The sequence below is a fragment of the Oryx dammah genome, unplaced genomic scaffold, assembly GCF_014754425.2.
Source record: "Oryx dammah isolate SB20612 unplaced genomic scaffold, SCBI_Odam_1.1 HiC_scaffold_18, whole genome shotgun sequence".
Taxonomy (NCBI): domain Eukaryota; kingdom Metazoa; phylum Chordata; class Mammalia; order Artiodactyla; family Bovidae; genus Oryx; species Oryx dammah.
This window is the reverse complement of record NW_024070202.1, coordinates 100889009-101013965: the sequence shown is the minus strand read 5'-3', so window position 1 is coordinate 101013965 and position 124957 is coordinate 100889009. Positions and strand designations below refer to the sequence as shown.

The 124957-nt window shown below is 40.8% G+C and overlaps 1 protein-coding gene across 2 annotated transcripts; it reads left to right on the top strand.

The window, feature by feature from the left end:
- Window positions 1–9251: 9251 nt before the first annotated feature.
- Window positions 9252–112105, top strand: PTN (pleiotrophin). 2 transcript variants are annotated; one of them, XM_040259953.1, is made up of 5 exons: window positions 9252–9755; window positions 85474–85589; window positions 86708–86881; window positions 89396–89557; window positions 111347–112105. In XM_040259953.1, exons 2-5 carry the CDS (start codon window positions 85475–85477, stop codon window positions 111400–111402), a joined length of 507 nt encoding a protein of 168 aa, XP_040115887.1. In that variant the 5' UTR covers window positions 9252–9755; window position 85474; the 3' UTR covers window positions 111403–112105. The 2 variants fall into 2 exon arrangements, with proteins under 2 accessions (XP_040115887.1, XP_040115889.1); XM_040259955.1 differs by having other exon boundaries at window positions 9407–9755; window positions 111350–112105.
- The last annotated feature ends 12852 nt before the right edge of the window (window positions 112106–124957 follow it).

Genomic DNA, 124957 nt, shown 5'->3' with positions numbered 1-124957 from the left:
ATTGAACCAGTCTTCTGAATTGGCAGGTGGATTCTTTACCACTGAGCCACCTGGAAAGCCCAAACCAAGGCACAGAGGGCTTAAGTAAGTTACTAAAGGTCATACAATCAATCAGTAAAAGTCCCAGGTTTGGAACCAGTTACTCTGATTAGAGTCAATGTTATTAACCACTATACCTAACGACCTTATTATTTGATTTTGTAAAAAATTTTCTTGAGGTCCATTTAAGAATTTTAATTATTACAATAAAGTGTACCCATGCTAAGTGTATAGTTTGAAGATTTTTAATAAATGTGTATTTTCATGTAACCACATCAATAGATTATTTGTTGGTTCTATCAACCTCTCCCACCCTAGATTGCAGTCACAGGCAACACTGATCTGCTTTTTGTCAATGCAGATTAGATTTGATTTTTCTAGAATTTTATATAATATAATCATACTTTATGTGCTCACAAGTGTCTGGCTTGTTTTGCACTGTGTAATGATTTTGAAGTTAATCCACATTGTTGTATGTATCAGCAGTTTATTCTTTTATTACTGAGTAACATCTCATTGAACGGACCGACTGCTGTTGCTGCTGCTGCTGCTAAGTCGCTTCAGTCGTGTCCGACTCTGTGCGACCCCACAGACAGCAGCCCACTAGGCTCCTCTGTCCCTGGTATTCTCCAGGCAAGAATACTGGAGTGGGTTGCCATTTCCTTCTCCAATGCATGAAAGCAAAAAGTGAAAGTGAAGTCGCTCAGTCGTGCCTGACTCTTAGTGACCCCATGGACTGCAGCCCACCAGGCTCCTCCGTCCATGGGATTTTGCAGGCAAGAGTACTGGAGCAGGTTGCCATTGCCTTCTCCTATGGACCTACTACATATTATTAATACATTCAACAACTGACGGATTTCCAATTTGGGTCTGTCGAGAATAACAGTGCATTTATGTAAAAACTTTTGTGTGGGGTGCAGATTTTTATTTAACTTGAGTAAATACCTAAGAGTGAAAAGTCCAGATCATATGGTAGATGCATTTTTAATCTATTAAATTTATTAACAGGTGTCGAACTATTTTCCAAACTGGTTGTGTCATGTTATATTGTCACCAGTGCTTAGGATTGTCAGTCTTTTTAATTTAGCTCTTTGTGTAGGTCGGTAGTGGTATCTCACTGCAGTTTGAGTTTGCATTTCCTTGAGGAGCAAATGCTAAGCTTATTAGCATTTACATATGTTTTCTTTTGTGATGTGTCTGGTGAGAGCTTTTGGCAATGTTTTATTAGGATGGCTGACTTCTGAATATTGAGTTATGTGGAATCTTTAATATCCTGGGTCGCAATCTCTGTCAGACACATATTTTGAGAAAACAGCTGGTCTCTCCTGTATCTGAGGCTGTGAAACCCATGGATACAGAAAGAAGGTCAACTGCACTATGCTGTTTTATATAAGGGACTTGAGCATGATTAGGTTTTAGTATCTTGGGGGTCCTAGACCCAACCTCCCTGGCAAATACTGAGGGACAACTGTATTTATTTTCATTGTCAGGATTGCCTCATTATTTTTAGGATGGCTTTCAAAGAGCAAGATTTCAACTTAGATAAAGTGCAGTTTATCAATGTAGATGGGTGGGTCATGGTGGAGAAGTCTGACAGAATGTGGTCCACTGGAGAAGGGAATGGCAAACCACTTCAGTATTCTTGACTTGAGAACCCCATGAACAGTATGAAAAGGCAAAATGATAGGATACTGAAAGAGGTACTCCCCAGGTCAGTAGGTGCCCAATATGCTACTGGAGGTCAGTGGAGAAATAACTCCAGAAAGAATGAAGGGTTGGAGCCAAAGCAAAAACAATACCCAGCTGTGGATGTGACTGGTGATAGAAGCAAGGTCCGATGCTGTAAAGAGCAATATTGCATAGGAACCTGGAATGTCAGGTCCATGAATCAAGGCAAATTGGAAGTGGTCAAACAGGAGATGGCAAGCGTGATCGTCGACATTCTAGGAATCAGCAAACTAAAATGGACTGGAATAGGTGAATTTAACTTAGATTACCATTATATCTACTACTGCGGGCAAGAATCCCTCAAAAGAAATGGAGTAGCCATCATGGTCAACAGAAGAGTCTGAAATGCAGTACTTGGATGCAATCTCAAAAATGACAGAATGATCTCTGTTTGTTTCCAAGGCAAACCATTCAATATCACAGTAATCCAAGTCTATGCCCCAACCAGTAACGCTGAAGAAGCTGAAGTCGAACGGTTCTATGAAGACCTACAAGACCTTTTAGAACTAACACCCAAGAAAGATGTCCTTTTCATTATAGGGGACTGGAATGCAAAAGTAGGAAGTCAAGAAACACCTGGAGTAACAGGCAAATTTGGCCTTGGAATAAGGACTGAAGCAGGGCAAAGACTAATAGAGTTTTGCCAAGAAAATGCACTGGTCATAGCAAACACCCTCTTCCAACAACACAAGAGAAGACTCGACACATGGACATCACCAGATGGTCAACACCGAAATCAGATTGATTATATTCTCTGCAGCAAAGGATGGAGAAGCTCTATACAGTCAAGAAAAACAAGACCAGGAGCTGACTGTGGCTCAGATCATGAACTCCTTATTACCAAATTCAGACTCAAATTGAAGAAAACAGGGAAAACTGCTAGACCATTCAGGTATGATCTCAATCAAATCCCTTATGAATATACAGTGGAAGTGAGAAATAGCTTTAAGGGCTAGATCTGATAGATAGAGTGCCTGATGAACAATGGATGGAGGTGTGTGACATTGTACAGGAGACAGGGATCAAGACCATCCCCATGGAAAAGAAATGCAAAAAAAGCAAAATGGCTGTCTGGGGAAGCCTTACAAATAGCTGTGCAAAGAAGAGAAGCGAAAAGCCAAGGAGAAAAGGAAAGATATAAGCATCTGAATGCAGAGTTCCACAGAATAGCAAGAAGAGATAAGAAAGCCTTCTTCAGTGATCAATGCAAAGAAATAAAGGAAAACAATAGAATGGGAAAGACTAGAGATCTCTTCAAGAAAATTAGAGATACCAAGGGAACATTTCATACAAAGATGGGTTCGATAAAGGACAGAAATGGTATGGACCTAACAGAAGCAGAGGATATGAAGAAGAGGTGGCAAGAATATACAGAACTGTACAAAAAGGATCTTCATGACTGGGATAATCACGATGGTGTGATCACTCATCTAGAGCCAGACATCTTGGAATGTGAAGTCAAGTGAGCCTTAGAAAGCATCACTACAAACAAAGCTAGTGGAGATGATGGACTTCCAGTTGAGCTATTTCAAATCTTGAAAGATGATGCTGTGAAAGTGCTGCACTCAATATGCCAGCAAATTTGGAAAACTCAGCAGTGGGCACAGGACTGGGAAAGGTCAGTGTTCATTCCAATCCCAAAGAAAGGCAATGCCAAAGAATGCTCAAACTACCACACAATTGCACTCATCTCACACGCTAGTAAAGTAATGCTCAAAATTCTCCAAGCCAGGCTTCAGCAATACGTGAACCGTCAACTTCCAGATGTTCAAGCTGGTTTTAGAAAAGGCAGAGGAACCAGAGATCAAATTGCCAACATCCACTGGATCATGGAAAAAGCAAGAGAGTTCCAGAAAAACATCTATTTGTGCTTGATTGACTATGCCAAAGCCTCTATGTGGATCACAATAAACAGTGGAAAATTCTGAAAGAGATAGGAATACCAGATGATCTGACCTGCCTCTTGAGTAATCTGTATGCAGGTCAGGAAGCAACAGATAGAACTGGACATGGAACAACAGACTGGTTCCAAATAGCAAAAGGAGTATGTCAAGGCTGTATATTGTCACCCTGCTTATTTAACTTCTATGCAGAGTACATCATGAAAAACGCTGCACTGGAAGAAGTACAAGCTGGAATCAAGATTGCTGGGAGAAATATCAATAAACTCAGATATGCAGATGACACCACCCGTATGGCAGAAAGTGAAGAGGAACTCAAAAGCCTCTTGATGAAAGTAAAAGAGGAGAGTGAAAAAGTTGGCTCAAAGCTCCACATTCAGAAAATGAAGATCATGGCATCTGGTCCCATCACTCCATGGGAAATAGATGGAGAAACAGTGGAAACAGTGTCAGACTTATTTTTGGGGGCTCCAAAATCACTGCAGATGGTGACTGCAGCCATGAAATTAAAAGACGCTTACTCCTCGGAAGAAAAGTTATGACCAACCTAGACAGCATATTCAAAAGCAGAGACATTACTTTGCTGACTAAGGTCTGTCTAGTCAAGGCAATGGTTTTTCCAGTAGTCATGTATGGATGTGAGAGTTGGACTGTGGAGAAGGCTGAGCACCGAACAATTGATGCTTTTGAACTGTGGTGTTAGAGAAGACTCTTGAGATTCCCTTGGACTGCAAGGAGATCCAACCAGTCCATTCTGAAGGAGATCAACCCTGGGATTTCTTTGGAAGGAATGATGCTAAAGCTGAAACTCCAGTACTTTGGCCACCTCATGCGAAGAGTTGACTCATTGGACAAGACTTTGATGCTGGGAGGGATTGGGGGCAGGAGAAGAAGGGGACGACAGAGGATGAGATGGCTGGATGGCATCAGTGACTCGATGGACAAAACTCTGAGTGAACTCCAGGAGTTGGTGATGGACAGGGAGGCCTGGCGTGCTGTGATTCATGGGGTCGCAAAGAGTCGGACACGACTGAGCGACTGAACTGAACTGAATAATAATTTATGCTGTCACGTCTAACCTATGAAATCTTTACCTACTTCAGAGTAACAAAGATTTTCTCCAACTCTTTATCTAGAAAGTCTATATTATTTGCTTTTACATTTAGGTCTATGGGCCGTTTGGAGTCAACTTTTCTCTATGGTGTCAAAGTTTGTTCCTTTCCATGTGGTTATTATGTTCTTTCAGGATCATTTGTTAGAAAGACCATCTTGTCTCCACTAAAATATGTTGGAGTCCATTTCTGAATTGATTTTGTTCTTTATTACACATGAGTCTCTATTTATTAAACATAATCAGTAAATAATAATTTTGATTATTTTTATTTTATAGCAGGACTTGATACTAAGCAATGTGTCTTCCAAATTAGTCCTTTTTTTCTAAAAATAGAGCTTATTTGATAGACATTTGTTCCACATAAGATACACAGATGGCTCTGAGGCACATGGAAAAAAAATGCTCAATATTGCTAACCATCAGATAAATGCAAATCAAAACCACAATGAGATATCACCTCATACTTGTCAAAATGGCTATCGTGAAAAAGTCTACAAATAACAAATATTGGTGAGAATATGTAGAAAAGGGTTTGGGACCTTCTTTACTTTAAGCCAAATATGTCTGAAGCTCCCTGAACCTATACTGATGGGACTTGGTTCACAAATTAAAGATACAGAATCAAAAGACGGAAAGACCTGGGTCCTTGATGACTTTAAAATACTGACTTGATCAAACTATATTGTTCATGAGATAAATTCTCGAACTACTTAAGCCCTTCTTAGCTGAGTTTTCTGTTTTCTCATCCAGTAAAGTGAAGTTGCTCAGTCGTGTCGACTCTTTGCGACCCCATGGACTGTAGCCTACTAGGCTCCTCTGTCCATGGAATTTTCCAGGCAGGAGTACTGGAGTGGGCTGCCATTTCCTTCTCCGGAAAAACTGCAGTCATTTAAAAACAAAATTACCTTGAAGTAAGTTTTGTAATTTAGTCACAAAGATAAAAAAATAAAAGTTTTTTAGAAAATTACCTTTGAACTATTCCAGAGAGAGGAAGGGAAATGTATTAATGAAACTTCCATCACACTGAGGGTGTGATGAATTGTCCTTTTGCATTCTAGGCATATTGAAGAACTCAGGGTGGTAATCAAGAATCTAAAGATCCTGCCAAGTAGGCAATCCAGGAGACATGCTGGCCAATTTTTCAGCAGGTTGCTTCACATTTTTTAACTTCATGCTGATCACCCTTCTCTCTGTATTTGTCGCTGCAGAATCAGCCGCCTCATTTTCAAAACACCCTTAGGATATGTTATAATTTCTATGATTTCAAATCATCTTGCATGTAGTTATATTTTAGCCTGGTAACACCCATGCAGAGGGCTCACTAATTACCCTGGAGAGGCTGGGGAGCTGGCATGAGCAAGTCAAGGTGACTGCTGATAGACACTTGAACGTATGAAAGAGTAAGTGTGGAGCTAGTTATTCTTCCCAAGAAACAGGGACAAGCAGAAGTCTGGTCAGTGAGAAGCTGCTGTAGCCTCCTAACTGGAATCTCTGCTTCTACCCTTGTCTTTGTGTGGTCTTTCCAACACAGCAGAGAGAGCCTGCTAAACCAGAGACTTCATTGCCTTTCACCTCATTCAGAATAAAAGTGGAATTCCTGACGGAGGACACAATCCTTGCACAATCTGGCCCACTACCTTCCTCACTTCCATCCCCACCTCCACCCATTACTTTCCTACCGCAACCTCCCCAGTGGTCCTCTACCATATCCTGCAGTCAGGCCTCAGGGCCTCTGCATTTGCTGAACTTTGATTGGAGTTCCTCCCCAATATTTTCTTAGCCAGTTCCCTCACCTCTTTTAAGTCTTCACTCAAGAAGTCATTCGTCCTCCAAACTGATGCTTTCATCCTCCTTCATAGGCTTATATCTTTAGAAATTTTTACTAATTTGGTAATTAATTTCATTTGCTAGTTTATATCAATAGAAGTATAAGCTATATGAGAGTGGGGATTTTCATTTATTTTTGTTCATGGCTCTATTCACTCAAAAACTTGAGTGCTCAAAGAAAGTCAGCTAAATAAATGAAATGACTTGAAATCTTAAATCAACAGACAGACCCATGTCTGTGTCACAGGAAGACGTTTCAATCTGAAATAGCACATTTCAGAGTGTGTTAAAAAGCATCTTCTTCTTCAACTTTGGTGTACTTGCTGGGTTGACTAATCTAAACCTTATAGATTTCTATTTCTTAAAAAAAAAAAAAACCCTCTTTCTCATCTTCCTTTATATTATAGAAAAACAATGGCTAAAAATGATTATTATGATCCCATCCAGCCACTATAATCTCTCATTAAGAGCCTAGGAAGCCTGGTGGTGCTGGCCGCAGGACAATGTGTGTGTATAAGGGCACTGAACTGTACACTTAAAAATCACTGTATATTTACCACAATAAAAAAGTAAAAATAAACACAAACTTTTTTAATGAAAAAAATAAAAATAAAAACAAACATTAATAATGTTGTTTGTTGGCTTAATCTCAGCTCTGTTAACATTTCAGGCCAAGTAATTCTTTGCTGTGGGGATGCTGTCCTGTGCATTGTTCCATGTTTGGCAGCACCCCTGGCCTCTGCTCACTGGGCACAGTAGCAACTCCCTCCCCTGGGCTGTGACAACAACAATGTCTCCAGTCATTGCCAAAAGTTCCCTTAATGGCAAAACAGCTCCTGGTTGAGAACCACTGACGAAAATAATTTTCATATGTTCCTATTTGAATAAAGGGTTAGTTTTTGATATAACACATACAATAGAATGGAAATCATGGGGCTCTCATGCTTACTTTATGGATCCCTATAGAGAAGCATCATAATAACTGGTAGCAATATGTTACATTTGGAGATGTTAAGATAGTATTTAAGAAGGCATCCCTGGCGGCTCATCGGTAAAGAATCCACCTACCAATGCAGGAGACATGGGTTCAATCCCCGGGTCGGGAAGATCCCCTGGTGAGGGAGATGGCAACCCACTCCAGTATTCTTGCTTGGGAAATCCCAGGTATAGAGAGCCTGGTGGGCTACAGTCCATGGGGTCATAAAAGTCAGACATGACTCAGCGACTAAACCACCCCCACCAAAAACTGGATAACTCCTTGTTTAACGGCCTGGAAATTTCACCCCTATGAAGTGACCATGAATACAGAGAAATCTCTTTCAGTAAAGGGTCTGGGAAAAATAATCATAAGTGATAATATGCATTCCTCCACAATTTATACAGGTAAAATCAGATTAAAACAAATATTGCTTTACTTCATTGGATAAATGGGACACAGGGACAAAAGGGACACAGGCAATCTGAAGTCTGTATATGGAAGGAAGAGAGCTCCTTATTCATTTGTTTCATTTGAAGAAGGTGTGTGTCGGTATATGGAGAATTCAGCTATAGGGATAGACCGGAGGTGTGTAGGTGAATTTCTGATGCTTGTGCTTTTGTCGGGGGGGTGGGGTGGGGGGGGTGGGAAGGATTGATTGATTCAAAGCGCTGCTCATAGTGATGGCTCTTTGTCCCCACCCAGCTCCTCCATGGTACATTTGTCCATGTAGCCATCAAAGTCTCTAAGATCCTAAGAGCTACTTCCCACAAAACAATGCTTTTTGGAGTTTAGGTTGATTCATGTACATTTTAAGAGTTATATAAGGCACTTAGTAGCTATCTCTTAAATTGAACTGAAAGGAAGTTACTTCAGAACTATGGGAAACGGGAGGGAGGAATATTTTGCAGCTACGTTTGGGGTCAGCACTATCAAATAATAAGTGGAAAGGAAGTAAAAGAAGCAAGAGAAAGAACAGAAAAGAACTGGTGAGCAGAGGAGAATCTCCTTTTTGACCGTACTTGGGTACATTTGGTTTATACTTAATCATTTCACGCAACACTTTGCTCTCATGTATATCACAAATACTCATTTATGTGTTACTCAAATAACCCTAGGTACATTACCTTAACTTCTGTCCTCATTCGAAGAAAATGGAAATTCCAGAAAGACGGAAGCCCAGCCTCTGAGTTGTGCAAACCTCGGAGTTGGAGCCACGTGGATTAAGCCCCTAAATTCTTGCGTGTCAAAGACATGTCATTAAGTAGGTCACTAAATGCACCAAGGAAGCCAGAAAAAGAAAGAGCCCCCTAAAGGAAAGTGGCATTTAATTGGGAACTTTCAGACATCTGTCACTCTTTGTGACAAGCGCCAAAAAGTCCTTTGCACATTTAGTGACGCGCAGGTGGGACGGGACTGACCGCTGGAGTGACTGATTTGGGAGATTGTTTGGGAGAGAGGGGGAAGGGCGTTGGGGGTGGGGTGGGGACAAACCAGAGCTTGGTTCTGAAGACTGTGGTTTTTCACCTTCAATAGCAATCACAAAAATCGCCGGGAGCCCAAACTGTAACCTAAGATACCCTCAACTGTCCATTTTAGGTCTGCTACTTGGTAAACTGAGATACGCACCCACCTGCAGAAAAGGTCCTGCGCAAAGTTTGGCAAAGGGATATTGCATCGGTCCCTGCTAAAAACGAAACAAGTCTTTCATTCCCCCCGCCTCTGGGTTCAAATTCGAGTGCTGGCGCCAGGGGTGGGGGCCGAGACGGCCCGGGGGAGAACCTCGCATTTAAGAAGCAGCTTCCCAATCAGCTCGCGAGGGAACGGCGCGCTCCCCCCTCCCCAGCCGCGTCCTCTCCCTGCCCGCTCCTCGCGTCCCTCCCATTCTCCATTTCCCTTCCGTCCCCTCCCCGGCAGGGCGTGCGCCAGTCCGAGGCAGGATCGGGTTCCCCGCCTTCCAGTCCAAAAATCCCGCCAAGGCCGCAGAGCAGAGGAAAAGCCGAAGTGGAGAGAGGAGAAGAAAGAGAGCAGGGACTCACCGGGCGTGCGGGGGCAGAGAGCAGCGGCCGCCGCGAGCACCAGCGACTTGGATACCTGGACTCAGGGCAGAAAAACCTCTCCCGGATCAACAAAGGCAGCCTGAGCGCGCACCGCTCGTTTGCGACTCCAAGTAAGTCGAAGCGAATGCGCGATTCCTCCAGAGGTGTCTCGGATCGACACCTTTCTGGGCGCCAGCGCGTGATATTGGTAAGAGTGGGAGAGAGGCTGCCGGTGTCTCTGCTCGTGGGGCTGCTTTCAACACTGATGCGCTCCAGAGGCTTACTTTGAGGGAGTCAGGTCAGATAGTTAGGGAGCCCTGGGAAGAGTGTAAGCTTTTGTAATGTTATGGGACGTGCATGTGGACTGGGTTTCTGGCTTCCAGCTGGATGGCGAACGTGCGGGGGCTTTGCCCTTTGTAGAACCTGAGCTAGTAGGTGTGTCTGTGGCTGGGTAGAGAAGAGAGAGAAAGTAAGGCAGCCTGAGCAAGGAGGCTCGTTTTCCCATCTTTCCTCAGCTTCCCGGATGGCCCCAGGGCTTGCCAGCTGATGCGTTTGAGCTGGCATTTCTAGGTACCAAGTGGGAGCTTGTTCTTCCCAGTGCCAGCTACATTGCGCATCCCTCACAGAGCATCTGGGCACTCCTTGTCCTGCCTGCCAGCCCAGGAATGGTTCTAGAAATGGTTCTGTCCAAAGTGTAAAAGACACACCTTGCATCCCACTTCTCATTTGAATAATTTTAATAATTGCCCTGTACAGAGACACTTGAACTTTTTATTTCCCCCACGTAAAGCTAGGGTATATTGATTGCTAATTGGCTAGATTCTCAGTTTTTGAGTTGATGCGTCTAAATAAGTTAAAATATTTTAAAAGAGAGGAATGTATTCTACTCCTCCCCTTCCCTACTTAATACATAAAACAAAACTTCCTTTCTCTTCAACACACACACATGCAAGCACCCTTTTTTCTTTAACACAACACAACACTGAGTTTACTTATACTTTTGTTAACTTACCCCTCCCTCTGTTAACAGCTGCTTTATAAGTTTGGGGGATGCACTGAAAAACTAGGAGTGGCACGTGGGGGGAGGGGTGGCAATGACTGGGGAGAAGGAACAATTTGAGAGAAATTAAATTCCTGTCTTTTTGGCATTTGGCATCTTTCATCTTGAGAGTTATTTAGGCGTTTTGCTTTAACAGCTTGAGACAGGTGATGTGTGTGTGTGTGTGTGTGTGTGTGTGTGTGTGTGTGTGTGTTGGAGGAAAGGGCCTGGGAGGAGGTCCAGGAACTATCAAGAAAGCTTTTAAACTAAAAACATAATGAAGCGATTTCATGATTTCAGGCAAATGTGGTGTTGGTGAAACAGTAAAGTCCATTTTAGCCTCTTAAGCATCTGGGGATAAACTGATATTTGAAATATTGGAAGGTAATGGGAGTGAGACAAAAGAGGTGTCTCTCAGCATAGAAAATAAAGCTTCTATTTTCCATCTTTATGGTTTTATTTTTAAATAAATTAGGCATTCTAAAGACCAAATCGTAAGAAAATTTATAGTCCAGTTAAATTCAAAGGCAATTAGAGTGGATATTTTCTTTTTTTTTCCCTTCCTTTGGGACATGAGTTATTTCAGAGGGGCAGTATTTGTACTTTCTCATTTAAATTAGAGGATGGCTTTTAAACAATTATTTCATGAAAAAAAAACAATTATTTTGTGCTTTAAGAAACTTTGGTGCTTTGAATTCTCTAATTGTACTTTAAATTGGTAGAAGTTGTTCTTCTCCTCCTCTTCCCAGGCCTCTTTTAGGACATTTTTTTCTCATTTAGTGAAAAGCCTCTATAAGGAACACCCACCTGAAGCCATACTTAACGCATTAGCTGCTGTGTTCCTGCTGTTTGCTTTTTTGATACAAGTGTATTGTATTTTCAAAGCTAGAGCTGTGAAAGAAGAGAAACTCAGTTAATATGTGACTTTTTATTATCTGACTTTTCAATGGGGTCTTATATAGAATGAGAATAGTGACATTTTAAAATATTTAGAGTATATTATATTTATAACACAATTCTGTGGATTTCTAGACTTCTTTTCGTGATACTGGGAATAATAAATTTACTAATTTATTGAAAATTTCCACATATACCTTAATCTTCACATATAGCAATATGTCACAGAACCCGCATTTTTAAATGAACATTTTTGATGTTTTTACTCTAGAAAACCTTGTGGCCTGGTTTGCATTTTCACGGAATCTGATCACTGGAAATAACTTGAGAGAAATAAGGTCCTTAAATAATTTAATTGTTTTTATCAATAAAGTCAGTCTTAGAAATCAAATATTTTGAGTTTAAATATTTTTTCCTTTTGAATATATTCTTGCTTTCATATTTAAATGACATTCTCACGTGAATTCTGATCATATTCTTATTTGCCATGTGATATTTTATTACTATTCAAAATTTTCTGAGGAGACTGAGTTTGGTTAATAGTGGATTCAGGGCCAGTAGTCAGAATTCTGATTATGAATTCCAGTTCTCCAAATATACTTTTTAATATGATGACATAGTAAAAAGGGGAACTGTCCTTGACTCCCTCCTAAGGTAATGCCCAAACCAAGACCACCCAGGGTGATCAAGGGGCAAGCTGAGTGCAGGTCAGTCCTGTGTGCAGAGATGCTCACCTTTAAGCATCTGGTGAGTCAGACATCAGCTGCCCTTGTTCCCTTAGTTGGATGCTGAGTGGAGCCTCTCCAAGGGTGAGTGATGTTGTCTCTTTTGGCTGCAGTTCTAATGAATAATCAGAGCGCTTTTGTGTCCTCTTGACTCAGTTCCATGTCACACATGGGGTAAAATAATATTCAGATATGGAGCTTCTCTCTATGAGCTGGACCTGCTTTTTCCCATCGAGTCAATTGGCTTGAGTGGAATTAGGGCCACAGCCTTGTGTTGGAAAGCTGTTCTCCATTCTTGATGTTTATGTCCATTTCAAGTTTCCATCCACTGGGCCATTTTTCCATGCACTTCTTGCCAATCTTTTATGTGGCATAGTGTTCCAGGTGTCATACGATCTTTCTAGATTGTCAAACATAGCAAGCCCTTTGTTCCTCCCTATTTTAGTGTTTGGTAAATGACAAGTTAAGACTTCTGTGGTTTAGAAGGCTCACTATAATGTAATGTTATCAGAGGGCATTATAATTATGGTAACATTGCAGATTTGATTATGTAGATCACACTCACCACAAATTCCTATTTCTTTTAAGTAGGCAGGGAACACAGTGACTGTCATGCTCAAGGTAGTTTGAGAAATAATTAAATTTCTTCTACACTGCTTTATTTTGGAGTCATTTCTTTGTAGTAGATTTACATAAAGTGACATTTCAAATAAAAACATCATCATAATGAGTTTCCTAAAACCAGAATTCTTAAGATTCTTAAAATTCATAGTTAGTTAAAAAAATCTATTGTTATATATTAATCTTGAATGAAGTAAGTCAATAGTAACTGACACTTGGGCTCTTAAGTCTAAGAATTGTGCTGAATGAGAACCAAAAACATCATTTTAAGGCACATATAGCATTCTGTAACTCTCAGCTTTTCCTCCCACTTCTTCCACTTTTTATACCAAGATATGAGATGACTGTTCTTCAGTGAAATTATAGACGAACATGGAGAGAAAGGCAGCAAGTCCTCAAACTTCAGTGTGGAATTTGGGTTAAACTGAAAGTGAAAGTGAAGTCGTTCAGTCGTGTCTGACTCTGCAACCCCATAGACTGTAGCCTACCAGGCTCCTCTGTCCCTGGGATTCTCCAGGCAATTGTACTGGAGTGGATTGCCAACTGAATCAGTCTGAAATTAAAGCCTCCAAGAGTGGGTTTTCCCAGGCAAATCCTCCTCTAGGTGGCGCTCTAATTCTCCCTCCTCTTGTCTTCTCAGCCCCTCCAGCACCCCCCTTCCCAAGACTTCAGTTCCTCCTTTTCCAGCAGTGTTACCATTGGAAAAGCACATCGTTCACCTCTGAGGATTACTCACTTTTACCACCAGCTCCACTCCACCCACCCCATCACCCCTTGAAGGCAAGGACACTCTCATTCATCTCTAGAACCCTAGAATGACCACTGAAATGCCTGATAAATGTCTGATGAATGAGTGAAAAAGTAAGCTAATGACTCTGAATACCGTTCTCTCTGCCCTTCCTCCCGCTCCAATGACCTTGACTGTCTTCCGTACTCAATCCCTATAACATCACCTGGTACCAATTTTCTGTTTAAAACCAAGTACCCCATTCTCATCCTTGAACCTCTAGAAGAAGCTCTCCTCTCTTCCCCTCACCTCCATTATTGCCAACGTATAGGTATGCCAGTTCAGTGGAGTGTCTTCCTTATCACACTCCACCTTGTTCGTTTTAAGGCCTTTGACCTTGCATAGCTCTGACTCATTTCCATAATGGAGACAGAAACCTTCCCTCTTCTTTAACAAACTGTATTATTCAAAGCCTTAAGACTGAACACTTGGAACATTATTTTCATCATAACTTCAGTGTGGCTATAGGCTTTTGCTTTTCAGAACTGGTAACATGCATTTTCTCATCATATTTCTATAACAATTCTACCTAGGTAGGCTGAGCAGGACTTTTTTTTTTTTAATTGATAAGGATACAAGTTTAAAGAGGTTAAGATGACCCTATACGAGAATCTTGGAGTTTTTATAAGATCTTAAAATTCCTAGTTTGGGTATTTTTTCTCCTCTATAATATAATGCCGTCTCTTCCTTTGGCTAGTTAATTTTCTCTCTCAGTTGCCTCTCACATCAAACCTAATCTCCAATGTCTATGCAGTGAATGGCCAGATCACCCAGGGTAGTGATTTCTGGTCCTCAGTGTTTATCAGAATGACTAGAGTCACGTTTTAGCATCCAGATGCCTGGGGCCCATCTCCAGAGATTCTAATTGGAGAGGTGGAGTCACAGAACCTGGATGTGTGACAGGCCATCTGAATGCAGGTGATGTGTTAGAAACATCAGCTGTAACATTCCATTATTTGAGCTCTAAGATGAAAGAACTGAAGGTAAACCACAGCTACACTTCTTACTAGCTGTGTGGCCATTAGCAAATATTGTGATCTTTCTTGCTTCAATTTCCTTATTCTTAAGATGAGGCAATGATACTTATCTCCTAGGACTGACATGAATATTAATCTAGAAAATGAGTGTGAAGGACTGACCCCAGAGTCTGACTGTTACATTTCCACAAGAAAATGGAAATGCTGATTATGGGGGTGCAGCCCTCCCCATGAAAGCCCACCCTTGCTCTCCCCGCCCTCCCCTCCTCCACTGCTTTTATTTCTCACGTCCAGCTGGCATGAGACACAGACAGACAAACAGAAACCTAGTCTGTGTCTCACAAAGGTGAGACTTTCTGCTTCTTGCAGTGCTCCTGCCTGCTATACTCTCAAATTATTCTAAATGTGGATCCAAAACCCCCTCTGAAAAGAAACACGTGGGACATGTGATCGTGCTCCAGGCCCCAGGGAATCTGACACGTGAGGTCCCCAAATCAGGCTGTTGACCTTGGCCTTTCCTTTAGTGTCTGTGTGCTCCTGCTCAGCTGTGTCCAAGTCTTTGCAACCCCGTGGACTGTAACCCACCAAGCTCCTCTGTCCATGGAATTTTCCAGGCAAGGATACTGGAGTGGGTTGCTATTTCCTACTCCAGGGGATCTTCCCAACCCAGGGATCAAACCCGAGTCTCTTGCATCTCCTGATTCTTTACCATTGCACCACTTGGGAAGCCCGCCTATAGTGTGCAGGAGAGCATTTTGCACACTGGACACTTCTTATCCAAGGTGCAGCCCCTTCATTGCTGGCATTGTGATGCCCACAGCCATGTCCTCCCTGGCCCTGCTGCCCTCGTGGAAGCTCGGAGGAAGGAGTCCAGGTTTGAATCATGAGCCTGCATTTATCTCATTGCAGTTCTGCCTGGTGCTGAGTATGTCCTGTAGGTCCTGGAACCTTAGGTTTTCTAGCTGTAAGATGGTGATGACGATGATGGTGATGATATATGCTTTGCCTTCCTCCTGGGCTGGTGGTAAAGGTCAGTTGTGTCCGTGCAACGTTTATAAACTGTAAACTGTTATACGAAACATGAGCTTCTGTTAATAAAAGCAATAGGGCCAGTTCTATCTGTTTTTTTCCCCAATTCTGCTGCTCATCACGATCATTTTCTCAGGACCTAGAGACTGCCTAAGACGTCAGAAGGTAAGTTTGATCAGATGAAGTGAGTAGGAGGCAAGATGTGTGACAGGCAGGTGTGAAGAAAAGGAAATTTGAGTCAGAGTGTAAAAAAGAAGAGAATAGACAACTCTAAAAAAAGTCAAACTAAAATGGCTATGAATTGTTTTACTAAATATTATGTTAGAGTGCTTCCTCAGAGTGGTACAAGATGCCTACCAAAAATTCCAATCAGTTATTCTCAGTAAATTTAGGTTTTTATGGTGGATGAACAGCCCTTTGTTTATACTATAGATGTGTCCCTCACACTTTTGTATGCATATCAGTCACCTAGAGATCTTGTTAGAACGCAGATTCTGGTCCAGTAGGTCCTGGCTGACTCTCAGAGGCTGCCTTTCCAACAGACTCCCTGGTGATAGCAGCTGCTGGCCTGGGGAACCTCATGTTGAGTGACAAGCCAATAGTGTTTAGTTCCATAAACTTGGAAGACTACGAGAGGAATCAGAACTCTCTAACCATGATGTCCATAGCTTAGTACACACACTGAGGGCCACTGGCAGTAACACGTCCTTCTAATGCAAAAGCTGATCACGCCTGTATCTTCACGTCCAAATAATATTTATAATGTTGGATCACTTGCAGAGGAAATTGACAGTCACCATCCGAATTGCCATGGACTTGACTGAAGCCCCTTAGGAATCCAAGGCCCTTTGTCAGGTGTGATCTCGGGCTTCTTGCGGGTACTCTGCTGGAGCTCTTCCCTGAGAGGGTGTAAGTGAGCCAAATACTGCCATTTTCATTTACCTTAGAAGCAGGCAAGAAGTGTTCAGGAAATTCCATTCTTAGTATGAGAAGGATGTAATGTAATAGGCTTTCTGCATCCTACAGTATTCTCTTCTCGAAGGTTTGAACATCGTTTCTCTCTTGGAGGTCCCCTTCCATACCATAAGGGATATGGATGCAAGGAGCATCCATCTGTGTGGCTTCCCAGGAGACACTGGGCTGCCCAGAGAAGGAGCCAAAGATTTTTGTCTCAGAGTCCAGATTTAATCAGTAAGGAACATGTCTCAGTCCCAATTTTAGCTAACAGAGAAACTCTTCTTCACTCAGGATAAAATGAATGGAGACCATATAAAACTTTAAAATAATGTTTCCGTAATGGCCTTCCTCATTTGAGAATAATATGGTATTCTAACCTGGGTGAGGGATTATTGCTCTCAACAGCAGAGAATCATCTCTAAAGTTTTAGTATATAGTGGCCTTCATTTCTGAGCATTAGAAGATCAGAAGGCTTCCACTAGGCATCTGCCAACTGGCCAGATGGACACTTAACAGTGTCCATGCTAAGCCAGGAGTTGGATCTTTGGCTTAAAAAAAAATATCTTGCTGCTTTGGAGAATCTTATGTGAGGGCCAATTTAGTTCTTCAAAAAACTTTTTTCTATAAAAAAATGTTGCCTTCTGTGTACAATGTATTTCTTTAAATATGAGCTATGGTCCAAGATGATCAAATGAAGTCTGAAGCTGCTACATGAAAGAAAGCAGAAAGTTTATTAAGTTATTTTAACTGCTGGAGGTACTTACATTTTGAAACAATAACATAAATCCTTTCTTCCCATCCTCTTTTAATTACAATATATGTTTAACTATTCAATTCAAGGCCTCTGGCAAAATGCAGAACCTTAAATTCAGCTCAATGCAATTCAAACTTGTAAAAAGATTGATTAATTTTAATGATGTGAAACATAATGTTTTTTTATTACTATATTTGTTATTAGGAAAACACAAATATACACCAGAAGAAACACATTATTTTTTCTCATTTTGGAACAATATGTCCAAGCTATAGGATTTTCAGATCTTTAAAGTTATGAAGAAGGAAAAAAATTACTTATAATTATGCTCAAAATGGGCACCACTATTAACACTCTGATACACTTTTATAGTTTTCCTGATTTAAGTTTTGAAAATAGTTGTGCAAATAATTGTCCTGCTTTTTAGGTCAACATTGTAATCAAAATATGCTATATTTTTATAGTTTTACACACATTACCATGTGCATTTGTTTCTACTAAGTGACCCAGTTAAGACGGAAATTCAATTTATTTAGCTTGACATCAGTAAATTTGAATCATAAAAAGCTTAGTAAATTAGTATCATGGACTCTCATTAAAAAATTGGAAATAGAAGACTGCTAACAAACAACCATCATCCCATGAAGCAAACAAAAAATCTTTCTCCCAGCAAAGGATGGATATTTAGATGGGAACAAATAATCCTGTGGACCTTAGTGTGTAGTTAAAGGTCAAGCTGAGTAAACATTATCTTTCGTTCTTAACCTTGCAGACCCTTCAGCTACGTATCCAGGGGTAAATGTCTCCCCAGGGAAGCCACAGCTGCCTGATCCCACCCAGGTTCAGTCTCAACCCCTTAGTAGGTCCCAGGAGCCTGAGGAACTTCTGAGCTGCTCTGGGCTAAGATGAGTGGGCCTGATGCACTGCAGGTGGTAAGCTTGCAGGGGCAGCTGACCTCTCTGAGGCAAGTCCCTCCAGGGCTTGGCACTCTTTGGGGAGTATTTATTTGCTCTGTTATTATTTGGAATGACTAGTGTACAGATTGGCTGTAGTTTAAAGTGAGTCAGATCACACTTGGGTTTGTCAACCACACTCTTGTTTGTAGAGAAGGGGGCGAAAGTTAAATGCTTTTATTGTTTGTGCCAGTATTGGGATTCCAACCAACTTGAGCCTAAAATAATTTCTAGCCTTTGAAAACAGCAGTTTGGGTCTGATGGTTAGGGATCACAGAGTTTGCCCTCTGATATATGATATCTGGGGATTGGAAGGTGTACTTCAAGGCTGTCATAAATGAATTTGGATTGGAGAAACAGATCAAAAGCAATTTAGCAAGAATAAGCAGGTAGAGGTGGATTTCTACCAACTTCTCTCTAACAGAATCCATATTTCCGAAAGGCAAGATAACTATGGGTTTCTAATATCTCATCCAGTGATTTCTCTTGCAAGAGGTTAAAATGAGAGCATTTAACTTCAAAGGCAGCAGAACCAAGAATACAAAAGAAATAGAAGTGGACTTGAACTGAGACCCTAGGGAAAACATCCAAAAATCTGATAGAAGCCTGATGCTTGGGCAGAGGAGCTTCAGATCTCACAGAGAACATTAGGAAGGGGTGAAATGCTTTTATTGCCTGTGCCAGTATTGGGATTCCCACCAACTCTTTCCTCCACTCTGCATGAACTCTCTTTGGGTCCTTTGGGCTCAGTTAACTCTGGTGGGGTTCATTAGGAGATTTCTCCCCAGTGGATTTGTCTTGTTTGCTTTCTAAATCTCCTAAGCTCTGCATGCCTCTTGGTATAAGTCATTCCAGGACAGGAGCAAACCTGTCCTCTCCTTGTTCCTCTCAGAGGAAGAATTTGCAGACAAAACAGTATCAGTTGTTCAAGTGAAGAGCTCCTGCCTTAAATAGGACATGAGCAATCTTGGATGCTTGGCTGTGAGCTAGACAAGCTGGTTACTGGAGTCAACTTGTCCATAAGGCTTATACCCTCTACCCATTGATTCCATTCATATCTTCCCCACTCTTGTAGGGGGATCATGAAAGGAGATCAAGGAACAGACCCAGAGGCTCCCTTTCAGGGGCACAATAGCATCCCTTCCGGCCCAGTTAGCTTCCTGGATTAGTTTTCTACTCTGACTTCTACTCACCAGCTCTAATATGTAATGTTAAGTATCTTTGTTGAAATCAGAAAAAAAAAAGAAAAAGTTTAGACTTGGGCATTTCTATTTAAAAACTACGTATTGTTTCCTTATCTTCTTCTCATCTCAATTTGACCACTTCCTTACCTAATTTCCAAGTCCATATCAAGGTATGGCCAGGTTTATCATCATCTATTGGAACTTGAGCAACTATTGAAAATAAGTACAGAGCACAGGAAGGTGTGACCACTCTCCTTAAGGTGATTTTAATGTTTCTTCGGTGAGGAAGATCAGCCTAAAGTATTTGTATCTACTGTATATTTGTATTTACTATGACTCATAATGCTTCAGTGAGATCTCAGTTCCTGATAGGAGGCTAGGAACCTCTGAATTTTAAGGGGTGAGAAATGTAATGGTTGAGTGCAGGACAGTTAGGAAAGCCTTAAAGAGCAAGTAAAAAAAATTCCTCCAGAAGGTGAAAATGGAGAAACTATGGGACTGTATCTTATCGAACTAATTTGACTTTTACTAAAATAAAGATGTGGAAATACCCAATGAGGAGCACCATGTGCAATTGAGGAGCACTTAAATACCCAATGAGGAGCACCATGTGCAATTGAGGAGCACTTAAATACCCAATGAGGAGCACCATGTGCAATTGAGGAGCACTAGGAAAGATAAGACATGAAAATACTGACTGATGTTTCCTGAAGTAAATCTACAGATCTTAAAGATTCCTCAAGATGGCATCTAGCTGATTTTATTTCCATTTTTCGGTCTCTGTATGAAGGTGCTTCAATTATTGAATCATTTTGGATTGTCTACCCTTGCTATTTAAACGAAGTCACTGTATTAGCTCTAAGTTTCAGTGGTCCTGCGTCTTCTTGCTGAACCTCTTTGTTCTATCCTATACCTCTGGACAGCTGGTTCTCGTTCTTTCACTTTCAGTCAGTTCAGTTCAGTTCAGTCACTCAGTCATGTCCGACTGTTTGCGACCACATGAATCTGAACCGCAGCACGCCAGGCCTCCCTGTCCATCACCAACTCCCGGAGTTCACTCAAACTCACGTCCATCGAGTTGGTGATGCCATCCAACCATCTCATCCTCTGTCTTCCCCTTCTCCTCCTGCCCCCAGTCCCTCCCAGCATCAGAGTCTTTTCCAGTGAGTCAACTCTTCACATGAGGTGGCCAAAGTATTGGAGTTTCAGCTTTAGCATCAGTCCTTCCAATGAACACCCAAGACTGATCTCCTTTAGAATGGACTAGTTGGATCTCCTTGCAGTCCAAGGGACTCTCAAGAGTCTTCTCCAACACCACAGTTCAAGATCATCAATTCTTCCACTACCCAAATAGCAAATGGCAAATTGAGTAGTAGGTACTCTGCTGCTGCTGCTGCTGCTAAGTCGCTTCAGTTGTGCCCTACTCTGTGTGACCCCATAGATGGCAGCCCACTAGGCTCCTCTGTCTCTGGGATTCTCCAGGCAAGAACACTGGAGTGGGTTGCCATTGCCTTCTCCAATGCATGAAAGTGAAAAGTGAAAGTGAAGTCGCTCAGTTGTGCCCGACTCTTAGCAACCCCATGGACTGCAGCCTACCAGGCTCCTCCATCCATGGGATTTTCCAGGCAAGAGTACTGGAGTGAGTTGCCATTGCCTTCTCCAGTACGTACTCAATTCATGTTTATCGTTGCATAGAATTAAGACAACCTTTCACATAGGGAAGTTTGGAGCTTCCCTGGTGGCTCAGACAGTAAAGCGTCTGCCTGCAATGTGGGAGACCCAGGTTCAATCCCTGGGTCAGGAAGATTCCTTGGAGAAGGAAATGGCACCCCATTCCAGTACTCTTGCCTGGAAAATCCCATGGACAGAGGAACCTGGTAGGCTACAGTCCATGGGGGTCACAAAAAAGTCAGACATGACTGAGTGACTTCACTTTCTTTCACATAGTTTCTACTCACTTTCCCCGCTCTCCTGCACTCCCTTCACTGACCCCAGTGACATTTAATATTAAATGTCACTAATCCTGCTGCTTTCACCAAAAACTGTGACATGAGCAATCACTTTATTTGACCTCTCTAGCTTTTCTACTTCATCTTTCCTACTCAGGGATGTTTTCATAATCATTGTGCAGCCGCTCAGAGTCCCACGGCTGTTGTGGTATGAAGACAGCTGTATCCAGGTTTCATGCCGGCCTTGGGCATCCCGAGTTCCCCTTGGTGTGTTCTGGGGACAATGGCAGTAAGTCAAGTTCAGGACCTTCCATTGCATCTGAGGCTCTGATCCTAGGAAATGCCAGGGCCAGGGAGGAGTCTTCATCCCGTATCACCAGCTATTTCTAGAAGCTGGAGACTTTGCTTTCTTTTCTTATCACTTTTCCTTTTTCTGTTCTGAGCACAATTCAGTAACATTACTAACTGAGTCCCTGAATGGTTAAGTAACTTGTTCAAGGTCACAAGCTAGTGAGAGGTAGAACTGAGAACATCGTTTGTTTTTTGACTGTATCACGCGGCATGTGAGATCTTAGTTCCTTGACAAGGGATTGAACCCACACCCTCTGCTTTGGATGCTTGAAATCTTAACCAGTGGACCATCAAGGAAGTTCAAGAAGTAGAACGGAGATTATAGATCAACTATATCTAACCACAAAGCTCCTAAGCATTACACTCTTCCACCTACACCCGCTGTTTTTTGACAAGGGCTCAGTGAGTATCTGAAGATATTTTGACTCAATTCATTCCTTCCTCCCCTTGTGTCCAGGAATATGTTTTCTTGCTATGTATTTTATTTGTACCTCACTATGGTCAAGAGAATACACTCTTTTTGGACAAAGAATCCTGTTGTCAGGCCAGATCTCCTTGACTGTGTATTGTTTTATTTGCCACTGCTTTCTCAGGCCTTGGTTTGACTGGCCTGGTGGCTCAGCTGGCTTGTCCTGAGGAAGGGTATGGGAGGAGAGGAGACTGGAGGGGGTCTGGGTGATAGCTGTCTGTTCCTCCAGGCTGCTATCACCTGACCAAACTGTTTGCTGGATTGCTGTGTTCCAGCCCCAGGGGAGGCCACAATGCCCTGTTTGTTTGTGTGTGAGAGACTCTGGCTTTGATTAGCAGCTAGCTTCAGTGCAGCTGAACATACAATAGGGACCAAAGGATGGGAAAAAAAATCCTGCTACAGTTTCCCATTGGAAAGCATTCACTGTCAAGCTTGGAAATCCAACAGTGGGGCACAGATGGATAGAGGCTGGGAAAGGTTAGGTGATGGATTCTCCATGCCCTGCAGCTCGTTGTGTGTGATACAGTCACTTCTTTTCGTAAAGTACTGAGCCTCTCTCCCTCGAGATGTCTTTTATGATTAAGGTTTGAGACTCGTGTTGATGTGGTTTGACACGGGGCAAAGCCTGGAAGCTGAAAAGCGAAAAGGAGCCCCACAATGATAAGGCCAAGGGTAAAAAACGGTGAAAAGGATGCACCTATCTTAAAGGGCTAGTTACACAGTTAAAAAAAGTATTACTTTGGCTTCATGAAAGAGATAAAAAGTAACTATAACTGTACTTCTATCAGTGAAGGAGGAAAGTAGCAAGTTTTTTTTCATTACATAGGCAAAGTTAGTGATTTCATAACATAGATGCACTGATAACAGATAATTTACTTCTCATTAAATTCAATCTTTTTTCTAGAAAAAGCACCCCTATCTGCTGGTAGCTGAATAATAAGATGTCTGCCTAAAGACTTGTCATACATCCTTAGAAGAGTGCTTCAGTTATCAGGAATTTTTCATCAATAGTATAGTCATCTGAAACACTGTGCATGTTACAAAAGCCACTGTCCATTATCCTAGCTTGTAAGTACCTTATTTGGTCTTCCAAAGAGGGACAAAGCAGGCTTAAAATCAGAAAACCACACAATGGTTAAATGGTAGAAGAGTGGTTATCAGGTTGTCTAGAAGAAGATACTCTGATCTGGCATGGAAAAGGGAGGCTGCATGAAGGAGGTAGGGTTTTGAAAGACAGACTGGTACTGTCCATGGCAGGAAGGCATGAGGAAGGCATTCGAGGTGAGGGCTGGAGAGAGAGGAGTGGCAAAGAGATGATAAAAAGTAAGGTATCTGGGGGCAGAGAGTAGAAGGGCTTGATGTGTGCAGACAATGGGTGACCAACGAGTGAAAGTTAGGATTAGGAAAAAAGTTTTGGATAACAATAGCAAGACCCTTGAGGTGCAAGCTGATACACTTGAACTTTATCCCATTAAATAATAAGGCATCTGGAGGTTCTGCACAAGCAAGGAGAAACTTTGCTAGAGTATAGGAAAGATTAGAGAAGTAACAGATTAGAGGTGGGGAGAATCCATTAGGTTTTAAAAAGTAATTCTCTGTGTACCACCCCTCCCAAGCCCTTGATCTTTTCAAATTCTAGAAATCCTGTTCACACTTTGGTGCTTTGCTTAAATACCATATCTTCCATGGAAATTGTCTCCATTCCTCTAGCTAAAGTTAATACTCATTCCTTTTTATGTTTCACAACTTTCTAAGATTTTTCTTTTATAGTTTTTATCCATTCATTCATTCATTCAAAAATACGCAATGAACACGATTTGGGCTGTGTGTTAAGTACTTCCTAGTACAGAGATGAATACGACAGTGTCTTTAAAGCTCACAGTCTAGTTGGAGAGCAGGCACATCAATGGCTAATGGGTGCAGTGTTAGTGCAGTGATCTAGATAAGCACTCTTGAAATCCCATAAGAGAGATACCTGATTCCTTTGGGAGTGGATTCATGGCAGGCTTCCAGGAGGAAGTGTCTCCTGACTTGTGTTTAAAAACTGAAAATGTGGGAGTTCCTGGTAGGGACAATAGTGTGAATCCTGACTTCATTTTTATATAGCAGTTATTTTAAATAGCTGTTTCTCTCCTACTTAACTACAGAGGTCTTAGCCCAATGCTTTGCATGATGCCAAATGTCTGTAAGAATGAATAAACGCATGGATTTCTGATGCCTTCACATTAGTGGGTACTTAGGAAGAATTCTTTCTAGAGACACTATGAAGGAAAATAGAAGCTATCTGATATTAGGATGGACGTCTAGATGTTAAGATGGGTGTGAAGAGGGAGTAAAAAATGAGATCTTGATCAGTTTGAAAGAATTCCAGTCCCACTGATGGAAGAAACCTAAAGAAAGAGCTGATATAGGAGAGGAGGTGGAGTGTCTTGGACTTGAAGGAATTGTGGAAAGATGGATTATCCTCAGAATGGGCCATGAGCTGGATCCAGGCTTCCCAGGTCTCTGACCTTGATGGGTATCTTCACCATCTCAGAGGTGATTTCATGAGAAGGAGCCTCAGGCTTGCAGCACTTGGGCAGTAGAGACCAGGCTCCCAGCTGAACTCAAATTCCCAGGCTCAGTACGGTACCTTCCTCCCCAGGAGATTTTGCAACATGCTTCTGCCAGAATGAGGCCAGGTCATGTTAACAGTTTTATTTGCTGGGGAATACACATTATTACTTCGCTCCATCTCATAAGGTTTCCTGGGATGCACTGGCTTTCAGGAGAACTCTGTAATCAGGTCTAGGCATTCCACATGCACGTGGAATGGTCTGAAGCTGCATCTTCCAAAAGCGATCAGTTGGCCTGTGAGTTGGCTCCTGTACTTTGAGTTTACGTTTTAGATGTGCACTGATCACCACACTGAGATGCCCACATTTCCCTTGAAACTGCTGATTTTGCTTTGCTCGAAGGAATGATCTTCTGCCAGCCCTGTACAGAGTCATTTCTCCTGCACCCAGTGGAAAAAGTAGGTATTCATGAAACACAACACCAGAGTGACCGTGGATGCCAGATTGTTGTGGTTCAGTGAATATTGATTAAAATATGTGGAGAAACCCAAGTGCTGAGCCCTCAGAAGGAGAACGTGTCTTATGTTCAATGCTCTGCAGGGAAGGAAGACTCCCCTCCCTCTCTGGTATTTTCTTTCTCCAGCTCCAACTCCTTCAGAGTGAGGACAGAGTCAAGGTAAATGGATCATTTTCATTTGCTTTCCTTAAAAATTATTCTTCCAGCATTGCCAAAAGCAAAGAAAGCTCAGGAAGTCAAAATTGTCTGGTTTCCAATCCCTAATTCATATGAGAGTCAGAAGAGGCAGGAAATGTCTTGGGGACAGATTAGCCAGTTTTCTAAGAAAACCATTGTGCCTAGGATATATTGTATGTTTTTATTGTTACAGATTAGGACATAGTCTCCAGCTTCTGTTCACGGTAATTGGGAAACTGTGAGAGTGAAATCTTATGACTTTTATGGAGGTTTTACCTCTTCTGGTTCCTTTGACAAATAAGTAAGCTTCTGCCAGGGGGAGCCTACTGTAATACAATTAAGAATCTTTTATCTGCAGACTCTCCACTTGGTATTAAACAAAATCATATCCAATTTAGGCTTCTCTATAATGAACCTAGCAACTAACTTCCATGTAATATTTTTCCATTCACGAATTGCCTTCATATATTTTTTTCTCATTCTGTCCTCAGAGCAATCATAAGCGATCAATTTTAATAACTTCACTCTTTATACAGAGGAGGAAAAGGAAACTTGGAGAGTGGAGACTTGACCAAGGGTTCTCCAAGAAGGTGCCTCATCTACCTCATAGGATAGTTTGAGGAGTTTTCATAGTCTGTAAAAGTATTTTGTGAAAGAGGGAAAAAAAATGCAAAGTCAGCATTCTGTTCTTTCCTGTGTATAGAGTGTGCTTTAAAACACTGGCTTGCAGTATTTACTCTAGAGCAATTTCTTAAAGAACAGTTCACCTGCATTTGGCTCTGGGGTTGCATCCTCCACCTCTGAAATCAGAACTTTTAGGTGAGGGCTTGGGAATATTAATTTTTAACCAGGCCATTTCATATGAAGCAAAGTTTGAGAAACACTGTGTGTGTGTGTGTGTGTGTGTGTGTGTGTGTGTGTGTGTGTAGTAATCTCACCTTACAGTTGTTGAGAATAGGGTCTATTATGGTGCTAGCTGTCTTCCAGAAATTATTGGAAATAGATTCTAGATTTTAGACCAGTCTCTAAGACTGGTTAACTTTGTTTCTGAGTTAAGTAATTTGAATCTTGCAGGCTTCCACTTCCTTAATTGTAAAACAAGGAGCCTAAAATAAAAAGATCTCTGAGATGCCTGAAGCCCTTTGAGTCAGTGGCTGTCTTCTTGCCAAATTTTGGTCTCCCGATTCTTTTCTCTCTCCTCATGAAATGCCCTCTGAATGTGCTTCAGTCAGTGGTTCTTAATATGTGGTTCCTGATCTGCAGCATCCCTTTCACTTGGGAACTCGTGAGAGAGGCAAATTCTCAGGTATCACCCCAAACCTGTTAAATTAGAAACACTCAGTCAGGAGTCAGCAATCTGGGTTTTAATCATCCCTTTGGTGATTCTAACACATGATGAGGTTTGAAAACTGCTGACTTAATGCATTTCTGATCCTGGCTAATAAATGCGAATATATAAAATATTCAGTTACATCTTGTTTTCTTTGACCTGTGCATTGGCCAAAAGTCTACAGTTCTCTATTGCTCAAAGAAGGGCAATAAGGAAAATATGATCTGTGTTTTTAATTGATGACTTCTGAGAGTAAAGAATCTGATTTTGCATGGTTCTAAAGTAGCTTCTTTTATACATAGAGTTAGAGGTTATGTGAAAGTTTGGCAGAGAGTTAATATTTTCAATTATGGGTGGTTTTTGCCTTGTGTGGTTCCAATATGCATGAAGTTTGGTTACTACAGTTTAATTAGCACCAGGTCCCTGACAACATGGTTCAAATTTTAGTATATAAGTAATTGCATAAAGTACAAATTAAACTGCTAACTTCTCAGTCCACAAATAAAGAGAAAGAAAAAGAAATTGAAGTCGTTCAGTCGTGTCTGACTCTTTGAGACCCCATGGACTGTAGCCTGCCAGGCTCCTGTGTCCATGGGATTTTCCAGGAGAGAATACTGGAGTGGGTTGCCATTCCCTTCTCCAGGGGATCTTCCTGACCCAGGGATTGAACCTGGGTCTCCCACACTGCAAGCAGACTCTTTATTGTCTGAGCCACCAGGAAATCCCTCAGTCCACAAATCACTCCGTAAATAACAGATTTGTTTTATAATCAGTGAGCAGTCACATCATTTCTTCCATCCCTTGCCCATCAGTGGTCCCTCTGCATCGGTAATTCATTTTATGCACAGACAGTGAAGTCTGGAGTTTTGTTGCCTCCTTGTCTCCCAGGATAAAACCAATGACATTTTTCAGAAACAGACAATTTAAAGAAGAAATTGGCCAACAGAGATGAATTGCAGGCAAGAAGTGAGAAGTGATTTAACACTGGAAGTGAAATTCAAATGAAACATAAATGGAGTTAGAGAAGAAATATCTATCCGTAGGTGGGTACGTTGACACTGCTGCCAGTTGAGAAGCTCTGCATTCGTAGCCAAAGACACTTAGTGGAGACAAGCTTGTCGATATAAATGAGGAAGACAGACAAAACAAAGAGGATGAAGATGTCCCAAAGGAACTGATGCTGGCAAGAAACCCACTTTAATGGAATTCTCAAGTATATTTTAAGATAGTGAAAGCATGAAGAATAAAACCCTGGATGCCAGTCCAAACCTAGAGAGCCATGACAATTGGCCCAGGCATCGAAAGATGCTCACAATGTATTGTAATTTACACAGTGAGAAGGCAGCAAGCTGTTCAAAGTAGTCATGATAAATATTTTTCCAAAAAAAGAAACACTTTAAATCTCAATATTTCTAATGGTGTAAGTTACCATATACTAAGTAAGTATGAGCTTCCCTATGTTTTTAAATTTTCCTGTGCATTTACAGGGCCTTCCCAGGTGGTGCAGTGGTGAAGAATCTGCCTGCCGAAGCAGGAAATGCAGGAGACAGGGGTTCAATCCCTGGGCTGGGAAGACTCCCTGCAGTAGGAGATGGCGACCCACTCCAACATTCTTGCCTGGAGAATCCCATGGACAGAGGAGCCTGTTGGACTTCAGTCCATGGGCTCACAAAGAGTTGGACACAACTGAGCAAGGATGCATGATGTACAATACATTTATATCTGATACTAAGAGTTTTTAATGATTTTGCAAAAACTTTTGAAGTTCAAGGAGCAATCATAATTGTTCCTAATTATTATTAAGGTTGCTTGCCATGATTTCAGTTTACATGACCATTTTTATTGTTTCACAGTTCTCTGTAAAGCAGTGACTGTGTATATCTGTCTATATATAACTATATGAGATTACATGTTTTGTATTTTTAAAAGAGTATAGATGAAAACATTCACCCATTTATTCACTCATCAGATATTTATAGGATGCCCATATACTGTACTGTACAGCGACACAAGGGTGAAAAGGTAACGGTACCTACGTATATTGATAAATGAAGAACCAAATAAATAGACACGACTTCAGTTAGTGGTAAGTTCTAAGGAGAATAATAAAGAGCAATTAGATGGAGAATGATTGCGTTTATCGAAGGAAGGGGGGATAGTGTAGGGAGGAGGGTATCAGGAAAGACCTATTGGGTTTCTACTAAATTCTTTTCTGAACAGTGATAAAAACACCTACCAAATCTTATATCCTACAATTTCAGTTACTAAGTCTAAAATTCTTATTCTGTAACTTGTGATACAATATATTTTTGAAAATTAGCTATTAAGTACTTGCTGTTGTTTTATTTCTAAGTCATGTCTGACTCTTAGCGACCCCATGGGCTGCAGCCCGCCAGGCTCCTCTGTCCATAGAATTTTCCAGGGAAGAATACTGGAGTGAGTTGCCATTTTCTTCTCCAGGGGATCTTCTCAACCCAGGGATCAAAACCTGTGTCTCCTGCATTGGCAGGCAGATTTTTTACCCCTGGGAATGCTAGGATGACAGCTATTTCCTCTCGTAATTCAAAGATAAGGATAGATAGGGATGGAAGGGGGCTTCCCAGGTGGCTCAGTGGTAAAAAACCCGCCTGCCAAGGCAGAAGCCTGGTATGAAACATACTGTTTTACTTATCCTAGTCATGTCTGGTCTGTTTTAAATACAGCAAAACCTGTAATAATAAATTTATGAATAGAACCTTAACTCAAGACTGAAGCATTAAACAATATCTTATTTTTATTTATTATATGTATTTAATCTGAAACCATATGTGTGAATCCCAAGGGCTGTGGGTGTATTTCAACTGAGAACTGAATATTAAATAGGGTTTGGACAAGGAGAGGAAACCACATGCTGAAATTCATTAAAAATGTTGCTCAAACTTTAGAACATAGCTTTCAAAAAGTGATATAGAGAAATTATAAATCCACACATAAAATACTTTTATTATCTGTCATTTAAGAACCTGACATCAATGATAAGCACTATTAATGACAAGAGAAATATTGTCATTATCCCATATGACTTTTGACTTTAAGACATGGGTATAAACAAAGACATTAGCTTATTTTTTTAGGTGGTGAAATATGAAACTGTGCCTATATATACATATATATAGTCATTATATATGTGTATGTGTACATATATACATACATAGATGTATATAGAATCATTTAAAAATGGCTAAAGCCAAGCAGAAATTCTAATCATATTTGGTTTAAAGGATTGTCTTCTTGCAAAGCAAGCATTTCTTTGATTCTTGGTCAACTGTGAGCAGGTGGAAGGCTGCCCTGAGGCCAGCTTGATAAGTGCTATTAACCTGAGGGGCCAAGGGTGGTGGAGGCGGGTTGCTCTGCTCCCTTTGTGTTGCTATTCAGCACCACTCGGAGCATGCACACCGGTACTGGCAGTAGCAGGGGGGGCCTAGTAGCTGTCGGGTCACTTCCTTAACTGTCCATTAGCTTGGATGCTCGGAATGGGACACAGTGCACACTTTGCAACACTCCTTACAGAGGCACAGCACACGCAGCTCACCTCAGAGCTGATTGGGCATCAGGGAAAATCAGGCCAGAAGGTCTAACACAGAGGGCTCCCCCAAGCCCAGCTTGCTCTGCGAGATGAATAACCATCGCGCCCAGACCTCTGAAGAGGAATAACAAGGTCTCCTGTGGGGTAGGTGGACAGTGAGCTGCAGGACCAGAGAGGCCCGAGTGCTGGTTTATGGAAGCCTCCTGCTGTTAGGAACGAAATTCAGTTGCAAAGCTAACATCAGAAAATCAACAGAAAACGGATGATGCAAACTTGGGGGAAAACCCACAATGTTCCTTTTCTCTGTTTCACGTCCAGCATATCTTTTTCTACAGTATTTCTGATACCTGTCATAATGCTCTTTCCCTACCTGAACACCTTCCAGAAGATTTTTTGCCCTTTATCTCTCCCAGCCACAGCTTTAAGTTGAAGATGGAGTAAAAGTACTCATAATCTTATAAATAAGTATGTATTAATTAATGCCAAGGCCAGGTATTAAACTCTAAGAGGAAAACAACAGAATAGAATAGTTAGAAAATATAGTTCACATTTTAAACTTGACCCTAAAACGGTCTGCTTTACAGAAAGATTCTAGACCCCACATATGGGTTTTATTTTTTCTCAGGTGAGTGAGGAGCCAGGGTGAGCATGGGGGAGGAGCTGGGTGTGCATGTGTGGGTGAATTGTGATGAAAGAGAAATAGGAAAAGAAAGAAGAAGACTATTTTATTCTTCCATGGCATAAAATAATAAGAATTAATAATAATAATAGAAATAAATTTGAGGATGCTCAATGGTTGTCATTTAGGTATGAATGTATATTTGTATTTTCCAAGCACATACTGACCATACATATAGTATGCATGGGGATTTCAGAGCTAGAAAGAAGGAGGGATTTGTTTTCTGCCTCTTAGAATGTTGGAGGAACTCATCTAAGTAGATTCTTAGTAGAATCTGTATCCAGGGGGTGTATCAAGGAGGCAGTGCTATTGAGTATGGACTGAAACAGTGACCCAGGCCCTCTTAACATTTCTTTCTGACCCTGTGATGTCACCTAAACTCTACCTTCAACATAGAAAAATACAGTGTTAGTGAGTCCTGGCAAAGCTGCCTGCTGCTGGAGGCTGGGCAGCAGACACTGCCCACAAGATAACCCAGGTCAGACCTTGCGCCCAGCCTCCAAGCCCTGAAGTCTTGGCAGTTTGTCCTTCTCCTCATCTGGGCAGGTTTGAATGCTCTTTGTGAAAGAGTATTCAGAAACAGTCTGAGATCTTGGTCAGATTCTGATAAAATGGAAGACAAAACCCTACAGAGGAGAAACCCTGAGTTTTCCATTTCAACGACTACAGAGGAAGCTGAACAGCCAAAGAAAGAACTGTGAGCTGTGTGAGGAGAGCGGCTGTCTCAGTAAAATGACAGAGAGACACTTTCAGTCCCTGGGAGTGCCTTGCTTCAATGTCAAGTTTTAAGGAAATACTGAAAAGCAGAAATCTCAGGTTATGGGTATTCAAGTCATGCCCACTCTGGAGACTTAAGCTTCTGGAGAGGAAATGGAAGAGGGAAAAAGCTAACCTTTGCAATTGTTTGTTTCAGTCAGTAAGTTGTGTGTGACTCTTTTGTGACACTATGGAGTGTAGACCGCCAGGCTCCTCTGACCGTGGGATTTTCCAGGCAAAAATACTGGAGTGGGTTGCCATTTCCTTCTCCAAGGGGTCTTCCCAATCCAGGGTTTGAACCTATGTGCCCTGCCATGCAGGGAAATTCTTTACCATTGAGCCACCTGGGAAGCCCAAACTTTGCAATAGATAATGATTTTTGAGCTAAGAACTCTGATAAATCCTTTATTTAAATGACATTTAATCTTTACAGTAATTCTCTACAGAATGGAAACTAACGAATCCCATTTTACGGGATGAGAACATTGAGGCTGAGACTTAAGTAAATCGCACAAGGTCTTTGGGTTAGTAGGGCTTCCCCTGTGGCTCAGTGGAAAAGAATCCGCCTGCCAATGCAGGAGACACGGTTTTGATCCCTGGATTGGGACGTTCCCCTGGAGAAGGAAATGGCAACCCACTCCAGTATTCTTGCCTGGGAAATCCCATGGACAGAGGAGCCTGGCAGGCTACAGTCCATGGGGTTGCATAGTCAGACATTACTGAGCAACCAAGCAGGCACGAGCACTTTGGGTTAGTAGGTGAGATCTGAAAGCAAGTGTGTGTGTTCCTCCAGAACTCAAGTTGTCAGCAGTTATGCAATATCACATAATTTAAATATTATGTGATAATGGATAGATAGGTAAGTAGATAGCTGTGTAGATAGGTAGGCGGATTAGAAGCTTCTCCCTTTAGTAAGGTAAAATAGGGCGAGAATGACACTCGTCTCTAAAATGCCAGAGAACAAAGAATCTTGGGTGCTGAAGGAAGGAAAGTTAATTTTATGTATTGAGTGGTATGCTACTGCTCTCAAATACCTTATTTCACTTAAAGGGTTATTATCCTATTTAGCAAATAAGGAAACCATGGTCTTAGAAAGGATAAGTAGGTATCTGAAAGTCATCAGCTAGTGATTAGCAAGGCTAGATTTGAACTCTGGTTGTCTGACTCCAAAATCCACGCTGTTTATGACCTCACAGAGGATGAACAAATGCCCTGACAGATAAAAGAGGACCAACACTCTGCTCAGAGATGCCTGTGGCCGCTGTTCACTCATGTATTCATTCATTCATAGCACACAGATTTGTGAGTCAGAGCTCTGAAATGGAACACAAAGTTAAATGAAACTTAAGAGACTACCACTTGCTGTCTTAAAATTATGTATGATGAGCCCACAATATATAAAATAAAAAATGTAGAGAATATATAAAAGGTAATATTTGATGTGGAGCCATGTGTGATCAAACACTGTATAAAAGGATTTGTTTGTTTTCTTTGAAGTCTCTGGAGTGGCTGGGATTACAATCAAGGTCAGCATGAGAATGACAAGATGCTGATGTTCTTGGACCATTGCAAACCTTCATCTCCAGTGGGCTCTCTGCCACTAGATTGCTTCTGGTGAAGAAAGGTTTCAAGTCTATTTAATCCAGGAATTCTTATTTAAACCTTCTACCCAAGCTCACCATCTACTTCTTGAGCTCAAAGTGTACTTACTCATGTCAGCCCTTATTCGCAGATCTTGTGTCACTCAGTGTCTGTTGATGCATTTCCTTCCTGCAAAGGAGGGGGTTCTGCTTAGTTTTTTTTTTTTTTTTTAAATATAACACAATACCCTGCAAGCCATCACTGCTTATGTATCAATTGTTCTACATATAATTATTTTACTACATTTAATTAAGATGTTCTCTCAGTAAGGCCCTATAAAATCCAATGACAGAAAGAAAAGAAGCCTGTGGTTATCTGTTATTTCATTTGGTGATGTGAGACTGGAACATTTTGAAGCTTCTGGGGTGGAAAGGAAGTCAGTGAAGTTTCAAGGCCTAGAGGATTTCCCAAAGTTGAGGTTCCTGTGTATGTGGTCAGGAGTTTTGGGTCCCAGGGGTTGCCCCTTTGGGGACCTCTGCAGTTCTTCTCATATCTTTACCTACATTCTCATGCCCACTGCTCAGTTAGAAAGTTTAAAGAAGAAATTATGATGCCAGAGGTGTTTGTATGTTTATCAAATTATTGATCTTCAAACTTACATGATATTCTCCATAACCACATGGGAAGAAAGCTAAAAACCACATTCTGATCCCTGAGTTGAACACAAGCTGGGATGACAAAAGCATGTTAGATCCAGAGATCAGGACCAGGAGGAAGAGGCCCGGAGCCTGCGTCCACTTTCCCAGCCCTCTGGTCTCTCCCCACTCACCCAGGGCCTCTTTCATCAAGCCTGCCATCCTAAGTGATGGATTCGCTAACAGTCTCGGAAAGGCTCTTAGGTAACTGATGTGATTTCTGATTAAGATTGCTATGCATGCGTGGAAATAAGAAAGAGAGACGTGGAGACAGAGAGAGACCACCAACCTGAGAGGAACCCCATGTCCAACAGAGAGGCGGGCTTGGTGACAGACAAAGCAGTTAATTGTGAGCAGTTCCACCAAGGGGCCTGGGAAACTGGCGCCCCAGAGGGGCTGCTGTGACCCATTTGGCACAGGCAGTGCTGGCCTTGCATATTTCAACATCCTCCATGGTCGAACACCTGGGTTACCTCATGAGTGTAAGCCCTGTTCTTAGAGATTTATGATGTTTACCAAATCTGGCAGCTGGCTCATTTGTAGGAAAGGTGAGGCTTTGGGAAGCCACTCTGAGACCCCACGCCCTCCCTGGGGGGCCTTTAGCACCTCTGCTTATTGTTCTTGCTGAAATGCCGGTCAGTTTCTACAGCATGGAAAGTGCTTTCCGCTCTGTTTTGGGCCCTCTCGATCCCTTGGTATCTACCATTGGTCATTTTGGAAATCAGCCCCCTCCTGTTTGAAAGACAGGAGGCCTCTCTTATTAGTGTGAGGCGACCTTGGCCTGTTGTTATAAAGTTTTCTGCCATTGGGTCACTTGGTGTGTAATTATGGAAAATCCTTCACTCTGAATTTCTCGGGAACGTGACTTGTTTGTCGTCCCAAGGATTTTCTTATGTTATTTGAGTTCCCCTACTACAAAGGAGGCCCTTGAGATGGAAATTCCAGGGGTGGACGTGAGAGCAGAGGGTCAGCACTTTGCTCTCGGGGTGCACAGTGAGTGAGTGGGGAGGCTGAGACATGAGCCCAGGCAGCTTTGACACGTGTTAATTTCTGCTGAGTCTCCGGGGATGTGATGCTGCTGGTCGGAGGACTATGCTTTCAGAACAAGGTACTTTAGACATGAAGAGAGAATCTCAAAATCGGTTTCCTTTAGAGCAAGAAGGATCTTGAGAGATGATCCTTTTGAGAGCTTTACTGACTGCATTCAGTAGAACCTTGGAGCCCTGAAAAGGTAGCTCAGGGTGGATGCTCAGGGTGGGCAAGGGGAGGTCCCCCAGCTGGGTCCAAGATATAATAAGAGCAAGTTATTTTTTATGTAATTGAGTTTTATATGTGGCCTTATTTGATAAGAGGTTTTTGTTACTCAAAACGAAAGTGGAACTAAACTACCATTCTGGTCCACCATTTTCTTTTTAATGCGCAAATATGGAAAGAAAGCCAGAGACTTTCGACCACAGAACCATAACTGAGTCCTGCTGAGTCTTGCCGGCGGAACATCATTTGCCTCTCACCTCTCAGACGGTACAGCTTAGCTGCCCATTTGTGTGGGACTCATGTCGCAGCTCCAAACCCACTCTTCCACACACTACCCAGTGGTGCTGGAGTCGGGGCCCTGCAGACACATTTCTGTTTTTCTAGTTGGCTCCGGTTAGGCTCTCAGGCTTCTCAGCTGGTGCTAGCGGTAAAGAACCTGCCTGCCAATGCAGGAGACGTAAGAAACGCAGGTTCGATCCCTGGGTTGGGAAGATCCCCTGGAGGAAGGCATGGCAACCCACTCTGGTATTCTCATCTGGAAAATCCCATGGACAGAGGAGCCTGGAGGGCTACAGTTCATAGGGTCGCACAGAGTCGGACACGACTGAAGTGACTTACCACGCACACATGCACGCGATGGTTACTAAAGGGAAATTTAGAGTAACTCAGGGGTTTAAGTACCTGGGTTTTATCTGAGTCCAGCTAGATCTCTCCTTTTCAAATTTCAGGAACTCTACCTCCCAGTGTCCTGACTTGCACACTAGAGACCTGGTAAAGTTGTGACTTCAACACAGTTTGTCATTCTGTAATGCACACCATTAAATGTTGCATTAGATTTTCGGTAATGTCAGCTCAGGAGTTACAAGAGATAAGAGATTCTCTTATCTGTTAAGGGTTGCCACTTCTTTTCTGTGATTTGTGATAAGAATTTAGACTTGAGCTTGTCCCTTCTTTCTCTAATCACTGCGGAGTAATCAGAAGAATCCAGCCCACAGGGTAGTTATCCTAGCTGCTGCAGTGGTCAAGGACATCAGCCATCTGGGCTCTCAAGGCACGTTCTTCAGTAGGCTCTTTATCACAGTCAACCACAGGTGTTCATTTGATTAATTGGGATGCCGTTGCATTGCATAATTACTAGCATCCTATTTTCCATTAGCATGGAGCCCATCACTGTGTTCAGACCTAAGGACACAACGAAACCAGTTCCTAAATGCCATCTATGAGGTTCTGCTTCCTGATCTCACACGTGCTGTCGATTTCTGGATCAGTCAGGACTGGCCACAATATAAACCAGCACACCGATTATTTTAACAGAGAGAATGAGTATACGTATTGGTTAACTATGTATAAAGTTATTAGCTAGGTAACTGAATGAAACACTGAGGAATCACGAAGTCTCCCAAAACAGCGTATGGGTTTGGACCCAAGAGAACATAAAAATAGGCAGACTGTAGACTCACTTCAAGAATATGTAATTTTCCTTGACTTCTAAGCCTATCAAATCTTCTGAGACAGAGTCTGTATTCTTACAGCACTTTTTACTTCTACAGTTCCAGCTTTGCATTGTGCTAGGAATATCTCTACACGTGTGTCTTCTGTCCACAGTGGATTCCTCAGTGGTGACTCTCATCTCTGCTGTATGCCCTAAAACATGGAACAAAGTAGGTCAGTAAATACAGAAAAGAATAATGAGTCATGATACTGCTGAACCTGCTTTAATTAACAGAGGACCCAGTGCAAACCCTATTCTAGAGTGTGGGCTTGTCTTGGGATACTATCTTTAGGGTATCATGTGGCCTTCTGAAAATTCTGGTTTTGTGGCATAGCTAACGCTCTCCTTAAATGACTCTAAAACAGATACTTTCTTCTGCCTTCCTAATGTGATTTCTCAGCAGCTGAATTAAAGAGGCTGAATAATAAAAGTACATCTCTACCAGTCCAGTAAGACTGTGCAAGTTGAACATCCAGTGCTGAAAAGAGGTTATGTTCCAAGAGGATATGAGTTCTCATTGGGTTCCTAAGTGGATTAAATAAAGCTTCTCAATCCAACAAATAGGATAGCTATAATACACTAGATTTCAATCTTTTTAGAGATAGATGGATAGATAGAGGTAAGATTTATACTGGTCTTATGAATTTTCAGAATAGTTACTCATGTATGAATTGAAATACAAAATCTTAGTAAGAATTTATTTTATCCTTTGTCAGTTATGGAAGGATGGGCTGAGAGCAGAATTTGACAAGGGAAAGCGTAAGTTTAAGTCAACTTTTTTTAGTTGTAAACAACAAAATCCTCTCTGTATAGTTTAAGCAGTGAGGTATTGATTAAGGGACAGAGATACTTCCTAGAGTTATTGAGAAAGCTGAAGAAATGGATTCTAGGTTGAAGTTCTGGGAGTGACTCTTCAAAACACACCCCAGAGCTAGATCACTATAGGAGCTGCTGCCTCTGCCATAAAACAGCTCTAAAATGGGCTGGGAAATATAATTTTCTTTAAAAAATTATTCAGTTTTGTTACTCTTTCTGCTTTTTTGCTTTTCACTCATTGCAACTTTGGAAGAGGGTTGGGGTGGGTGTTGAACAAGGCAATATGTGGTAGAAACTGGGAGGCAGACAGGTCAAATAACCCTGAAGAAGTCTCTTGGGAGACTGGGTAGGAGTGCATAACCAAGAGGACTCTTGGCTTCTACAGGATGGGTGAGGGATGGACAACCAAAAGGGAGAAAGAGAGAGTTATTAAAATACCTAAAAGCATTTGGTAACAATATCCTAGTATAAATAACATAGATCATAGCACAAAATTATTTTAGCATTTTTATTACATTCAATCATTGATTTTTCATTAGATCCTCAGAACAACCTTGTGAGGTAGGTAAAAATAAAGTAAATTAGTTTTAGTATTAACTGATTCCTTTACTCCATAATATATGTTTTACACATTTGTTTTATAGTAAGAGTATGACTCTGTTTTTTATTTTATTTTATTTTTTTACTTTACAATACTGTATTGGTTTTCCATTCATTGACATGAATCCCCCACAGGTGTACATGAGTTCCCAACCCTGAACCCCCCTCCCGCCACCCTCCCCATATCATCTCTCTGGGTCATCCCAGTGCACCAGCCCCAAGCATCCTGTATCCTGTATCGAACCTAGACTAGCAATTCGTTTCTTACATGATAGTATACATGTTTCAATGCCATTCTCCCAAATCATCTCACCCTCTCCCTCTCCCACAGAATCCAAAAGTCTGTTCTTTACATCTGTGTCTCTTTTGCTGTCTCGCATATAGGGTTATCATTACCATCTTTCTAAATTCCATATATATGTGTTAGTATACTGTATTGGTGTTTTTCTTTCTGGCTTACTTCACTCTGTATAATCGGCTCCAGTTTCATCCACCTCATTAGAACTGATTCAAATGTATTCTTTTTAATGGCTGAGTAATACTCCATAGTGTATATGTACCACAGCTTTCTTATCCATTCGTCTGCTGATGGACATCTAGGTTGCTTCCATGTCCTGGCTATTATAAACAGTGCTGCGATGAACATTGGGGTACACGTGTCTCTTTCAATTCTGGTTTCCTTGGTGTGTATGCCCAGCAGTGGGAGTAAGAGTATGACTCTATTTAAAATTCAATATTTTAACATTTTCATTAAAAAGACAAATAGAATTTTCCAGCTCTCCACCTTTTTTGTCTGCCCTTGGACCAGAGGTTAACAATTTCCCCTGTGTTAACAGCCCCCTATTTTTCATTAAATATGGGGGAGGGATAGGGGAGTAGTTTAAAACATAAATAACAACAGTCTTTCAAAAGGTAGGTATGTAAACTGAATTTGAAAGTTGAGACACAGAATGTGGCTCAGAAACTGTAGAGATCGCAGCAAAGCATCAGGCAAAGAAAGTGAAAAAAACCACCCAGACAAGATGTCAAGCCAGGCAAAGTTTATCTTCAAACATCTTCCATTTCCCATTTTAGTAGACCTCCCACGCTCTGGTTCCCTGTCTCATTTACCCTGATCTCTCTCATTGGTAGAAAAGCAAGTAAAACCGTCCTAAGTAACGTGTGCTGCAGAGACTCCTCAAAGAGAAATGGATGGATTCATGTGGCTGCCTTGTTGTTGCACACCCTACTTTATATTCATTTTCCACTGGAGAATGATTACCACTGTATAATTTTAAAATTGGCTTTGAAAACTACTGGCACCAAAAATAGACAATAATTAATATCCCATCCTTCACACTGGAAAACATCACACTTCTCCCATGCTGGCAGTGTCTGGTAGTTTTAATGGATTACTTAGAGCTTCAGAATTGCCACCTATATTTTACAATCAGGTCTTTCTACCTATGCATAAAGTGGCTAATGGATTATATAAAGCCATTTCCTCAGGCATCCCAACCACCCAGTTTCACAGAGAAACCCTATCCAGCTCTCCCGCTACACTCTGCCTTAGGAGTCATTTCAATGTCTGTTTTGGATCCCATCCTCTTCTTATTTTATCTTTCAGTCCCAACTTCATCGGGCCATCTGAATTGATAGGAGAGATCATCCTCTCCGGTCTAGAGGTAACAATTTCCGTGTGAGCCTCTTAGGTGGCAAAATATCAATCTCAGACAATTCAGGGTAACCCAGTAAATTTAGTCAGTTGATTCATACCATATTCTTCCCTTGTATTCACAATTCCTAGAATAGTGTCTAAGTTCCATGGAACTTGGGGAGTGTCCTCGAGAGAGATGGCAAAATGGAGTTTGGGGCATCTTATCCATGGTCATTCTGTTTTCTGCAAAGATTTTAATCCTCTCCTGTGTTAGGGTATGGACTTCAGTGGCGCTAGTGGTAAAGAACCTGCCTGCCAGTGCGGGAGATGTAAGAGGCATGAGTTTGATACCTGGGTGGGGAAGATCCCCTGGAGGAGGGCATGGCAACCCACTCCAGTATTCTTGCCTGGAGAATCTTATGGACAGAGGAGTGTAAGAGGCTACAGACTGTGGAGTTGCAAAGAGTCGGACATGACTGAATGACTTAGCACGCATGTTTTAGAATATAGACTGTGATGATGATTAGATCACTCCAGTGAAGTCCCTATTGTGATATCTTCAACAAAAACTTGCTTTACCAAGCTCTGAACTCCAAACTCACCAGCAGTTTGGCATAACTGACCATGGAAAGGAAAGAAGGCAGATAGCTAAGCTTTCTAAGGGTTTTAATAGGTTTTAGTTAGTTGATTTGAGAATCTAATCACCACTGGTAGGATGTAGGACTGTGTAAAAGTGTACATGTATTTTTATGAAATAATGATGTGAAATAGAAGAATTAGTTCTGTGCTGTTCTTTTCCCCAACTGGTAAATCCAGTTTCCCTATATCCCTTCTTCCTTTGAGTAGCTAGACAAAACGATAATGCAGCCCTCAAGAGAGAATGCCTAGAGCAGATCATAGGAAAAAGAGCACAAAATTTATGACTTTTGAGTAGTGATCAGTTTGGGGGCCTCCAAAGCCAAGGGAGACTCAGGGCATAAAATTATAACAACAAATGATGGATTGGTTCAGTAGAAGATGGTTCTTCCTCCCCCCCAGACTAAAAATTTTACAGTCAGTAAGAAAAGCAAGTTAGAGGGAGTGGGATTGCTAAGATCTATGTATGTCCCTCAGTAGGGATCTTGTAATGCTTTCCTTGGGGGAAAAGAGGGCAGAAAGCATAATCCTAAATAGTTTAGAGGTTCCATGAGCAGCTGAAGCTGTTTCTCACTTATGAAGAACACAGCAGATCTTACATATATACATATATTAAGTATATATACATTTTATATTGTGTGTATGTATTCAAATAAGAGAAACTTAATCAGGATGGGACATGATAGAAAGATCATTGGCTTAGGTTTCCTAAAATATGGATTCTGGCTTCAGTTCCACTGTGGTCATGCTTTGATTGTATGACTTTGAACAAGACATTTCATTTAATTTATCTTAGCCTCTTACCTCTGAAAACTAAAAGGAGGAAGACCAGATGGCCTCAGTAATATGTTCCATCTCTGGATAACTATGATTTTGACAACTTATGCCTGTATGTTTAGTCTGAGTTCTTAAACAGGCAAGAATGAATTTTAATGTTGGTCTGGTCAGAAAGAAAAATTAGAAAAAATGGATTGATTGTTCGGAAAGAAAAATCAGTATGAATAAGTCAGCTCTCCATCCAGTTAGAAGCATTCTTTAAAAATATTCAAGTGGCCTGCCCATCCATACCATCTTCCCTGGTGGCTTACATAGTAAAGAATTCGCCTGCAATGCAGGAGACTTGGGTTTGATCCCTGGGTCAGGAAGATCCCATGGAGAAGGGAATGGCTACCTACACCAGTATTCTTGCCTGTAGCCCTTCAGGCTCCTCTGTCCATGGGGTCACAAAGAGTCGGATACAACTGAGAGACTAAGACTTTCACTTCACTTCACTTCACACATTCATACACTTATGTAACGATTTATTCTAATAGGCATGATTTGAATGATTTCCAGGTACCAGGTTTGAGAATTTCCAGGCACCTTTCCTGTCCTGCCCTTAAAAGGAGCTTACATTGTCAGGAATTAAATTGCTCTCAGATGCTGTACTTCAGTGGATCCAGCAGGAGGCAATATCAGTGACTTGCTGCTGCTAAGTCGCTTCAGTTGTGACTCAGTGCAACCCCATAGACAGTAGCCCAACAGGCTTTGCCGTCCCTGGGATTCTCCAGACAAGAGCACTGGAGTGGGTTGCCATTTCCTTCTCCAGTGCATGAAAGTGAAAAGTGAAAGGGAAGTCGTTCAGTCGTGTCCAACTCTTAGCGACCCCATGGACTGCAGCCCACCAGGCTCCTCTGTCCATGGGATTTTCCAGGCAAGAGTACTGGAGTGGGATGCCATTGCCTTCTCCGACTTGGGACAAGAATAAGAAAGAACTTTCATGAGCTGACCTTTCCTGATAGCTCAGTTGGTAAAGAATCCACCTGCAATGCGGGAGACCCTGGTTCAATCCACTGAAGAAGGGCTAGGCTACCCACTCCAGTATTCTTGGACTTCCCTTGTGGCTCAGCTGGTAAAAAAAAATCCACCCTCAATGTGGGAGACCTGTGTTCAATCCCTGGGTTGGGAAGATCCCCTGGAGAAGGGAAAGGCTACCCCCTCCAGTATTCTGGCCTGGAGAATTCCATGGACTAAAGAATTGGACACAACTGAGCGACTTTCACTTCATGAAACCATCCACCAAATGCCCAAAGTTTAACACTCATGTTCTAAGTAAGTGGCATGTCCACCACTGACAGCTGGTGAATTTTAGTTGTTTCTCTGAGTATTGATTATTTGTGGCATGTGTGGAAAATTAGTGTCATAGACCAAATGGTGCAAGTGTACATCAATCCAGTTATTTGCATATGACTCTGAAGCCTTGAAAACTGAAGTGATTGTGCAAGATTGCATGTTCCCAAGCGGCAAAACCAGAACAAAAGGTGTAGATCCCTGTTCCTTTAACGATGTGATTTTTCTTTCCTTATTTAGCTCTGCTGCTTGAGCAATGGCTTTTTATCATGGTATCCTAACACAAATCTGATCTTTGTAAAACAAAAGTCAGCTTTTATTTTGAAGATGAATTTAGACATCTGAACATCTTGAGAGCTGTCATATTTAGCGATGCAAAGTAAAGACAAGTAGATCCTAGCAAGGAGGTAAATAAATTCAGAGAACATTTCCAAATCTGCCAGAAGATGAAAACTCAGCTATTTTTGTTATCCTTGGTCCAGATTTTTCTGTTTCTATAAAAAAATTGTGAGTTAAGCTGTATAACCATTGGTTTTGGCATTTTTTCAAAGGGTTTCTTTCATTTTGCAGAAGACCTCATTTATTCCAAGTTCTCCAAGCTCCCAGGAGGTTGGAAACCCAGCCAGGGCATCTGATTTATATAATTAGCCTTTCGTGAGTATGGATGGCCTCTCACTCCAGCATGAAGTGAGGTGAATTTGAGGAAAAACACTCTTCCTTTATCCTCCTGCTCACCCTCCCTCCCACTCTAGTTCTCATTTGTAACCTGATTTACCAGGGAAAGCAATGATTCTACAATCCAGTGTGATCTCAGCCTGTCAGAGCTTTCAGCCAGAAAGACTTAGAGGCCATCAATTTCATCATAATGGGTGTATAATGACGGTCCCTTTGGTATTGCTCTCACCCAAATCCCCATTTAGAGACGGCGACTGGAAGGACAAAGGCTAGTGTTTCAGGAAGGGCAGATTTAGGGTAGATCAGCCATGGAAATCAGCATTGGCTCACATGTCCAGGACCTAATGAGAATCTGGCAGAGGCCCAAAAAGGAGCTGAATCCTCTCTGCCTCTGCATTCTAGTCCCCATTTCAGGGCTTTTCATGAGAATCTGTAGGATTGTAAGGGAGGAGGTGAGGGAGCCACGCAGGGTGGCAGTCATGACAGGAGCATCAGCTGCAGGTTACTCTGTGTCCTGCTTAGAACTCTGACAGTAGAATCCCTGATGGCTCCTTCCATGAGAGATTCTTCCACGGTCATCTCCAGTCCCACTTCGTGTGAGATGCTCAAGGGCTTTGCCCTTGATGGTGGTAACGTACACTTGAAATTCACGAGATTTTCACTTGATGACTTGAGCTCATGTGAATTTGCCAGTGTTCCTATCGGTCTCATCTTTATTTTTGTCCAGTCGTAACACATGACCTCCTTCAAGCATATTCTTATGCTCGAAACCTAAGTGCTAGGAAATGTTGATGGTCAGAAGAGTAGAAGTGACAGATGAAAAAACTAGGAAACATGCAACAATTATTTAGGACTGATGCCAAATTTTCTGGCAAAATTGTTTTAGACTTTATTTGAAAGTAACTGAACTATGTCAGCAACTAGGTGACTCCATTGCTGTGAATGCAGTTCTTGTCAAGCTATAGGGGTGCAGGTGATGACCCACTGGTGGAAGAGGAATGGAGCACAGAAACATTGTCTTGGTCTTTTTTTTTGTTTTAACCAAATGCATGTGTTTTTGCCTTGGATTCACATAAAATGAAAACTTTTTACTTTGGAGTGTTAATCTCAGAGATGGCATGGATATGGAAAAAACCAAACAAGTTTTTAGATGGATGATTAATAAATTATTAAATGTTTACATCTTGTGAGGGAGAGGAGGAAATATGGTGAATGCCGCAGAATTATTGAACCCTATCTACCTGAGATTGATCTGAATTTAATGTTGATATTTCTTCACACCTAACATTCTTAGGTTGAGAGGAGCTACTCTGTTTTCTGGCCTCTATGCTGTGACCAGGTTGATTGACTGACAGTCCATTGGCCAGTCTGAGTCAGGCCACTTTCTTAGATTGCAGACGTTGGATTGCTGAGCCAAGACCGTTGAAATAAAGATCAACTCTATGTGTAACGGATAATATGTCTGCTGTCACTTTCCAACACATAAAAGCATTTCCTCTGGATGAGTGTAGATTTTAAGTTCTCAGTTCTTAACTCCTTGAGCAGGTGTCTCAGTTGCTGTATGTCCTGGCCCCCAGAGGTTCCATCAAGATGTTTAAAGAAATAAAAGTCCCAGAGGCTCAGGCCTTCTCCCTTTTGTTCTTTTTATCTGCGTTCTTGTTTAAGAAGGTGTGGCACAAGTGAGAGGCATTCATTTTTGAGACAGTCGGCCCCTTATAGATAACTCGACTTGGAAAACATACAGTGTGGCTCTTCAGCCCCTAGGTTTTCATTTTCATGAACTCACAACTTGCCCCCCACACCAGCCCCTTACTCCTCTCCATTTCTTTTCTGGCACTTCTTCTCTTTCACCCTCTCTGCTTCTTGGCTTGCTTTTCAGCTAATAGGGCTTTCTTTTTCATCTCCTGTTTATTGATGAATGAGTTTCATTCATCTTTCTCTCCTTTTGGGGGGGTAGGGCAGCAAAGGGGAGTGGGCTGGTCTATGAATAGCTATAGACTTTTCCTGCTCCCATTTTTCCACTTGACTATTCAGATCCATGGAGACAGAAAATGGAGGGGAGCAGCAGGGTGGGAGGCACCAGGGTCAGAGGTCAAGAGTGGCCACCTTTTGAATGAAAGCTCCTGATTTCTACTGGGGATAACATATTGTCACCCAAAGTAACTGTGCAAGTACTTGGCTGTCAGAAGCCTCAAAGCAAAGGGAGAGAGGTGAAAAAAGAGGGGTAAAGATCAGAGAGAAGGGGAGGAATGCAAAGCCTGGGGTCAGTTAACATGATTTGCAGTGTTTTTGAAGAACGTGTTTGGTGACTCCATGTGGGAGTATTATGCTTTGTATCTGTCTCTGTATCTTCTTAAGGGGTGGACCTGAAATATATTGTGCAGCCTGTACACAGATTACAGCCTTCCTACCTTGTAGACAACTTTATTTAAAACCATTTAATGAGGTGGCAAACTATTGTGCAACATCAAAGCTTTTGGTGGGTGAGGGGTGATACAACATGTTAAATTTATTGTCATTTCCTAGAAACTTTGTAAGACTAGCATTCAAAAGGTCTTTTATGGCCCTACTGGGCATTTCATATGCACTTAAGTTTATCTGTTTTAGGATCTTAGTGATTGTCACTTGGATAAAATATAAAAAATTCTATAGATGTAGTTCAGTGAGTGATATTTGCTTGGTTTTTCACTCATACATGCTATTTTAACACCCTCCCAATAAAAATGTGATAAGGAACAGATTAATAGCAGGATGAAATTGTAATTTTCTCACTAAGTTTTTAAGAGCTGGAACTCCATTCTGTTCATCTTTAGGCCCAGCATCTTGATAACCTCAGCATTATTTAGTAATTGTATATGGAAATAATGAATGTTAAACAAAGGGAATCTAAGAACTTTTGTCATCTTAAGTACTTTCTACATGATCAGATATTACTTAAGTATAAACTGCTGTGCCTCATCAAAGCTTTTTTGGGATGAGGGGTAATGCTGCATGTTAAATTTATTGTCACTTAAGTAATATTGTAACACTTAAATAATATATGATCATATAAAAAGATGATGTAAAGATCATGTAAAGATGACAAAAAATTCTTAAATTCTCTTTGGTAACATTCATTATTTCCATACACAATTACTTGGTTTATATCAAATGATCCGACTACAAATTGAGTCATCTTAAGAGAAGTTTTCATGTGATTGGGCTTTAGTTTTACCTGGGAAAAGGTTTTCATTCTAATAATACAATAATAATGACATGGAATTCTCAAAATATAACCATTCAACCTAAGTCTACAATAAAATAAAAAGATGTTCCATAAAACAGCCATTGAAAAATTTGGTAGCTCATCAGAATCTCTTGGGAAACTTAAAAATTCTTCCTGGGCTTTATAATTGATGACTCTTGATATACGACTTGTTTTGCAAACTACTATCATAGCACAGGGAAAGTAAAGGAATAAGTCTTGCAATCAAACTCTTCAAGTCTGAAGCACTTAGAATTCAGAGCTATGTACAACAAAATTCCATGATAACAACAACCAAAAAATACAAAGAGAGTGTTATGAAACAAAGCTATTTCCATGTCTCATGCAGCTGGCCCATAGAAACAGTGCCTTATTGATATGATTACAATAAATACTATACAATGAATAAACATGTTCATCAAGTGCTTTCTCTTTGAGGCCATATAAGTAATAGCTATTGTTTTATGAAGAAACTGTATACAGTTTACATTGAAAGCAGGGAAAGCAGAGCAGAACTGAAACACTTTGAGTTATTTTGAGATATTTATGCAACTGTGTCCTACTATTAAATAGCACATGCTATATATTCCAACCACCTCCCAAGAAAATAAAATGAATAATTCAATGGAAATGGAAGCGGCTTAAAATTATAAAAGCACCAAGTTAAGCGTGTAAGTTGGAGTCCACTGTTGCATTCTTACTAACAAAATTTCATATCAATGACAGTGACCACAATATTGAATACCTTGTGAAATTCCTTATCTGGAGATCATGCCCAGAAGTGATGTGAAGGGGAGGATGCTAACGATCCAGGAAAACTTCCTGTGATATTCGGCATTGTTGGTGGTAAATAAAATTTGTTTGGATCCATTTTTGATCCCCATTCTTCTTTCTGGCTCAGATGGTAAAGAATCTGCCTGCAGTGCAGTAGAATCAAGAGACACAAATTCAATCCCTAGGTCGGGAAGATCCCCTGGAGAAGGGAGGGGCTACCCACTCCAGCATTCTTGCCTGGAGAATCCCACGGACAGAGGAGCCTAGCGGGCTACAGTCCTTGGGGCCGCAGAGTCAAACACGACTGAGTGACTAACAGTTCCACACTCTCACGTTGCTTTATCTAGTCTACTCTGAATTTTTTTCACTGAATTTCATCTGATGGCTAGAAATTTTTGTTTTCATCTTAAAAGCAACAAAAGTCTTCCTATTTGTTAAATATTATGACTACACAACAACATTCCAGCCATTTGCTAACTAAGGGTGAGGAGACCTGTTACGTCACCTCTGTTTTGTTTTCTTACTATCTGTGTTAACTTCTTTTTAAAAATTTATTTTTAATGGACGATAATTGCTTTACAGCATTGCATTGGTTTCTGCCAAACGTCAACATGAATCAGCCATAGGGACACATATGTCCCCGCCCTCTTGAACCTCCCTTCTGCTTTCCACCTCATCCCACCCTTCTAGGTTGTCCCAGAGCACCAGGTTTGAGCTCCCTGCGTCATGAAGCAAACTCCCGCTGGCTGTCTGTTTCACATATGGTAAACAGATATATGGTATATTTCAGTGTTAACTCTCAATTCCCCCACCCTCTCCTTCCCCCGCTGTGTCTGTAAGTCTGTCCTCTATGTCTGTCTTCACTGCTACCTTGCAAATAGGTTCATCAGTACCATCTTTCCAGATTCCATATAAATACGTCAATATACAATATTTGTTTCTTTCTTTCTGATTTATTTCACTCTGTATAATAGGCTCTAGGTTCATCGACCTTATTAGAACTGGGTCAAATGTGTTCCTTTCTTTAATAGCTGAGTAATATTCCATTGTGTATATGTACCACAACTTCTTTATCCATGTGTCAGCTTCTTCATGACATTTAGCTTCTCTGAGGATTAGGCTTCACTTCTGGAGGATGGTGATAATACAGATTGCCCCCCCGCTTCACAAAATTTTGGGGATCAAATAAGAAATCTGCACAATATTCTTTGTAAATCATAAATTACTGAATACATGTAGGAACCGTTTAGGCTTTACTTTCTTTTTTACTATGCTGACCTCTATTAAAAAAAATTGTTTTTTTAAATTCTTTAATGCAGGATCTCAGTTCCCCAACCAAGGATTGAACTGGACTTCCTGCAGTGGAAACATGGCATCTTAATTGCTGGGCCAACAGGGAAGTCCCTATATTGACTTCTCTTAAAATCTCTGTATAATTTTTATTTTGCACAGAAATGACTTTTATAATTTTATTTCTAAAAAGAGTGCCTTTTAAGATGTGTTATATGAAAACCCAGGAAATTAAAAAATAATAATAAATTACCAGAACTTTTAAGGAACCTATGTTAACAGTGTGATTCTTATCCTGGATTTTTGACTATCAAGAGTAAAGTGTTTTGGGTTACCTCTGCTTTGTTAGGTCTTGATCTTCAAATGCTAAGATATATTTTTAAATGATGATATTAGCTAAAAAATACCATGCTGAGTTCAAAGAAAAAGAAAATAGCTTTCATGTTTGCCTGGTTTAATCTGAATTCCTGGAATTCTGCTTATTCTGCACCTGTGAAGCGAGATCACTGGTCCTTTTCCATGAGAATCCAACATTTAAACTCCTATTACACGTGGTGTTCGGCACTGAGTAGGCATGTTGTACATTTCTGTTGGTTTTATATACGTAATTCTCAGCCGCTCTTGGCATCCTTCAGAGAAATTCAGGACCCTTCTATTCAGATAGAATTGATCAATATGTTCACACTTTCTCTCCCTTTTTAAACAAGTCCAGTTGTTATGTGAGGCTAACATGATGATTACCTTTCTGTTTTCTTTCCCATGTCTGTCTTTAACTACAGCAGTGCTTTACTTTCGCATGTCAACTCTTATCTCCCAAACTGCCTTGGTTCATTTCTCTTTCTGACACATTTTGTACATCTTTAGGATATTGTTTAGGAAACTCTAGTTGTATGAGGATGTTGACTGCAGAAACAACATTTTTAGCATATCCATTACAACACCTTTTATATTTTTTCTCTCTAGAACCTCAGCCTGCTGCCTCCTTTGCAGTTATCCAAAATATCCTTGAAGTGGCTGTTTACACAACATTAAAAATGGGGAGCAAGCAAGAATTCACTTTAAGGTACAGGTGGAAGGATTAAATTATGAAAGGACCGATACCTAAGAACCTGGCAGGAATAGGTTAGACAAATTTTGTACTATATTCAGAATAGAAGTTGGGAAGTAGAACCTTCAGCTGGGCAAGGTACTGCTCAGGAATTGGAGTTATGATCCCATTTGGGGTTAAACTGATGAATTCAGGAGAAAATGAAAGCCCTATGAAGATAATCTGAGATACAGAGAAGGCTTGCCTTCATGCTCTTAATGCAATGCCCTTCTCCAGACCCCCATGTGCTGTGCTGTGCTGGGCTGAGTTGTTCAGTTGTGTCCGTCTCTTTGCGACCCCCTTGGACTGTAGCCCACCAGGTTCCTCTGTCCATGGGGATCCTCTGGGCAAGAATACTGGAGTGTGTTGCCATGCCTCCTCCCAAATCCCCCTAGTCCTTCCTGTACTGAGCAGGCCTGCCAGCCCCTGGTGCCTGCTTGTTCGTGCCATCAGAGCATCTAATGCTCAGGCCTGCTCATCCCTTCCAGGACCCACCGGGCTTTACTGTCTCTGAAACACCTTCCTCAACTCACCCTGACTCCCAAGAAGAGTGAGGTCCTTACTCGTTTGTTTCCATGTTACTTCCATATCCTCTGTAGCATTGCTGGCTGATTTGTGAGTTTCCTCTACCAGGCTGTGGTCTCCTTGAGGGCAGGTACCATGCTGTGTTTTGCCCTCTATCTCTGGTCTCTAGCACCGTAGCTGACACCTGTGAAATACTTAATAAATAGAAATGAAAATAAACGCATGAGGAAATAAGGGGAAATTGTTGAGCACTTTTAAAATAGCTGGTGTGTTTTTATACTTCCCAAATTATCCTCCTGGGACCAACTAAACCTGTGCCTTTAGGCCCTATGGCCACCCTGATGGCCACAGCGTTCTGAGTCAAATGGGATAAAAGATATAAAAGTGCTTAAATCGTGAATTTCATTTTTAAATTTTATTTATTTTTTAATATTTATATATTTATTTGACTACACTAGGTCTTCGCTGTGGCATGCAGGATCTTTTTAGTTTCAGCATGCTCTTAGTTGCAGCATGTGGGAACTAGTTCCCAGATCAGGGATTGAACCTGGACCCCCTATATTGAGAGCAGGGAGTCTTAGCCACTGGATCACCAGAGAAGCCCCTAAATAGTGAATTTTAATGCCACACTAATGTCCTATCTATCTGTCATCTAGCAACAAAGAAAAAGGACTCATTTTAAACAGAGAAGAGGTGACATTGCTGCCTGGAGGGGGACAGTCACCTCACCTAAGGCCCTTGGTCCCCACATTGCTCCCACCAAAAGATTTAGGGTAAAAGGGAGTGGGCACCCCATGAAAGGATTAGCCCTGATGAAGGAGATTTTTGAGGGTTTGGCTGCTATGGTACAATTTGGGGCTTCTGTGGCCTTTTAAGTAAAGCATACCTTTTACTTGGGGGCCCCTGTGATTCTAGAGTCAGAACAGTGTCTCTGGCAAGAGTCAGAAGTTGAGTTTTTTAGGGCTGATTCTCAGGCAGAAGTTAGACACAGGAGAGCAGCGTTTCTGTCCCTCTCACAGGGGCAGAAGCAGGGGAGAGGTCGGGCCGATTCCCTGTGCAGGGCACGGGGTGGAATCTGGAGTGTGTCTCATATGCCCGAGCATGGTGTTCAGTTGCACGAACAATGTGTGCCCCCTCTTTGGGGGTGACTGCCCATCATGTTTGGTGGTCTTGCCAGGACGCTCTTCTGGGGCCTGCACGGTGCTGCCCTGTGCCCCTCAGAGGCCCCTCCAAGGTGCAGGCCCAGGTGCCTTCTGCACTGGATGGCACCTCCTAGCTGGGACCCTAGCTCCCTTCCTTAGGACCTGGTCTTTTTAAAACTCAGCATTCTCATCTGTACAGTGGGGTTAACAGTGATGGCTAGCGGGGTTATGCATGCGTGCTCAATCGCTCAGTCGTGGCCAACTCTTTGCGACCCCATGGACTGTAGGCTTCCAGTTTCCTCCATGGGATTTTCCAGGCAAGAATACTGGAGTAGGTTAAGTAATTGAGATAAGAGCATAAAGAGCATTTAGTTTTGTGCCCAGAACCAAAAGCAAACAATAAATAACAGTTAGTGTTAACTATTATAAACAGTAGCTGTCCACTCTGGACACTGGACACAGGGATGCCTGTGACCTTGCAGGCTATCAAAGGTTAGATGTGGGCCATATTGTCCATGAATAGTGTTCTGGCTGGGCATGCCCCCAGTAAGTAGCATGGACCCAGAGAGGAGGCTCAATGCAGTTTTATATTAAATCCCAAGGGGCAGTGAACATTCTCTTTGCTCTTAATACTTCATAAGGCACTCTCTAGCGTTCTCCAGTTGTTTCCCATTAGTCACAGGCTCACCAGTTCTCACTTGAAACTGATCCCATGATGAATCTGGAAAAGAGCAAGGGCTCTATCTTGCCAGTGGCTCGAGGCTATTAACCAGGCCTGAAGCGGTGCCATTTCTCTAAATCCCTGGATATGTTACAGATCTTGCTTCATTTCTTTGCTCACGAGTGAAGTTCTGGATAAGAAACCAAAACAGAGTTAGCTCTTTTGAAATTCCTGGCAGTGAACCCTAACCCCTGCAGAGAGGTGGTGCCCATGAGCAAAGTAGGCTGAAAGAGTTGGATGCTTCCTGCTATTTTGGGCAGGAAGGCAGGAAATAGTCCTGATTTACAATAATTATGGGCAACAAGGCCAGGAATAAAGCAGAGCTTCTATGAAAACAAGCTGTTCTCAATACGGTATGCTGAGCCACTAACAATGTGCACAGAATTTTGACTGGGTCTCTCTTTGTCTCTGTGGCCAGCCATCCGGAGGCTGTGTATTTATTAATGTGAATTATAATAAGAGGTTGATAACTCTTTAATTACCAATATTCTTATGTTAAAAGCTATTAACATAAAACAGAAGGAGCAGAAAATCTGAAAAAAAAGATCACATTAAAGAATCTACCATATTAAATGACTGGGACACTTTTCTCTGATGTCTCTTCAAGAGACCCAGAAGCCTTTTGGACAGTTCAGATCAGTATCTGGCTAAGTCAGAAATAAGAAAATCTAAAGCATATTTACTCAGCTAATGAATACAGTGTTTGGGATTAGTTCAATCAAAATTTAATCAAAATTTGAATTAACACCAATCTCAGGATTTTCGAAAACCCAAGATTAGAAACAATAATGTTTTGATATTGAAGAGTTATTTTTCTGTACTCTTCAAGTGGCCCAGGGACCTATTTTTTTGTTCATTCTTGCTCCTTAATCCTTGACTTAGGGATTTCATGTTGAAACTCTACAGAATAGTTGCTTGTAACAGTTCTTTGCTGCCTGCTGTGTGAGATACCTGCGTTGTGAGCCTAACAGGAAACAACCCAGGCAAGCTTGTGATGGGATAAGGATGGACAGGAAACATCAACTCTTCCCTATCCCAGCCCAGCAGAGGGAAGCTTCCCACCCCACAGCATCCTCCTGACCTAACGTATCCGTCCTCTGGGATCTGTTCTATTCAACGCTTCGATTTCCCTCTCCAGTGTTTGCTATTCTGCTCCGAATACCAGGAGGCTGACCTTTATAGGAAATATCAACAGATTCTTTGCCATCTGGCTTTTGGTTGGCTTTGGTCAGTGGAGGCACAGTCAAGAGATCACAGAGGAGTGACCTGGGCTGTTTCCTGAGTGTGCGGAGGTTGGTCCTCTGGGGCCGTGGTCCCCTACACTTTGAGCTCTCCCGAGGTTCTAACAATGATTCCTTCCACTTTCCACCTCAGACAGAAAGGTGGTGGCACCTTGTTGCTCACTTCAGGATGTTTCAACACCTTCTCTTGGTTTCACTTTGTGGCCCCATGACTGTAGTCCACCTAGCTCCTCTGCCCATGGAATTTTCCACGCATGCTAGAGTGGGGTGCCATTTCCTACTGCAGGGGATATTCCTGACCCAGGGATCGAACTCACATCTGTTGCATTTTCTGCATTGGCAGGCATGTTCTTTACCACTAGTGCCGCCTGGGATGCCCCCAGCTACTCTCACATTATTGTAAATAATGCGTTTGTTAAACTCTCCTCAGGGAATCCACGTAAATGTGCCGTCTGCTTCATATGAGACCCCTTTCTGTGCTGCTGCATGAAACCTCCCTTCCAGAGGGACCGGTTTACTGTGTCTTAAATATTCTCTACAGCGTTTCCACTTCCATGTAAATTTCCAACTCCCTCCATAGTGCAGAACCAAACCTAAGTTGAACTTAACCATGCTTGCCTGACCAGCCACTACAGAGGAAAGTGGTGGCACAGATTCTTTGGGAAAAAATGATCATGTTATTTTATAACATGCTTTATTTAAAAATATTATTTAACATTGTTTACTTGGCCTTGACTTATGGAAGGTTCTTTGGGCCAAGTCCATTTCCTTCAGTTCTATACATTTCCCCATGATGTCAACCTCTTTGTCATGCACAATGGAAGAGATACTTGCTGATTAAAATCAGCAATTGGGTTACTTTGTAAATTGTTGGTACAGTCAAGTAAGCATGAAATAGTTCCATAGCCATACTGTGACAAACTTCTAGGCTGCAGCAAACACAGCCAAACCAGGACTTCTGAGGCTATCAGTCTGCCCCAATACTCAGGGTCTGATGGAGACCAGGAATTTTGGGAGCAGCTCACATACCTAGAAAAATAATCGCGTCTCTGTGTCTCACTGGTGTGCATTTATGAGCTAAGTGGTGTGGTGCCTGGTGTTGCTAAGCCAGAACTTATACAAAGCGCCCTCTATTTCAGCAAGCTTCAACTTAGCCACTGTGAAATCGGAAACCCCCCGCCCACCTTTTTGCTACTGCAGCAATATTCAAACGATTGGCTACAAATACATAGAGTGAGTTTGCTGCTGCTGTTGTAAATCAGTAGCATGTGTAAGAATATGTTCATTGGGGAGACAAGTAATATCAAAGTGCTCTCTTGGAATCAGTCAATGGATAGAGATGTGAGCTCCAAAAGCAAACTGTCCCCCATTCTTCTACATCCCTCCACTAGGGGTCTCTGTTCCTTCAACGCATCTCTTCCTGTGCCAATTTTACTACTGAAACATTTGTGTTTTAATATTTGAATTTTTGCTCTTTTTCGAGTTTCCCCAGAATTAGGGTATTTCAATATTTTACATCTCAAACGTTTTCTTGATTGCTTATGAAAGTATTTTATTATGATCCTTATTCAAAGTGATGATAAAGACAATATGGCTTACAGTTTATCAGGTGGCTTCACATGCATATATTTATCTCATGTAGTACCATTCTATCTAAAACTGAGAGAGAGAACAGATTGTTTTTATATTTAATATGTAAAGAGATTTTTCTATTTATACCTCAAGATCTCATGGTTTGCTCTTGATTTTTCAGTAAGTGAATGAGAACTCTGACACCAGCAGAAACAAGGTTTTCTGATTAACAGCTACTGCCTTTCTGTTGCATCATACTGCCTACACATTTGAATCGCATGCACTAATCACTCAAGGTACAAGTGATCCTCAAACAGGAAAGAAAAGAGGGAGAAGCTGAGCCAGCTTATTAGTACCCTAGTTTGGTGCAAGTTGCTCCACCAGCTGTTCCACAGGTTTCTGGAGGGCATCTGGTGTGGCTGTTTGCCCTGGCGGAGTGGAAAGCATCATTACAGAGAAGGCTGGCCAAGACAAATAATATGGGAGCCAGTATATAATCTTAATTTTTCTTGTGATCACATTAAAAAGTTAACAAGAAATGGGTATGATTAATTTTAATATGTTTTATTTAATCCACTGTATATGAAATATCATTTCACCATATGCTGAATATAAAATAATTTTTATTCATTTTTTTTCATACTGTTTTTGAAGTTCAGTGTGTATTTTACACTTGCAGCCCATCACAATTTACACTAGTCACATTTCAAACATTCCCCTTGGATGCATGGCTATTTTAGTGAACAGTGAGGCTCTAAGGCAATGGGAAGTGGCACCCTTGTCCGGTGGCAAGAAGACGTACACACAGAGTGCACGTCCCTGTCCTTCATGTTGCAGTAGCACTACAGTAATGTCTGTTTTGAGAATGTCAGAAGTATCGTCAGAGTGTTCTTGCTGAAGGCCAACCAATAAAGGAAGACAGTTTTTGAATAATAGCTACTAGACTTTAAGCTCTACCTACAAGTCTGAGCTTGTCTTATTCACTGCTCCATTTTTAATGACTAGTCCACTGCCCAAATCATTAGTAAATGAGTCCTCAATGGAATGAATCAGATAACTCTGAGATATTTTTTACGTTCCTTTTTGTTCATACTAAGTCTTCGAAGTCTGGCGCTTATTATACGTTTACTGCATATCTCAGTTCAGACCACCCACAGTTCATCCACTCAGTGGCTATTTTATTAGACAGGAGAGGTATGGACTGTTGGGATATTTCCTTGACTCAGTTACCTACTGATGACCCAGAGAAAATTAATTTTTTTCTGTTTTTTTGTTTGTCAGACTCTCTGGAAGTATAAGTTCCTATTTAAAATTATAAGTTGCCTTATAATAGAGGAAACAGTAGCCAAGATACATGACATTCACATCCAATCCTCTACCTACTTGATGAAAACAATTACTGTTACCTTCATTAGGAATCGAAGCAGTTTGGCTAATGGAAATAGGATATGTTTTTATTTGCCTCCTCACCTTCCCCAGGATGTACAAATACGCAGTACCACAGGGATGCATAATTAAAGGCACTGCTGCTGCTGCTGCTGCTAAGTCGCTTCAGTCGTGTCTGACTCTGTGTGACCCCAGAGATGGCGGCCTACCAGGCTCCTCTGTCCCTGGGATTCTCCAGGCAAGAACACGAGTGGGTTGCCATTTCCTTCTCCAATGCATGAGAGTGAAAATATAAAATGTGAAGACTTCACTTTACATACCTGAAAGTGAAGTCGCTCAGTCGTGTCCGACTCTTTGCGACCCCATGGACTGCAGCCCACCAGGCTCCTCTGTCCATGGGATTTTCCAGGCAAGAGTGTTGGAGTGGGGTGCCATTGCCTTCTCTGTAAAAGCACTGAGGAGAGGTTAAAGACACAACAGATAATGGGCTTTTCAGTAACTGCTGCTTGGTCTGTTTTCTGGTGACTGGGGCAGAAGGCAGAGAAACTTCCTAACTGGCCAAACTCTTTTGGTGGGGCAATAGATGTTCTGGTTGGGAGCAAGTGAGTCTCATTTGGCTTCTGACCAGACACTTAGATTGCCAAGTGAAGCAGCAGCCAGAGACCAAATTTTTTTTTTAAAAGGAACATAAGTGTTTGGGACCAAGACTGTTCCACATTGTGCAACACAATGCAAACTGCCCTGCTGAGGACTTGAACTCAGATGGAGGGAGAAAAGCAACATGCAATTTTGTACCAGGACACTTTATGGGCCCTCAGCAGCCCACTTTAGGACTTAAGCAGCCATGTTCAGAGCTCAAACTATGGCTAGAAGGAAGAACTCCATCTGGCTAAGCTATGAAAAAGTAAGGACAATTAAAAAAAAATGTCAGGGGTAGTGCCAGTCACTCAGTCGTGTCTGACTCTTTGCGACCTCATGGACTGTAGCCCTCCAGGCTCCTCTGTCCATGGGATTCTCCAGGAAAGAATACTGGAGTGGGTTGTGGGTTGCCATTTTCTTCTCCAGGGCATCTTCCCAACCCAGGGATCGAACCCAGGTTTCCTGCATTGCAAGTGTATTCTTTACCATCTGAGCCACAAGGGAGCTAAATCCTAAAATGTGGAAGTCCTTACATACCTGAAATTGGTCTAAATATGAATGCTATTTCTTTCTAGGAAATAAAAGGAAACAAAAAAGCAACCAAATTGTGAGTACATATTCAAGAACAGACTTGAGATATACTTACTATGCTCTGTGAACATTTTTTTCTTGGGTGATATGCCAAAACTTTTCTTTCTCTTAAGTATTTTAAAGCACATTCTAGACATTTTATTGTTTCATCTGAAAATGCCAAGATGAAAGCTCTTTAAAAATTATAGCTACAATATCGTTATCACATCTGTTGAAAATAGCATTTAAGATTCACTGTTCTACCCTTTCTTAACATGATATCTATTTCCATAATAAATTGTTCAGTTGAAAAAGTAAAATCAATTGCCACCTTCATGGTGCTGAGCATTGGAGAATCATGCAGCGCTCCACTTCCCAAGATAGCATATTTCTATCTTCCCTCAGAAGAAAGTGAAGAAGAACTAAATAGCCTCTTGGTGAAAGTGAAAGAGGAGAGTGAAGAAATTGGCTTAAAACTGAACATTCAAAAAACTAAGATAATGACATCCAGTTCCATCATTTCATGGCAAATAGATGGGGAAACAATGGAACCAGTGACAGACTTTATTTTCTTGGGCTCCAAAATCACTGCAGATGGTGACTGCCCCCATAAAATAAAAAGACACTTGCTCCTTGGAAGAAAAGCTATGATCAACCTAGACAGCATATTAAAAAGCAGAGACATTACTTTGCTGACAAAGGTCCGTCTAGTCAAAGCTATGTTTTTTCCAGTGGTCATGTATGAATGTAAGAGTTAGACTATAAAGAGAGCTGAGCGCCGAAGAACTGATGTTTTTGAACTGTGGTGTTAGAAAAGATTATTGAGAGTCCCTTGGACTGCAAGGAAATCAAACCAGTCAATCCTATAGGAAACCAGCCCTGAATATTCCTTGGAAGGACTGATGCTGAAGCTGAAACTCCAATACTTTGGGCACCTGATGCGAAGAGCCAGCTCATTGGAAAAGACTCTGATGCTGGGAAAGATTGATGGCAGGAGGAGGAGGGGATGACAGAGGAATAAGATAGTTGGATGGCATCACTGACTCAATGGACATGAGTTCGAGCAAATTCTAGGACCTGATGATGAACAGGGAAGCCTGGCGTGTTGCAGTCTATGGGGTCACAAAGAGTTGGACATACTGAGAAACTGAACTGATCTTCCCTGAGCACCCCAGCAACCCCACAACTAATTCCACCCTTGATTATTAGCATTTCAAGTATGCTGGCCCAGAAACTTTATCAAGTGTACGATACATGGCTTGTAAAGGTATTTAGGGGTGCTTGCATTTTGCTTTTTCCCCAGTAAGTAGTTTTACTGCCTGGGAGGTAAAAAATGCCTGCCTCATATCAACACAAATCAGTTTCAATGATTATTTCTAGTACCATGACTCAGAAAGTAGGAGCTGGTTCTTCATCACCTATTTATGGATTCTCCTTTTTTTCTCTTATCTCTTGACTGAGGTGTGAAGCAGTTTTAGGTCTAAACAAACTCTGTTGCTGAGCCTCTCATGAGACCCTGGTTATGTTAGCTCACTTATAGAACCAGGCATAGCTCCAGAAAAGGAACTCTTCCCTGAGAGTCAAGAGTAGGGGAGCCAGTCTGAGGCCTGTGGGCTGCAGGATGGGCTGTGCTACTTGAATTTCCCAGATACAAAGGCACATGGGGAGTGAACGACATTAGGGCTCTGGAGGAGGATGCCAAACGACATAATCCCAATAAGAATGGACAATTGAAACCCTGGCCAGTTTCACCTACTTTTCAAGTGGTCAAAAGAACTCATGGTCATTTTTACCCACTGCCTTTGGCTGGAAATTTATAGATTTCAGCAAATCTGATTGGAAACGCCATTGAAAAAGAGCTGGATATTTTCACTGCCCATAAAAGAGAAAATAAAGGAAGGAAATTCCTTTCAACTCACTTCAGCTGGAGTCTTGAGAAAGCATCAGAGTCTCTTCCTTTGCTCAGAGTGCCTGGCCAGGTTAAGGATGTTCTTAGGAGAGTTAATTGACACTTCTGACTCGAGGCAAAACTGGAGATCTGGAATAGTCAGGGATTTGTAGGCAGTGGTAGATGCTGAGTCTGTGACGTCAGGTGCCCCCAGCTACATTAACAGGAACGAGGAGTGATCTGTTAAAGATGAGAGCCTCGATCCATATTTAATTCTCAAGCTTCATTTGGCTCTTTGGATTTTTAATAGTAACTGTTACTTTGACCTAAATCAAATCCCTTATGATTATACAGTGGAAGTGAGAAATAGATTTAAGGGACTAGATCTGATAGACAGAGTGTCTGATGAACTATGGTCGGAGGTTCCTGACATTGCACAGAAGACAGGGATCAAGACCATCCCCATGGAAAAGAAATGCAAAAAAGCAAAACGGCTGTCTGGGGAGGCCTTTACAAATAGCTGTGTAAAGAAGAGAAGTGAAAAGCAAAGGAGAAAAGTAAAGATATAAGCGTCTGAATGCAGAGTTCCAAAGAATAGCAACGAGAGATAAGAAAGCCTTCCTCAGTGATCAATGCAAAGAAATAGAGGAAAAGAAAAGAATAGGAAAGACTAGAGATCTCTTCAAGAAAATTAGAGATATCATGGGAACATTTCATGCCAAGATGGGTTCGATAAAGGACAGAAATGATATGGACCTAACAGAAGCAGAAGATATTAAGAAAAGGTGGCAAGAATACACAGAAGAACTGTACAAAAAAGATCTTCCTGACCCAGATAATGATGATGGTGTGATCAGTCACCTAGAGCCAGATATCCTGGAATGTGAAGTCAAGTGGGCCTTAGAAAGCATCACTACGAACAAAGCTAGTGGAGGTGATGGAATTCCAGTTGAGCTATTTCAAAATCTGAAAGATGATGCTGTGAAAGTGCTGCCCTCAATATGCCAGCAAATTTGGAAAATTCAGCAGTGGCCACAGGACTGGAAAAGGTCAGTTTTCATTCCAATCCCAAAGAAAGGCAAAGCCAAAGAATGTTCAAAATACTGCATAGTTGCACTCATCTCACACGCTAGTAAAGTAATGCTCAAAATTCTCCAAGCCACACTTCAGCAATATGTGAACCGTGAACTTCCAGATGTTCAAGCTGGTTTCAGAAAAGGCAGAGGAACCAGAGATCAAATTGCCAACATCCAGTGGACCATCAAAAAAGCAAGAGAGTTCCAGAAAAACATGTATTTCTGCTTTATTGACTATGCCAAAGCCTTTGACTGTGTGGATCACAATAAACTGTGGAAAATTCTGAGAGAGATGGGAATACCAGGCCACCTGACCTGTCTCTTGAGAAATCTGTATGCAGGTCAGGAAGCAACAGTTAGAACTGGACATGGAACAACAGACTGGTTCCAAATCGGAAAAGGAGTATGTCAAGGCTGTATATTGTCACCCTGCTTATTTAACTTATATGCAGAGTACATCATGAGAAATGCTGGACTGGAAGAAGCACAAGCTGGAATCAAGATTGCCAGGAGAAATATCAATAACCTCAGATATGCAGATGACACCACCGTTATGGCAGAAAGTGAAAGTGAAAGAAAGTGAAAGTGAAGTCGCTCAGTCATGTCCGACTCTTTGTGATCACGTGGACTGTAGCCTACCAGGCTCCTCCCTCCATGGGATTCTCCAGGCAAGAGTACTGGAGTGGGGTGCCATTTCCTTCTCCAGGGGATCTTCCCAACCCAGGGGTCGAACCCCGGTCTCCTGAATTCCAGGCAGAGGCTTTAACCTCTAAGCCACCAGGGAAGCCAATGGCAGAAAGTGAAGAGGAGCTAAAAAGCCTCTTGATGAAAGTGAAAGAGGAGAGTGAAAAAGTTGGCTTAAAGCTCAACATTCAGAAAATGAAGATCATAGCATCTGGTCCCATCACTTCATAGCAAAGAGATGGGGAAACAGTGGAAACAGTGTCAGACTTTATTTTTGGGGGCTCCAAAATCACTGCAGATGGTGATTGCAGCCATGAAATTAAAAGACGCTTACTCCTTGGAAGGAAAGTTATGACCAACCTAGATAGCATATTGAAAAGCAGAGATATTACGTTGCCAACAAAGGTCTGTCTAGTCAAGGCTATGGTTTTTCCAGTGGTCATGTATGGATGTGAGAGTTGGACTGTGAGGAAAGCTGAGCGCCGAAGAATTGATGCTTTTGAACTGTAATGTTGGAGAAGACTCTTGAGAGTCCCTTGAACTGCAAGGAGATCCAACCAGTCCATCCTAAATGAGATCAGTCCTGGGTGTTCATTGGAAGGACTGATGCTGAAGCTGAAACTCCAATACTTTGACCACCTCATACGAAGAGTTGACTCATTTGAAAAGACCCTGATGGTGGGAGGGATTGGGGTAAGGAGGAGAAGGGGAGGACAGAGGATGAGATGGCTGGATGGCATCACTGAGTCAATGGACAGGAGTTTGAGTGAACTCCGGGAGCTGGTGATGGACAGGGAGGCCTTGTGTGCTGTGAACATGGGGTCGCAAAGAGTTGGACAGGACTGAGCGGCTGAACTGAACTGAAGTGATGTTACTTTGATGTGACTAGGCTGAGTTTGGATCAGATTATTTTGTAAAATGGATTGACTTTAGTGTAGTTTTTGAGTGGCAAAAATACACTAAATAAAATACAATACTTATAAGGATTGCAGAAAATTTAGAAAGCATTAAAAGAAAATTAAAATGGCTTATATCGCTTCCCTAGCAGCTCAGACAGTAAAGCATAGCTTGCAATGAGGGAGGCCCAGGTTTGATCCTTGGGTCAGGAAAATCCCCTGGAGAAGGAAATGGCAGCTCACTCCAGTATTCTTGCCTGGGAAATCCCATGGATAGATATGGCTGGTGGGCTGTAGTTCCTGGGGTCGCAAGAGAGTTGGACACGACTTAGGGACTAAACAATAATATAACCCACAGGACCCTAAAAATGTGGTATATTGTATGTGTGTGTGCATTTGTAGTTTTTTTATTAAATGGGGTTGTAGTGTATAAATGGAGTCAGCAACTTCTCATGTAAATAAATGTCACGAATTTTCATGTGGATAATGATAGATCACATGTAGTGGCCACATAGAATTCCATTTTATAGCTATATTTAATGGATTCATATTGGTGCTGGTGGTTTAGTTGCTAAGTCATGTCCAGTTCTGGAACCCTGTGGACTGTAGGCCACCAGACTCCTCCGTCCATGGGATTTCCCAGGCAAAAATACTGGAGTGGGTAACCCTGAGAGTGAAGCCAGGCAGAGCCTCTGAGTTACTCCCATTTTTCTAGGAAATGTTTGGCCAGGCAGATAGTGCTGGAAAGGGATTCCCTGGTGGCTCAGATGATAAAGAGTCTGCCTACAATGTGGGAGACACAGGTTTGATCCCTGGATTGGGATGATCTGCTGGAGAAGGAAATGGCAACCCACTCCAGTATTCCATACAGTCCATGGGGTCACAAAGAGTCAGACACGACTGAGCAACTTCTCTTTCTTTTCTTTCTTTCTTCTCTAGTGCTATAAAACCAAGTGATAACTTTGTTGCTTCATAAAATTCCTGAACATATCCAAGAACATAGCTTACTTTTCTTGGCAAATTGTTCCCCACTTAGAGCAATAGATTGCTTACCTGGGTAGAGTTGCTTATCAAACAGCAGTTCACTTATCAAGACACTTTACGACCTTTGTTTCACTAAACCTTTATATCATGAACTTTGCTCGATCCTAGTAAATTCCTTGGGCTTCTCAGGAATTGTTAGTGGTAAAGAATCCACATGGTAATGCAGGAGACATAGGAGACATGGGTTCAATCCCTGTGTCCTGTGGTCAAGGTTACATCTTCCTTACTGTAGTAGCTTTAGTACAATTAGCTTTGCTTAGTTAACAGATTTTTTCTGGTTGGTCTTTTGTGAGCAGAGTCTACAGTTAATAATAATTATGATATGCACCACTTATAATTTGGAAAAATGTACTAAAGAAAAGAAATCACCTAGCAAATAGGTCTCCCTGGCTCCACAGTGGACCACATGGTAAGCATTTTGAGAAACACATACATTATATAACTTTTAATTCCATGGGACACTTTGTCATACTGAGCAAAGGAGCTGCATTTCCATTTTCATGAAAACTTTCAAGTTTTAATTTAATTTTGTTATGGATAAGGGTCATATGTTTTATATATATATATATTTCTATGTCCATAGAGTCTTATACATTACAACACTAAATAAATTCTAGTTGATGGATTAGGAGCTGAAGGATCTAATTAAATTCACTCCTTTTTAATATTCTCTGAGAAACAAAATACACATTTTGTTTGTACTTAGATCACATCCCAAGCAGAAGAGAACTCCATGTCGACCCCAAAATAGCTGATCAGCTTTACATTTGGTAATTCATAAATCCCTCTTAAGTCCTCTGGAAACAGTAGTTATTTAAAAGAAGCACTGTAAGTAGAAGTTAACAGTGAAATTGTTCACAAATTATGATTGTGGAATGTCAAGAGAGGATAGAGAAAAAACTTTACTGGCAGATCAGCAACTATTATACCATATAGGGAACAAATCTCGTTTATTCAGCATGCTCCTTTGTTAACATACCACTAGAATGAGATTTCAAGCTATGTGATAGGATTGCTGATGATTTCCTGTCTTGAAACATGGTTGAGACATTATATAATAATTAATTAAGATTAAGATCAAGCTAACTTCTTATCTGGCTTCACTACTAACTAGCTATGTGGTTTGGGGTAAGTTATGCAATCGATTAAATCTTCAATTTCATAGTCTATTAACTGCAGATTAACAGTGCCTGCCACAGTTGATCCCACAGTGATTTAGCAGAATTGAACAAGATAGAATCATACCATCTTGGGGTTGAAAAGTAGTTAATGTTTTTTTTAGTCTAATTAGTGCTTTAAAATGAAATGTGCTTTAAAGGAAAAAATTTAATACCATATATATTAAATTTTAAACATATCTTTGAATTTTTAATTCATTCTGAGAATACTCCACCAAAGTTTTTTATGTGTCTGTTTTCTGAAGAGAATTGCCTCATCTCAACATTTACAGGGTCTTCCCAGGTAGCATGGTGGTAAAGAATCAGCTTGCCAATGCAGGAGACACAAGAGACACAGGCTGGATCCCTAGGTCAGGACAATCCCCTGGAGGAGGACATGGCAATTCACCCCAGTATTCTTGCCTGGAAAATTCCATGGACGGAGGAGCCTGGTGGTCCATGGAGGTCACAAAGGGTCAGACACAACTGAGTATCACACACACACACACACACAGAGTAATACACATACACACCACCAATTTGTTCAGTCTAAGTGAAGGATTAAGTGGAAAATAATATCTTTACCTTTGAGGGGTAGACTGGTCCTGGTTTCTCCTGATTCTCTTTCTGTTTTGTTAAACTCTTTGCAACCCCATGAATTGCAACACCCCAGGCTCCTCTGACCTGCACTGTTTCTTGGACATTTGTTGGCAACGTGATGTCTCTGCTTTTTAATATGCTCTCTAGCTATTACAAATCTACACAGCATATTAAAAAGCAGAGACATCATGTTGCCAACAAAGGTTCATATAATCAAAGCTATGGTTTTTCAGATGTGAGAGTTGGATCATAAAGAAGGCTGAGGCCCGAAGAACTGATGCTTTCTGATTGTGGTGCTGGAGAACACTCTTGAGAGTCCCTTGAACTGTAAGGAGATCAAACCAGTCAATTCCAAAGGAAATCAGTCCTGAATATTCATTGGCAGGACTGAAGCTGAAGCTTCAGTATTTTGGTCACCTGATGTGAAGAGCTGACTCATTGGAAAAGACCCTGATGCTGGGAAAGATTGAGGGCAGGAGGAGAAGAGGGTGACAGAGGACGAGATGATTGGATGGCATCACCAACTCAAAGGACACGAGTTTGAGCAAACTCCGGGAGATAGTGGACAGAGGAACCTGGGTGCCGCAGTTCATGGGGTCGCAAAAAGTAGGACATAACTTAGTGACTGAACAATAACATAACTAGGTTAGTCATAGCTTTCCTTCCAAGAAGCAGGCTTCCCTCATAGATCAGTTGGCAAAGAATCCGCCTGCAATGCAGGAGGCCCCGGTTCCATCCCTCAGTCAGGAAGATCTGCTGGAGAAAGGATAGGCTACCCACTCCAATATTCTTGGGCTTCCCTTTTGATTCAGCTGGTAAAGAATCCGACTGCAATATGGGAGACCTGGGTTCAATCCCTGGGTTGGGAAGATCCGTTGGAGAAGGGAAAGGCTACTCACTCCAATATTCTGGCCTAGAGAATGCCATGGACTGTATAGTCCAGTCGGTCACAACTGAGCGACTTTCACTTCACTTCACTTCACTTCACTTCCAAGGAGCAAATGTCTTTTAATTTCATGATTACAGTCACTGACTGCAGTGATTTTGGAGCCCTAGAAAATAAAATCTGTCACTGCTTCTACTTTTTTCCCCTTTTATTTACCATGAAATGATGGAACCAGATGCCATGATCTTAGTTTTCTGAATGCTGAGTTTTAAGCCAGCTTTTTCACTCTCCTCTTTCACCCTCATCAAGAGGCACTTTAGTTCCTTTTCACTTTTCATTAGAGTGGTATCATCTGCATATCTGAGGTTGTTGATATTTCTTCCAGCAGTCTTGATTCTAGCTTGGAATTCATCCAGCCTGGCATTTGGCATGATGTACGCTGCATGTAAGTTAAATAAGCAGGCTGACAATATACAGCCTTGACGTACTCCTTTCCCAATTTTGAACCAATCAGTCGTTCCATGTTCGGTTCTAAATGTTGCTTCTTGCCCCTCATTCAGATTTCTTAGAATACGAGTAAGGTGTTCTGGTATTCTCATCTCTTTAAGAATTTTCCACAGTTTGTTGTGATCCGCATAGCCAAAGGCTTTACAATGGTCAGCAAAGCAGTTGTTTTTCTGGATCTCCCTTGCTTTTTCCATGATCCAACAAATGTTGTCAATTTGATCTCTGGTTCTGGAAGTTCTCAATTCATATACTGTTGAAGCCTAGCTTGAAGGACTTTGAGCGTAACTTTACTAACGTGGAATGAATACAACTGTATTGTAGTTTGAATATTTTTTGGCATTGTCCTTTTTGGGGATTGGATGAAAACTGACCTTTTCCAGTCATGTGGCCACTAAAGTTTTCCAAATTTGCTGACATATTCGGTGCAGCACTTTAACAGCATCAACAGTATTTTAAATAGCTCAATTGGAGTTCCATCACCTCCACTGGTTTTGTTTGTAGTAATGCTTCCTAAGGCCCACTTGACTTCACACTCCAGGATATCTGGCTGTAGGTGAGTGACCACAGCATCATGGTTATCCAGGTCATTAAGACCTTTTTTGTATAGTTCATCATCTTCTTGCCCTCTTCTTAATATCTCCTGCTTCTGTTAGGTCCTTACTGTTTTTGTTTTTCGTCATGCCCATCCTTGCATGTGTTCCCTTGGTATCTCCAATTTTCTTGAAGAGATCTCTAGTCTTTCCCATTCTGTTGTTTTCCTGTTTCTTACTTTGTTCACTTAAGAAGGGCTTCTTATGTCTCCTTGCAATTCTCTGGAACTCTGCATTCAGTTGGGTATATCTTTCCCTTTCTCTCTTGCTTTTCACTCTGCTTTCCTCAATTATTGTAAAGCCTCCTCAGACAACCACTTAGACTTCTTGCATTTCTTTTTCTTTGAGATGATTTTGGTGACTGCCTACTATACAATGTACGAATCTCTGTCCATAGTTCCTCAGGCACTCTGTTTGCCAGATCGAATCCCTTGAATCTTCTATTCATCACCTCCACTGTATAAAGTGCAAGTCACTCAGTCACTGATGATCTTAGCTATCTAGCAGATGTCAATACTATGACATCTGGGGGCTCCAATCAGGGAAAACTGAGTTGCTGGGGGTACTACTTGACTCAATCCAAATGACTCATATGTGCCTTTGAGTTTTTAAACAATTTCCCCATATTTTCCTGTATCTTTATGCTGATAATGATATACTTAGAGGCAGCATTTATTATCTTTCTTCTAATTTACCACAGACTTGAAAAGCAGATAGCCAAACCTGAAGAATTATATATAAAATTCAAAAGATAATGATGTATCTCCTAAGGGTATCAGCCCTGTGATACTGTTTCATTTGGTTTGGCTGGTCAGTTTGAAATTTTATTCATTTATTCAGTAAATATGTGCCAAGTACCTACATAATTACTAAGTATAGAGATCAAAAGGTACATAGAACACAGGTTTTAGATACATAAAATTGCTGGATTTATTTGCCAGTAAAGCAAGATGTTATTGTATGGCTTAAATAAGATGACCTAGGTTAGTGCTCCATTGCTTCAGACACATTCAACTCTTTGCAGCCCTTATAGACTGTAGCCCACCAGGCTTCTCTGTGCATAGCATTTTCCAGGCAAGAATACTGGGGTGGAGGGTTGCCATGCCTTCTTGCAGGGGATCTTCCCAACCCAGGGATCAAACCTACATCTCCTGTGTCTCCAGCATTTTAGGGGGATTTTTTACTGGGAAGCTCATGCTTTGGCTAGCAACTACTTTAAATTTAGTCAAAACTTGCAACTGCAAGGCAATAATCTATTTGTGTTGTTCCCTGCTGTCATCATGATGTTAGACATAACTATAATCAGTGCTAACTTTGTCTCTTATTGTCTATGTAAGAGTTGTCAAGAAATCAGCTCATTTACCTCTGAGAAAAATTAAATGAAATTTACAGTGGATAGACTCCAGCTTGTATAAGGAAGAGCTTTCTATTTGAGCTTCTTAAAAATAGAAATGTACTTGTTACTTTCCTACCTGTATTTAATTTGGATTTGAACTTTCTTCTTGCTTTTTGAGACAGAGATTAAATGACTGATTTTAGATTTTTTTTTTCCCCTTTCTATATAAGTATTCTGTGGTAGAACCATCTCACGTTGTATCCACCTCACAGTGTTATTGTCTGACTGGAACTTCACTGTCTTACTCAAGAGGTGTGTTTTCCAAATACGTGTCAGAATTTCCTGAAACAGAGATACTCTGTGGCCATCAGATCACTATGGTTTGCCACTTTCTCACACAACTAAATAAGGTTTACTTGGCGTGAAGGAATCATTTTGATCTCATTACTCTTTTATAAATTCCAGTGGTAGTTTTGGCCCTCAGGCTAATTATTTCTAGAAAGGAGGGAGTTCAGTAAATGGGGCATTTGATGCTTCCGAAAAAAATGGGGAGAGAAAAATCATCAGCTTCCTTCTTGGACGTGGAAACCGTGCAGAAGGACTTCACAGGATCTCTGAAGGCACAAGAAGCAATTGATTCTCATGCAGCAGCATAAGGCCTGGTACTCAGGCCCACATTCCTTTACCAACAGTGCTTTCAGTGAATCGTCAGATGAAGGAAGATTGAGTGGAGGGCACCATGTGCGTGAGAGAGGAGGATGTTGGAATGAGGTGAAAATAACCATGTTAGCAGGAACAGAAAGTGGGCTTTTAGAGGACAAGGCGAGTGAGCAGAATCACAATCCTTGATTTTAATGTTTCTAGTTTCCAATGTTACATCTCTTTCAGCATATTTTTTAGTAGCGAACTTTTCACCATTGATAAAATATGATGGAGAATGCAAAGAATGAGGCAGACAGAGTGAATGGGGAGGAGGTATCCCAACCAAGCTGCAGGGTCTCTTGCTGTTGTAAACTAACCTGATGTAATGTTCTCGTTTTGGAAGATGTCACTAGGTCCCTAATGAAGTGAGTTTGCCAGGCTTCTAACAAGATTTTCCTCTTTCCCAAAGCAACACTCTGCATAATCAATTAAGCCTTTCCTTGATTTCTTTTTTTCCCCCATTCTTCTTTATTTTTTTAGTCAATGAGCTCAGCTCTAAATGAAAGCTAGAGTTGTATGAACTGAATTGGCTGGAAATAGTAGCTGAAAGGCGTGCAAATCAAAGCTGGCAAGTTTTAGCTCTTCCGTTCTTGAGGGAGAGACTAACTTCAATCCAGATGGCTTCCTGGGCAATTGTTTGATTATTCCAGTGCTTTGTTCCTGGTATGGAACCAGGCATTAATAACCCAGCCTTTGCAAGCTAAACCAAGAAAACACACACCATATCTTTACCTTTAAGTGGCTTAGTACCCATTTGGACACTTCCACCAGTGTGGGAACTGTGTAGGAAGGGATTTTACATCACTCATGGATTGAGGGAGGGTATGTAGAGAAGATAACTGTCAGGCTGTTTGATCTTCCTGTTCTATCCTAACCTAGCATAGGGCCTAAACTACAAAGAGAAGAGAAAACTACGAGCTCTGAAGCCAGTCAGCTCCATCTGCTTTGGTACCTACACCGAGGACAGAGGTTTCTAGTATCTTTGTGAAAGATGTGTCTATATTTGTATCTTTCTACAGAGATCTTTCTGAGATCTTTCTATCGATCGATCTATCTATCCATCTATCTATCTCCATACACACATTTGGGGGTGAAATTATTAATATTTGTAATTTTGCTTTTGGAAATTATTTGCCTTCAAGTCAATCCCACGGATGGAGGAGCCTGGTGGGCTGCTGTCCATGGGGTCGTGAATAGTCAGACACAACTGACCGACTTCATTTTCACTTCTCACTTTCATGCATTGGAGAAGGCAATGGCAACCCACTCCAGTGTTCTTGCCTGGAGAATCCCGGGGACGGCAGAGCCTGGTGGGCTGCAGTCTATGGGGTCACACAGAGTTGGACACAACTGAAGTGACTTAGCAGCAGCAGCAGCAGCATTCATTTTTAGAATGTTACTAAGTATATTCAAGAACTCCTGAAAAGTGAGAAAATGTAGAGGTTTTACATAATTTACATTTTTACAAGGATCTATAGCTCCTCTAGGGGCTTCCCAGGTGGCTCAGTGAGCAAAGAATCCACCTGCAATGCAAGAGATGTGGGTTCAGTCCTGGGGTTGGGAAGATCCCCTGGAGGAGGGCATGGCAACTGACTCCGGTATTCCTGCCGGGAGAATCCCATGGACAGAAGAGCCTGGTGGGCTACAGTCCATAAGGTTGCAAAGAGTTGGACAAGACAAGTGTCTGAGCATACATATAACTCCTCTAAAAAGTAGTGATAGCTCTCCTGTACTGTTAAATAGCATTGATAGGCAGAGAATTAAATATGGATGTGGTTCTTGTATTCTCTTTCTACATCAGTTTCTAGAAAGTGTAAAGCCATGTATCAATAAATTATTCGTAAGTATATAAGAGTTTGACCATAAAGAAGGCTGAGCACTGAAGAATTGATGCTTTTGAACTGTGTTGTTGGGGAAGACAATTTTGAGAGTCCCTTGGAATGCAAGGAGATCAAATCAGTCAATCTTAAAAAAAAAATCAATCCTGAATATTCATTGGAAAGAATGATGCTGAAACTGAAGCTCCAATACTTTGGCCACCTGATGTGAAGAGGTGACTCATTGGAAAAGACCCTGATGCTGGGAAAGATTGAAGGCAGGAGGAGAAGGGGACAACAGAGGATGAGATGGTTGGATGGCATCACTGACTCAATGGACATGAGTTTGAACAAGCTTTGGGAGATGGTGAAGGACAGGAAAGCCTGGCATGCTGCCGTCCATGAGGTCACAAAGAGTTGGGCATGACTGAGCAACTGAACAACAACATATAAGAGTACATGCTGGGCATTTTTTATTCTAACCTCTCTATTCAACTTTGTAGTTAAGAACATAGATTTAATTTGGTTTTGGCTGATCTAGGTTCAAATGTTATTTTTTTAAAAATTGAAGTTGACTTAAACACTCAACTTCTAACACTTTGTGATCTTAGACAAGTTATCTAGATTCTCTAATTTCTGTATTACTCACCTGCAAAACTGGACTAATATTGACTCATTTCTAATGTTGTTGGGATGATAAAAGATAAAGCTTTTAGCACAGAGCAAAGCCTTTAATCCATGATGGCTACTGTATTTCCCTACTCTTTATTTTTCCTTTGCCTTTTTCTTTGTTTTTCTTTTGTAATCCTTCAAGATTGTATATTTTTTAAAAGCTACCTTAAAATTATTGGAAGAAATTGGGCCATAAATAATTTAAATAAGTAATCAAATAATTAGCAAATATTTAAATTTTGATTCCTAAAGATATTATGGTTTAGCAGTGTCTATGAAATTTTCAATATCACCCAGGGATCTTGACCTTGTTAGAATGAATATTGTAATTCAGCAGGTCTGAGTGGGGACCTAGTCTGGATTTCTAAGAAGCTCGCAGGTGCTGCTGATGCTACTGGTCTCAGAGTAAGTGCTTTGGGTAGTAAGGGGTTCAGAAGAGAGGCTTAGAGCTTTATAAAAACACAAAGTATTGAGTGCCTGGCACACTTTGAATCACAACCAAAAGCAGTGAGGTGATTGATGTCTTCTTCTTTAATGAGTAAAAGATTCCTTTCTGTAATCCAAATTACCCAAAGGAGCCCCATGGGATTCTCTTTCTGACAGGAGGCATTGTCTTTCTGGCCCTTGTGAGTCATGGCATTCCCTGAGCAGGCACCTTGGCCCTTTGACTCTTGGACAGTCTTTGCCGTTACACTGTGGCACTTCTCAGAGCCTTTCATTATGTCAGATTGAATATTTATTAGGCTCTTGTAACATAATGCTGAGCTAAATCACACAGATATTCACTGGCCAAGAAACAGTCTCTAAAGCAATGTTAATTTAATGATTGGTTCAGAAACAGCTATTTGGGTTTTTTTAGCTTCACAATTTCACTAAAACATACCATGTTAAGGTTACCAGTGATTCCTTATTGCTAATTCTATAGACACCTTTCCCTGGAATTTGACCCTGTTCATCATTTCTTACTTCTCAGAACTTCCCGTTTGCTTGGTTTCCATGATTCAGCTTCCTTTGCTTGCCTCTTATTCCTCAGTTGCTACTCCCATTCACTTAAAAAAAAAAAAAAAGTTGACCACACCGCCAGGCTTGTGGCATCTTAGTTCTCTGACCAGGGATCAAACCTATGCCCCCTGCAGTGAAAGCACCGAGTCTTAACCACTTGACCACTAGGGAAGTCCCTCCTCCCACTTGTGTAAGCATCAGAATTCTCACGTCTTATACACATCCTCAGTTCTTACTCTATGTCTTCTCACTCATGGTCTCTTTGGGAAATCCCAAGTCTGCCTACTTATTCAAATAGCATATGTTGACTTCACTTTAATTTCCATCTCTAGATCAGAACTCTTCTTCCAGATTGATAACTTCTATCTCGTTCAACTCAAATGTCCTACTGGTACCTCAGATTCAACATGTCCAAACAGATCTTTACTACCTTTCCTTAACCTTAGTCATTAAGTGTCTTTAAGCAAATTTTTTTTTAATGATCTGAAAAGTAAGGATATTAGAAGAACCTAAACATTCAGATGTCTGAGTATTAATATATTAATTTATATTTCATAAACTATATTGTATATAAATATTTATATATATATTCTGACATTTAATACATGTCAGTTGCTGAGAATACTGTCCTTAGCATAGATCATCATGTGTATTACTTGGGAAACTGTTGAAAACCATATTCTCTATGTTGACAGCTATTTCTGCATTAAAGATTAGAAACTGAGAAATGTCCTAGATTTCTCCTTCTTTCTCCTTACATAAGTTGTATGTTCAATCAGTGTGATAAGTCCAACATATTTTACCCCTTCAATAACTTTTTCTCTTTTCTCTTTTTACTTTTTTCTAGTAAAGCAGGAAAATTGGCTAGTAGAAAAATTAAAAATAGAACTGTCATATGACATTTATCCAGAAGAATCAAACTTCAGATCTCAATGAACTATCATGGTCATCACAATATTATTCACAATAGCCAATTTAGTAGAATTTTTCTAGCAAAGTAGAAACTTTTCTAGTAAAGTAGAAAATAGCCACTTTACTTTTTTCTTCTCTCAATCCCCTCTCCAGTGCCACAGTTTAAGTCTTCTCTGTGTCTCACCTGGATTATGTGAACTGGCCTTCTCTAAGCCCTCCTGAGTCCTGGTTCACCATCCCCCATTCACTCTGCTAACCTATTGCTGAGCACTCTCTCAGATTCATACCTGGCCGTGGTCCTCCTTCACTCCAGATTCTTCATAGCTCCGTATTTTCTAAAGTAAAATATCATTGCATTTCTCATGTGACCCTTACATATGACAATCAAGAAACAACAAGATTAGTCTCTTCCATCTCTTAGTTTCTTTTCTATTTCTCAAATTTTCTCAGTGGTGCTTGAGCAATTTTTAATTAATCATTGATTCCTAGACTATGTCACAGTTATTCAAACCTGCAGGCCTTTGCCTGGATGTTCTTCTTTCTCTAACCTAAAATATTATTTGAGACTAAACTCAAAATTAGTCTCCTCTGATAGTTTTCCTTAAAGTGTTTGAACATAACCAGGTAACTTTTTTATGCCAATTAAAAAGAAGAACAAAGCTATTATAGCAATTTTTAATTATAGTACATCATTATTTTATCAGGAAATAGTATTGGATTGGATTCAGGTTTTTTATGGCATCTATTGAGCTAACCCCATGATTTTTCTCCATTATTCTTGTAATTCTGCCAGTGCAGTGAATATGTCACTATCTCCTGGAGTTTGCTCAAATTCATGTCCATTGAGTCGGAGGGCAGCAGAAGGTTAGATAGCATCATTGACTCAATGGACATGAATTTGAGCAAATTCCAAGATATATCGAAGGATAGGGATGCCTGGCGTGCTGCAGTCCATGGGTTTGCAAAGAGTCAGGCACAAATTAAGAACAGAACAATAGAAACCTTAGACTATGATTCTGGATTGGTCTATTTCTTTTTTCCAGTTCTGAGTAATTCATGTCTTTTGAGATTTTATTATATGTAAACCCTCTTGGTATTATGTCTTCTAGATTAATAGATACTTTTCTAATTATAAAATGTCTCTGTTTTGTTAATTCTTCCTGTCTTGACATCTACATTGACTAACAGTACTATAGCCACACTAGAATTTTTTTTATGATTGGTTTGCTTTCAACTTAAAAAAAAAATATATATATATACTTAAAATATATATTTTATAGATAGCACGCAGTTCAATATTGCTTGTGTCTTTACTTGACATTGTGTTTTTAATACATGTTGTCTGTTTGTATTTAATGCAGTTATTCATATGTGTTGATTTGCATATACTTTGTTGCTATTTCTTTTTATCCCATTTGTTCTTTGTTCCTTTGTCCCTCCTTTCCTGATTGTTTCAGGTTAACCAAACCTTATTTTACATTGCATTATAATTTTTCTACTCTTTTAAATTATTACTCTTTAAATTATTTCTTTTAGAAGTTGCATTAGAAATTGACATATGTATCTCTGACATATAACTTCCTATTTAAAATGAATATTACACCATTTTATGTAAGTAAAAAATCCTTAAAACAATATAATTGAATTTCCCCCATCATGCCTATAAAGATGATTTTCAGAGTGGTTCCAGCCAACAAATAATGAGAGTTAAAGTTCCTGTACATCTTTGCTAACATTTGGTATGGTTGTTCTTTAACTTTCAGTCAGTTGAGTAGCTGTGTAGAAGTATCACATGGAGGTTTCCTAATAATGTTGGACATCTTCTGATGTGCTCATTTGCCATTTGTGTATCTTCTTTGAAAGTGTGCAGTTCTTTTGCTCATATTTTTATGGGTTTTCTTATTACTGATTTGTAAATGTTCTCTATGTATTCTAGATGGAAATCCTTTGACAGATAAATATTTTACATATATATTGTTATGTAATTGGTATTAGTATATTGATCTGGTATCCTGTAACATTACAGAATTCATTTATTGTTCTGGTAGCTTTTGGGGGTAATTCCATTGAATTGTAAATAGAAACCTATTTCTGGAGGGTTCTTTGGTAATTCTAGGTATCAAATGAAGAGACCTGGTATAGTCTCTCAGATACATTCAAGATTTACTGGTTGAGATTTTCTGTGATTTCTTTGTGGTCAAAAAGTAATACTCAGTTCCTTTTCTGGTCCAAGTTTAGTCTGCAACAGACCAATCAACAAATTTAGATTCCTTTTCAAAATTCTCAAAAATAAAGGAAAAAAGAAAGTCTCACTTGCCGGGTGTGACGTTTTCATTACTTGTCTGACCTTTGTGGCAGATGTAGAACTTCTCTGAATTGATCCTGATTGCTCTTCTACTAAGTCTCTGCCTCACACAGCCATAAAATATTTTTTCTTTAGTGCCACCCCACCAAAATACAAAATGATGTGAAATACTCTCCTAATGTTTAGCAGAATGTTCAGTTCAGTTCAGTCACTCAGTCGTGTCCAACTCTTTGTGACCCCATAGACTACAGTACACAGACCTCCTTGTCCATCACCAACTCCCAGAGCTTGCTCAAACTCATGTCCTTTGAGCAGTATGTTAGTGAACATGAATATTTGCATGCTGTTTTGTTAATTATATTTTTGATTGGGTCACTTCATCTCAACAAATAAAGCTACTAGTTATTAACGAGATGCCATTTGAACTCAATAGTTGATAAAGTTGTATCCAGTTGTTTAAAAGAGTATGAGAATGTGGTAATCTTGAAGGAAATATGATTTCATTTGATGTTACGATCCACATATTTTTTAAAAAGTGTTTCTTACTGAGCTAGTCTGAAGGAGTATGGACTGTGTCTTCAGTCAACATGGGGCATTTATCCATGATTTGTTAACACTATTTACTCTTGCTTTGAGAAACTAATTAAGTTTGCCAGTACCCACAGCTTTCTTTTGATTTTTACTGCCTAAAATTGATAAATACTCTTTAAACTTTGCAGAAGAAATCTTAGCAAGAATATTAGACATTTCTTTCATCAAAAATATGTTTGTTTTAGTTGCAACATTTTTATATCTTCCACCACAAAATATGCCATATACCCTTAATCTGTCTTTGGCTCCATAAAGCATTTGTCATTTGGAGAGTTTGTGAGATCAAATATAATTCATATCTGTGCCTAGCCTATTATTTTTCACATAGTATGTGGTCACTAAGTATTCACTGATAATGACTGTGATTTCAACGATCTACCTGCTATGGCTCCAACTTTTCAATGTCACATTTTCTTCTTTTACCACCAAACCAAACTATTTACTTCAAATTAGTCTCTTGATTTCTCACCTGAAAATTTCTTCCATTTTTCCATTGTTGTTTAGTCACTCAGTTGTGTCCAACTCTTTATGACTCCGTGGACTGTAGCCCTCCAGTCTCCTCATCCATGGGATTTTCCAGGCAAGAATACTGGAGTGGGTTGCCATTTCCTTCTCCAGGGGATCTTCCCAACCCAGGGATTGAGCCGTCCCCTGAATTACAGGCGAATTCTTTACTGCTGAGTCATCAGGGATTATGTTTCTTCCACTGGAAATGCTTTTCATTCCAGATTTACTTATCAAAATTCAAACTACTTTAAAAGGAGGTATTCTTTATGAACCTACATCTGGGGGCTTCCACCCCTCACTTTCTTCCTCTAAGAGCCACAGAAGTCACTACTGATGGAACACCTAACGTGTGCCTGTCAAGATGCCAGGTATTTTATATCTGTTATCTCATTGTAATCTTTAAAAAAACGAGGAGTCTGCATGATAAAACTTTAAATTTCTCTACCACAGAGGATATTGAGAATAAAAGGGAATGACTGCTTTGTTCACATCACAGATATAATAAGGGACAAAGCTTATTTGGAAGAAATGTGGCTCACTCCAAATCCTCTTCTTTTTTCATATATTAAAAAATTAGTTTTTAATGCCTTATGATTTACTGTCTTATTTTCCTCGTAATTGTAGTCATACTTATTATACTGTGTGTTTGATCCTTGATAAGAAGACACAATCATGTCAAACATTAAAGTATGGGATAGTTAAAATATACACTTGTAAAGTTCCTGTTTTTGCTACCCAAAACAAAGCATTTTGCATACGCAAATATATTTCATATTAACTACTTGAGACATTTTCACATTTCTACTTTTGAAAAAAATATTGTTTTATAATATCATATCCCCTACTGACCTTAAGAATGGCCAGACCAGTGACTCTTAAATGCATTTTTTCTGGATTTCCCTGGTGGTCCAGTGGTTGAGAAGCTGCCAGTGCAGGGGACATGGGTTTGATCACTGGTCCAGGAAGATTCCACATGCTGCAGGGCAAGTAAACCCATGCATGGCAATGACTGAAGCCCATGCACCCTAGAGCCCGTGCTCTGCAAGAGAGAAGCCACTGCAATGAGAAGCCTGTGCATTGCAACAAGAGAAAGCCCGTGTGAAGCCAAAAATAAATAAAATTAATTTAAAAAAAAGAACAAATAGTAGTATTAGGTTTTAAAAAATAAATACATTTTTTCTTTCTTGATAAATGAAACCTTACAAGGAAAGTTGTGAAAGAGAAGTTGCTGCAGGTGAAGCTGAGATAAGGGTGGGAGATACAGTGTGACTCTCAATACCATCTCAGGTTTGTTTCATGCCTGGCAGCAGCCCTTGACCTCTCTCTGGAAACACCAGTTCTCTAAAAATCATTGTTTAGCCCAACTTTATTTTTCTAATGAAAATCAGAAGAGATTTTTAAATGTGTGTGTGTGAAGTTTTTGAGTCTTGGAGCTTGTTCCTGACTCCCAAGTACTATAAGCATTATAAGTACTTTGGTAATAAATACCTCAAAATGAAGCAAAGTACATAGAACATCCACAACATGGGTAAACAAAAATAATAAGGAAGCCAAAAGAGAAACAGACATACTACATAAAGGATATCGAGATGAACGGTTGAGTATGGTGGCTTCCCCTTTCTTGGTAACTTAGGGTTTTAGTTATGTTTATACAGCATGCGGGCTTCCCAGATGGTGCTAATGATAAACAGCCAAGCTGCCAATGCAGGAGACATAAGAGACGAGGGTTTCATCCCTGAGTCGGGACGATCCCCTGGAGAAGGGCATGGCAGTCCACTCCAGCATTCTTGCCTAGAGAATGCCATGGACAGAAGAACTTGGTGGGCTACAGTCCATGGGGTCACAAAGAGTTGGACATGGCTGAAGTGACTTAGCACAGCATACAACATTCCTCTCTCCCTGACTTCCCCTTGCCTCTCTTTTCCTGAGCAGTTAATAACTCTGTCTGTCTTTCTCCCTCACAATTTTCACGATTAACTCATTTCCTCTTCCTCCTTTTGAGGTCCACCCACTGTTAGTTGGTACTGTACACTCTATTCTAATCACATTCTGTCACTGAATATATTATATACATCATCTCCACACATTCATTTATTTGATCTTGTTTGCCTGCAGTTCCCTTCCTTCCCTCATTTCTTTATTTAGAAGACTTCAACTATTTTTTTTTAATCTGATAAAATGTACCACAACCCTCTACCTCACTCACCCTTGCTGGGCAAGATTATTACTTAGGCCTAGGTACTCAAATAGCACTGTGTGTATTAGTGCTTCATGATATTTACCATAGTGAATCATGGCACTCAATTCTCACATTTTTTTTCCCAGTTACACAGAATTCTTTTAGGGGAGGGCTGAATCATATTCTTTTATCATGTTCTTATGCCTAGTAGACATCCAGCCCTCAGTAGGTACCCTAAAAATCGTTGAGTAAATACCTAAAGAAAATGTCCTAAAATATCACATTTCTCCAGCAGGTGCCATTATGCTGTGAAAATAGTTCAGCCTGAAAGCTACTCATTTTTATTGTGTTATACAAAATAAAACAAATGCCATACTATCAATCTGATTGATATGTACTTAGTTAAAATCAAAGATGGAACATGGTTGAATTCATTTATGGGCTGTGAGTAGAGGGTGTCTGAGGTCATGAACACGCGTGCTTGGGACACATTATTTTCCAGGCTTAGTGTTTAAATAAGGCAGCTTAACAAGGTCAAAGTGAAAGGCTGGTTTAGCAAAAGATTCCATTGTAAACATAATGGTTATTTATATGAGACTTTAGGAATCTAAGGCAATGATCAACCATTTGAAAGTAAATCAATTCGAGGATTATGACTTGAAGAAGGGTTAATGAAAATAAAAGTGGACTATAAAAAGAAAAAAAATTACTATTTCGCACAGCTTTAGAAATATAGATCGCAAAATATCTAGAAAGGTTTGGTGATGTGTAATATTTGATGTATTACAAATTGTTCATAGACTGCTCTTGTATGTATGAAACTGCTTTAGATTCTGGTTGTTTCTAGCTCAGTTTTTTCAGTGAATCTTATATCCATGGCATAGACAAAAAGCTGAGGCATCATTTTAGCATGAATACTAATTCGTCTGTTCTATGCCATGTTTTAGTTATATTTTTTTGCTAGCAAAAAATTTACTAAGTGGCAACTTTGTGCTGGGGCCCTATCTCAGGTATTTGAATAAAAGGAGGGCAGTAGAATAGTTTCACCACACAAGAGGTATAATATGCAGTTGCAAAGTTATATATTTTTTTCATTTTATACATGTTAAATTGCATAACAGTTTCATTAGTTCTCAACATGGAGCCTCTATACTTTAGTGAACTCCAAAGAAATACTAGGGGTAAAGGTCCTTGAGTTTATTTTAACCTTTTAAGAAGTCAAAAGCCTGAACAAATTTGTATCCTAATAAAGCTGAAAAGTCTTTAGTTGGCATTAATTAAATCATATCTCTGTTTTTTAAAAAATTTTTATCCTTTGATTTTAGATAAGATTAGACAGCTAAAAGTATCATGCTCGTTATTTCTTAATAAATAGAAGTACTTCCTTTTAATAAGTAATATGAGTGTAGGGGTGAACTAACTTTATTCAGCAATGAATAATATATTTCTTGATAATCTGGGTTAGCTCTATGTCTACATCTTAGTTTCCACAACAAATATTTCTTGATATCCTATGTTAGCTCTGAGTTTGCATCTGCATTTTCACAACAAACCTCTCAAGTTATTATAATCACACCCACTTTGTAGATGTCAAAACAGCAGTTTAAACGGTTGTGATTTGCCCAAGAACATTCCAAAAATTATATGGTAGAGCTGAAGTTTAAACCAAAGCTTCTGCCTCTAAATCCTATATTAGTCATTCAAAACAAATCACTAAGAGACTGATTCCAGCATCCTTGTCTTATGTTTACACCAGATGTTAGTCATCTTTAAAATTTTAGATCCTATTAAAATACTAATACTTTTCCTTCTCATCAGTGATTTTTCTATAGAAATGACTGGGATTTAATCTATTAACACTTTCCCCCTAGTTGGTTTCTTTAACTGATTTCGTTTCATCCTTGAGCTTCATTCATACTTATTAGTGATTGAGATAATGCAACAGTAATTTCCAGACACCAGGCATCTCGGGTAGTCTTCTAGCTAACTGTTAAGCCCCATGAAATTAAATCTGTCAGAGTAAGGACAGCAAAAGTTGGCAGTAGAAGGAGTGAAAATAAGTAAATTATTCAAAAGAACTGAGCTGACTTAGCAAGCCTTATTCTGCCGTTGTTTTAGTTCCCTCCATTCGAAAAGTAAGTCCCGACCCTGACCGCTTCCTTAAGTCAGTGTTCTTGCCTCTGTGCTCATCTACCGTGTGTTGGAGAGTGGCAGGGATATACCATATGGAGATACTTCTGCCTTTGTTTGATGCTAAGGACAAATAAACAACCAACAAATACCACAAGCAAGGGAAACTCTTATCTACACACATTCAGTTACTCAAGTTCTTAACACTGCACGCTACTTTTTTTTTTTTTTTTAATAATTTGACTCATCTCTTTCCTAAACTCCTTTACTCTCTTTTTAAAAATAATTGTTTCCTTTGCTCTACCCAGAAGAATCTAAAACTACCAAAACAGAGGCTTAAGCAGAATGGCAGGCAAAACAGGAGGAAGGGGAAAAGATAAGTTGAATACTCAGACCTATGGCTGATCACAAATGTTACACGTTTTCCCTGTACATATGGAATTGTGTGCATTTTCTTTAGAACATCTAAAAGCTGAAATTAACCATTTGCCCACTAATTAAGATTCCAAATTTTTCTGAATTCATAAGGGAAACAATATAAACAGAGTTTACTTTATTCTGTTAACTCTAACTCTCATCCCATTTCCTCTCCTTTCTTCCTCTCTGCTACCACTACAGGTAAGATCCCTGTTTAATAGACGATTCTATTACGATCCCTGTTTAATAGACGATTTTAGAACATTAGTTCAGAAAATTCTGGCCTCTGTGGGATTTTTCTCTTGAAATTAAGTGAATTTCACTTGATTGAGAGGAAGCTTTTTGAAAATAATTATAAAAGTAAGGTTAGCAATGTCAAACTAGAAATGCTGAGGCTAAAATAGCCAGCAATAGTATCTTTCTATTAATAACTCTGTGTGTGTATGTTATTTCTGGAAGAGTTCTATTTCTGCTAAGTGGCCATGTTTTCTCAGTGACCTCTCTTTCCACTGTGTATGATACATGGCTCTTCAAGCATCACTCTTTTGCTTGGTCAGAAAATTCTCTCAATAGCTGTGCTCTCACGATGGAAATTTCTCAATTCTCACTTTCCTGCCATTAGAGTGGTATCATCTGCATATCTGAGGCTGTTGATATTTCTCCCAGCAACCTTGATTCCATTTTAACTAAAGAATCTCTTGATGACAGTGAAAGAGGAGAGTGAAAAATCTGGCTTAAAATTCAACATTCAAAAAACCAAGATCATGGCATCTGGCCCCATCACTTCATAGCAAATAGGTGGGAAAAAGTGGAAGCAGTGACCAATTTTATTTTTGGGGGCTCCAAAATTACTGCAGATGGTGATTGCACCCATGAAATTAAATGACACTTGCTCCTTGAAAGAAAAGCTATGACAAACCTAGGCAGCACATTAAAAAGCAGAGACATCGCTTTGCCAACAAAGGTCCATATAGTCAAAGCTATGGTTTTTCTAGTATCATGTATGGATATGAAAGCTGGACTATAAAGAAGGCTGAGTGCCGAAGAATTGATGTTTTTGAACTGGGGTGCTGGAGAAGACTCTTGGGTCCCTTGGACTTCAAGGAGATCAAACCAGTCATTTCTAAAGGAAATTGACCCTGAATATTCATTGGAAGGACTGATGCTGAAGCCGAAGCTCCAGTACTTTGGCCACCTGGTGTGAAGAGCCAACTTGTTGGAAAATATCTTGATGCTGGCAAAGAATGAAGGCAGGAGGAGAAGGGGGCAGCAGAGGATGAGATGGTTGGATGGCATCACTGAATCAAAGGACATGAGTTTGAGCAAACTCCGGGAGATAACGGAGGACAGCAAAGCCTGGTACACTGCAGACCATGGGGCCACAAAGAGTAGGATACAACTTAGAGACTGAACAACAACAACACAATAATCTAATTCACAATCTAATTTCAAGTATTCATAGGTCATTATGAAACAAAAAGGTGTATTACAACGTAGAAAGAAATGCATTAAAATTTAAAGTTAACTTACCCTCTAAGAAGACTCAAACGAGAAGTTTCCACCTCTGAAGTGGTTAGTCACTGAGAGTATGTTCTTGGACTGCCTTTGGAGAAAACAATAGAAGACCTTCACTTAGGTTCATGTTACATCTCATAATTATAGGTGCTATGTGGACATGTATTAAATGTATTGTGTAGATGCACCAGGGTACTCAGCTCTGAGAGGGCTTGCCAATCAATATGTCTAGACTCACTTCTCAGACAATTCATGTCCAATGAAAGTCATAGGAAAAGTGTCATAATCAGTAACAACTTGTCTGTTTGATCATGAGTGAAGTATAATTATAAAAATTTACATTCAATTCAGTTCAGTTCAGTCGCTCAGTCATGTCTGACTCCTTGCGACCCCATGGACTGCAGCACACCAGGCCTCCCTGTCCATAAACTCCTGGAGTTTACTCAAACTCATGTCCATTGAGTTGGTGATGCCATCCAACCATCTCATCCTCTGCCATCCCCTTCTCTTCCTGCCTTCAATCATTCCCAGCATCAGGGTCTTTTCCAATGAGCTGGCTCTTCACATCAGGTGGCCAAAGTATTGGAGTTTCAGCTTCAACATCAGTCCTTCCAATGAATATTCAGGACTGACTTCCTTTAGGATTGACTGGTTGGATATCCTTGCAGTCCAAGGGACTCTTCTCCAACACCGCAGTTCAAAAGCATCAATTCGGACTCGGCTTCATTTATAGTCTAACTCTCACATCCATATATAACTACTGGAAAAACCAAAGCCTTGACTAGATGGACATTTGCTGGCAAAGTAATATCTCTGCTTTTTAATATGCTATCTAGGTTGGTCATAACTTTTCTTCCAAGGAGTAAGCGCCTTTTAATTTCATGGCTGCAGTCACCATCTGCAGTGATTTTGGAGCCCCCCAAAATAAAGTCTGCCACTGTTTCCACTGTTTTCCCATCTATTTGCTATGAAGTGATGGGGCCAGATGCCATGATCTTCATTTTCTGAATGTTGAGCTTTACGTCACCTCTTTCACTCTCCAGTTTCACTTTCATCAAGAGGCTCTTCAGGTCTTCTTCACTTTCTAAAAAAAAAAAAAAAATTACATTTAGAGAAAGTAAAAGCATGTAATTTTAGATTTTAGAAAGTGATGGAGATGCTGAGTTGCTAATTAGGACTTATGATTCAGGGAAAGACCAAATGACCAAAATATTAACTTTAACTGATGAATATGAAATATTCATCCATACAATGGAATCCAAAGTCATCAATTAAAAAACAGTAAAATGGGCATTTCCAGTGTTACAGAAAGGGAGAAAACTTCATTGACAAGGATATCATTTTATAGATAGGCTTGAATGAGGAAAGGAAATTACAGAACAGAGTGATCTTAGTCCCTTATATATGTGAGGTTTTATTGTTTACATTCATGAGACTGTAAAATCATGTAAACAGTCTACACTTCTGGAAGAAAAATTCTGAGTTAATGAGCGAATGCCATTACTATCATTTTTATATGAAGTATAAAATATCAGGAACATACTAGATGGAGATCAATGGCTACCAGGTGAGTTGCTGCATCCAATGACTTGGTATAGCTTCAAGAAGTGGGCTGTCCTGGCGCTTGTCCTGGCGCCTTCCCCAGTGTGCTTGGCAAGGCGAGCATGTTGACACGATGCTGTCACAAGTGACTTCAAGTTCTAGGGGAGTCTCGCTAATGTTATCCTGGGATTTTTTTTTATTGCTATCAAATGTGGAGATTTCAAATTATTAGTAAATGTAAATAAACCCTTTACTCCATTCTAGAATTTAGAGGATTTTCAGTACATCTGAGTTTAGAAGTGTTTTTGCTGTATATTGAAGGTGTGTTAGCTCTACTTCTGTTTTGGGCTTCACTTTTCAGTGGATCAATGAATAATACAACTATGATGATAAGACAATCGTGATCATTGAAATGATAAAACAAAATGAGAGGTATTGGTCATTACGGATGCATCTGAAGATAACAGCAAACATATACTTGCACAGCTAATCTATTCATTGTGTCCACTCACATTATACGCATGGACGAAAACATCATGGTTGTTTTTAGGAATCATCAGGCGTCATAAGGATAACTAGTCATTGCCATTACCAAGTGTCACTATCAGTAGGACTTACTGTAGGAGTCTGTTCCAATGCATGCCATCAAAATTCTTTTGCTTCCATTGCTCTTGAGTCACACTTAGCAAATGGTTGTGTGTGAAGTCTTATGTGAAGGACTGTTGTATTTTATCAATGAATACATGCCTGATTGCAGAATAGCACTTACTTCAGTGGCTGTTGGAGAAAAGATTGAACTCTGCTCCATATAATTGATAAAAATCTTCCTAAAATCTGATATTTCAGAAATGGAAACTGGAGTGCTTCATCAAGAAGTTCAGCGAGCTTTCTTTGACTTAGGTTGACACCACCTTCTCCATCTCTCTGTTTATTCTTAGAATGCAGACTCCACAGTACCTGCAGCAACGTCGAAAATTTGCAGCTGCCTTCTTGGCATTTATTTTCATCTTGGCAGCTGTGGACACCGCTGCAGCAGGAAAGAAAGAGAAACCAGGTGAGCAATATGGTTATGAACAAAAGTCTTCATTGATTAATGTCTATCTAATCCAGCTACTTGCTTTTTTGTCTTTTCTCCTTCCTTCCCCCTCTTTTTTCCTTCTTTCCCTTTCTTCCCACTTCCCTTTCTTCCAAGTATTTAGAGGGACACCTAAGTGACATCCCCTCTTATCCCATCCCCCGACTCTAAGTCCTGAAATATAGATGGTGACCATTAACTATTAATTGAAATAATAATTATTAACAGCTACATCATTCAGAAAATTGTTTGGCAATCAAATGTTTAATTTATGTTGATATTCTTCTTCGAAAAGAGTCCTGGAAGCAAATTTTGTTTTATCTCATGAACAAAGGAGGAAACTGAATCTTAGCAGGCATAAAGCCCCTTTTCTATGTCACTTGCAATGTCATAAGTTGGCTGTGGAGCTGAGAGTCTGTTACCTCTGTGGTCTACCACATTTAGTTTATGTTACTCCATCTATGGGCTTCCATCATAGCTCAGCTGGTAAAGAATCTGCCTGCAATACAGGAGACCTGGTTTTGATCCCTGGGTCAGGAAGATCCCATGGAGAAGGAAATGGCAACCCACTCCAGTATTCTTGCCTGGAGAATCCCATAGACAGGAGCCTGGCAGGCCTGTGAGGGCGCAAGAGTCAGACACAACTTAGTGACTAAACCACAACCACCACTCCATCTATAAAACAGAGAAAGAAGCATTGACATACATTGGAATGACTAATCTGACAACCATTAATTTTCATGGACTGTTTTCCTATTTTTTAGGTTTAACTTGACTTTGATCATCTTCTCTTTTTCAGCAACATTTGCTTCCAAAAGGAGGTGTCAGTAAACCACTTAGCGCAGTCCCTGGCACATAGTAAGAATTAAATCAATACGAGTTCTAGCTTCCTAGTTTTCTCTCTGTCTTCTCCTGGCCATCGGTTGATTCAGTCATTCACTCAGCTAACACTTACCGAGTTCCTACTCTTTCCTAGACACTGAAGAGAGAGGTAAAATTACAGACCATGCAATTAAGGAGCTCAGGAATGAACTTGGTCTTATCCAGGAGTTAAAGAGTTTTCTGGGCGTTGATAAGTTTTTCTTCTTCCCTTTCAGAAAAGAAGGTGAAGAAGTCTGACTGTGGAGAATGGCAGTGGAGTGTGTGTGTACCCACCAGTGGGGACTGTGGGCTGGGCACCCGGGAGGGCACCCGTACCGGAGCTGAGTGTAAACAAACCATGAAGACCCAGCGATGCAAGATTCCCTGCAACTGGAAAAAGCAATTTGGAGGTGAGTCCCACCCTTACTGTCCCGTTGATTTAACCTTCCACCCTGAGATAATTCTTGCATCCTTCCATCGGGTATCTTTTTGAGGTTGACTCTATTTTAACAAGTTTATTTTATCAAAGACAAGAGAACCTGGCATCTTGCCCAACCTCGGGGCCCTCGTTTTGCATACTGCTAGAATCTGGAACCAGCTAGTTTTCTTGTCCTGGAGGGAGGGCTGCTCTGTGCAGAGGATATTTAGGTGTATTCCTGACTTTTACCCACTAGTTTCTGGTAGCACTCCCCACCTCAGCAACTATGACAGCTGCAAGATGTTGCTGCACGTTTCCTTTCGGGGCGGGGGCAGAGGGTCAGAGTAGTCCCTGATTGAGACCACTGCCTTAGCACCAGGGACAGAAAATAGGCCCTCGGTCCCTCTTAACAGTGTGTTCTTTCCTTCTATTTCTAATCCTTTTATCTTCCCTTCCTCTTTTCTTATTTAGTCTCCTCCTTCTCCAGATCTCTCTCTCTCTCTCTGTTATTTCCGGACCTTCTCTCTTTCTCTTGCTCCCTCCCGACTTGCCACACTGGTTCATAGCTCTTTACTCACCAAACCCAGGTGGACTGCTCTGAGCCACTGTTCATGGATTTTAGCTCAGTGACTATTGCCAGTTTCATGTTGACCTCATCTCCCAATCTGAGAAGGAATCTTTCAACACTTTTGACCCTAAACCCACCGTTGAACACCAAAATTGCCTGTTGTTGTTTTTTTTTTTTCCCCCACATTCTAGACTTGTCTTTCTTGCCATAGTGGGACACAATGCCCCAAGTATTGGTTTACAGAAATGTGTTTTGGCCTACTGGACAGTGGAGAAGGGTAATGGATACATACACTACATCTTTTTCATTCTCTATAAACTTTGGGGTTATAACTTTATATAAGTGGAGGTAAATTCTATAAAGGCATGGTGAAATTCAGAGAAGTTTGATCTTAAATTGTATATAACTACTCTAAAGATCTATACATAAAATGTCTTAAAAGTCTTATATATATAAATGTCTAGAATATATAAAGAGCTCTCAAAACTAGCAATCCAATTGGGCAAAAGACATAAACAATCATTTTACTAAAGAGGATACCTAGGTGGCAAACAAATATGTGAAAAGATGTTCAGCATCTTTTCTCCATGATGAAAATAAAAATGAAAACCAATGAGGCATCACTGTAGACTACACACCTGTAAGAATGGCTAAAGTCAGAAATAACTTCAAATGCTAGCAAGGATACAGGAGAAACTAGATCATGCACACTGGTGATGGAAATACAGAACAGAGAGCCATGCTGGAAAAGAGCATGGCAGTGTTTCACAAAATGAAACTTGTGTTTACTATACAATGCAGTGATTTCACTCTTAGGCATTTATCCTAGAGAAATGGAAACTTATGTTCCTATAAAAATTTATACATGAATTTGTATAGCAGATTGAGTTGTTATAGCCAAAACCTGGAAACAACCCAGATATCCTTCATCTGGTGAATGGTTAAACAAACTGGGGTACATGCATACCATGGAGTGCTCCTCGGCAATGGAAGGAACAGACTATTGATTCATACAGTTGGATGGACCGCCAGGAAATTTTGCCGAGTGAAAAAGCCAGTCTCAAAACATTACATACTGTATGATTCCATTTATATAGCGTTCTTAAAATGACACAGTTATAGAGGCAGAGAACAGATTAGTAATTACTAAGGGTTCAGGAGGTAGGAAGGGCTTCCCTGGTAGCTCAGCTGGTAAAGAATCCACCTGCAATGCAGGAGACCCCGGTTCGATTCCTGGGTCGGTTGGGAAGATCCCCTGGCCAAGGGATGGGTTACCCACCCCAGCATTCTTTCCTGGAGAATCCCCATGGACAGAGGAGCCTAGCAGGCTACAGTCCATGGGGTCGCAAAAAGTCAGGTATGACTGAGTGACTAAGAAAAGCGCAACCAGGAGGTAGGAAAGGAAGAAGGATGCTGAGCTATGACTATAAAAGGATCACCCAAGGGACCTTTGTGTTAGAAGTTGTTTGAATGTTATTGATGGGGTGTTCACTCTTATCTATACATGAGATAAAGTCACACAGAAGTCAGTGTCCACATACCATATACACAAATGAGAGCTTGTGAAACCGTGTGTGTGTTAGTCGCTCAGTCGTGTCCGACTCTTTGCGACCCCATGGACGGCAGCCCACCAGGCTCCTTTGTCCATGGCATTCTCCAGGCGAGAATACTGGAGTGGGTTGCCATTTCCTTCTCCAATGAATAAGTAAATTCTCTGGACTGTGTCCATGACAAGTTCCTGGTGGTGCTATAGCTATGCAGGATATCACACGGAGGGAAACTGGGTGTAGAGTATACGGGATCTCAATGTATTATTTTTCACAACTGCATGTGAACCCACAATTGCCTCACTATAGAAAATTGAAAGCAAAAGTGTCTGTTTTCATGGTACTCCAAGAGGAACTCAGAGATTTCTGTTTGGTCCTACCCTGCCTCCAGCGGAGTGCAAATACCAGTTCCAGGCCTGGGGAGAATGTGATCTGAACACAGCTCTGAAGACCCGAACTGGGAGCCTGAAGCGAGCCCTCCACAACGCTGACTGCCAGAAGACAGTCACCATCTCCAAGCCCTGTGGCAAGCTGACCAAGTCCAAACCTCAAGGTAGGTTCCTGTCTTGGAACCATTATTTTAATCTGAATGGATTGAGGGGCTCAGGCAGGATCGTCAGATGTGCAGATTTTCCACAAGGAAATCTTGGGTGAACCACCTTAAGAAAGGGATTGGAAAAAGTCCATATACTGAGCACCACACCAGTACTTTTCAGCAACAGGCAATTGATGAGTTCAGATTGAAGTCCTCTGCACTGATGAGGGTATAGGAATAGTCTCCTTGCAGAAACAAACAACTTAGCAAGACAGGCAAATGAAGACAGTTATATGGTGACTTACTTGGCTTCCCTGGTGGCTCAGTGGTAAAGAATCCGCCTGCTAATGCAGGAGACACAGGCTTGATCCCTGGGTCGGGAAGATCCCCTGGAGAGGGAAATGGCTACCCACTCCAGTATTCTTGCCTGGGAAATCCTAAGACAGAGGAGCCTGGTGGGCTGCAGTCCACAGCTTTGCAAAAGAGTCAGATAAGACTTAGTGATTAAAACAGCAGTGACAACAACAATGGTGATTTACAGTCTCAGCCCTAAATCAGGACCACATCCTGACAAATATGAACACACTTAGGAAGATCAAAAGGCTGAAAATTCAAAATCAACTCTCCTAGATAATCAATGTATATAGTTCTCATGAAATCAGTTACATTATTTTATATTTTTCCTTTTTCTACTACCTAACTTGGTAAGTTCTATATTTCTAATTTTTTTTTTAGTTATATTAGCTTATCATGGAATTCCAAAATTACGTAGAGCTATCTTTCTATTCATTCCCAGAAATTCAGCTTTCATGCTAGAGAAAAGAAACCAAACTAAATATCATGGCCATGGTTTCATACGATAGAATCCCAGCTGAGGGGAGACAAGAAGGTATTAAAATCTATTTCATGGTTGTATGGATGAGTTATATCCCCCCAAATTCAAATATTGAAGTCCTAACCCTCAGTCTCTCCAAATGTGACTGTGTCTGGAGAGGGGGTCTTTAAGAAGAAATTAAAGTTAAATGAAGTCATAAGGATGGGTTCTAATCCAATATGACTAGTATATAAGGGGAGAAGGCAATGGCACTCCACTCCAGTACTCGTGCCTGGCAAATCCCATGGACGGAGGAGCCTGGTAAGCTGCAGTCCATGGGGTCGCTAGGAGTCAGACATGATTGAGTGACTTGCCTTTCACTTTTCACTTTCATGCACTGGAGAAGGAAATGGCAACCCATTCCAGTGTTCTTGCCTGGAGAATCCCAGGGACGGGGGAGCCTAGTGGGCTGCCGTCTATGGGGTTGCACAGAGTCAGACACGACTGAAGCGACTTAGCAGCAGCAGCAGCAGCAGTATATAAGGAGTTTAGGACACAGACAGACACGCAAGAAAGACAAGGTGAAGACATAGGGAGAAGACAGCCATCTACAAGCCGATGAGTGAGACCTCAGAAGAAATTGTCTTTGCTGACACCATGATCTTGCATTTCTGGCCTCTAGAACTGTGAGAAAAGAAACTCCTGTCGTTGAGCCATGCACTCTGTGATCTGGTATATGGGAGCCCTAGCAAATGGCTATGATGGGCCTCAGTGAACTCTATTTTAAAATATCTTCTTGGCCTTTGCTCATTTAAATGGACATGAAAATTCATACTGGCTAGATTAATTATAAGGAAAAATTCAGGAAAATGAACATTAAAAGTCCATAATAAATTAAAATCAGAAAAAAATATCCCCAGAAACTGAGGAGGATGGACTGGCTTGCTGCTGATGGGCAGGAAGGACCCCTTTCATAGGCCTCGCGCTTTAGTCTGATGGAGTGGTTCTTAGAAATGGTTACCTCCAACCTCAGGACGGTCAGATGCAGGCTGGACCTGCAGGTGCATGTCTGGGATTCAGGCCGCTCTCCTCAGGTCACGGAAACCTCTGCTGGTTGTAGTGTGTATTTGAAAGGCATGACGTGGGGCTCGGGGCCGTGCGCTGAGTTTGTCTGCCAGCTGTACAAACATCACTCTTCTGGAAACAGTGACACAGAAATCTAATGAAAATCCCACACCTCGTCTATTCAGTGACAGAATCCACAGACTGGAAGAACTAAGAGAGGCAGTTTTCAAATTAGTTGATTTTTAATCCAGTCAGAGAACCAGAATCTTCAGCATAAATATAAAGTGGAAAAGCCAAGGGATTGAAGATGTCTCCATGTTCCAGTCTACTGGTTCTCAGCCTGGGCTGTACACGCAATTTTCGGTGGGAACTTATAAAGATCCCAGTGCCCGGCTATAACCCAGACCAACTAAATCAGCATCAGTAGTTTTGAAAAATTAAAATGGTTTTTAGGAGATTTCAGTATCAGCCAAAATTGAGAGTGAAATTCACAGGGACCATGGATAGGAAGGCACACACACACAGGCTTCCATGCCATCCTTGTTCTCTCCTTTGGTGAGAGAAACTATAGTTTGATGGGGTGAGGAGAAAAAAAAAAAAGGGATTTTGATTAGACAGGTGGTGGATGGAGGTGGGGCTGGGTGAACATGTAAAATGTCGAAAAGTTTGGAATGAGTCAGACAAAGTAGGAACAGGATTAAGAAAGACTTCTCAGGATATTTGATAAATATATTAAATGAGGCTCCATTTTAATTGGACTGGTGAATAGTTCCCTTTTTTACATTTCCCATTTAGGGATACGTAATGAAGGTTAAAAGTTTGGTTCAGGCTTGAAAAATAGAGGTAACAATATTTCAAGTGGGTAAGCAGTCTGTTGTTTTATGTCAAAATTTTTTTACTTAATTTTTTATGTCAAAAATTAAAGTATATAATTAATTGAAAATGGACTTACCTGAACTGAGTTCTGTATTTCATAACACTACCATTTACGTATCTTATAGGTCATTAAGATTTAATCTTTTGGTACATAACATACCTTTGCTAAAACTAATCTTTTCCCTCTCAACAACGGAGGGTTCTATGAATGTAGTTTGCACACCAGGTTCTCAGCTTGGTCTGCACACACAGTTTTCTATGGGAACTTACAAAGATCCCAGTGCCCAGATATAACCCAGACCAGCTAAATCAGCATCAGTAGTTTTGAAAATCTAATCATATGAGTTGAGCTAGGGAGACTGTCAGATAGAAGATTTTCTTAATGGGATTCACACACACTTTCCAAAACATATTTTTCATGGTTTAAGTAAAAATGTAACAGGTGGCATGTGTGGGTTGTATATATTTTTATACCATTTTTTTTTTCAAATAACCATGAATGGATGTTACAGCTTTCTCTGTGTCAATTTCTACCCTTAAGATAGCTCATTTATTTCTGATCAATGGAGAAACAAGTCATAATGAGATAGAATCTCTATTATGATTAGTATTGTCCTGTTTCTACTCTAACACCTTGCTCTAGGTGTTGTACATATATTATCTCATAAAATTCCAAATATTCTTGCAAGTAGATTTTGATATGAAGGATACTGAAGAACACTGGTTACTTTATTTGCCAAGGGCTACATCTCTAGTAAATGACAAGAGTCCACACTTGGCTGACTCTCGATTCATATTCTCTTTCATACCCTGTAGATTTCTTACTTAATCTCGTGTGGATATTAGGTAACCTCCATGAGTATATTTTCCTCTGAAATAAGAGAAGATGAGATTTCTAAAGGTGGCTCAGCGGTAAAGAATCTGCCTGCAGTGCAGGAGCCATAGGAAACACAGGTTTGATCCCTGGTTCAGGAAGATCCCCTGGAGGAGGGCATGGCAACCCACTCCAATATTCTTGCCTGGAGAATCCCCATAGGCAGAGAAGCCTGGCTAGCTATAGTCCATAGGGTCACGAAGAGTTGGACACGACTGAAGCGACTTAGCACTCACACACGAGCTTTGTTAAATCCAACAGTGATGTGGGGGATGATGCCCAGATGGAAGAAGTTAGTTTTTAGAACATTATTTCCAAAACTGTTCTGAAAGACATTTCCCAGAATATAAGTTCCAGGAGGATAGGGACTTAATCTGTTTTATTCTCCACTGTATCCCTTTTGCTTAGAACACGGAACAGCACACCGTAAGTGATGAATAAATATTTATAAAATAAATGCTATTAATAAAAGGAAAAAAAAATGTTTTGTAAACCAGATCCACCAAAGAGTGGTGGAAGCTGGAGTAAAGAAGTGATTTAAAGAAATTTTTCTCAAAACTATACAATTATAAATTAGTTTCTTCCTTTATTTAGGAAAGAGTAAGTCATCGATGTTCTCTTGTGTTTTAGCTTATAAAACACATAAAAAAGACAGAGGGAGGTAGAGGACCATTAATTTTGACTCAAGCACTGTCATAGGTACTCCTCATCATTTAATTCAAGCATCAAACAACACTTTGTGGTGCATTTTGTTTATCTTACTTTTATATGAGAAAACACAGGGTTCAAAGAGTTTAAGCAACTTGCCTGAGGTTTCACAGCTTGTGTGTTTTGAAACCAGGATTCAAATGTAAAGTTAGCTGACTCGGAAGACCCACTGCCTTTTCAATTGTTCTGTGTTGCCCCTAGGTCCTGGAGAAGGGAATGGCAACCCACTCCAGTATTCTTGCCTGGAAAATCCCATGGACAGAGGAGCCTGGCGGGCTATGGTCTGTGGAGTCGCAGAGTCAGACATGGCTGAGCACACATGCACACACACACACATGCCCCTAAGTATTATAAACTCCTGAAACTCTGGCTGCTGCTGCTAAGTCGCTTCAGTCCTGTCTGACTCTGTGCGACCCTACAGACGGCAGCCCACCAGGCTCCTCTGTCCCTGGGATTCTCCAGGCAAGAATATTGGAGTAGGTTGCCATTTCCTTCTCTATTGCGCTAATGCATGCTAAGTCGCTTCAGTCGTGTCCAACTCTGTGCAACCCCATGGACAGCAGCCTCCAGGCTCCACTGTCCATAGGATTCTCCAGGCAAGAATATTGGAGTAGGTTGCCATTTCCTTCTCCCTGAAACTCTGGCAGTATTAGACAAATCCCGATTCCTAGACTCATTACATGGTAGAGCTTCTAGGGACCTTGCCTGTGATTGATGGGGCCCTCATGTAACAAATGAGGACAAAGGAAATCAGTGATTCATCCAAGTCCCCCTATTGTTTAGTAGCAGAATCATTCCAGGCCTTGTTCTCTTTTGACACCATTTGTCTGTCTTTTTAACCCAGTCACTGACCTCATAGCCAGAATATACTTTCTTTCCCCCAACATTATCCTTCTCATGAAACAAAACATCAAGTTCTGGGATTTTTTTTTTTTTTCTGCTTGTTTTGTGAAACTCTTTTGCTTGTTTGCTGGCCTCTTGTTTTGAGAAATGGTAGTGGATTAATATGCAAACTGCATGATTCTCAGTGTGAAAAACATGCTCTTTAAATTTTAGAATGGAATATTAAGATGTTTGTAAGGCTGTGATGACCCAGCATTAAATTGAGGAAAGATGAGAGAACATCCTCCTTGTGGGATAATCGTTGTGACTTGATTATTAATGAGGTTAAAAGACTGAAAGACTTGCCTGGGGAGAGGAGGTGCTTAATGTCTAAAATTGCCATCTAAATTTTGGCAAATTACTAAATATCTCACTTGATTTGGTTAAAAATTGTCTTAAAATTCGTAGTGCTTCATTCTCACAGCATTAGCTTTTGAGGTAAAGAAGTGGTTCTCCTTACTGCTGTGGCAATATTGTACAAATGCTACACTCTAGCCTTGGTTCGAAGTTTCAGCGAAACCTTTAGATAGTTATCTAAAGGTTCTCTTGTGTTGGAATTCCACTTAATCGAAAAGAGCTTTTAGTCATTCACTTCTGAATTATATACCCAGAAGAAGGGAGAATATTTATATCCTATACAGACTTAAGAATTGGAAGGTGTAGAATTGAAATGTAGCTTTCCTGGGGTAAGGACAGATTGCTCTGGGGAGGGTCATTGACTGACTGAGAGATTATAACTGGAATTTGCTTAATTGCTGCCAGAATCTGGCAGGGAGAAATTGGTGAGTCATTGTGTTGGACACTTAAGATTTTAATTTCTTAGGAAAAGAGATTCAGAGTATTAATTAAAAATTTTAATTAAGAAAATCCTGTGTCTGTCGAAGAGATTTTAGCTGCAGCAAGATCTATTCTGGCTAGTGAAGCAGAAAGGGGTTGATTGAAGAGTTTTATATAGCTCACAGACTCTCCGGAAGGGCCAGAGGATTTGACTTGGATTCAGCAATATTGCTAAGAAGACATCAGATCCAGGAGAAATGTCTAACCACACCATACATGACTGATAGAAGAGAGACCCTCTTGCTGAAAGTACCCACTGCTTGACACATATAATACTAAAAGCTGGACACTGGAAGCTTCATCCTCCCTGTACCCCCAAAGCCAAACACTTCCACCTCCCTTCTTGCCAAAATGTCCAATCTCCCCAAATTTGGCCTTACTTTCTGCTTGTTCTGCTCTAAGACTCATTTAAGAGTGCCTGCATGGTGGAAACTAGGTCACATATAAAATTCTGCTGCAAGAGGGTCTGGGAAGTGTCTAAAACTTTCTAAACGTTGCTTATAAATACAAAGGAGAAGCTGAAAAGGATCTGAATTGGTATTCAGTGAGTGGATCCTCCAGGGAGTATGTGTTGGAGTGTATCATTAGACCTACCCTTCTCTCCTATTGGGCTAGAAGAGGCACTGATGACATTTCTTGGAGAAAAATCATACTGGACCAGTTGAGTACCAAACTGTAGACAGAAAGAAAGAAAGTCAAAGTCCCTCAGTCATGTCTGACTCTTTGCAACCCCATGGACTATACAGTCCATGGAATTCTCCAGGCCAGAATACTGGAGTGGGTAGCCTTTCCCTTCTCCAGGGGATCTTCCCAACCCAGGGATTGAAGCCAGGTCTCCCACATTGCAGGTGGATTCTTTACCAGCTGAGCACAAGGGAAGCCCAAGAATACTGGAATGGGTAGCCTATCACTTCTCCAGCAGAACTTCCCCACCCAGGAATCGCACTGGGATCTCCTGCATTGCAGGCGGATTCTTTACCAACTGAGCTATCAGGGAAGCAACTGTAGAGAGAGGTCTTTCCTTATTGGAACCACCAGTCATTCTTTGTTGAGTCATTTTGGTCTTTTCAGTTTGAAAATAATGTACAGGAACATTTGAGCTGTTGAGCAAGGGCAGAAGGTTGGAAATGTGGCCAGTAAGGGTTGACAGTGCTATATCAAAGGTCAGAGCAGAGAACCCTTCAGAGGGCAGTGAGTGTTTCTCCACGGTCTCCTTGGAGGATGGACTCACCATAGACTTAGAAGGTGGTCCAGCTGGGTGAGGCTGGTAGGATGGCCTATCTGTGGGGGAGCTGGGCTCCTCCAGGCTGGACTGTCTGTGGGCGCAGGTGCAGCCCAGGGGAGCAGGCTGCTGGTAGCTATCACCTGAGTGCAGAGTCAGAGATGAGGCCGAGGAGAGGACTTTGTGTGGGAGGCACCTAGATGAGCTGAGATCCTCCTAGGCGCCACAAATGATATAGCACGATGATCATGTTGGATCATTCTAGAATCTTGAGTTTTCCTTGACATGGAAATCATTTGTTGCTTTATGAACAAGATACATAAATACTGGAAAGTATTGTGGAAGTCCTTTCAGTTCCTACAGGCCAGCTTGGCATGTGTCTGCTTCCGAGTTTGTGTGACAGAGGGCGTTGACAAATGGTTTCCCGGAGAGGCAGGGTGAGGAGCACACGGATGGATGGCTGTGTCACAGGTGGTCCAGGCAACAACGCTAATCCCTCCTGCCATCCTGTCCACCAATGTTCGCTCGCCAAGTCCTTGTCTAGTTTCCCTGCTCTCGCTAACCCTGATTCCTTTTATTTCTTCCCGGCTATTTCTAAAAGCTTCGCTACGTTGCTGCTCTCTCTGTTTTGGATGATTTCCTAGGCTTCTCAGCTTTGATGATTCATCTTTAAAGATCAAAAGCACGGCACCCATTTAAGTGCGAGACTCGGCAGTGTGTAGGGCACAGCGTTTGGCAGTTGATCATTAAATGGGAAAGGGGGTCAGTAAAGTGATATTTCCCGCATTCTCAATTCTCTCCCGCTAAATAGATTCTTTGGTTAGTTCTTTTAAAGATAAAAGACACTCCCCAACGTTTCTTTCTATCTTCTGGGCTCTGATGTCCCTTGGGAATGAGCATGGAGATACTCTGTGAGCTTTGCTAGGCTGAGAGACTTTGAATGTGTTCAGAGAGGTGAGCGCACAGAATCCCAGTTCCGGCCAGTCTGGGAGGGGCTTCCTCCTCTCTGAGACCCCTGGGGGGTCGATGGCTGCTGCCCTTGCATGTGACCAGAAAGAGAACTCCTGGGAATTTGTTCTTTTTGATCAGGAAGAAACAGTCTTACTCAGTTTGGCCTCAAGGTTTTCATTTCTTTTTCATTCTGTCTGCTTGTGGCAATCTTTGAATGTCTATTTTATTTCCCATGATACTGTTCTTGAAGTGAGAAAATCTAAATCTGCCCCCCTTTTATTAGAATATCTGTTTTGTCTTCTGGAAACTAAAGTCTACAATGAATATCTCATAGCACGTTGCATAGATAAAAGTAATTTATGTAAAAATCTTTGATAAATGTGCAGTATTTTGTAGAATGTTTCCTTCCTTCCAAATGGATTTCTTGAGGTGGGTGTTTCCCTCAGCACCTTTTCAGGCAAAAGAATTATGGTGATTTACACCAATAGTGACTAGAGTTAATATTTTGTGAGAGCTTGGTGTGTGCATGCTAAGTTGCTTCAGTCATGTCTGACTCTTTGTGACCCTATGGACTATAGCCCACCAGGCTCCTCTGTCCATGGGATTCTCTAGGTAAGAATACTGGAGTGAATTGTTTATCACTTCTCTAGGGGATCTTCCCAACCCAGAAACTGAACTGGGTCTCCTGCATTACAGGCAGGTTCTTTACCAGCTGAGCTACCAGGGAAGCCTGAGAGCCTGATAGGTTTTTATTATAGTTGGGTAAATGCTCATACATTGTCATTGAATATTCACAAAATCTCTGTGAAATAGTTACTATGATCATCCCCAATTTTACATATATGGTAACTATGGCTTAGAAAACTTAAATGCCTAGTATAAGGTGATACAGATAATAGGCAGAGGAGCCAGGACTTAAATATAAGGCAGCCTGACTCTAGATTTCCTGCATTACATATACCTCCTACCCCTGTATCTATTCCAAATAGGCCTCTCAATTTCTTCTCTAAGAAAAGTAATGAATTTCAGACCCACTTATTCTTCCTAAAATCCCTCTTTGAGCATCACTTCTGTGAGCACAGAATCAGATCCTGGCTCCTTAGCAGGACTTGCTGCTCATGCATCATCCCGCTTGGCTCTTCCTGGATCCTTGCTCCAGGCATTACTCATAGACTCTGCCCTAACCACACCAAACTCCCACAGATGGATCCGTGGGCCATGATTTGTTATATGTCCAGTTCTCTATACCTGTTATTCTAGAAACTTTTGACCTGTTTTCCTTCTCCTATGCTTTATACATTTCATTCTGTAAAACCCAGCTTGTTTATTCAGCAACCATTTATGGAGTGGGTGCTGTAGGTTGGATCAGCACCAGAGATACAATGACCTCTATGGACCAGTAGTGCAGTAGGAGAAGGAGGATAAATCCCAATGTACTGCAGAGAGTTCCAAGTGCTCTGAGAGAAGCATGCTGTCCTTTGACATAGTTTCCAATGTATTCATTTATTTATAAAATCTATTAAGAACTTGCAGATTGCATCTTAGGTGCTACTGATATTAAATGTTTCCTTCCCTCTTATTTCTGTGTTCTAGTGGTGATAGTGGGTAGATAATAGTAACCAAAATAAACAACTAATAATTAAAATGAGAACTACCTATTAAAGAAAGTGGTCTTAACTAAAGAGCCAAGTGTTAGAGTGACCAAGAGGGAAGTGGGCTAAGACAGTGTAACTGGGGAGAGCACCTTTGAGAGGTCACTTTTGAACCTGGACTTGAAGATAAATAGCAGCTAGCCACAATGTTTTGTTGCTCAATCGCTCAGTCGTGTCCAACTCTTAGTGACCTCATGGACTGCAGCACGCCAGGCTTCTTTGTCCTTCTCCATCTCCCAGAGCTTGTGAAAACTCGTGTCCATTGAGTCGATGATGCCATCCAACCATCTCATCCTCTGTCACCCCCTTTTCCTCCTGCCTTCAATCTTTCCCAACATCAGGGTCTTTTCCAATGAGTCAGTTCTTCCCATCAGGTGGCCAAAGTATTAGAGTTTCAGCTTCAGTATTATTCCTTCCAATGAATATTCAGGATTTATTTCCTATAGGATTGACTGGTTTGATCTCCTTGCAGTCCAAGGGACTCTCAAGAGTCTTCTCTAATACCACATTTCAAAAGCATCCATTCTACAGTGCTCAGCCTTCTTTATGGTCCAACTCTCACATTCATACATTATTGGAAAAACCATAGCTTTGACTATATGGACCTTTGTCTGAAAAGTAATATCTCTGCTTTTTAATACACTGTCTAGGTTTGTCATAGCTCTTCTTCCAAGGAGAAAGCATCTTTTAATTTCATGGCTGCAGGCACCATCTGTAGTGATCTGTGAGCCCAAGAAAACAAAGCCACACTACTGTTCTAAATAAAACAAGGGGAAGTTCAGAGTCCTGAGGCCAAAAAGAGCTTGTTTTTGTTGAGGATTAGAAAGGAGATCCCTATGAGAACTTGTCAGACTTCCCTGCCCAAGCCTGCAGTGACTGCCTTATCTCTAAGGGCTGGCTCCTGTGATAAGACATTCATCACTGCCTCTGCAGGGAGTACATATCTGCCTTGCCCCACACTGAAACTCTGAAGGTCAGGAGCCGCAACCCATTCACCTGTGCAAGTTACTACAACTCAGGTCCTTAGTCCTGAGAGGAGCTCAGCAAATGGTACTGACTCGATGAATGAATGGTGGTGGTGGTTTAGTCGCTAAGTCATGTCCAACTCTTGTGACCCCATTGTCCAAGATGGGACATCTTGTCTATGTCCAGGGATTTTCCAGGCAAGAATACCGGAGTGGGTTGACACTTCCTTCTCCAGGGGATCTTCCTGACCCAGGGATCGAAGCTGGGTCTCCTGCACTGCAGGCAGATTCTTTACTAACTGAGCTACCAGGGAATTCCCTGAATGATGTGTCCAAGTAAATCAACTATCCTGGTCTGGCTCACTAGAGCACACCGTTCATTCATTGGCTGCAACAAAAATGTACAGAGAAATCACAGTTAAAGCATAGGGCGTTCACTTGGAAGAAGAGTCACCTGGGTATTTTACTCCCATCCTTATTAAAGAATTTTTGCTTCTAATTGCCAGGACAGCTGTGAGGTCTAGCAGCTATAAATATTTGTAGGGTTCACTTCATGCTGTTTATCTGCTTTCATCTCCCTTGGTAAATTCCATGTTCAGAGGCTCATTAGCTGCGTACACACAAAACAGCTATATAATAATTAGTATCAAGGAAGGCTGCCTAATAGAACAATGTTTGCACTAATTAGATACTGGGTTGAGGGACCTTCTTTTTATTTCCCCCTGAAGCTTCTGCATTTTTCCTTTCTAACTTCTGGATTGAGAATTTCAGCTTCATGTTTTAGGTTGCAGCTATTACCATCAGCATTTCTTGAGCATAACAAGAGTAGTTGCTATTTACTGATATGATGGGAAAGGCACTATGCGTGTGTGTGCTCAGTCGCTGCAGTCCTGGCCTACTCTATGTGACCCTGTGGACTGCAGCCCGCCAGGCTCCTCTGTCCATGGGATTCTCCAGGCATGAATACTGAAGTGGGTTGCCATGTCCTCCTCCAAGGGATCTTCCCAACCCAGGGATCGAACCCGCATCTCTTATGTCTCCTGCTTTGCAGGCAGATTTTTTTACCCACTGAGCCACCTGGGAAACCCAGAAAGGCATTATACTGAGCCCTTAGCACGCACTGCCTCACTTGGTCCCCACAACAGCGACAAGGACTTTGGTTTGCATTTTACAAATCAGGACACTAAGGTTGTAACTTGTACAAGGTCACTAGCCAGTGAGGGGCCAGGCTTGAAGTCAAGAGAGTCTGTGTCCAGACTTCTTCTCTATTATACCAATTCTTCCTAAATTGCTTCCTATGGGATCTCTTTAGGTATTCTAAAATAACTGAATAGTTTAGGTTTTTGTCCACCCTTATGGCAGAAAGCAAAAAAGAACTAAAGAGCCTCTTGATGAAAGTGAAAGAGGAAAGTGAAAAAGTTGGCTTAAAACTCAGCATTCAGAAAACTAAGATCATGGCATCTGGTTCCATCACTTTATGGCAAATAAATGGGGAAACAGTGGAAACAGTGACATACTTTATTTTGGAGGGCTCCAAAATCACTGCAGATGGTGACTGAAGCCATGAAATTAAAAGACGCTTGCTCCTTGGAAGGAAAGTTATGACCAACCTAGACAGCATATTAAAAAGCAGAGACATAACTTTGCCAACAAAGGTCCCTCTAGTCAAGGGTATGGTTTTTCCAGTGGTCATGTATGGATGTGAGAGTTGGACTGTGAAGAAAGCTGAACACCGAAGAATTGATGTTTTTGAACTGTGGTGTTGGAGAAGACTCTTGAGAGTCCCTTGGACTGCAAGGAGATCCAACCAGTCCATTCTAAAGGAGATCAGTCCTGGGTATTCATTGAAAGGACTGATGCTAAAGCTGAAACTCCAATACTTTGGCCACCTCATGCGAAGAGTTGACTCCTTGGAAAAGACTCTGATGCTGTGAGGGATTGGGGGCAGGAGGAGAAGGGGACGACAGAGGATGAGATGGCTGGATGGCATCACCGACTTGATGGACATGAGTTTGAGTGAACTCCAGGAGTTGGTGATGGACAGGGAGGCCTGGCATGCTGCAGTCCAGGGGGTCGCAAAGAGTCGGACACGACTGAGTGACTGAACTGAACTGAACTCTAAAACATTAGTATAAGTATGTTTGGGGTCATTTACAACTGAGCTGCATCAGATACTTTTGACTCATCATTTCTTTGTATAATAACCGAATGGGAGCACATGATAACTTTTAGTGCCACTTTTCTCAAACAGGGGTCCTGTAAAGGGGCTGACTTCCTCCAGAGTAAGACACAGCAGTGCCAGGCGCCCCATTACACTCGGTGGCCTCCCAGGCTCCACCCAGGGCTGGATTTGGGGCTACCTTCTCTCCACTCTGAGATACTTGTGCTTCCCCAGGATCCAAGGCACTGGTGCCCTGGTAACAAGTGCTGCTGTAGAGACATTCTGTACGTTCCCGGTGACTCCAGCCAGCCCTGCCGCATTGCACAGCCTTCAGCAACCTATAGGGAAATCAAAGCAGGCTGGCTGTTGCTCAGCTCAAAGAGGCAGGGGGAAAGAAAGATTTTTTTCTAGAGGAAAATGGAGTCTTTATAGAAGAGCTCATCAGAAATCCAAAGAGCAAGAAGCAGGTAAACATTTTCCCAGTGTCCTGCTGCTGGGGCACACAGAGGGCAAGGCCCAGAGCTGTTTACCATAGGCTCACACATTCTTGGTGCTCGCTCTTGCAAGGTGAAAATAATTCCGGGGATGATTTTCATTCTACGGAAAACAGAAAAGCTTTATTTTCAGACCTTTGCTAACATGCACCAGAGTAATAATTTAAGCTGCTATGAAGACTGCTGTTTAAAAACATGTAGAGAAGTTGAAGGGAGTCTCTTCAGACCTACTTGCTGCCGCTGTAGACAGAGCATTGGGTGCATGGAGGCAGGGTGGAATTGAGTGTTGTTGAAACACAGCTCACCTGCTCTAAATCTGGAGGACAGGCATGGAGACCAGTGATGAATTAATGCCTAGAGCAGCTGTGAAACCACACACGCGCATACAGTCCCACAGTGTACTGTCCCAAAGTCACATATTCAAATGACATTAATTAAAATCTGGTGGTTCATTTAAAAAAATAACAATAAACTCAGGTATATTTTACACTTCTGCAACTAATGAGGGTTATCTGAAGGATATACAAAAAGGACAGCTAGTGTAATGTAGTTCACGGATGCATTCATTTACTCTCACTGCTATAACAAAGTACCACAGGCTGGGTGGCTTAAACAGCAGAAATTAATTTTTTCACAAGGTTTTAGCAGGATTGATTCCCTCTCAATACTGTGAGAGAAGAGTCTGTTCCAGACTGCTTTCCTCAGCTCATAGATCGCTCTCCTCTTCCTGGGGTTGTCTGTGTCCAAATTTCCTCTTACAACAAGGACACCACTCATACTGGGGTAGGGCCCACTCTAATGACCTCATTTTAACCTATTTACCTCTGTAACAACTTTGTCTCCAAGTATGTTCACACTCTGAGGGGTTAGGAATTCAGTAGGAATTTTTGAGGGGGACATAATTCAGCCCATCACAACTGATTCTAATACATACATACATATATATATGTATGTATGCATATATATATAGTGTATGTATATATATTTATAATGTGTGTGTGTATATATATATGTGTATATATATATATAATATATACATATACATATAGGAACCAAAAAAATATAAGACTGAATTAAAAATGATTCATGGAGCTGTACTTACTGAGTTTTTAAATATTCTAGAGTTGAAGCTTTTCCCCTTTTCCATAAATCATGATTTGAGTTTCCAATAGCACCAGTCATTTAATATTAAACATTAGATATGATAATAGAAAAATAATGATGTACTTAGTGGGAACTACTTATTGTTTATAAAAATACATTTCATTTCTGACTTAGGCTACCATATAACTTATAATATTTTATAATAAGGTAAATTTTCTACCTATGCCCTCATTATTGCAGAAATAAGGTTTTAAACATTTAAACATCATATTAGAAAGAAGTATGCTTTCTGCTTTTGATGTAGAAGAGGTCAGTTACTCTGTGTGGGGTGGTCACTGTCAAGAAGTGTAAGGTGTTGAGAGGGGCCTGTGGACTGAGGAAGGAGCAGATGCTTTGCTGAACAGAAGAAGCCTAGACATTCGTTCCACCATCTGTGGTTGTGTGTGTCTTTCTGTGTGTGTGTCTGTGTGTTAGAGAGACAGAGACACGTGGATTTCAGTATATCCTCTATTCTAGCTGACTTACAGAGTGCTTCCAGGTAGCTAGGGAATGGAGATAGGGCTGGCAGGATCGCCAAGAATAACATCTAGTGACTGCCAAACCAAACACACACACACAGGCACACACCAAGTCTCTACCATAGGTATCAGAATTGGGTACTATTGAGTCCACAAATATATGGCCATAATTATCCCAACATTCTCAAAGCTACCTACATAAAATTACATATTCTTTGCCAAGTTTTATTTGCTTTAGCTGTATTTGCCTCTCTTGAATTTTCTTCAGTACTTAAACACTTTTTTGGGCCAAAGGTGAAAAAAACAATGTAGCAGCTGAATGTGAATACAAATATACACACCCACAACACACACAGCTTTTTGTTTTCCTTCTATGACTGTATACAAGTGAGAAAACCCTGGATTAAAGGACATACAGATGAAGTATCTTTTGATTCCTTTCTTCACTGTTCTCTCTCGTGACTCTCAGAGGAAAAGTCCACAAACATTTCCAGTGTGTTTTTTTTGTTTGTTTTGTTTTTTTTTTTTACATTTCCAGACACATGAATAGCTGTGACTGATACATAAGGACAATATGAATGAGCTGAGTTAAAAGAGGGGTTTGACTTGGTGACTCTCTTCCTGGTACACCCATGTGCATAGGTCAGATCTAGGAGTGACCCCAGCACACTCGCTTCTACCCTACAAAGAAAGCACATCCTGGAGAGGATTCCTTTCTTGATGGGTTGGAGAAGCCAGTAGTGGTCTCAGCTTTTTCCTTCAAAGAGGAAAAAACAGAGAGATAAGAGGGAAAGGGGGCCTGAAAAGAGGAATCTCTGGGTGAAGGGAGAAGAGCTTCATTTACTGATCCAAGGGGAGTTGCTTTGGAACATAGCTGACCTGCTTAGGGACATTTACTAAACTTGCTCTGGGTAGTTGATGAAATAATTTCCTCATCTCCACTAAACCCTCTGTTAAGTCCACATTACTCACCATGCTTTCATAGCTGAACTTGCTATTTTGAGGCAACGCAGTTAAGTGTTGAGTCACCCCTAAGTGAATGCGGGCAAACAGAGGTTGCTCAAAGGGTCCAGACACGTTTAGTCTGCATTTTGACACAGAATTATACTATTTTTAATGTACTGTACTTGATGTCAAAAGTAAACTTGTGTAGAAGGGCAGGTAGTAGAGAGGAGAGTGGTTGGTGTTGTTATGAAATAGACTTGATGAGCAAAGGGAAGGTGGGCAGTGAGGGAAAGGGCAGATATTAGCATGAGTAACATCACTGAGGAGCAGCTCTATGAAGGTGGGTATATATGGTGGGATGTATATATTCCATATGGGCTTCCCAGGTGGTGCTAGTGGCAAAGAATCTGCCTGTCTGCCAGTGCAGGAGTAGTCAAGAGAAGCAGGTTCAGTTCCTGGTTTGGGAAGATCCCCTGGAGGAGGGCATAACAATCTACTCCAGTATTCTTCCCTGGAGAATCTCATGAATAGAGTAGACATTAGGTTCTCAAAGAGTTGGACACAACTAAAGCTAGTTAGCATGCATGCACGTATATATTCCATATATAATTCTAGAAGTATTATAACTGTATCAAGTCCATAAAAGAAGAAATGGCGTGACATTACAAAACAAGAAATTGATGAGGAAACAATTTATTACACAGATGTTGGACTGAACCATATCTGAGAATAACCAGAAGAAAAAACTAAGAGATGATACTTTTGATTATTAACTCTACAGAAATTTCTTCCTATATTGTGCCACTTGATAGACACCACCCCATTTAACCTGAAATATTGGGGAATTCACTGAACGGTGCCATGGCGAGAAGCCGAGCCAGCTAGTACCTAGATCCCTGGTGGATCACCGAGCTGTACATTTACAATTCAGCAAGCCTTGTTATCAGTTCAGAAACACAGCTGGAAAGGGATTAGAGATTTCCAGGTGACTAGGCAGCTGATTCTTAAGCACAGGTGAATTCCTTCAAATAGGTTCATGAAGCGTTACAAAGGTGTTGGTTATATCCAGACTTTGGGGCTTATTTACATGGTGGTATTATTGTTTGACAGTAACTTGATTATTTTCCTTCACTCAGTTTTCATGATTTATTGAGTGAATCTCCACAAGTTATATTTAGGACTCTCTGTGACACACCGCCCTCTGTCCCTGTCCATGGGGACTCTTGACCTCTAAAGCTTTGGTGTCCATTTCTGAGAGTTCATAGCTTCCTCTTATAGGAATTCTACCTCTTTAGAAGGTAAACATATTTTCCTGTTCTAATTAACAGTTCCTCCCATCAGTGTAATGACCCAAAGCCATTTTATTTGAAATAGTAGCAAAGAGATGTTGACCTCATTAAAATCCAAGCCCCTCTCAAATCATTTCATCTCTTAATTTTCTTTCATTTTCTATATATGCCATAGGTCATCTGAAAAAAAGAAATCAAACCAAGACATTTTGCTAAGAAAATGAGATTACTTTATTCCAGAATTTTCAACTCTTCTGCTTCTTAGAATGACATCTCCTCTCAAAGTCTTCAGAAAAAAATCTGTGATGTCTTTCTTTCAATTCCCACTTACAATCTTATTTCTTCTAGGTGTCCCTAATAATGGAAATGGGAGTGGGTGTTTACTTGTACCAACCACATGGCAATCCTATTCCTAAAAGGACCTGTGGATGGGTGGAAAAGAGATGATGCATCTTGTTTGATGATTTGCCTTTTGAGAAGGAGTTTGCTGTGATCGATTCTTTTTTAAAATTTGTATTCATGTATTTATCTGTTGCTGGGCCTGGTCTCCATTGCTCTGAGCAGACTTTCTCTAGTTGCAGCGAGTGGGGGCTATTCTTCGGAGCAGCGTATGGCTTCTCATTGTGGTGGCTTGTTGCAGAGCGTGGGCTCTAGGCATGCAGGTTCAGTAGTTGTGGAGCAGGGGCTTAGCTGCCCAATGGCATGTGGAATCTTCACTAACCAGGGATCGAACCTGTGTTCCCTGTTTTGGCAGATGGATTCGTAATAACTGGAGCACTAGAGAATCCCTGTGAGAGCCTTATATAAGTTGTTGATAAAAATTTAAATTTGTACTTCCTTTCAAGAAAGAAATATGCCAATACATACCTAGAGCTTTAAAAATACTCTGATCTTTGATCCAGTAGATCCTCTGTTAATAATGTACACTAGGGCAAAGTTTAAACATACAGTGATTTGTCTGCAAAACACTCATTGCCTCATTCTTTATAATAACAAAAAATGGGGACATGTGGGAACACGCTGACTGTTCCCAACAAAAGAAGAAGAAAAATAGGCAGAGATGTCATAAAAGAATGCTACTTGGTCATGTTTCAAAGTATATGCAATGGCATGGAAACTAACATAACAGAATTTTTAGTATAATATATTCTATCAACTGTCATTATGTTCTTAAAGTATATTACATATATTTGTAGAAAGGAAACATAAATAGAACTGGTTGCTGAAAGTGCTATCTCTATATTGTGAAACCATGGGTAATTTTTTTCACCATATGTTTATTTTTATATAAATAGGCATTACTTTTAAAACTGGAAAATAATACTTTTTAAAAAGAATGAAATAACCCTGAGAGGAGAAATTCCCTCCCCCCCAGACTAAATCTACCACAGACGTACTTTCCTCCATACTGGTTTACTAGCTTTTACGTCACACGCATCTGTGATGGTAGCAAGAGAAACAGGGATGAAGCCATAAAAATAGCTGCCACATACCCATGATCTTTGGGGCTTACGAGGTGGCCCAAGAACCTGCCTGCCAACGCAGGAAACTTAAGAGACATGGGCTGGATCCCTGGGTTGGGAAGATGTCCTGGAGGAGGGAATGGTGACCCACTCCAGTATTCTTGCCTGAGAATTCCATGGACAGAGAAGCCTGATGGGCTACAGTCCCTAGGTTCGCAAAGAGTCGGACAAGACTAAAACCACAGCACAGCACAGCACAGACAGGGTAAAGCTCGAGAGGATGTTCATCAGTTTTTGAGGCCATAGAGATAAGTAGTGACAAAGCTCACTAAATATACATAAAGGTCACAGTGTGAGAAATCAAATTGACTATGAAAGTGAAAGTGAAGTCGCTCAGTCGTGTCCGACTCTTTTCGACCCCATGGATTGCAGCCTAAGAGGCTCCTCTGTCCATGGGACTTTCCAAGCGAGAATACTGGCATGGGTTGCCATTTCCTTCTCCAGGAGATCTTCCTGACTCCGGGGTCAAACCCGGGTCTCCTGCATTGTAGGCAGACGCTTTACTGTCTGAGCCACCAGGGAATTCACCAATTGACTATAGACAAATACAAATTCTTCTTTCCACTGCCTTTTACTGAAGACTCCTCATTTTATCTATTTAGATTGAACCCGGAGTGGACTTAAGGTGTGTAGTGTGTCAAAGGAATGCCATGGCAACTTATTTGTCAGTTGCATTAAAAATATTGATTGATATTGTGCAGATTATATAGGCAATTGGTTCGTTTCTTGGTTTTCAATTGTTGTTAAATACCAATAATGGTTGTTCATTGATGAATATAAAGTAAATGTCAGGCTTAGGTAACGAGAGAGGTGCTCTTGCTTTTACCAAGGACAACTGAGGAGAAATTCCAGTTCCCAAAGTGTTGCCTACGTTACTTAGATCAAACAGTTTCCAATATTCAGAATAACTTTAAGCTTTATGAAATAAAATTTTACCAACACCTGATCAGTGTGGGATTCATTTACTTACATATTGAAATAGGGACATGATAGCCAAAACATGCAAACTATTGCCCCAAACATCCTCTCCTGGAGGCTCGAGGATTATAAATTACTGAGGCTTCCCCAGTAAGGGATTTGGAGAAAATGAGACGAGGGAAATCAGAGTTGTATTTCAGCTGTCATCCTAGATTATTCCCTGAGGATACCATCTTAATATACAGCTGTTACTTCAAATGCCAACCAAAGACTGGGCATTATTGAATGTTCAGATAGTATTTGTTCAGAAACTGATCAGAAAACCTTCTTTGACCTTAGAGGTATCTTTAAACTTGGAAGTTCTGGTCATCTCACCTATAATAGGTCAAAAAGGAGACATTTCTAATGACAAATAGAAACAGAGAGAGTGAAAGAGTGTTACTTCAGTATGGAGAGGGGAAAATTCTGAGGATATTTGTGAACAAAATGAATACTCTTGAGCAGCAGTTCAGCAACATTTTCACGACTCCTGACCTAATTGCCTATGTTGCACCCTTGAAGCTTGAATAAAGGAAGTTTAGGGCAATGACTTTGTACAGAAATACTTCTAGGCCTAATATATAATGGACTTCAGAACTAATCTGAAGAGATGGTAAGGATAACAATGGAAAAAGTTCAAGCTCTGCCTAAGTATAAGCTGAGTTTTGTACACCATTTGTGGTTGAGGTGTCCCCTCTCATCATAAACCTCTGACCTTCTTGGGCACGTGTCCTGTGATCCCATGAACAAGTCCCTACTGGCCACTGTTTTTGTCCTGATATTCCTCTGTTGCTCAGCACATTCAATGACCTGCTCAGTGCAAATGTCTTGGTGATGACAAAGAATATTCATCGTGTAGAGAAAGCACCCCCTTGTTTTTAGTCTATTATCACACTAATAATAACTGCTAACCTTTATTGCCATGTTATTATCCCGTGTTCTGTTCTCAGTGGATCTGATACAACTCATCAAATTTGGATATGAACCTGACGAAGTGGTACTATTCATATGCCCATTCACAAGTGAAGAATCTGATTCACAGATACACAAATTTCTCAGAGTCTCACATTAACTTAGTGATAGAGTCAGAATTTAAACTCCAGCAGTTTGGCTCCAGCCCCTAACCCATACATTTCTGCCACTATGTGGACTGAACGGGGAAAGTATTTAATATCTGAAAAACACTTAGCAATACCCTTTCACTCACTAGCCTGGTGATGCAGACCAGTCTCATCTTTGGAGCCAAAGGTGACATAGCCTATTCCATACTGTTTTCTCCTAGGCTTAGGAAAAGGGAAATGACAGATGACTGGATGGAAAAGCATGAAGTCTTTTGGTTTAAATCCTAATCGTTTTACTTACTTGGTTTAGCCCGGGTTGGTACATCTTACTTGCTTCACCAAGGCTAGGAGTCTTTGTAGAGTCAAAGCTCCATGTTTGGTAGATTCAGAGGTGGTCCTTCATATGTGACTAGATGGCCAAATGTATAAACGGAAGACACATCAGGAGAGGATAACTCAGGAGCAGAAGCACTTTGAAAATGATGACGGGAAAAAAAAGCTTATCACCTGTCGCGTGGAAAGGGAACGTGGGAAGTGAGGGTCTGGGAGACCGTCGGTAGCTCTCCATTGAGCAGTGACCTGTCTATTCTTTCAGAAAGGCTGGCTGGGTTTCAGTTTTCTAAGTGAGACCCTCAGACAGTATGTTGTTTACCAAATGGGGGCAACCAGTATGAAACCAGGCATTTTTAGGTGTTCACACAGGAAGCTGTATTACTTCTGCCTATTCTCATAGGCACTCTCTCGCAAAAGCACGTGCATACACACACACACACACACACACACACACACACGTACTTTGTCTATGCATTTAATAATTTCATTCCTGGCCATTTATAAGAAAAGTGGCTCCCTCTCTCATAGCTTACTAATGTGATCTGTTTTCCTCTCTTTCTTTTATTTTAATCACAGCAGAATCTAAGAAGAAGAAAAAGGAAGGCAAGAAACAGGAGAAGATGCTGGACTAAAAGCCGCCACCTTCCGTGGCCCATGAAAAGGACATCAGCAAACAGGATCAGTTAACTATTCATTTATATCTACCGTAGGCTTTTTATTCAAAAATTATCTCTAGCTTAAGTACACAATAGGCAGAAACAAAATGAAAAGAAAAATTTTGTAGTAGCATTTTTTTTTTTAATGTATCAATATACCATAGTACCACTAGGGACTTATAATAGAGGACTGTAATCCTATTTAGAAAGTTGGCTTATAGTACATGTTAAGTGATAGAAAACTGAGGTAAGGTTTTTGAAGTTATGTGATATTTTACATTAAATTTTTTTTTTTTTACATTTTTTTCTTTTGGCAGCAATTTAAATGTTATGACTATGTAAACTACTTCTCTTGTTAGGTAATTTTTTTCACCTAGACTTTTTTTTCCCAATTGAGAAAAATATCTACTAAACAAAGCAGCAATAAAATATGATCATCCTATTTGAGGAAAATATCTTTTTTTCTGCCAGTGGATTTTTAAAAAATTGTAGTCAGCAAAATGAGGAGAGGGTGGTCAGAGCATGTCCTAGTTCAATGTTGACTTTTTTTAAAAAAGAAAGCATTATAACATGAAATTATTTCACTTTGGCAGAAATATTTGTTTTTTGATGAAATTATTTTTCCATTGGAGGAAAAAAAAAAGACGAGGAAAATAAATCAAGGTGATGCTGAAAAAAAGATGCTTTTGTGTGCAATAATTTGATATTGTAAGCCTTCTCTCTTTGTCACCTATGTTCCCCCCGCTCATCTGTTAGCAGTGAGAAATGATCATACAAACTAATTAAATCTCTTGGGCACAAATGTTATAAAGGGTTGACACAGCTGTAGGTGTAGGTCTGTAACTATATTTTAAACTTTCTATCAGTATATAATAGGTTGGACTGGTGCTACTGAATTAAAGTTCCAGACTAGTCTAGAGTTGGTGGAACAGAAAAATGCTCTTCTTCTATTGAGTAAGTTTGGACTTTGTCGTTGTTCAGTCGCTAAGTCATGTCTGATTCTTTGTGACCCCATGGACAGTTGCACACCAGTCTCCTCTGTCCTCCACTATCTCCCAGAGTTTGCTCAAATTCATGTCTGTCAAGTCAGTGATGCTATCTAACCATCTCATCCTCTACCATCCCCTTCTCCTTTCCCAGCGTCTTTCCCAGGATCAGGGTCTTTTCCACTGAGTGGTTTCTTCACATCAGGTGGCCAAAGTATTGGAGCTTCAGCTTCAGCAACCCTCCTTCCAGTGAATATTCAAGGCTGGGTTTGCATATTAACACCAGGCATAATGGTTGCTTGTTACTGGTTTCTGTAACCCAATGATTCCTACTCTATCATCTAGTGCCACAGAATATATATGCAAATAACTCCCTTATCTTCTGGGCTCTAAACACAGTTTTTAAGTAAATACAACTATGCTTCTATTATTCAGAGAAATAACACCTCAGAAGTCAGCTGGGATTACCCTCAAAGTATTTCTCTTGAAAAATCCACCTTTACTTTTAAAGGGATAAGACTCAATAAATAACTATCAAGATAACTCTAAGCCCACTTTCAGAAATGATGATTTCAATACCTTTCAATAAACTAATTACAAACTGGTCTAATGATGCAGCCAAAGTGCCTTCAAAGTTGACATATTTTTGTCATCAGGTCAAAGACTCCGCTTGAGCTAGGAATGTTGGCGGGATCCATATCTCCCCACTAAATCAAAGCCAACTGCCAGTGGGCAGTAGAAAAAGGAACGAACCTCTAGGCACATATGTGGAACAATTTATAGAGTGGTACTTAATAAGAGCAGAGCACCTTGTAAAGTGCAAATGCAGAAATGAATAGTGAATGCAGTTCCTTTACAGGTGAAGCTTAATAGGTGAAAAATACTCACGGGGATGGATGGAGGAGATGAAAGGGAGGCATTATCCTGACTGGGTTTTGTTGACAGCAAAGACTCTGCAAGGAGAAGGGTGGTGGAAAAGCCTAAAGAATGTTTTGTTAGCCTCTCACCTAATATTGCTCCTCCATCATCATTTAGCCAAAATAGCAGCCCATGAATCAGTAACGAGCTGAGGTGAACTAGAACACAGTCTCCCACAGGAAAAGCAGTCCTGTAAACAATCGTGGCATTCCCTCTTTTTTTAACCTTGGGACATGGCAGGAAGCCAAGGGCGCTCTGCTGTGTGAAGGGTGATTCTTAACACATCATACACACTAACTCCCTGATTTTCTGTGAAGACAAGGGTGCGGATGCGAATCTCCACTGCATAGAGTATGAAATACTTAAATTCTCAAGATCCTAGTCCCAGCTTTAGGTACCTTGCTAAATCTCACTGAAGTATTGGAAACATAAATACAAAAGGACAGGCTCTGAAAATCACTGACTTGACAAATAGAAAAGAAAGACCATTTTCAGTATTTCGTAGAGTGCCCCAGCGAGTTCTCTCTTCCAATCATTCTGAGTTTTATGAACTTATTTATCCTAGTGTTCTTTAAGCCTGGAGGAAGGAAAGAGAAACGGAAAGAAATCAGCTATGTTTCCTCAAAGGATCTTAGACTGAAGACAAGTTTTCTTCCAATTATCAAAAACAATCTTCCAGTTACCAAACGTGTCCTTATTCAATATGGTGACCATATCCTTCACACTTGGATTTTGACAGGCTTTCTTATTTATCCTGATTGTATGAATCCTATCACACTATATTCCTAGAATGACATCATAATTTCTTGTTAACTCTGTAAGAATAGAACTCCAAATAGAATTTAATGCTCTAAATAGTATCAAGCTTTTAAAAGTGAAATCAATCAGAAGGCGAGAGTGTAGAGAATCATGTTCCAACACTTCTCATGTAAATTCAAATTTTAGATTCTTCTTTGGAGTAAAACAGGCTCCTCACTGTCTACGAGCTTATTTCTGAGTTAAAAAAATTCTCTCCATGTTTTTCCCTATCTTATCTTGTTTTCCTCCTGCATTCTCGTACTCAGTCTGGGCTGCCAGAGGACACTTTTTTCTTGCATCTGGAAATTTAAGCAGCAGACAACTTATTTAAGCAGACAGTAATGTCTCCAGCTCTGTCAAATAGATGCATTTTCAATCTTCCAGTACTTTCAAAGAAGACATAGAATCTTGGAATACATTTCCATAAAGGGTAAGGAGCATAATGTTATTCAGAGCATTTAGCAAGTAATACCTACCTCATACTTATGTGGACTTTAATTCTCCTAAAAAAATATATAGGGAACATTTAATCAGAGAAAACATGTCATGATCTTAGCAATCCATCCCCCTGCAATGTTTCTCTTCTTCCCAGTCTTTCAATTTTCCAAACAAGGCAGAAGTAAAGTAAATGTTCAGTCTTATTAGGGTCACAAGTAAAATGATGTCATTCAAGAATATTTCAACACAAAGGAATGCAAACTGACATGTGTTCCATTTTTTTTAATTTAAAAAGAAAAATAACAATTAGCTCTCAATATCTAATTTCTGTAATATAAATTTTAAAGGACAAAACCTTGACCAGCAGAACATTGATATATTTATTATGTGTGTGTGTATATATATATATATATATCTCCATTATGGCTACAATATTAAGTTAGTGGGATTGGCTAAGGAGGTTACATGCTCATGCTCAGTCAGTCATGTCTGACTCTTTGTGACCCCATGGACTATGGCCCATCAGGCTTCTCTGTCCATGGGATTTTTCAGGCAAGAATACTACAGTGGGTTGCCATTTCCTCCTCCAGGAAATCTTCCTGACCCAGGGATCAAACCCACGTCTCCGGTACTGCAGGCGGATTCTTTACTACTGAGCCACTGGGGAAGCCTAAGGGGGTTATATATCTAGGTTATTGCAATGTATTTTCTTTTTTTCTTTGGAAATGTGCATGGAAGCCATACAATCTATGTTAGAGAATGACAACATGGAAAATCCTGACATCATGTAGTTAAACTGGGAATGGAGGAATACCTTACAGAGTATACACATATAGTGACTGAATCCATATATGCAACTTGCTTTTAGTGGAGATACAAAATATTACATAAAATACATTAATCGCAATGAGTCATTTTTCTCCTGTCTTTTGGTTGTCAGATACATAAAATATAGGAGAAAGAAATCTTCAAATATCTTAGTTTATGAGATTCTTGGAGAATTACATGGATATCTCAGTTGCTACAAATGACCAACAGATTGAGATGCTTACAATAAATGATATAAATTTTAGACTTCTAAGTCAGAGTTGTATGCTTTTAAGGTGGTAATAGCTAATAATTCAACTTCTCATCAGTTTCATTAGAGATATGCCAATCTGCTATCTTGCAGCAAGGAGGAAGAGAGAGTTATTAGGGGTCTATTCTGGGATGCGGTCAAGAAGAAAATGGGCAAGTTGTGTATAACTGTTCCAATTAAGGATTCCTGAAATCTCTGAATTCCTTCCCTCTATATTAAGCTAAAAAATATCTGGCCATTTAAGGTAGATTTCTGTTGGCACCATTTGGTTTATGAGTTAAATTTGGCAACTTAACCAACACTGGAAATTGAACCCAGGCTCTGGTGAAGTCATCCTTATCAAGAAGCTTGATCATATTGAAAATGGGATTCCACACTCTTCTAAGCAAATTTTATTCTATGATAATTATATTGATTAATAGAGATTAATTCCTAAAAATCTTGTTGAATACATTTCCCCTTCCAAATTCTGACTATACATTTCATCCCATAGTCTCTGTTTAGTTTAAATTCATTCATTTATGCTTTCCTGCATACAAATTGTTTAAGTACTCAGCACAGTTACTGGTGCCAGGGGTGCAACAAAGAACAAAATGAGCCCCCCGCCAAACTCCTGTTTTCATGGAATTTACACTCTTGCTGGAAACACAGACAATGAACTCAATGAAAAATATTTTGGTTACATACCACTGCATAAAAAACCACCATAGTGGCTTAAAACCACAATGATTTTGTCATCTCCTGCCTCTCCTGGTGGGCTGACTGGACTCATCTGGACTCAAGTGTTTTGTTCCATGTGATGTTAGTTTGAAGGGCTGGGATGTCCAATGTCCAATGAAGCTTCCTCATGTGCCTGACCTCTTGGTGGAAATAGCTGGAGAACCGGGTTCAAGTGGGACACTGGAGGGCTGGGCCTCTCAGTTTCTCTGTGTAGTCCATGGGCTCGCTCTTTCCGCGGGGTGTTATCTGTCTCTCGAGTCTACCCAGCATAGTAACCAGCCTTTTCACGGGGTAGCACAGAGCCCTCCCAAGTGCAGAGTCAGAAGTCAGCATGCCCTCTGAAGGCTTAAGCCTGGAACTGGCTCAGCATCCTTTCTGACAGATTCTCAAGGTTCAAATGAGTTGCAGAGCTGCCCAGATTCTCCAGGAGGGGAACTACCCAAGGGAGTGAAACCCAGGAGGCAGGGTTCATTGGGGGCTATGTCTGGGAATAAAGGACACAAAAAAGTAAAATATATAGTAGATGGTAGTTAAGTGCAACAGAGAAAAATAAAACACCAAAGGGCAACATAATACTGGGCAATTGTTGCAATTTCGAATATAATGTCCAGAGGAAATCTCCAGGAAGAGGTGACATTCAAGCCCCCCAAAGTTGGAAGGAGGTGAGGGAACAAGTCAGGCAGGTGTGGGAACTTCCCTGGTAGTCCAGTCATTAGGAATCCGCCCTGCATTGCCGGGGACACAGGTTTGATCCCTGGTCGGGGAACTGGGTTCCCACAAGCTGTGGAGCAACGGGCTCACGCGCTGCAGCGCGCTGCAGCAACTGGGTCCACGTGCCATCCTCGCTGGTAGGAAAGCGTGATAGAAGAGATGGCAGCAAGGGCGGAGAGTGCAGAGCCCTGCAATGGGAGCTCCCAGCACCTGAGCAAGAACAGGGAGCCTGGGGGTGAAGTAAGCAAACGGGAGAGGGGCAAGAGATCAGGAGGGTCAGGGGAGATGAGGTCAGCACCAAGGCGCTTTGGCGCCGCAGGATCCATTTTATTTCTCCTGTGGGGGACTCTGCTTCCTCAGACAAGGAGGGGGAAGGCAGACCAGGAATGTTGGCGAGAGCGCCGGTGGCTCAGGTTTCTTCCGGCTTAAATGTTTACTAATACATCTGCTGCACAGCTCGTATCCCATTATTTCCCTCGAGATCTATGCAAGATACGTGGCAATACTCTCAATTGCCTTGATGTAACAAGCTGTACGGTCCATCTCTGAGTTTAGTTTTCACCAGTCTCAGCCCCGTGACAACTAGTAAAAAGAGATGCATGGGGCATGGGGACAGGAAGACTCTGGATTTTAGTCCGTGCCTCCCAGTGAAAATGGTAACATTTGAGGTCACAGTTCTCTCAGTTTCATTTATCCAGAAACCAGATAAACAATCACAAAAGCCAACAGTTCCTAGAAGTTTCACCCACAGTGTTCCAGGCAGCCCCATCCATGACCTTATTTCCCGGCTCTCCTTTACATGGACTTTAAATTTCCCATATCAGAATTTTCATGTCAATGCCATTGCTTTTTATGATATTTTAGCTTGAGAATTGGTTCCACATACACCAGCCATCTCGGGGTCGGGGAAGGCCTGTGCCCTATTCTATACCTAACAGCCTCCCCTATGCTTTTGTGCTCATTTCTGCAACCTTCAGTGTTCCTTGGTTATAAGCAACAGAAACGGCTATTCTTGAACTGAAGTGTGTGTGTGTGCACACACACAAAGGAATTCCTTGAAAGGATATTGAGTAGCTCAAAGAACTGAGTGGAAGAGCCTAAGGAAGAATAGAGGATCAGAGGAACTTTGAGATAAAGACACAGACACCTAAGAATTCCTCTCATGCCTCCGTTCCAACCACTTTTGGTCCCTCCCCGCCCCTGCATTCTTGGGATGTGCCTCCTGGGGGTAAACGAGGGGTGGTCTCACTAGGGCCACGTGGCACTTCTCTTGTCAGAAGTCCATAGTCTTCTGATTGGCAGCTCACCAAAATCACACGGAGACGAAGTAGAGAAAGTCTTCAAAGAAGGACACACTTGTCAGAAATAAAAACAAAACATTAAAAAAGAAGCATTCAAAGAATAAGTATTCCAGTTATTTTAATGACTTTTAAGTGAAAAAATAAAGCATACTAGGAAATAAGCATTGACATCAGTTGGAACCATATTGTGCAGAAATTTGAATGAAAAGGAAAGGAGCTTGTTAGGTGACAAAGAGTTGTTGGTATTTTTTAGTAGAAGATTGAAGTGAGAAACAGTGTTTACACTTGAAGAATTTTAGTCTGTCGCCTGGAAGTGGTTTATAAGATGAATTTGAGTAGTGAAGCACTGAAAATGTGAAGATAATTTAGGAAGTTGTTGGACTTTTCCAACTGAGAAATAATGAAGGCCATCTGGATCTGTCATCCGTTTTTGCCTCTGGCGACCCACTCGTTTTTTTCTGTTTCTTTTTCTCTTTGTCTATCACTGTTGCCTGATTATTTTTGTTGTGATCCAAGGAGATCTGACTTAATAACACATTCTGCTTCATGCTTTGGGAGCCTAATGCCACATAGAATAGATGCCTCAGAGAGTAAAGCCGATTTGGAGAGCTGACCAGTTGTCATGAACGTCCTGCTTCTCTGCCTTCAAAGCCCTCTATTTCCATTCGAATAATCAGTTTCACCTTGACTGACAGACTTAGTCCCAATACGGACTTTGTGAACCATCCTCTCTGTCGTTATTTAAGATGATCTGATTCGATAAGAAGAAATTCATCATTACTCTCATGCTCAACTTGCATCCAAGTGTAAGAAACCTCCATTTTATTACCCTTTTCTACTATGTCCTTAATTAACCTCTTTGTAGTTAGCCTGGTGTCCTTACCTTATAAATCTGGGCTCTGTTTTCTTCTCTCAAACCCTTGCCCCAGTCACACCACCACTGTCCTCTGTACAGTCCTGCTTTGAATCTCTTGCACATCTAGACCAACTCATCTGATGCAAATCAAATTTCCAGGCTAGGAAATTATCCCTATTTTGATTGAGCTTAGCGTACTTGCTGCCATGTTTCCTGGGCTATATTTCAAGAAATATTTCAGTTTTTTCCAGACTTCCCTGATACTAGCCTCTGGCCAACCTGTGGCCTATGTCTGTACTTTCCAGAGGCTGAATGCTGGCTTTTATCTGCTGGGCTGGACTTTCCCCCTCCCATTGGCAACTCTGTCTCCTCTACCATCATCAACTTTTCCTTTCCTTTCTTTCAGCAGCTCCTATCCATGTGTGGAGAACTCTGCTTTTATACTTAAGCCCTCCTGAATCTCCCTGCCTGCTTGAAGTTATCCCCTTCATATCCAGATAAATGCCAAAGTGTGCATGCATGCTCAGTCGCAAAGTTGTGTTCAGCTCTTTTGTGACCCTGTGACTGTAGCTGGCCAGGCTTCTCCATCCATAGGATTTCCCAGGCCAGAATACTGGGAAATGGGTTGCCATTTCTTTCTCCAGGGTATCTTCGCAACCAGGGATCAAACCTGTATCTCCTGCTTGGCAGGTGGATTCTTTACCATTGTGCCACCTGAGAAGCCTGTGCTAAGATAGGGAATTCATTTAAAGGGAAGAAAAAGGGACAAAAGAGAGAATAAAGAAAATACAAAAGGGCGATGTAAAAGTTCATCTTTCTTATCCACATATACACTAATAGGGACTCTTCTAGATATCAATTTCATAAAAATTCTAGACAGAGCTAATAGATGGAGTTGTTTACCTGGAAACTGTTGGAGAACTAATTTGATAGAGAAAAGAGTAAGGAATGCTAAAACCAATGCAGGGGTTCTTAATTTTTTTTTTGTTCCATGAGCTCCTTTAGCAGTCTGGAGAAGGCTGTGGATCCCTTCAAAGAATACTGTAAATGCTTACTATAAGCTATATTGGAATATAAATAATTCCAATTATATTGAAATGCAGTTTCTATACTTAGAAAAATTTTTGATGCAGAAATATTTTTGCTTCACTATTAACTCCCTAAATTAGATCTAGTTAAGTCTAATCACTATTGAAGATAGTGGTAATATACATGATATTTGTAGCTATCTGTGACAACTGTAATACAATGAGACCGTGATTTTCTTCATGACAAGGTCAAAAATCTTGCTTATACTCTTTTGGTTTGTTGCCTACATTTGCAAGGGAAGAGAATGTTAAATTTTAGTTCAGTTAGCGATGAGTGAAAATAAACATAATTTGTTTTCCTATTTAAGTCCTGGATTCCCACGTTTACTTCAGGCACTGGTTGGTTCAAAACCATATTCCAATCGAAGTCTGTCACAAGCAAGACAGCAGTGTTGTACCGCAATCTCTAGTGGCCTCGTTCAGTATTTTATCAGACTGGGAACTGCCTTTCCTCCCCAACACTTCCTGAAATGTGAAAGTGTTAGTCACTCTGTTGTGTCCAACTCTTTGTGACCCTGTAGACTGTAGTCCACCAGGCTCCTCTCTCCAGAATCGGCCTGCAATGTGAGAGACCTGGGTTCGATCCCTGGGTCGGGAATATCCCCTGGAGAAGGGAGTGCCAACCCACTCCAGTATTCCTGCCTGGAGAATTCCATGAACAGAGGAGCCTGGTGAGCTACAGTCCATGGGATTGCAAAGAGTCGGGCAGGACGGAGCTACTAACACTTTCACTTTCGTTACTGTCTGAGACACCAGGGAAGCCCCAGGCTCCCCGTGCTGCTAAGCTCCAAACACACCTTTCTTTTCCTCCTTGTTCCCATTGTTTCCTCCTTTGGGGATACTAGCTTTCCTTGTACCAGTGTCACCACACGCTCCTCCAATTCTTACCGAGCTTCCTTTTCATTCATTATTCTTGAACTCACACACTGGTTTATTTTTTAATTCAACAAACAGTTTTTCACTGTGACAGAAAAGGAATGTTACATCTCTGCCCAGATCAGACTTTTATGTAATGAATGAGTTTCTGAAACCTTATTCTATTCTTTTATTCTGAAAAAATAGATATTAATCTTTACATAAGAGAGCAAATTAATTTCATGTCAAAGTGATTATTATAGCCTGATATGTCATTATTTTTCTCATTATAAGTTGACACTAGGATGGGAAAATTGTTTATAATATGGGTCTTTCATTCTTTATACTATCTCTTGTTTAGTGTTTGTAATAAATATATGGTTCTCAAAAAGAAATCATGTTATTTCTGAGAGTCATAAAGATGTTTTTTTCTGACATCTGCCTAAGCTCAGCTTCTTCAGTGGCTAACTACCATCAACTCTGCTTCGTAATTCCTAATTATGTTTCTCTTTTCAGAATGGTTTTTAATTTACCATACTTCAATTTCTAAAATTATGTAAATTTATTTTTTTTTTTTTGCTGATTTTCAGTAGTTGGGAATCTACATAGAGGAAGTCTCCCAGAACTTGAAAATATAGTTTAAAAAGAAATGGATTAATCAAAAAATCTATGATTACTAGGTCACATGCAAGGAAAACTTAAAACCAAGGGCTGTTTGATCAGGAAACTGAGTGGTGCAGGATTGATGTCACAGAATTATCAAAAAAGGATGTGTCAATAAGAACTAGGAGTCTGGAGGTGGTGGGGAGAGGTGAGAAAAGATGAGCAGCAGAGGTAAAAAGGCATTGCAGTATCCATGTGGGAGGGCCGTTATGAACATACTCAGAAGAGGGAGGAACCTAAGCCAAACGCTTTATCACATCCGCAACCACTGCCTCGGCAGAACTGATCTCACGGAACAAACATCTGAGCCCCATTTATGTCCACATGTGGGAAGAAAATCAGCGTCATCTCAGAATGAGTATTGCACCCCAAGAGAGTTGTTTTCATCACTATAAATCAATACTTGGGGATTATGATTTTTATATTTCAGTTCTACATAGCTCAGTTGGTAAAGAATTCACCTGCAATGAAGGAGACCCTGGTTCGATTCCTGGGTCAGGAAGATCCACTGGAGAAGGGATAGGCTACCCACTCCAGTATTCTTGGGCTTCCCTGTGGCTCAGCTGGTAAGGAATCCACCTGCAATGTGAGAAACCTGGGTTCGATCCCTGGGTTGGGAAGATTCCCCTTGAGAAGGGATAGTATTCTGGCCTGGAGAATTCCGTGGACTGTATAGTCCACGGGGTCACCAAGAGTCAGACATGACTGAGCAACTTTCACTTTCTGCAACATGGTTAATGGGAGTCCCCTCTGCTCTCATGTCCAGAGTTAGTATGCTGTTAATTCAACCTTGGAGTGAGTTGGGGTTAGTCCTTGAACCATGAAATGGTATTCAATGTAATGCAGGCCTGTGGTGTAATTTCCAGTGTGTAGTTTGCCTTTTCCAAGTGATACTTCTGTTTCATGTAACTGTTTTTGAAATTTTTACTGTTGATATAAGTCATTAAAATTGCCAGAGTAGAAAGTGCTCTGTATTAAAATATTTAAAATGATTCAACTTCATAGTAATATAATACATATTCACAGTAATATGTACTTCTTTACTTCGATATCTATTGGGATGAATAGAATTAAACCCAAGTTAAGAAACACATCAAAATTAAATTACCAGGAAATTGTGTTCCCAACCAGAGGACTGCAAAACAAACTTTAATAACCTTCTGAAAGAAGTATCTTCTCACATTTTATGAGTGTGGAGAAAAGAGAGACTTCAGGATGATGCACATAGAGAGGAGAGTTCTTATATATCAAGAAAAATCTTCAAGATTGGAATGACACTTCTTACAGTATTTACATGAGCTGCATAAATGCTCATAGAAAATGTGTGTGTAGACTGTCATTATTATAGTGTCTGGTCAGGTTCTGGCTAGCTAAAAAGCCAATTTGAAAGGAAAAATTTAATAGGGCAGAGATAAATAACATACAGCAACAGGAGATTTATTTTCTTTCTGTCATCCTGTCACACGATGAGCTCATTTTTAATGATACTCCAATGTATACTAAGCACAGCAAGTATTATTAAAGAATAAAATATTCTGGCAACGTGGAAAATATATGAGAGGTGTTGTCTTTCTATCACTATCTTGATTAATTGGATAGAATCCCCAAAAATACGTATTTGCTCTCTGGGTTTTCCAGCAAAATCCCTCACATAGTTTTCCTATCCAGGAACTCTGATTGAACTGTCCTCAGTGTATTTAGTTAAGTTATTACTTTTTAAACAAATACTCTAACATATTGCCAAATGATATGCGTGTGCATACGCCTCCCCCTTCCCAAACACACCCTGCATTTGGCTGCCTCAAAGAAGAAAGCGGGACTGATGTAGCTGTTGTTAGTCAGCTTGGACTACTATGACAAAGACTGTGTGACGTAGACAACAAACACTTACAGTTCTGTAGGCTGGGACGAAAAAGATCAAGGTGCCAGCAGATTTAGTGTCTGGTGAGGGCCCCTTTTGTGGTTTGCAGATAGCCATCTTCTTGCTATATCCTCATATGGCAGGGAAACTGACAGTCTCTTCTTACTAAGGGCACTAATCCCATCAACATGGGGGTTCCATCCTCATGACCTTATCTGAGCCTAATTATCTCCCAAAGGCCTAATTACCCCCTTATTCCATTGGGAGTTAGGGTTCCAACATACATTTTGGGGGACACCAATGGCCAGTCTGTAACAGCTGCTCCAGGTTAATCCCTGCCTAATGGTAAGTCCACACTCGATGGCTTTCGTATTACATCAAAGCATCACACAGCAGTCCTGATCAGAAATCAGATTCTTTGTACATTCTCAATACTGAGAAAAATCCCAAGGATGTCTCTGATGAGTTTGAAATCAATACTCATGGAGTTTTATTAAAGTAGTTATGGAAATAATGGAATTATTCTACTAAGAGCTTTAATTAGATATGAGAAGAAACCCTATTGATTTATCAAGAAATGAGGAAATCTTGGTAGATTTGGATCTGACCAAGATAAACCTGCAAAATGTTCCATTACTAGCAGTTTTGAAAACCTCAAAAGCAGCAGGTCATGGAACTCTGCTGCTTCATGATGAACGTGAAGTCAGATGTAGTCTGATTGTCTCTTCCATTTAACCTAATATTTCCCCTGTTACTCACTATTCTATTTATGTTGTTCACAATCACATCAGTGGAACCTCCAAAAGGTCTATGGTAATGAGGGATTACTGAGCTCTCAGGCTCAGCATGCAGTGCCAAACCATAACCTGGAGACACGAGTCGTCCACCGATTAAAGAGCTTTTCCACGAGGGTGAGGCTTTGCTATATCACTGGTATCTTTCTGCAGCAATTGCTTTTCAATTTCAATGGCACGTTGTTTTGAACTCCATCATATCATTACTAGGAGAAGTACATCTAACCTGAGGAAGCCAGCAAGGGTGGCCACACAGTCCTGGCTCAGTTAAACCCTCTGTTTTGTTTGGTCAGTCAGTTCAGTTGCTCAGTTTTGTCCAATTTTTTGTGACCCCATGGACTGCAGCACACCAGGCCTCCTTGTCAATCACCAATTCTCGGAGCCTACTCAAACTCATGTCCATCGTGCCAGTGATGCCATCCAACCATCTCATCCTCTGTTGTCCCCTTCTTCTCTCACCTTCA

Bases quoted from the DNA above. Each gene is read 5' to 3' on its own strand.
- PTN (XM_040259953.1), top strand. From the start codon at position 85,475: ATGCAGACTCCACAGTACCTGCAGCAACGTCGAAAATTTGCAGCTGCC. The intron at 85,590-86,707 runs GTGAGCAATATG...CTTCCCTTTCAG, and splicing joins AGGAAAGAAAGAGAAACCAG to AAAAGAAGGTGAAGAAGTCT. The intron at 89,558-111,346 runs GTAGGTTCCTGT...TTTTAATCACAG, and splicing joins GACCAAGTCCAAACCTCAAG to CAGAATCTAAGAAGAAGAAA.